At 35.1% G+C, this 121794-nt stretch overlaps 1 protein-coding gene across 2 annotated transcripts; it reads left to right on the top strand.

Moving 5' to 3' along the window:
• The first annotated feature begins 22076 nt into the window (after nucleotides 1-22076).
• On the top strand, nucleotides 22077-119569 carry LOC123529511 (transient receptor potential cation channel subfamily V member 5-like). Of its 2 annotated transcripts, XM_045309877.2 has the most exons (17): nucleotides 22077-22355; nucleotides 24100-24954; nucleotides 46993-47245; nucleotides 51243-51398; nucleotides 55745-55899; nucleotides 65762-65905; nucleotides 72010-72091; nucleotides 74757-74872; nucleotides 80343-80456; nucleotides 95643-95750; nucleotides 97698-97849; nucleotides 101652-101761; nucleotides 103110-103207; nucleotides 104141-104164; nucleotides 108957-109118; nucleotides 109857-110057; nucleotides 114104-119569. In XM_045309877.2, the coding sequence occupies exons 2-17, from the start codon at nucleotides 24682-24684 to the stop codon at nucleotides 115124-115126; spliced, it is 3171 nt and encodes a 1056-aa protein (XP_045165812.2). In that variant the 5' UTR covers nucleotides 22077-22355; nucleotides 24100-24681; the 3' UTR covers nucleotides 115127-119569. The 2 variants fall into 2 exon arrangements, with proteins under 2 accessions (XP_045165812.2, XP_045165814.2); XM_045309879.2 differs by lacking the exon at nucleotides 104141-104164 and having other exon boundaries at nucleotides 22083-22355.
• Nucleotides 119570-121794: the final 2225 nt, after the last annotated feature.

Here is a 121794-nt window from a genome sequence, read left to right as displayed (position 1 = left end):
TTTTGCCATATTATAGACCATATGTTTATTTACGGCTATGAGAAGTTTCATTAAAATCTACATTGAAAATATTATTAAAATTGTGACTTCCTCATAGACGCACATTATGAAAACTTATGCAAGGTCCAAATCTTCCAAATCAGTCAAGCAAAACATAAAGCAAACAAACGTATCTTTTTTATTTGCCAAATTTTCTGAAGCATTAAAATCTTCTACATTGGAGAAAACAAATGATCTGAACGTGAAGAACTACCTTAATATATAATGTCAGATGTTTTGAATTGCATTTTATTGGGAAAAAGGGGGAAATGTGATTTTACAAAAACATTCTTTGTTTTTCTAATCACACCGGGAAATTGGTTTGTAACATTTCACTATGTAACAGAGATGATGTTAAAAATATATAGGATATGAAGAAACCGGGTATTTTTTTACGAAAAGAAAATGACTCAACACTTTCTGGGACATTTAACAGTATTAAACACTAAAATTTTACTTAAAAGTTGTGTTTGAAACATCTGCTTAGTGGCTGATTAATCTTTATTACACTTCAGCAGAACTAAAGCAGAACCCTATGGGGGATGACACCATGTGGAGAAGTAATGAGTTTCTTATCTGCAGACTGCAGAAAGTCTGCAGTTTAGGGAAAAAATTGCAGACTGCAATCTGCAATCTGCTAAAATGTCTGCACTTTAGGGAGACCCCTATTGATGCAATGAAAAAACAGAATGCTTAGGCCTAAAAAAAAAAATTCTTTGTTGCCGGTAACATGCTCAAAAAAATTAGGGTAGGTAGGTCGGAAAACTTTTTGGAAATTTTTTTTATCAAGGGAGACTTTTCGGAAATTATTTTTTTGTCAAAAAATGATTACAAATAAAGGTGTTATGCCTTTAGAGCATCAGTAAGTTGATTTCTAACATCACTGGCCATGTTTAAAGCATAAAAAGTGCAGTTTTGCATCTTTTTGTTAAAAAGTTGAAAAAAATATTCTCCAAGGCCATAAAAACATTTAGGGTCGGGCCAGAAATTTAGGGTAGGTCGGGATACCGGAAACAAACAATTTTTTTTTTACGCCTTACTTCAATTTTTTTAACACAATTTCCTTGCTTAAGGAATATGAGAATGGATACGAGCTTGCTGTTGCAGTCAAATTAACATAGAGAGACAGGACACAGATGGTATTGTCTAAAAGTTGTACAAGATGCTCACTCATCTTCTGTCATATCCTGCGATGGGTGGCTGAGTGGGCTAAGTTGCAGGTTTTAATATTGTAATGGCTTCTTTGTCAATGCAATGGGTTTGCTTCCCACTGGAGGCAATGTTTTTCTTTAAAAAAATAATTATTATTATAATTTATTTTTTCAGTTTTAGAACCTTATGTCATTAAAAAGAAAATATTATATTTAAAATAGGGAAAGAAGATCACCCCTGACTAAACTCTAGCTGGGACCTTGTATTTTTTCCTACAGGTTTGCTTTAAAGGTGTCAGAATTGTTTGACAGGCTCTTGTGGTGGGCATGGAGGGTCGTTCTGAAGAAATGATCAGCTCTGAAAAAGTAAAGTGGTAGAAGACTAGAAGTGAATTTAATAGTAGGTTATAAGTCACTTCCAGCAGCCTGGCTGTTGGGTTCACGTTAGTGTCATCTAAAATGGATCTCGAGGTCTGGACTTTAGCACTTGAATGGACCTCCCATAGGTTTAATTTAAATTAAAAATAAATTTAAAATAACAATAGTTAAAAACCAACAGTATAAAATTATCTCTTATTAAAGAGTTCATGTTTTTTGAACCCAGTTTTATTAGAATCTTTTAATCAAAATATAATTTTATATTTCATATTTGTGAGAGATATTGCACTTGATACAATATATGAGCCGCGCCGTGAGAAAACCAACATAGTGGCTTTGCGACCAGCATGGATCCAGACCAGCCTGCGCATCCGCGCAGTCTGGCCAGGATCCATGCTATTCGCTTTCAAAGCCTATTGTAATTAGAGAAACCATTAGCTGGCCTGGATCCATGCTGGTTGCAAAGCCACTATGTTGGTTTTCTCATGGCATGGCTCAATTATCTTTCTATCAACATGAACTCTCCTATCAGATCAACTGTTTTTTCAGTCAAGAGATTTTGATTTCATTTTGCATAAATCTATGTTTGCTATTATAATGAAACAGCCCTGTAGCATAACATTGCAGATTGCTGTGCCTCCTTCATTATATTTTTAAGGTCAGGGTCAGGACTCGGGAGGGTTTGAAAGGGCAATAAAATCTGTCCCTGTCCAGAAACATAACTTTGTAACCCCTGTGTAGATTTTGGTTTTGTGTTGTTTTTCACTGTGCGAAAAAACAGATCTATTTCACTTTAGTATTTCAATAATTGTCTTAAATATTTAAAAGTTAATATAGAAGCAATCTTGACTTACAAAGGTAAAATTAAAAAAAAAGTTTTTAATTGGATCATGCAACTTGATATATCTTTGGTTTACAACTTACAACTGTATGTAATAGCACTTTTAATTTTATTCCAATTAATATCTGAGCTGTTGTCCAAAATCACACAAAAGGTTTGACAGTACAATGTACTTATGTAAAAACCGATTAAAAAGTCAATGTACTTTTGACATGCCTTTAAGTGTTGTTAAGGTTCTCTAACAAGATCAGAAGGCTTAGTAATAAGTGATCTGAATGACAACCGTGTGTATTTAATCTAATGGGATTATCTGGCTAAGCGTTAATACTATATATCTAATTATATTTATTTATTTTGTTAGGTTTAACATCGCACTGACACAGTTATAGGTCATATGGTGACTTTTCAGCTTTGATGGTGGAGAAAGACCTGAGGTGCCCCTCCGTGTATTATTTGATCACGAGCAGGCACCTGGGTAGAACCACCGACCTTCTGTAAGTCAGCTGGATGGCTTATCTAATTATGATTTTGAATAGGAGTTATCCTCTAGTTTAATATGGTCATGGTGATTTTGTCTCTGTTATTTCAATAATTATGCATACTGAGAAATCTAAGATAAAACTTTTGAGTTCCCAGTTATCATTTGAAATAAAAATGAACATTAGTTATTAATATAACCAGAAATAAAAGTCATATTTCAAATATAATTATAGATAGATGTGGATTAGTCAGTAAGAAAGCATAAAGGATAATGCTAAAAATATTTTTGTAGGAGTTTGAAATAGCTATGCCGCAGTATAGAACTTGAATATTAAAATGGCCAGAAAGAGTGTAGGCAGCTGGGTAGCTCAGTTGATAGAGCATTGGAATTGTATTCTGAGGCCCCAGGTTCGAGTCCCGGTCTTGCTGCACATTTTTCTCACCCTGTGACATTTGGCGCCCAATGTGGGCCATGACATGCTTGCTTGGTTAGTCTTACAACGAATGCAATATTATGTACCTCCAGAACCACATGTAGGATGAGTTTCTAATTTGTGGGGGTGTAAATCATGTTAGGGGAGATGGTGGGTAGAGCACTTGCCCTGTAAGCGAGGGGTCCTGGGTTCGAGCCCTTGACTAACTGCACATTTTTCTCACTCTGTGACAGCTACTTTTCTTTAAATGAAAGATACAAAATGTTATCAAAATTATGAAGAAATATGATTTAGATTTGAATTACATATACCTGTACAAAACTGACTTTAAAAACCAGAATAATTACATCAGACTTTTTAAACAATTAAGCTTTTACTTCTCACATTAGATGCAATGGTAAACTTAAATTCCTTTGTCATGTTAGATATTACATGAACCAGTGAGCTCAAACTTTTTTTGTCATGTTATAAGCTCAATATTAAAGCTCAAACTGATGAAACAAGAAACTTAAGCATTTCTTCTAAGTAGAGTAAGAATGTTTTGGAAATTACAGAAACAATGGCATCCATTTTAATATTTTTTGTTATGCCTATTCTGCGTTATATTGGTGACAATTGAAGTAGACTCTTACAGGTAAAATGTATTAAAATATGTTCCAACAACAGAGGCCCAGATGTGGTAGTCAGAAGCCAGACAATTTTTGGCCCTTTCTTATCCTTAATAACCCTGAAAGTTCATGACATAGTAGGTATCTCATGATAAAAAAGTTCACAGTTATTGTAGCTTTTTTAAGGTAAATTTCATGGGGTGGGGTCTAGCTTTCATTGTCAGATATGTGTCCTATTTCACTGTCTAGCATCTGTCTCCTGTAATAGCTCTTGTTTATACACCTGTAAATGAAGGTACTGCACACACTGTGCAGGTGCATCTGTGCATTCATGCATGCATCTTTCTGTCCAGCTGTGATAAATTTTGAAAGGATAGATGGATTTTTTGTAAGAATTCACCTATTTTTGGCTGAATTATGGCCCTTTTTTGACTTAAAATTTTGCAAAATACTGATGTTGGTTGATAACTTTTGAATGGATTCATTTCAGTTTTGGTACACAGGTTTATGATTATAAAATACAGGTCAAGTTTGATTAAAGTTGCAATTCATCAGTTTGGGGAGAGTAACAACCCCTTTTTGACTTAAAATTTGGTTGTCCTTTCAGTAACTCCAAATTGGTTTCATTTTACCCCTTAGACATTTTACACAACAATGTCATTATAAAAATCAGGTTCTTTACAGGTATTTTACAGCTGTAAAATAGATCTTTATTTGATAAAGGAAAGCAGTGTATTATTTAACCCTTAACCTGCTAAATTTCTTTAATGAACTTGTCCATCTTCTAATTTAACTGTTAAAGGGGGTGCTTGCCAAAAAGATACTGTCTGAATAGCAAACAGTGTAGATCATGATCAGACTGCACTGATGTGCAGGGGGATCATGATCTACACTGGTCGCAAAGACAGAATCAATCATGTCCAGCATGGTAAGGGTTAATCTGCTGAAAGGCCAGCAGTTCAAGTTGGTTAAGTTTTATGTTTGCTGTGCTCTGTGCTTCCTTTAAATATCCCTTTTAAAGTTTTTATTAGCTCCATTATTCGGAGAATAGAGGTGCTATTCTACTCGCCACGGCATCGGCGAGAGCTTTCTTGGTTAAAGTTTTTCAGCAAACTTTGCTTTTTAGTTCCACTATTCGGAGAATAGGGGTGCTATTCTACTCGCCCCAGCGTCAGTATTGGCGTGTCACTTTCTTGGTTAAAGTTTTTCAGCAGTCTTTGCTTTTCTGTCATATCTTTGTTACTATTGCTTATATCTTACTGTAACTTCACATAAACATTGTCCAGCATACAAACAAAGTGTATGCAGGGGCTGGGCCCATTATATCCAAGGTCAAGGTCACCAAGTTGTTATACTTGGAATTATTTTCATGTTAAAGTAGAGGTCTCTTATTGAGACATAAATTCATTTTACAGTCAAATTGCCAAATAGTGGAGCGCGCTGTCTTACGGACAGCTCTTGTGTTTAAATGTAATTTCTCTATAACCTCTTATGGGAATTTAAGTCAGTGTATTAATTTAATTATTTCAGTATATTCTTATCATTTATTCATGTTAATTCTTGAAAAATCTGCTGTTAGTCATATATGGGGAAAAACAAACCTGGTCATATTTCAATAGCACAAAGTCTTAATTGAAGTTCTGATTTGTCTCAATCAATGACAGATTTCTGGTTGAATTGTAATAATCCAATTTAGTGTAAAGTAGAGTAAGTGAAAATTTGTCAATAGTTACTGTTTAACTTAACAAATATAAACCAGTGATCAGGACAGTGTCAGCTTAACGGCTAATGAGAATTGGTAAATTTATTGGTTAGTCAATATTTAGTACTAAACATTTGTGCAAATCAATAGTTTGGGCGTCAAAATGCATTTACGTTCGTGTAGGACTAGGTCGGTTTAATGGTCAAAATGTCAGTCTAAACTCTACATGTATGTAAGAAAATGCGCTTTATCTTGGACAAATATATTTTACCCCTAGATTCTTGCTCCGTTTATCTTACCAGTGATATTTGGTCATATTCTCAGTGGGAAAAGTACTTTTTGAAGTTTTTATCAAAGATTACCTCTCCTGATGTTCAGAACCCAAGAATTTAAGTTTCATACTTTCAAGGAACCTATCACAGTATATATCCCTAACATTTTTAGCTTTTCTGAAAGTTTTTCAGGGTGAGCTATTAGTACAGGCAGATGGTCCGTAGCCAAAATGTTAGCTTAAACATCTCTGAATAATAATATCTGTCACGTGTTTCGAATTAGATAAAAATATCCAACCCGAGGGCCCCTGTGCATTGGGCAGTAATGAGGCTTGCCAAGTTACCGCCCATGCGCAGGTGGCCCAGGGATGAATATTTCTATCTGATTCGTAAACACATGACTGATATTTTTTCTTGCATATCATATACATATATTAAGCTTATTATAAATGTGACAGATTATTTTTCTTGCATATAATAGAATAAATAAAGCAAATAGAAACACTTTCTTCGTAGCACTCTTTCAATAGTAGAGTATGTACACAAAGCGCTGGAAATTATACATCCGTAAGCAGAAGTGGCGTCATGACGTTTCAGTGCAGGGATATCAATTAACAGGGGCCCAGTAGCCCATGATGCCTTGATTTTGGGCTGGGCCCCTAAATTGTTGGACAAAATGCCCATATACCTATTGTTAAACATTTATTTTTGACAGTCTGGGTCCCTAAATAAAAATAGTTAGTTTATATCCCTCCAGTGACGCACAATAACAAAGTTTCACTTTAGTTTTATCGTTTGTAGGGTAACGGTATGTTCTTACCGTAAAACAAGGTAATTTGAATCGAGAAATATACTATATTAAGGATCGGAGAGAGACTATCAAGGTACCTGATTTTTTTCGTATTTTACATAAACGAAATATAATCAATGCATTAATTGCTAATTGTCATTAACAGCATGAGTGTCATCTGGCATGGAGGGGTGCCAGATGGATTTTGCCGGCATGGGTAAAATCAATGGAAACAACAGTCCAGTGTGCAAGAAACTATATGTCAGAATTTCACCAAGCTTTGTCTTAGCAATCCTGGCAAGGTCCTTTCTCAAATGTGTTCAGATGTGGGCACTTATTAGTATTAGAGGCTGTCAGAGCTACAAGTATAACAACATTAATTTTACTCAACTTCTCATGATCCACTTGATGGATCTTCATTAAACTTGACCTTTAGCATCATTATAAGGTCCTTTTAGTTTTGTTCAAATGATCTGCAGTCTTGATCCATGTTTGGGACCACTAAGCTAAAAATGGAATTACCTTTAAGCAACTTCTTTTTATGAACTACAAGATGGATCTTCAACAAACTTAGTTTGTAGCATCATAAGATCCTCTCTTGATTTTGTTCAAATGATGGCACTTGGCTCCTTTTTTTAGGGAGGTGGGGCCATTAGAGCTAAGAATAGATATACCTTTAATAACTGCTTCTCATGAAGTGCTTGATGGATCTTTATCAAACTTTGGTCTATATCTTTCTTATAAAATTCTCAGTTACATTTCTTCAAATAGAGGCACTTTATCACTTTAAGAAATACAAATATCTTTTCCCTTTAAACACATGGGAGATCTTCATCAAACTTGGTGCATAGCATCTTTGTATGGTCCCTTCTAGCTCAAATTTGTTCTGTTTTATGTTTTTAATCCCCTGCCACAAGTGGTGGAGGGGTATAGGAATGGTCTCCTTCCATCTGTCCGTAATATTTTATGTCCACCCTTTATCTCCTAAACCCCTTGAAGGATTTTCATTGAATTTGGGTCAAATGATCACCTCATCAAGATGATGTGCAGAACACATGAGTCAGCAATGTTTGCTCAAGGTCAAGGTCACAACTCAAGGTCAAAGGTTTGAGCCTTCCATTTCATGTCCGCTCTGTACCTCCTAAACCCCTTAAAGGATTTTCATGATACTTGAGTCAAATGATCACCTCATCAAGACGACGTGCAGAACTTGTGTGTCAACCTTGTTGACTCAAGGTCAAGGTCACAATGCAAGGGCAAAGGTTTGAGCCTTCCATTTCTTGACCGCTCTGTATCTTCTAAACTCCTTGAAGGATTTTCATGATACTCTAGTCAAATGATCACCTGGTAAAGACGATTTGCAGAACTCGTGTGTCAGCTGTGTTGACAGAAACGAAAAACTTTAAAAATCTTCTTGACCACAGTAGCTAGGGCTTTGATATCTGGTATGTAGCATCATCTAGTGATCCTCTACCAAAATTGTTCAAATTATCCCCCTAGGGTCAAATATGGTCCCGCCCCCGGGGGTCACATGGTTTATATAGACTTATATAGGGAAAACTTTGATAATCTTCTTGTACAAAACCACATGGCCTAGGGCTTTGATATTTGGTATAACATCATCTAGTAGTCCTCTACCAAGATTGTTCAAATTATCCCCCTAGGGTCAAATATGGCCCCGCCCCGGGGGTCCAAAATTTTACAAAGACTTGTATATGAAAAAAAAGTTTAAAAATCTTCTTGTCTAAAACCACAACACTTAAAACTTTGATATTTGGTTTGCAGCATTGTCTTATTGTTCTCAACCAAAATTGTTCAAATTGTTCCCCTGGGATGAAAAGAGGCCCTGCCCTGGGGGTCCCAAGTTTTATATAGACTTATATAGGAAAATTTTTTAAAAATCTTCTTGTCTGAAACCACACAACCTAGGCTTTTGATATTTGTAATGATGCATTGTCTAGTAGTCCTCTACCAAAATTGTTCAAATTATGCCCCTGGGGTTAAAAGAGGCCTCGCCCTGGGGTCACTTAGTTTTTATGTGAGTTATATAGGAAAAAATACTTAAAAAATCATTTGATCCTATTTCCAAGACTGTTTAATTATTATTACCTGATGACCCCAAGTAATATGATGTCACTTGACTGTGCCCTTGACCTTCTGACCTACTTTCTTTTTTTTTAAGATACAGCCTTGAAATTTTGATGACATACACAGTTTTGCACACCAATCGTAAAACTGAATTTCAATGACCATGAGTGACCTATTGACTTTCTTAATATTTTATCATCAGTTTGACATTTGAAACATGTAGCTCATATTACTCAGGTGAGCGATACAGGGTCATCATGACCCTCTTGTTGTGGATTTATTTCAGGAAATGAAATGCCAAAGAATATAAAAATTAATGACTATTTCATCCTAAATTAATCCTTATCATGCTGGACACATTGATTCTGTCTTTGTGACCAGTGTAGATGAGTGCAGTCTGATAATGACCTGCACTGTTTGCCATTCAGTCAGTATCTTTTTGATATGCACTATGCACCCCTTTTAACAGTTTAATGGTACTGTCCAAATTGAAAGATGGACAATTTCATTATAGAAATTTAGCAGGGTAAGGGTTAAAATTTGAAATCCGCAAATTTATGTCCCAACAAAAGTCGCTTTTACTGAAACCACAAAAACTTAGAAATGTCCATGAAATTTAAATGATTTCAAAGTAACTAAATTCTATTTATATTTAATCTGAAGGTGAGCTTTTGCGACCGCTTGATATCTGTCGTGTGTCGTGCAGATTTAAACCAAACTTCACAGAAATGATCCTTTGGTGGCCCCCTTTCAAAATTGCCCAAAGAATTAAAATCCATTCAGAACTGTAGTTCACATGGAATCTTCTTCTCAGGAACAGTTAGCCAGATTTCAAAAATATTTTGCAGAAATTATCTCCAGTTGACCCTCTACCAAAACATAAGAAATGTTCATCTCTGAAACAGAGGCACACAGCTTATATATTTTACATGTGTCATGCCTAGTGGTCCTTTACTAAGATTGCTCAAATCATAACCCATGGTCCATACTTCAAAAATTATCTGATCGTATTTCCTAGACTGTTTTATTTTAATTACCTGATGACCCCAAGTAATTAGGGGTCACTTGACTGTTACCTTGACTTTCTGACCTACTTCCTTGTTTTTTAGCTCGACAATTCGAAGAATAAGTAGAGCTATAGATCCAACTCACCATGGCGTCGGCGTCACACCTTGGTTAAGTTTTTCGTACCAGTCCACAATGACATTTTGACAAAGTCTTTTGAGATAAAGCTTTGAAACTTTCAACACTTGTTTACCATCACATGACCAGTTATAGGCAAGAGCACATAACTCCATCAAGGAATTTGGCTGAATTATGGCCCCTTTTGACTTAGAAATCATGGTTAAGTTTTTCGTACCAGTTTATATTTTGACAAGGTCTTTTGAGATAAAGCTTTGAAACTTTCAACACTTGTTAACCATCACCATGTCCAGTTATAGGCAAGAGTACGTAACTCCATCAAGGATTTTGGCTGAATGATGGCCCCTTTCGACTTAAAAATCTCGGTTAAACTTTTCGTACCAGTTCATATTTTGACAAAGTCTTTTGAGATAAAGCTTTGAAACTTTCAGCACTTGTTAACCATCACCATGTCGAGTTATAGATAAGAGAACATAACTCCATCAAGGATTTTGGCTGAATTATGGCCCTTTTTGACTTAAAAATCTTGGTTAAGTTTTTCGTACCAGTTGATATTTTGACAAAGTCTTTTGAGATAAAGATTTGAAACTTTTAACACCTGATTACTATCACCATGTCCAGGTATAGGCAAGAGTACATAACTCCATCAAGGATTTTGGCTGAATTATGGCCCCTTTTGACTTAGAAATCTTGGTTAAGTTTTTTGTACCAGTTAATATTTTGTGTCAAGTGTTTGACATATGGCTTTGAAACTTTTATCACTTGTTCAGTATAATAGTCTCTATCTGTAGGAAAGAGAACGTAACTCTGTCATGTATTTTGGCTGTATTATTGCCCTTTTTGGACTTGGAAATTTGTTCTGTTTTCATACAAGTCCACGTTTTGTCAAAACTATTTGACATATTGCTTTTAAACTTTGAACACTTCTTTTTCATCATGATTTGAATCTGTAGGCAAGAGTACATAACTCAGACAACTATTTTGGCTGAATTATGGCCTTTTTTGGACTTTGAAATTGGTTCACACATTGCCATTTAGTGCAAGACTTATCGAAATCCACAAATACAGGAACATTGTTTGTCTAATCTTCTTTTTTCTGAATATCTGTGGTAATATTTTGGCTCCATTCTTCAGTCAATTCTTCGAATAGTCGAGCGCGCTGTCATCCGACATGTTACAGCTTTGAAATTTGGATGACGTTGACTTCAAATCACATGCCCTTCATCAATGTGGGTTCGAGCCTCACTCGGGATGTTGAATTCTTCATGTGAGGAAGCCATCCAGCTGGCTTACGGAAGGTTGATGGTCCTACCCAGGTGCCCGCTCGTGATGAAATAATGCACGGAGGGGCATCTGGGGTCTTCCTCCACCATTAAAGCTGGAAAGTCGCCATATGACCTATAATTGTGTCAGTGCGACTTTAAAACCCAACAAAATAAAAAATAAATAAATTGACCATGAATGTGACCTACTGACCTACTTTCTTAATATTTTAGCATCAATTTGACATTTGAAACATGTTCACACAACTGGGAAAAGTTTTCAATGCTAGTTTATATTTGACTTCCTTGCCTGATCTCTTACACTTGTCCTTGCAGCTCACTGGGGTGAGCGATCCAGGTTCATTTTGACCCTCTTGTTGATATTTCATAGAAGTAGCAACCTTTTTAAGAAAATTTGCTGTTGTGGTGTCTGCCTGAGGGCATTCCCCTTTCATGGCTTACATTCAGGAAAATTGATTTGCATTTTAGTCTGTATGTTATCGTAATGGGACTGAGCTCAACTTGATCGAATCTTTTTTTCAGTTGGAATATGTAAACATAAGAATTGTGGGGGTATGGTAATCAATACTTTAATCATCAGCCAATTAATCTTCAATGTCAAGTAAGTCTAGCCCTTACAAACTGTAAATGCATGCACTTAAATTCTTGTAACAGGGCTTATTTCTGCTGGTGCAATTTCAAGCTTGTCTGACTTTTGTTTTTTTATATCTGTAAGGAGTTATTGTTACTTGGAACATCAGAACATCTGTATTGGTTAAGGCCAGAGTTTTTTTATCTTTCGTTTTACGGGAGATTTTTGAAAAATGAGCAGGGGGAGGAGAGAATAAAAATAAAAATAAAAAGCTTGAAAGGAGATCTCGAAAAAATAAAATAAAATAGAATTTTTTTAAGATTTTTTTTTATTTTGATGAAACTTTCGTTTCAATTTTGTTTACTTGTGTTTTGTGTCCAGTATTAAATATTGTGATGTTTTGTTTGTTTTAAGACTATAAAACCATTTACACAGGTGAACATTGAATAAAATTTTGTCAAAATGTACATGCCAGACAATTTTTTCATGCATGCTTGGAATAAACTACTTTAGTCACTGTATTATCACACTGGCAAGTCTTTAAAATTCAGAAAACTTGTTTTTACTTAATTCAAGTGGAGACAAAAATTTATTTAATCTGTAACAACAGCCACAGTGAATTTCAGTGACATCAAGTAGAGACTAAACACTCTGGTGTAAAGTGGCCTAGTAGTGTAGTAGTTTTGGTGGTTTGGTTTGCTTGCATCTTCTGCTGTGTAACCTGCTTTTTATAGGTAATATTTACAGTGCAGATGACAAGATTTTTTTCAGTGATGAAAAACGAATGATAATCTAGCAAAAGTAAACTGAAAATTTACCTCATTTAACTCTGTAATTTCACCTTTTATAATACATTTAGTCAAGTACTGAAGTTGCATCACTTTTTGTCAAATATTGTCCCCCAATAAAAGGTATTCTTTATTATTCTTTATACACTTATGAATTCTATTGAAGTTACAAAGAAAGGACCATCTGTCTAGATTTTGCCAACACTACCAGCTGCTTTTATGCCAGACAGTCCAAGCCTGTGTAAAGTGTGAGGGTCACCATTGAAATAGAAATGTAAAAAAATCTGCTGTTACAAACATTTATTGTTCTGCAAAACAATGTCTTGAATAAAATTTAATGTCAAGCACCTTGATATTGTATTACCTTTCTATGGCAAACTTGTAAGTTGAATCTATTGAAAACAAAATGTGAGGAAGACAACCTTTAGACAATTTATAGATATGCCAGACTGCACTTTAGTATTACTAGTAATTTAATCATTTAAATGAAGTTTACCATCAGCTCAAAATAATATTTTATAATTTAATTTAAATAGACGGTTGTTTTCAATTCTTATAGGCGATGTATCCTTGTGCAAAGCCTAAACGTCAACCGGCATGCTTTTTGTATAGTAAAACTTTTACATGACAAAAACTAACCCAAGAGTCACTAAAACCGAAACTGGTGTGCCCAGATCACACCGGAATCGGTCGTCTCCAGCTTCCATATGACTAATTATTTCGCCATCTATATCATGAATCAAAGGGTGAATAGCTTCCCCAACATTTTAGTGACAGAGAACGGCGTTATTTCGTTTCTTTCGTTTTTCTTCCGCCAGCTTTTAATTGCAACCTTAAAATATGCCGCTGCTTCCGCCATCACGCTTCAATTGTAGACTGGTACTCTGACATTCTGTATACGGTTTAAATTCAGGGGTGTAAAAAAATTTTTCACACCACTCGCCCTGCAGGACTAGTAGCCAGTAATATCTACTCGCCCTTAGTGAACAGCCACCCGCCCTAATAATTGACACTTTTAATACTGTCACTTTTATGAAAGGAGTATTATGTACAATAGTATTATTTCCCGAAAAATATTTGTTTTGAAAAGTGTCTAAAAAAAATTGGACACAATAATCATCGTCCATCCACCCGTGTTGAAAGAGAGAAAAAAAAACGTTAAAGATTATCGGTAATTATTCAGTTGATAAACTAAGAAATTGACCTTGTTTTCATGATAATTTACACCCCCTCAAAGAGCTAAAAGAAGTGTGTCTGTATCTTGACATCTGAAGTGGAGATCAAAGCGGTATTTTTGCTCGAGATTGTCATGGCATTACGTCATGTTTTCGCGCCATGTGACACATCACTGTCTGATCGTACCGCATCGGTTCTTAAAATTGCTGAGAAATAGAAATCAATAAAAGGTTTCTTCTTTAATTTGTTATCAAAAGCGAATGTGCTATATCCCGTATAAAAGGTAAATGTCTCAAACGATAGTTACTATAGTGGATATCCTACCTCTGTGACCTATTTGCCCTCAAGGAATTTACATTATTGTTTGACAAGAAAAACTTTTAAATTGTTGGTCAAAAAATACATGTACAAAAATTCATTTAAAACTTATTAAAAACCGCAATGACATCACATTGCTTTATAATCTTTATTTTAAAATCGCATTTCTATTTACGTTCATGAGGTCACGTAACCTATTCTAACAGAAATCTGTTTGCCAAAAATCGTTTTACTCCATGTATTGTAATTGCTGCCGCTTTTTCATTATTTAAGATTTTTTTTATTCTGTTTTTTTTGTACTTTCTGGTCAAAAGACTGAATTTTATGCCCATAGTATTCATCATTTATGTACTTTTAGAAAGAAATAAGTAACTAAGATCGCGCTGTTTGAATTTTTTACAAATGAATATGATGAAATTCGACCGTTTATGTATAGAATTTGCCTACATGTCTGTCGATATCTTATTAAAATCATTATAGAATTCAATAGTATTATTTCTCAAGGGTGTTGAAAACTTGAACGAAAATGTTAAAAAATGAATGCACTACGCACGTTTTTGTGTACGTGTCGATGTAAATTAGATATACGATAGGTCGCACGTGCTTGTGGAATGGAAAATTACCGGCATGACGTTTTGATATCTTTACGATTCGCGGGTAAATTCCAGTCAATCCAGGTAGCGACTGAACCATCTCAAAGTTTGTTGACGTTTTGGAGATGTAATTTCTGAATTTTGGTAAAGTAAGGACGTAAAAAACCGCTCGCCCGATCGGTCGAGTACACAGCGAGGTCCACTCGTCCTACTCAGACTTATAACTCGTCAATGCGAGCGGGTGAGTGGAATTTTACACCCTGTTAATGCCGATAAATGTACCGCAAAACACGATATTTTGTAAACCAATCTGCGCGCGTTAAACTTCCTTCTTGTGAAATTACGTCCAGGTGAAAAATACACTAATTTTATTTTCTTTAGGGCTGTAAACAACCGACCGGCGGAAAAAATAAAATAAAACTCGGGAAAATGAATTTTAATTTTATTCCATTTTTGCAATATTTAGGACCGGCGCTCCCGTAAAACGAAAAATAAAAAAACTCTGGCCTAAGATTTCTGTTAACCCTTAGCCTGCTGGCGGCAGATGATTCTGCCTTTGCGACCAGTGCAGACCAAGATCAGCCTGCACATCAGTGCAGTCTGATCATGGTCTGCACTGTTCGCTATTCAGTCAGTAAATTTTCAGTGAAAAACCCCTTTGAATAATAAGTGGTACTGTCCAAATTGAAAGATGGACCAGTCCATTATAGAAATTTAGCAGGGAAAGGGTTAAGGTTCACTTTTCTTGAAAACAGTATGAACTAAAAAATTTAAGCTTGGTACACTTACTGATTTACAAGAACTGGTATCTGATGTATTTTACACCTTTCAAAGTGTCAGAAATGAAAGGAAAAGTAAACTGTGTAAATATCCATTGTTAATCTCCGCTCTAGTTGAATTTTAAGCAAGGCGTGAGAGAGGGGAGGTAATTTGGGCTGAAACTTAATTGAATATAGTATTGTAAAGGCTGATTTCTGTAAACTATTCACTGAACACTTTTCAAGGGAATAAATATCAATCTTAGCCCGTATTTGGCTGCAAAATTATAGCAAAAAAAGGTCACTGAATAATAATAATTAAAGTTTAATTTAATTTTGGAAAAATTACAGAGACAAAATTAACATTTGAATGGTGTATTTCATATAGCTTTAACGTTTTGTCAGTTTATGTATATCCGTTAAAAAAAGTGTCAACTTGTAGCTGTTTGTTTGAATAGAATAATTTTTTGTAGGTACTTTACAGCTTAATGTTATTCAAAAAGATAACTTATCAGACCCTCCAAGTAATTTTTGAGACATTTAAATGATAAAAAGACTAATTTTATACAGATTTTTTGCCATTTCAGAGCTTTAAGTTACAACTATTGGTTGTGATTCTTGTTAATTGCCATTTAGAAAATTTTTATTACATTTCTTTTACTTTTATGTATTTGTTCAAGATAAATTTATCAAACAAAAAGTTTCATTCCTAATGCAGAGTCAGCAGTAGCATAGCTACCTATAATGCCCAAAATAAATGTCTGCAAGCATTTATTATAATAATATTAATAATTTTTTATACTGGGTTAGACATCAAAATGCACCTGGTGGCCTTTCTGTTATTAAGTTTTTTTTTTCAAGAGTCCTTGATCGTGCACCTGGACTGTTGCTGAATTTGTACTTGCACATATATTTGGGTGAAATGTATATTATTTTACATCAGCTGGAAAGTTTAAAATTGTATATATATATTCTGATTTAGATTAAAGAATTCCTTAAGTTTCATTATATCTTTGCTGCCCCAAAATGACAAAAGGCCTTCTAATAATTTTTAGTTCAACTTTTCAAAGAAAAAGTAGAGCTAAAGTTTTTGTTCAAGTCAAATATCTCTGTTACTATCAAAGCTATTGACTTGAAACTTAAAATAATTATTTACTATCAAAGTCTACACCAGGAGAAACAATCCCCATAACTCTGATTTGAATTTGACAGAGTTATGCCCCTTTTTAACTTAGAATTTTTTGGTTAAAGTTTTATACATGTATAACGTCCAATATCTCTGTTTTAAAGCTATTGACTTGAAACTTAGAATATTATTTACCGTATATATACACTATAAGAAACAATCCCCATAACTCTGATTTGAATTTTGACGGAGTTAAGCCCCTTTTACTGGCAAAGCTCTAATTCAGAGTCAAGCACTGAGAAAAGTTGAGCGTGCTGTCTTATGGACAGCTCTTGTTCATATGAAGAACCCATCCAGCTGGCTTAGGGAAGGTCAGTGGTTCTACCAAGATGCCCGCCCTTGATTAAATAATGCGAGGAGGGGTACCTAGGGTCTTCCTCCACCATTATAACTGGGTCGGTGTGATGTTACACCCAACAAAACTAAAACTAAATAGTACCTGTAGTCGGTTTTTCCAATGTTGATTTATTTTAAAAGATATATTGGCTGGGCATCAGAATTAGAAAAAAAAAGAAATGTTAAACATACTTCCAGTCAAAATGTATCAAGTGAATAATTTAAGTTCTTTATTATACCAATTGTGAATGAAATCCGTAACATGTCCATAATCTGATTGAGCACCTTTAATGTGCACCATGTTATAGAGTTTATGAAGTAAATTCTTCGTGAAAAAGAAACCGATAGGGAGGGAAACGGAGCATAGCAGATTGACCGACTGAGGTTTCTTTTTCTCGAAGCATTCTCTTCATGGACTCTATCTGACACAGTGTGAAATCTACGTTTGACCAATCAGAATTGCAGAGTCAGTCGTGTCGGATTCTCCGCCTACCTTTGACTAACAAAAATGTGTCGGCTTCCTTTGAAATACGACAGGACAATCACTATATGCCTCCCGCATCAGTAGATGCAGGTGGAGTAAAAAGTTACAATATAAACTATTTATAGTAACAACAAAGGGAAGTAATTCTAGGTTCTTTCGCATGACACTCCATCTCATGATGATGAACAATTGTGCCAAGTTACATCAAAATCCCTCTATGCATGCAAACTTAAAATAGTTGTTCCACATCATCACCCACATCATATGACACAAGGTCCATAACTCTGGCACCAATTTTTAGCTCATCTGATTTTTTGAAAAAAAATGATGAGTTATTGTCATCACTTGAGCAGTTGTCGGCGTCGGCGTCGGCGTCGGCGTTGCCTGGTTAAGTTTTATGTTTAGGTCAGCTTTTCTCTAAACTATCAAAGCTATTGCTTTGAAACTTGGAAATACTTGTTCACCATCATAAGCTGACCCTGTATAGCAAAAACATAACTCCATCTTGCTTTTTGCAAGATTTATGGCCCCTTTTGTACTTAGAAAATATCAGATTTGTTGGTTAAGTTTTATGTTTAGGTCAACTTTTCTCCTAAACTATCAAAGCTTTTGCTTTGAAACTTGGAATACTTGTTCACCATCATAAGCAGACCATGTACATCAAGAAACATAACTCCATCTTGCTTTTTGCAAGAATTATTGCCCCTTTTTGGACTTAGAAAATCAGTTTTCTTGGTTAAGTTTTATGTTTAGGTCAGCTTTTATCCTAAACTATCAAAGCTATTCCTTTAAAACTTGCAACACTTGTTCACCATCATAAGCTGACCCTGTACAGCAAGAAACATAATTCCATCCTGCTTTTTGCAAGATTTATGGCCCCTTTTGGACTTAGAAAATATCAGATTTCTTGGTTAAGTTTTATGTTTAGGTCAACTTTTTCTCTTAAACATCAAGCTATTGCTTTAAAACTTGCAACTCTTGTTGACCATCATAAGCTGACCCTGTACAGCAAGCAACATAACTCCATCCTGCTTTTGCAATAATTATTGCCCCTTTTGGACTTGAGAAAAATCATTTTCTTGGTTGAATATTATGTTTAAGTCAACTTTTCTCATAAACTATCAAAGCTATTGCTTTAAAACTTGCAACAGTTTTTCACCATCATAAGTGGACACTGTACATGAAGAAACATAACTCTATCCTGCTTTTTGCAAGAGTGATGGCCCTTTTTAGACTTAGAAAATCATGGGTAGGACAATATTTCTATTATACAAAAAAAATCAGATGAGCGTCGGCACCCGCAAGGCGGTGCTCTTGTTCATGAATTACGCCCCCTTTTTACTTAGAATTTTATGTTAATTTTGATGCATTTTCGCTATATCTCTGTAAAAAATATTTCAGAAGGGATTTGATTCAAAACTTAAAATAATTATTCATCATCATCACCCACATCATTTGACACAAGGACCATAACTGTGACACCTGTATTTTATGAGTTATCCCCCTTTTTACTTAAAGTTTCAGGTTATAGATTTTATGCACTTTCATTCTATTTCTGTTATCATAGATTTGATTCAAACTTTTAACTAGTTGTACCACAACGTCATTCCCATCATATGACACAAAGACAATAACTCAAGACTTGCACAATTTTTTTTAATTATCCCCTTTTTTTTGCTTAAAATTCCAGGTTAATGTTTTGATGCATTTTCACTTTATCTCAGTTATTACCAAATGGATTTGATTAAAACTTAAAATAGTTGTACCACATCATTACACACATCATATGATACAAGGGCCATAACTCTTGCTTCAGTATTTTATGAATTATGTCCCCCTTTTTACTTAGAATTTTAGGTTAATTGCGGTGCACTTTCACTATATCTTTGGCATTATACTTAATGAAATTGATAAAAACTTAAAAAAGTTTTTCTAGATCATCATCCTCATTATATGACACAAGGTCAGTAACTCTGATGCAAATATTGTATGAGTTATATCCCCATTTTACTTAGAATTTCAGTTTTTTTTTATGCTTTTTATATCTCTGTTGTTACAAAATGGATTTAATCAAACTTAAAGTGATTGTTCCACATCACTCACATCATATAACACAAGTTTGATAATGCTGGCACCAGTCTGTTCTGAGTTATGCCATTTTTTTATGCCCCCGGCATCTACTGATGTGGGAGGCATATAGTGATTGTCCTGTGTGTCCGTCCGTACAAGGTTAACCAAATGGGACAGTTTCGTCTAGCATCAATACTCCTTACTAGAATGACTTGATACTAATGCAGATGTAACCTGTGACCATTCCTCATCTTCAGACATCATCTGACCTCAGTTTGACCTTGACCTCATTTTGGACTTAGGTTGCTTTATATGGGCCATCTCTTGGTTAACCAAATGGGACCGTTTCGTCTAGCATCAATACCGCTTACAAGAATGAATTGATACTAATACAGATTTAACCTGTGACCATTTCTCATCTTCAAACATCACCTGACCTCAGTTTGACCTTGACCTCATTTTGGACTTAGGTTGCTTTATATGGGCCATCTCTTGTTTAACCAAATGGGATCTTTTCGTCTAGCATCAATACCGCTTACAAGAATGAATTGATACTAATACAGATGTAACCTGTGACCATTCCTCATCTTCAAACATCACCTGACCTCAGTTTGACCTTGACCTCGTTTTGGACTTAGGTTGCTTTGTATCGACAAGGATGCCACCGGGGGCATCAAGCGTTTATTAAACGCAGCTCCTTGTTTATAATAGAATTTCGGGTTAATTTAGTTGCATTGCACTTTTGCTGTATCTCCAGTATTACTAAATAGATCTGATTCGAACTTAAAATAATTGTTCCAAGATAGCCGCATGATATGACACATAGTGCATTACTTTTGCAGAAGTTTTCCATGAATTATGTTCCTTTTATACTTATTAATGTTTTGAGACTTTGAGCTATTGTCCAATATCTTCATCCACATTTGAGCTTCAGCTTCTACAGAGTCGTGCCCAATTTCACTATCCAGCATTGAAATAGTCGAGCGTGCTGTCTCGTGTGACAGCTCTTGTTATGCCCCTATTGGAGAAGACTTGGGGAATCATAGCGTTTGAACTGGCCATCTATCATTCTATACGTCTACACTCTTTGTACTCAAATGAAACTTGCTATACATCTTGAACATGAAGTGGACGTATAATGCATATTGTTAAGACAGTTACGCCCCTTTTTGTACTGGCAGATATTACATTTGTATCTTCTGTACTCATCTCCTTCAGTCTCCATGAAATTCAAATGAAACTTGGTATACATCACCAGCATGAATTGGACATGCCCATATTGTGCAGGTTTTCATGTCTAGATATTTTCTCTTCAGTTAAATGCCCCTCCCTTTTTTGGACAATATTACATTCTGTACCTTGTGTACTCAACTCCTCATGATGTTTCATCCAGTGCCAATGAAACTAGGTATACATCATCAACATAAAGTGGATATGCGTATATTATTTAGAGTTTCATGTCAATTTATTATTTTTTGAGTTATGCCCCTTTCTTCACTTGGCCACAGTTTCCATCCAATTCAAATAGTGCAATAGTCATCAACATGAGTCATCATCATGAATTGGACATGTGCATATTATTGGGACTTTGTGTGTGATTGATATTTTTTTTAGTTATGCCCCTTTTTTTTTTGGACATAACCATGTTACAAACTGTCTTGTGTTCTCAACTCATCCAACTGACTTTCCATCCAATTCAAACGAATGTTATAGTTATTAACCTTTAGCATGCTAGATAAATTGTCGTCTGCTGGAAATGTCGTCTGCTAAAATTGTAAAGTTCATTCAATTTGCTCAAAAATTGGAAGAAATATTGTCAGAGTAGCAAACAGCTTGGAACCTGATCAGACGCCGATTTGATCTGGTTCCAAGCTGTTTGCAAAGGCTGTTAAATTCGCCTGCAGCAGGCTAAGGGTTAAAGGATGTGATTAAATGTATATTATTTTAATAATCTATTTATATGTTATAAGCAATATCTACAGGTTGTCGACACTTTATATAGTGACGGTTTTGTCATGGGGTGTAGTTGGTTTCAGTTAACACTTCATATTTTATAGGAACTGATTATTATCTGATAAAGCTAAATGATTATTTTTATATGACACTTTTAAGCATATTTGTATTCTCTCCCCACCCAGTTATATACAATAGGATTAGCGTACAGCTTTACTGGTTATTATAGGGATTCGAAAAAATGACAACACAGAAATTTACCTATCAACAAATAATGCTTTGTTAAAGATGTAGGGCAGTCAGTAAGTAGATTGGGTGAACTGGTTCGCTTTAAGACAAAGATTATCAACGTTATGTGATTAACCTATCAAGATTTCACTCCTACAGGAAATAAATCAGCAGGGTGACCGGTTGAAGTCAAATCTCAAGACTTGAGTTGATTTTGTGTAATGAATTCAGTAAACATTACGACAATTTCACAAAGGATTATATACCATTTGCAAATGATAATAAGGAATTTCGTTTATGATAAGGCATTTCAAATAGTGATTGCTGTATTGATATTTGTTAAGAAATGTTGAAATAGACGTCTAAGCCTGATACCACAAGAATAATTACAGCAAAATGAAATAACGACTGCACTCGGTTAACGGTTAACGGAAAAATTATTGAATTTTCTTTCAGTCCATTTCACATTTAGATAGATACAGTATAAACAGTTGAAGACCAATACTGCTGGGTGAAGGAGTTAATTGTAGTTCGAATTATAATGTAAATATAGATATGAATTATTATGAATATATAGGAATATCAGAAAAAGTGCTAATTTTATGGATATATATATAACGAAATGTGTTAAATGATAAAAATATGGATATTTTAAACAGTACTTAGGTTGAAAGTCATATAATAGGTAAGAGTGTAAATTACATTATTTAGTAAAGGTAACAACTGGATAAAGATACTGTTTCGATCGTTACAGTTGCAGTTTTTTCAGAGTTTTATAGGACAAATTCACCATAGATATATTCCCCTCCACCACCCCCTAGTTAAACATAGGCAGCTGTTTTTAATAAACATAATTTTATAAAATAGAAAGGTTTTTATTTAAACTGAAATGAAACACTTATTATTAAATTTATTACCATATTTTCTTCATTTGTAAATTAGTAATTAATCATAAGTTATAAAAATTGAAGGGTGAAGGATGTAATATAGTAGACTGTAGAGTGGCAGTTTTCGTAGTGTTGGTTCATTCCTTGCAAAAAATATTAAAGCTAATTTAAATGTTAAAATGCAAGGCATTATTTTATAGAAATGATACTTTACATAGCTTTTCAGTTTAAAGTGCCACACATACTTGTATTATGGACAATTTCAGTTGTATTAATGGTGGGCAAATTTTAATGGATTTCGTGGTTTGAAACAATTCACAGATCATTTTGATGCTGGACACGATTGATTCTGCCTTTGCGACGAGTGCAGATCCTGATCAGCCTGCACATCCATAGTCGGTTCAAAAGTACCTAGAGAGCTTATGTTGTATTATTACTTATCTTGCCGACTCAAAATAAAATTTATCTTATCTTTAGACTGATCATGACCTGCACTGTTCGCTGTTCAGTCAGTAGCTATTTGGTATGCATCCCTTTTAATAATTAATGGTACTGTCTAAATTGAAAAATAGACAAGCTCATTATAGAAATGTAGCATGGGAAGGGTTAAGAAGGTGAAATCCACAATTCATTATCCCCACCAAATAGCCATTTGACCCGAACCACGAAATTTCTTGTCATCAAAGTAATATTTTTCACTGAAAATAAGAATGATCTGGTTTTAACCCTTACCTTGTTAAATTTCTAGAATGAACGTGTCCATCTTTCAGTTTGGACAATACCATTCTAACTGTTAGAAGGAATGCTTACCAAAACGATACTGGCTGAATGGCGAACAGTGCAGAACATGATCAGACTGCACAGATGATCTAAACTGGTCCCAAAGGCAAAATCAGCACAATAAGGGTTAAATTCTATATATTGGGTTATTATATTAATATTTCTTGTTTTGCCATCAGGCTGTTTTATCAAAAGACAGTTACAATATTTCATTTATGCGATACAGTCTTACAAGAAAAATGTACAAAATACTTTGAATGAAAGATAACAATAAACTAACATCAATTTTCGTACATTTTTCTATTATCCTGATTTCCCTTTCAGTTGCTTGCTTACTTTAATATGTTAAGCATGTAATGATAAAGATCAACTGAAAGGTCAGATTGTTTATAAACTTTTATTATTGAAGTAGGCTTTAAGATCAAGTGTATTGTTAAACAACAACAAATATTTTTGTACTGGTTATTGATAGAATTGTTGACCAGATTAAAGTACTCAACAGATTTTGGGCGAAGACTAAATTGAAATAACTCTCCAATTATCCATCTGTGGCACAGAGGCCTAAATCTTTTAATAGGTATTTTCATAGTTTTGCACCAGTTTTTTTTTTTCTTCTTTGTTTTCTGACTAAGAATTGTTTTATGCTGCAGTTGTAGATGAGTACATGTACCTTTAAAATGTCAAAAACCGTGTATTACAGTCATGGACTATGGATTTATTGATACTGATTTTTCAGTAATTGACAATTGTATTCTTTTTCAGGTGCGTTTGGTAACAGATTGTGAAAGACCTCTGATTACAGATATACAAGAAGCCGCTAGTGGATCAGCTAATTTGCGGAGATTACGTAGCGAATTGTGAATACGGTTAAAAGTTTTTAGTGCAAAAGAATATAAAAAACAACGAAATAACAATGAATAAGGAGTTCCGATTTGATAAGCATCTTGAATGGATTTATAAATATAGTCATAGAGAGTTACGAAAAAAAATTACGGAATGGAATTATTCGATTTTAATATAAGTAGTTTGTAACTAATAAATTTTGTGTAAAAACAGAAATGTTTGAAAAGTATCATAAAAATCACAAAGCTATTTCACATATTTTGAGTGAGGTTTTCTTTTCAGTAGTGTTAACGGAAATTGAAATTGCGATAAGAATTGTGCGTTGAAAGTCGCAGGATTTTCATTATTAAATTGATAGTCTGGAATTCTGGCCAATTCTAAATTTATTTGTTTTCAACATTTGGTAAGAATTTGGTTCTGACAGAGAGAAAATATTTCAGAATTTCATATCCTAAAGTTTGTCTGTCTAAATCGTGTTCAGTGGTAGTGTTATTATTCAAAATGGGTAATATAATCAAAAAGAAGCCAGTAGAGGATCCGGACTCAGCGTGGCAGGAACAGAATAGGGAAGTGGAACGGAACCCAATGTACAAATTCGCAGATCTCAACAGGGGTGGTAAACTCGTGGAAGCCTATCGTAAAGGTGGTGTTGTAGCAGTACAAGAAATTGCACGACGCGAAATTGGTCCATATTTGTACAATGGTGGAAAAGGGAAGACTGTTGAAAGAATAGATTATATCAAATGGCTTAGACAAAGGGAGGCAATGAAAACGGTTGGTACATGTATATTAAAAAAATTGTATTTTCACTTACATCTAGGATTTAATCTAGTTTTCAGAACTTTTAAGTAGTCTGGCATAAATTCCGATATTGTGTATTGTAAATTATTTACTTCGCACTCATGAATATTTCATAGATCTCTGTGAGTTGATTGTCAGTGTCCGAGTGCTTATCAAGATGTTATTTATAATTACAACTAAACGAAAACAGAATGTGTATGTATCATATATTAGCAGATGACTGTGTGGTTTACAAGTTTAAGCTGCTAAAATTAGGATTATTGGTTTGAATCTTATGTCTGACAACATCAGATTGTCTTATTTCTTTATGTTTTGTCTGCATAACAAATTAGAGAGGGAGTAAGGCAGCATTCAACAGCAGTCTTCGAATGTTCATAATTGAGCAGCACCATGAGAAAACCAGCATAGTGCATTTGCGGCCAGCATGGATCCAGACCGCAAATGCACTATGTTGGTTTTACCATGGTGTGGCTCATATGTTGAAAGAAATAAACTAGTTAGTATTCAGCATAGTTTAGTTTACGAGTGAATCTTTACAGAAAATATAGCTGAGAAATCCTTGAAACATCTAAGATCTAAAAGATATACCTGTAAACCACAACTCCTTTTTAGCTCCACTATTCTGAGAATAGGGGTGCTATTCTATCGCCCCGGCATCGGCGTAAGCTTTCTTGGTTAAAGTTTTTTCGGCAACCTTTGTTTTTCTTTGTTACTATTGCTAATATCGTACTGTAACTTCACATTAACATTGTTCAGCATGCAAACAAAGTATGTGCAGGGGCTGGGCCCATTATACCCAAGGTCAAGGTCACCAAGTTGTTATACTTGGAATTATTTTCATGTTATTTAAATTTAAATAAATTCTTTTGAAAGCTTCGTTTATAGACATATATTGGTACATTAAAAGATAATGACTTGAAATTAAAAATATTTTTTATAATCATCATCTGCATGACATTATGTTGTTACAATCCCCATAACTATTATTGTATTTTTGACAGAATTATGCCCCTTTCATACTTGAAGTGTTTTGGCAATCTTTGCTTTCTGGATATAACTTTAGTACAATATAAGATAATGACTCGAAACTTAAAAATGTGTCTTTATCATCATCATCTGCTAAAATAATGATAAAATAAAAAAATAAATAAAATAAAAATAAATAAAAAATAAATATTAATATAATTTGAGTTTAGCAAAGTCTTTATATTTTATGTGCATTTAGTTTCTTGGACTGTTTTTTCTGATATAATTTAATTCCATCAAAATAAAAAAATGTCTGTACCCCTTCCATACTTGACCTTTAACCCCTCTTTGTAGTAGGGTCTTTTTATATCTTGGTGTGTCTTCCTTTTATGTAGGTCTCTTATTGAGACATAAATTCATTTTACTGTCAAATCGCTGAATAGTGAAGCGTGTTGTCTTATGGACAGCTCTTGTTATTGCTTATGTTTGTATTTAGATCTTTTGTATTAAATTATGGAAACACCACAACATAATAATTATATTGGCAGAGATTAGTGAGTGCCAGGTAAATACTTCCAGCACAATGGTATGCCTTATCATAAGAAAAGCAGTGTCTATTGTCGAATATTTTGTTAGCTCAACTGTTACTGAAGGCTCAGTGGTGAACTATTTGTGATCAGTTTTTGTCTATTTCTATTTTCTGTTGTTCTTCCATAAGAAAATGCTTTAAATTACATTGCTGAAACTACATGCTAATGATCCTATGGTGATTCTCCACCAAACTACCTATTGATATGAAGCAGGTCCTTGCAGAACTTACTGCATGGTTGCTGTAGCAACAGAAAGAAAAAAATCTTTAAAAATATGGAGCTGCCTTTTTTTAAAGTGCAAAATTATGCCCCTCCCTCGGTGTATAATGACCCAAGATGTTGTTTTTATCATAGGAAGGTCAAGGTCATCTATATTCAGGTCAGTTTGCAGGTCTTGCGACAAGATTTGTTGAATGTGAGTATGAACTAAATTGGGTCATTTTTGTGGGTTTGTAGGACCAAAAATGTTGTTTATGAAGGTTTTATGTTGAAGGTGAAGGTGATATAAGGGTCAGGGTCATTTAAAAATAGGTCAGTTTGTAGGTTGTAGGTTTTGCCACAAGGAATGTTGAATGTGAGTATGAACTAGATCAGGTTGTTATTGTTTGCTGTAGGTGAAACGGTAAAATGTGGTTTGTACAGACAGACAGATGAATAGTTCAATCACTGAATGGTGGAGTGGGGGGGGGGGGATGAATTGTTACTCGATGATAAAGGAGTTTAAAACCAACTTGATTTGCTGAATAACATTGTTTTCGAATATATATATAGTGAAAACTGCAAAAATCTTCTCCTTTGAAACAGACGATCAAACTTCAAAATGTTTTGCTAAGAATGATAAAAAGATATTAGCTAAAATGAAATTAATTCCTAAAAACAGCATGGCTGCGATGGGTGGATCTTCTGTTTCTTATGTACAAAATTTTAATAGGGAAAAAACTTTGAAAATCTTTTTCTCTGAAGCTAATGGTCCTTGCTTAATTTGCAAACTAGTAAAAAATCTATATACTCTGTAAATCACCAGTATGAAAGGAAGTTTTAAATTTTGTTCAATACCTAATTAAAAAGTATAAAAATTTTAATTTTTTTATATTTTTAGAAGTTGCTACATTGTTTAACATTTTGATGTTGTGATGTGTGGAATTTTTAGCTCGCTATTAAAGAAAAGTAGATTTTGGACTCACCCCTCGTCAGAGTCCGCGTCCCGATTTGGTTTAGGTTTTTTTATGTAACTGTATTCAGTAACCATTGTGGGAATGGTTGAACTTCAAACTTATTCACTGGATTAAAAGACCCACATTGTAAAGGGTTTCCCTAACCCCATTTTGCTTTCTTACAAAATTTGCCCCCTTTTCGACTCAAAATTCTTGGTTAAGGTTTTGTATGTAAGCTGGTATTCAGAACCCCCCGTGGGAAATGGATTTAAATTCACCACTTTCCACTGTGATAAAATGACCTACATTGCACGGTTCCTAAATCTATTTTTCTTTTTTTTACAAAAAATTTCCCCCTTTTTCGACTTTTGAAATTCTTTGGTTAGATTTTGTATGTAAGCTGGATCTCAGTACCCCCTAATGGGAATGGATTTAACTTCACCCTTGTTCACTGTCATGCATGTGTAGGTCCCTAACTCTATTTGATTTTTCCAAAATTTGCCCTTTTTCGACTTAGCAGTTTTTGGGTTTAAATTTTTGTTTTAAGTGGGTTTTTTAGTATCCACCTATGGGAAAAGGGTTGAAACTTCATGCATTGTTCACTTTATGGCGTAAGCACTGTGAAGGGTTTCCTAACCCTTTTTCCATTTTAAAATTATGCCCCTTTTTCGACTCGTATTAATTCAATTGACAAGGCTGTTGAATAGTCGAGCGTTGCTGTCCTCCGACAGCTCTTGTTTGTTATATGAACACGTAAAGCTATGTGGGCACTTGATTAATTTAAAAACTTTTTTCCAGTTTCAGTTTTAACTCCCCTTTGAAAACTTAATAGGTGAAATCATGTCGGGGACCCAGATATGAAACCAGAAATGTATATCAAATGCAAAAAGAAACTCAATTTACAACAATCTATATTTTTTTCTTGTTGTCGGTTCTTTTTATGTAACATACAAATGAAAGGATGAAAATGATCCTATAATGAAAAGTAGGGCCATTACCTGCCGGAACAAACATAAAAATCATTGTTGCTAGCCTAATAGTAAACTGAAATTACCAGGACAGTTTTATCTTTAGAGTGACTAATCAATATTTCAACGATTTTGTTCTCCCCCAGAAAATCAATGTATATAACTAACTATTTATTGTGCAAGTGTTGAAAAATGCTCCTGTTTTAACCTTTTAATATCCCTGCTAAATTTCTAAAATGAACTGGTCCATCATTCAGTATGGGCAGCACCACTAATTATCTAACATGCAGGCCAATCTTGGTCAGCACTGGTCGCAAAGATAGAATCACTTGCCACCAGCAGGCTAAAAGTTAAAAGGAGCATGAAAAATGTAAAAAAATATTATTTCATGGAAGTTATTAGAAAAAAAGAAAAGATTCAGTCATCATTGACTTCCAGACGGTTTTTTTTTTTTGTTGTTTTGTAAGAACACTCTTAGAGCGTTTTAGTAACTTTAGTTACTTGTTGCGTCAATCACACAGTAAGAATTTGATGTACTGGTACTGATGATAAACCCAAACAGAAAATGAGGTTTTTTACCTGTAACTTTTTTATTTCTGCAATTTGTAATCAATGGTCGGTATCAAAATAAAGCTTAACATCTGCTGAAAACTTTACATAATTCAAATTTATATTTAGTTAGCAAACTCACACGAAGTGAGGCCCTGAAAGGGGTTAGTAAAATAGGGACTTACGCAGGTTGACTGATGATAAATTTGACCACTTTGTCATTTACAAAATTTTCTTTGTAGTATTATATTGAAACTTTCCCCAAAAAACAGTCATTCCTGATCAAGTAATGAAAAGTGACCCAATGTCAGGCCTTCATGTGGCGACAGTGAACATGCGCAAAAAACACCCTCTTCCCCAGTAATTTTGGATAAATATTTTTTATACAGATAAATGTAAGTCATTTTTATACAGAATATTTACCAATTTTGTTTTTATTTACACCAGTTGGTGTTGTAAGTGGAAACTATTAGATGGTGTGTTCAATTTTATAAATAACCGATTGTAATCGAATATTTCCAAAGTGGTCGACTTTATCATCTATCCGGGTTTATCGTCAGTACCAGTAAAGCTTTACTTTGTGTCAGTTTGTAAGATTAGCAGGTTAACATTTACATCGACATATTTTACAAGAAATCTAAACATCACCGAGCATTGCTTTACATGAAAAATTAACAGCAAGTGTATTATGATTTATCATAAAAACATAATATAAAAGAAAAAAGAATATAATGTAAAATTAGGGTCATTTTACATTTATATGCCTTGATTTGGGCAACTGACTGCATGAAAAGGCCACACTTTTGGACAGTGCAACACCTGTGAAAATTCACTTTTTTCAAAGATCTGTTTTGATGCATTTGCAACAATATCCCAGTTTGTTTTCAGCTATCCTGAAAATTGCTTTTTTTTTATTTCTTTACAAGTGGCAGTTTTTTTTCAAAGATGGATAATTGAACTCTTTGAGAATAATTTAAGTATCTAGTAGTACAGAATAGTAAAGGGCAGTATGGTAAAACATGTATGGGACAGGTAATTTGTTGGTAAAAATGTTGTTCATTTAATTACCAACAGTTGTTACAAGTTCATTTTACAATTATATATTCTATTTATGCAGCTGCATCTATATCAGTAAGACATTATAATATATTCATTTCTTGACCCTAGTTGTTTCCTTTAGATTTAATTGCAAATGGCAGTTGGTCAAAAAGTGTGAATTTTACAGACTTACACAAAAAAAATTAAATCAACAAAAGAAATAGTTATTTTTCAGTTTTAAGGCTTGAATGTAATTACATAAAAATGAACATATTTTACCAGAACAATCTTCCATGTTTTTCATTCATTATTTTCACCCTTACAGAAGAAAAAGGCCTGCTGCGTACTCTTGCTGTGTACATACAGCGTATATGATGCGTACATGATGAGTACTGAAATCAATAGTACGCAGGATATACACCGCACATACACCGATAGTACGTTTGTAGTACACTTTTGACATGCAAATGAGCTCTGCCGCGTACTACTTGCTGCGTACATGCTGTGGACTACATAGTACACAGGATGTACGCTGGAGGAATTTAGTATGCGAGAAATAGTACGCAGCATGTACGCGGCACATACACTTTTCACATGCAAATGAGCCTGCGGTGTACTACCCCTGCGGCGTACATGCTGTGTACTCCTGCGGCGTACATGCTGTGTACTCCTGCGGCGTACATGCTGTGTACTCCTGGCCCGAGTCCTGCGGTGTACATGCTGTGTACTCCTGCTGCATACATGCTGTGTACTCTTGTGGCGAAACTGCTGTGATAATGTAAATTCCTTACCCCACCAACTTTCGTATGCAAATGCTGATTCATTTTGGACAGAAAAAAACAGAAAAAAGATAAGTGACATGCATCAATAAGTATTTACCCTTACCAAAATAATGTAGATTGATGTTATCAAATGAATTAGTATGCTTTTCTCCATCCACTTTTCAATGAAATAAATCAATTTTTGTAGCATGTAATTTGGTAAACTTTTGAAGAAAATGGCGTAACTGCATCAAGGGGAAACAACTTTAATGCAACTAAATATAAGTGTTATGATTTATTATAGACAATGTGTGCGTAGTATGTATTTATTTTGATTAAAATCCATCTGAGAACAATCTAGGACTGGAATTATATAAGCATTTATACACTTTTATGTCCGTAAAAAGTAGTGCACCAAAAAATTTGATTGATTTTTTCCAATGGGGCAAGCGCAATTAGCCAAAACGTTCTGAAAATATACGAGCGGCAAATCCGATGAACAACTTTTTAATTTGGTGAGGCCTTAATGAGTTAACATAATGAGCATTAAAGCCTTTATAAAACATGATAGAGTGGTGTTTTGCTTAAGAGTATTCAAATAACAGTGAGAGCTATTAATCTTCTCATTCGGGCGCTGTTGAGGCATTATCTTGGTAATTATTTCATGTATTACAAAATGTAATGCAACGAAGTTCAAATAAGCGTTTCAATTATCCAAGTTAGAAAGCTCCAGGATTAATTCAAAATGAAAAAGAATATATTTTTACACTGCATGCAAGGTGCAGCTCAGAAATCACTAAGATGTAAGCTTCACAAATGAACATTGCAAATAGTTTTGGCAAATTTTTATTGTTTAGAATACCGGTAATCTGAACTATTCTATGCTATTAAGATAAAAGTTACTCGGAAATCAAGTTCTTGCTTCCAAAAAAAAAAAATGTACAAATCCTTCCTGCATGAAGTCCCTCCCGCGTATATGAAGTTTACTTCAGACTTTAACTTATAAAAAAAAAACTATATAAATGCCAAAAGAAATTGTACAAGTCTTTCCCGCGTATATGAAGTGTACTGCACAAATTTCAAAGTATCTGCGGTGTACATGCAGGTACTATTTTCTTGTACAAGTCCCTCCTGCGTACAGGCAGTGTACTCCTTAAATTTTCAGAGTCTGTGCTGCGTACTTGAAGTGTACTAGTGACCTCCTGCGTACATGCTGTGTACTCGTCGAAATAGTACACGGCATGTACGCGGCATGCGATGTATGTAAAATGTACTCCTCTGGCGTACTACTGTGTTCGCGGCATATACACAGCAAATACGCAGCATGTACGCCACAGAGGCTTGCTTCTGTAAGGGCATAGATGTCACTAACACCGCATATACTTCGGCAAACACAATTATATAAATGGATACTTATATCAACCTGTCGGTAAATTAAATTTGTTTGAAATACACATTATATATTATTAACCACTATCATATATAATTCAGTCGTTCTACCAAAGGCTCTATATGGATGCGAACTGTGGAATACATATTCAGCAACTGACATGTTATCTTTGGAGAGAGCTCACAGATTTTGTGTGAAATCAATGCAACGACTTAGACCAAATACTAATACAGAATTTTGCTTAAGTACCATAAACTTGAACCCTATTGAGACTATTGTTGATTATAAAAAGCTCCAGTTTCTCGGTCTACTGTGCAATCTCCCGAGCAGGTATTTAGCCAAACAGATTTTCATGCAAAGATTGATAAGATTTGTAAATTTTGATACACAAAGACATCGTTTCATCCCAGAGGCATACAGACTTCTTCAAAAGTACGGTTTAGAGAGTTTCCTGGAAGAATATATGAGATCATCTTGTTTCCCTTCCAAATACGCTTGGAAAACTATTTTGAAAAATGCTGTATTACGATTTGAAACTGCTCAACGAGTAACGCATATCCAGGACAGTATTTCTGATATTACTTGCCAATGGTTGATAATGTTTGAACGCCAGTGTATGTTGTGGTTGATTGCTAAAAGGAATCCTAAGTTATTGTTTATGTGTACCTTTCTTATGGACTTAATTGGAAAATACTTCTCTAGATCGTTTGCTCAGAAATGTCACAAGTGTGGATATCTAACAGAAGACCTCACAGTACATTTAATTTGCTACTGTGCAAAGAACAGCTCCTTTCAATTGGAACTCTGGGATACTGTCATAACGCAACACGGTGTCGCAAAATTTGCACATACATTTTCATTGCGTCCTAAGGAACAATGCTGGTTTTATATCAAAATGTCCGCTGAATCAGACGGGTACAGCTTAAAGTATTATAATGCTGCCAAACTCCTGTTACGTATGATGAAATAGACATTTAAATTTGATAAATGATTTTATACATGGTTGCTTAAGGAACTGTATTAACGATTGCTTTATTGTGCGAACGACTGTTCATCGCGTATCAAAGGTCATATAATTTTTAGTATTCTTACAATGCTAGTTCTCCATATGAACAAAAAAAAACATTTTAAGATCATGCAGTAAAGTATAATTATGTAAAAGACTTTTCCATATTCTTACTTTTTCGTTTCGAGTGAAGATTTTGGTAAAAGTCTTAGTTCATTGTTGTTTTATTTCCTTTTTTTTTCTCAGTGTAAACAGTATAAAATTACATCTCTCGGTCAATCAAATTTTGACTTGACTTTCGTTTTCGTTCCAAGTCTCAGATAGGTTGGCTAGTGAATAATTACTGTATGTATTGCTGTGTATGCTTGTAAGTAATATTGTATCAGTTTTTGTAAGTAATATTGTATCATATAGAGTATCAAATTACTGTATCGACTCTAGTATGTAAAGGCAGCTGTGATAGGATACCTCTAATGTTCTTACGCCAGATGTGTCTGATATGATCTTAGTTTATTTGTCTTCTGAAACAAAATATCATATGTAAGTATTGATGTCAAAAATATAACTTTAACTCGACACTTTTTACATACGTGTTAGGTCACTTGGTCATTAATGGTATGTAAAACATCTTATTGTGATGTAGCATTCTATAATGGTCTTAATGGTGATTGTCATATCATGTCTTAATGTATTTGTTGTTCTGTGTCTGTACATATATGATCATATTTGTTTCATGTACATATGTTGTGCTCTTCAGTATTGGAGGTATTAAAAGTTATCTGTCTATCAGTTAATGAAATCTGTCAAGCATTTGTTTTTTGTACTTTGTCTATGCAATTATATGACAACCACCTTCAGTATAGTCCAGGCAACAAACAAAACTTTCTGCTCATGTAACATAATCACTATAAAGGGAGTTGGATATCTACCAGTATATACAAATGAAAAGCTAAATGCACGAAATTTTCACCTTGCTTTATGCATGCATGTCTTATTTAGCATTATTTATACCACAGGGAGTGAACAGAGCATAACAGTTATGGTAATGTCTCCAGGGGCCGTATTCATAAAGCATCTTAAGTATAAGTTTTGACTTAAGTTGAAGATTTTACTTAAGTTTGTGGTGATTTCAGCTTAAGTCTAAGTAAAAAACTTTAAGTCCTATTCATAAAACAGCTTAAACTTAAGATACGTAAGAAATGACTTGAGTCAGAAAACAAAATGGCATCGTGAGTACGATTAAAGTGTTGTTTTTCAGATAAAAGCACTTTAAACATAATTGTGCGTGTTGTATCTGTCTGAAATTAATGTTGTCTTTTTTAATGTTTTCGTCCACAATAAAAGCCAAGAATTACTTATTAAGTTGTTTTATGAATAACAAATATACTTAAGTAAAATAAATTTCTTACCTAATTAATACTTAAGTAAATAATCAATTTCTTATACTTATACTTAAGATACTTTATGAATACGGCCCCAGATGTATCAAACAAAAATGAACTTAAGTATGAATTACCACCTTACCCAAAATGCTTGTTCTGCCCCTGTTGATTTGCTCTTTTAATGAAAAAAATCTATGCTCTTTGACAGAAAAAAAAGCACCAATAATATGCTACTGAATTGAGAAAATCAATGGTTCATGGATGCTAATTTTATCTGTGTCTTAGGGTGCTTACTTTTATCTTCTTTGAGCCATTTCACAAGTTTTTAACCGTTACCCTGCTAAATTTCTAAAATGGACTGATCTATCATTCAGTTTGGGCAATATCATTTATTATTTGAAGGGCTGTTCACTGAAAATTTACTAACTGAATAGCGAACATTACAGACCGCGCGGACGTGCAGTCAGATCTTGATTTTCACTGGTCACCGAGGCAGAATCACTTGCCACCAGCAGGCTAAAGGTTAATCATTCAAATAAAGCCGTAACATAATTTTGGCTAACGCTATTGATTGGTCAGTAAAGTTATGGTACGAATAATGGCCAGTTATTGTTTGATTTCATTCATGAATTTTAAAATAAACAGTCCGTATGAATAGGTGCTGTTTGTTTTAGATAATATGTCATCATAGTCAATTAACCTCAAAAGGGAAGCTTTAAAATCATGTTCATTCAAAGTTTTTAACACGTTTATAGGAAAATATTAGTACATAATACATATATTGGAAATGAAAATCTTAGAATTTTCGACTAAATCTACAGGCATATCATTTGACACCATAGAATGCAACCAAACAAAATGATAGCAGACTCAGTTGAAATAGTCTGATCATGAGAGGTTAGGAAATGTGAAACACCCCTCATGATATACAACATTGAATAGATTATAATCCATGAATTAGTAATTATAACAATTATAGCTTGGACAAAGGGTTTGAAACTGAACTTTGTTTGGCAGTCACCATTGTCCAACTATGTTGTACTTTTATGTATCGAAGGTCATTTTCCAGTAGCAGAGTGTTAAAGACTGCTAAAGATCGTGAGAAATAACACTTAAAAATTCAAAATGACTTTTTTTATAAACATAGTAACTTGTTAATTCTTTAATCTGTTATGAAAATTCATGTAACTTAAAGTACACTAGGATTAGTGGATTAATGTCTGACAATATTTTGAACTTCTACACCATAAGAATTTAACAGCTATCACTTTTAATTGTTATCCTCTTAATTCCATATTGAAGTCTTTCCTTATATTGGAATTGTTCTGTCTTTTCCATCTGTCCACTCTTCCTCCTCTCTGCCATTCCTGGATTTTACTTCACTGAAAACTTAATTCATGATAATTGGTTACAAGAGAAATTGAAGAGCATTTATTTTATTATTATAAGAGCCACCACTCTGTCTTGAATATATCCCCTTTAGCCTGCTGGCGGCAAGTTATTCTGCCTTTGCGACCAGTGCAGACCAAGATCTTGGTCTGCACTGTTCGCTGTTCAGTCAGTAAGTTTTCAGTGAACACCCCTTTGAATAATAAATGATACTGCCCATATTGAATCATGGACAAGTCCATTTAAGAAACATAGCAGGCTAAGGGTTAAGCTCATTAGAGTACACTGCTCTAAGTAAGCCATTGTTCTGTCCAGTGTCTTTTCCAGCAAACAACATGATGTCATCTCCTCTATAAACTTTTTTTTGCCAAATAACTACAGAATGCTTTGGTCTAATATCACATTTGATACCATGTTTACTTATGACTGGTAAATGACCCATAATTATTGATTTGAGTTCAGTATGTCAAACATCCAGTGCATAGTGACCAAATCATTTCTGTTCCTTGTGCAATTACTGAATGCATCAGGGGGGACATTTTGTGTTCTATGAGCCCTTGTTTCGATTCTAATATGCGCTTGATAAAATATAGTAGCACTCTTTCTTGTTCGCAACAAAAACATTGACATCATAATGTCATTTTAGCGTAATTAAGCGTGTTTTAACAGAAACAAGCATGTTAGAATAATATATAAAGATGTCAACATTCCATGAATAAAAAGTCGTAAGTGAAAAACAGTAGTTTTGAGAAAACTGAAAAAAAACTGTACATTTTGTTTTACAGATTTCTCGCAGAAGCTGTATGTAACAGATATGACATCTTGACATTAACAAAATGTTTTTATTTAATTAACAAAATGATATGATTTAATGGTCAGGTTATGACCCTTTTACAGTGCAGTCTCAGAAACTGTGTAGGTTATAAAATGTCATATGTAACTATTACAACATTATATAATTCCTAGGACTTCAATGTAAAGAAAATATATATTAAAAAAACATTGAATAACACTTCTGTCGAGCCCGCTTGCAGAAGCGAAGACATAGTTGGCCAAATGGCTGTCTGGTGTATGTGCTTCTGTCTGTCTGTCCGGACCATAACTTTGACATGCATGGAGCAATCTTGTTTATATTTCACTCCGGGAGAACTACGTTCCAACGTAAGTCATGTCTCAACGATATCATGTGACATATCTCAACGACTTCTGGTTACAGTATCGCTCAATATGACACGGCTTATATTATTTTCATATATAGCAATTACTTTTATGATATTTACTTATGTCTTGACTTGAACATGTATTCAGATTCTAAAAGTAATCGCATAAATTTATCAAAACATTTAAATTTTAAAAACAGTTGTCTGTTATTTAGAAAATAGAAGCATTTTGCTATTTTCCAGAATAAAACAAATATACTACATTTTTCAACAGCAATACTTACTGACAGTCAATGATCGATTAAAGGCAATGCCAGTTATAATCTTAGAAATATATTACTGCAACTGCTTTATCATAAACAGGCAATATTTATTTAATATGATGTTCCTCATTCTAACCGATGATGTTACTAACTCTAAACGCGACATAGGTAAGCGTTACTGACACTCATCGAAGTCATGCAGCTAAACATTATTTATATTCGAGTGAAATGTACCAGCAAGTCTGTGACTGAAAATCAGATTTTGTTCAAAGTATGTACATATGTACTAGTATTTTTTTATCCGTTTCTTTTATTATCATTTGACGGTTTCCCCAAGATATCTTACTAGCAATATGTACGGGGTAGCGTGGAGTTGACTTATACTATTGCATGCACACACCTTAATTATTATTAAGTCTGTAAAAAGATTCTTTTGAAGCACAGGACGCAACTAAGAAACCTGAAGTAAGCATGTAATCGTTGGTTATTAGATTTGTATCTAGGTATATGCACGCGTTCTGCAGCGGAAATAGAGAAATATTGCGCGACTTTATAAAGAATGAATGCTTATTTATCGATGCAAATCTAAAAATCTTTTTATAATTACTACGTGTATTATTCATTATATCAATGATAAAAAAATTGTTCTTTAACCCAAGTGGAACTGAAAATGTCCTAGTTAAAGGATTTAAAAACATGACGATATCCATGAAACTGACGTCACAACTGACGAAACGCATCCGAAATAAAACTAAAACGTCAATATTTATAGGTTATTGACTTTGTATGTGGATATAATGCACTTGTTCTGCAGCAGTAATATTGCGCGACTTTAGGAGCAATATTATCCGCGAAAGAACGAGTGCATATATCCACATACACAGTTGATAACGTTTTTATTACATACCTACTATCAAGTAATTACTTTATGTCTAAATTTTCTTTCTGGTACGAAAAACAGGAGAAATACGAGAAGAATTTCTCCGAAAGTCTAATAAACAAATCAAGCTGACGCGCATTCATATTTTCCGCAAGTTGAAACGTCAAATAGATGTCGCAACGTGCGCGTGGACGTCATGGACATCACGCGATTCTTTCCATTTAAACGTTTAGAAAACATTACTCTCCGACATGAAAGCTTTGTCCGCAATATGTACAGTTTAATATATGGGAGAGTGGTGCCTTTGAGTAATAATGGCCCTGCCAAGGTGATAATAGCCCGAGGGCTATTATTTTCTTTTATGGCCATTATCACTAAAAGACACCGTTCTACCATCTATTTACCTGTTTATCACACGTGTACCTATAATCGTGTAAGAAAAGTTTAAAGTGCATTTTTCATTTGTTCAAGCATTTACTGGGGTTTTTCAATTTCTATACCATTTGGATAAGAGGCTAAATGTTGTATAAAATCAAATGCCTTGATAGTTGTACTTTCTTACATAAAGCATAATTTAGGGTTGAAAAGAAAATCATTTCATGAAGAATTGCTACGAAGTTAATATACGACTGGGTTGTGCTTTCTTGCCATAATGGCACGTCTGGTGTTATAATCGCCCAAGGGCTTTATTCCGAGGACCATTATGAAACTAGGTGTGCCATTGCGGCTAGAAGGCACAGCCAGCCGTTTATTGACTTTTTATCATATACGTTCACTTCATATTTATTTTGGTATTTTCATTTTATATATTTTCCAAACACCTCAAAGAATTATTTGTTTTGCTTTTTTATCAACAATGCCATCAATATTTGACAATCGATCTGATTCAGCGACCTTTCAATCGCCATAAATAATGTTGCTTCATGACGTCAACATCAAAACGCGCTGACGTTCTGGTTACCCGGGGCCGTTATGGTTATGGCGCCAGAGGCGCACTGCGCCATTATGGATACATAAACAGAAGCCGTAATGACCGTTTTAAACGGCTTTTTGTTACTATTTATAGTAACGTATATAATAAGGAAAAATATTGCACGATCGCAGTCCAATGAAACACAATTGAAATAATTTTAGATACGTAATAAGGAAAAATACACCGGACTGGCCTTTCCGTCGACTTTACCAATGCCTGCAAAACCCAAAACCCAAAAAATCTGGCACCCCATGCGATGGCTCTCGTGCTGGTTATGACAACTTGTGCTGCTTTGATATTATATGGTATTGTATATGTGAACTTAGACAATATCATGTACCTTGAGACCTTCTCATCGTCCTATTTACATGTAGTATTTTTGTCGGTCTGAAATATGTTATTTTACGGAAAGAACATACCGTAACGCTTTAAACGATAAAACTAAAGTGGAACTTTGTTATTGTGCTTCACTTGAATGTAATGACGTCACTTCGGCTTACGGACGTTCATTTCCCGCGCTGTGGGTGCATGCTCTGCCATAAGAATGAGTACTGCAAATGAAGTGTTTCTAACTGCTTTTAAATTTCTGTTGTTATTTGTAAAATACGGCATGCAACAAAAATGATCTGTCAGAATGAAACGCTAATTTTTATACGATATGCAAAAAAAAAAAATCAGTTATGTGTTTACGAACTCGACAGAAATATCCGTCCTGAGGGCACTTGCGCCTTGTATGGTTACGAGTTATGACGTCTCAGGTTCCTAATACATTTGCACGGCGTAATAATAATTATTATATGCGGACAAAATGAGCAATACGTCTGCACATGGTGACGAAAACATTTGTTACGAAATAGCTAATTTATGTGGAAAGTTCTTGAAGTAATGCTTTACGATCCTGATTATCTATACAGTATTGATTACCGGCGTACGCATGTACGTACTATCTAATAAGTGTAATTTTCTACAAGTTCAAATGGTAATTATGATGCTGAGACTTTGCAACACTGTATGTGAGACGTTGTCACATAATGTATGTTATCGTTGCGGCCTTGCAACATTTATGTAGCTTTCATAAGTGTATTTGTAACTAGTTCGTTGTATCTTGCAAAATGCTGCAAATAGCTAATATATCTTCTACAAATCAAACTTATCTTTTCAGTTTTGAAAACGTAAAATATATGCTTAATTACACATAATAAGTGAATCAACAAGGTCATTCGAAGCGATACCGTAGCTTCATCGTTGAGGTATGTCACATGATATCGATGAGACTTGACTTACGTTGGAACGTAGTTCTCCTGGAGTGTATTTGGCATGAATGTTATCCTCAGTGAGATGGAGTGTCATGTGCAAACCCCAGATTCCTATCTCAAAGGTCAAGGTAACAGTTGGAGGTCAAAGGTCATAGCAGATCTTGTCTGGCCCATAACTTTGACATGCATTTAGGAATCTTGTTTATATTTAGCATGAATGTTTAACTTAATGAGATGGACTCTATCTCAAAGGTCAGGGTCACAGTTAGGGGTCAAAGGGCAGGCTCGACATGTTGCCCGTGGGCATCTAGTTTATAAATTTCTGTTTTTTCGAGGCAGTTAATGTAAAACTACTGTAAAAACTTGTTCAAGTTACGGAAAAAAAAAACACATATTCAAAATTTACAGCACATTATTGATTTGGCTATAACTACTTCATTACTTTTTCATAAGTTTGTCTGCTCATTATAAATCACTTATGAAAAAGTATGTATTTTCTGTTTATTTCAATTAAATTTCCTATTTGTTCTGCTAGTTTTTAAAGGGACTAACCCACACATTTTAGGCGAAAGATCTAAAAAAATCCATAAAAAGTCACTACTCTGAAAGTGACTAGTGGTACAAATTTATTGACATAAGATTTTTACAAAATATATTAAACATGTTGTGCAGAAGGTGGTAAACCATTGCAATACTTTGCAGAAAATTTACATTCTTCTTGCATTTTTACCAATAACTGACTTTTATTTTCACCCACTTTATCATTTTTCAATGTCATATCCTTTCCGCAGCCTTAACGTACTAAAACGTATTAGTGTCTGATGGCCCTTTCACGCTTCCGTAGAAACAACATTTATTACACGAAACTTATTTTGAAAATATTTCTGAAATGTCTAGGTCTGCAGCTCTCAAATACGGTTATATCTTACATCTGAGGCATATACTGACACTCTCAGACAACATCAAAAATGACATTTTGAGCGATTTGATGAAGTTCCAAAATTATCAATGTACCCTTGGTCCGTTACGGACCCATGTAGGATTACTGTTTATCCAGAGCTCAAATATTTTTTCATAGATTAAAAGCTGACATGCTGTACTAAAGCCCAGGTAATTTCAATTCGTAATAAAGTGCTGAAAATTGGCTCCCCAATAGCCAAAAAAAAAAAAAAAAAAAGTCCATGCGCATACATTTAGACGGGGTGACCCCTGCGCGTGACCCATGACTATCTACGAATCAAAATGCGGCTTTCGTTTTCAAGTTTAGCATTTCTACTTTCATTTTATTTACTTCCGGAAATAGCTGAAGGTTGAGGGACGTCATTTTCTGTGTTGTCAAAAACATACATATGCCTGGCGAGATTGCATAAATATGTGCTGGCCGTCCTAAGGTTATTAGAGAAATCATTTTTTATCTAAAAATCAGTGCTTTTTCAACATTTTTTAACACGTCTGTACGAAAACTGACGTTTGAGACAAAAATGGCTAAACTAAAATGCATTTTAAGAAATCTATATATCCTTTCCACAGCCTTAACGTACTAAAACGTGTTAGCGTCTGATGGCCCTTTCACGCTTCCATAGAAACAACATTTATTACACGAAACGTATTTTGAAAATATTTCTGAAATGTCTATGTCTGCAGCTCTCAAATACGGTTATATCTACATCTGAGGCATATACTGAAACTCTCAGACAACATCAAAAATGACATTTTGAGCAATTTGATGAAGTTCCAAAATTATCAATGTACCCTTGGTCCGTTACGGACCCCTGTGGGATTTCTGTTTATCCAGAGCTCAAATATTTTTTCATAGATTAAAAGCTGACATGCTGTACTAAAGCCCAGGTAATTTCAATTCGTAATAAAGTGCTGAAAATTGGCTCCCCAATAGCCAAAAAAAAAAAAATAAATAAAAAATAAAAGAAGTCCACGCGCATACATTTAGACGGGGTGACCCCTGACTATCTACGAATCAAAATGCGGCTTTTGTTTTCAAGTTTAGCATTTCTACTTTCATTTTATTTACATTCGGAAATAGCTGATGGTCGAGTGACGTCATTTTCTGTGTTGTCAAAAACATACATATGCCTGGCGAGATTGCATAAATATGTGCTGGCCGTCCTAAGGATATATACAATTCTATGCCAAACTTGGTGGAAACGAACTTGTTGAAAACTTTCACCCAAACTGAGAGTGAGTAGATTTAAATAAAATGATCAAGAGATAATTTGCCTTTACTGCAGGATGATTGGTCGAAGTGACATTAAAATTCTCTTTTTTAAGATTGACCTTATTTTGTTGTGACGTGTTTCTAGCATTTGTTCAAGATTTTGTTCAATAAGAAAAGTAAGCAAGACTTTATAAAGAGCAAAACTATTTAAAAAAGGAATTAATCAATGCAATTTAATTAGAATTTCTGTCTTGTATTTATTCCAAAGTTTGAGGTAGCTTTTATTCCTCTGGAACTGAAAAATTCCGATGATAATTAATTGATGGGGTATTTATTTAACTCTTTAACCAAATATTTAACACTGTTACATCTGGAATGAATTGAAATAGATAAGAATTTTTCAAACATTGAATAAATTCTTTGCTTATAAGGTTATAAAATTGTGTTTGATAACTAAAACTTCAGCATCTGCAGCCAATTGTATAAAAACTTTAACCGCACGGTAACCACTAAATGCCAGTAACCAACATGGTAACATCATGGTAAGCGATTGTATAAATAACGTCAGTCGTGGTAACCACAATATAACCATGGTTAATTTTAACACACCTACGGGAGCTTGGTAACCACAAAGTAACCACTCAAACATGGCCGCCGTACAATTGGACGTATTTACAGACAAAATTTGACGGACTTGGCGAATGAAAAATTACGCAAAAGGTATTCAGGTGTTATCTGACAACATAGACAGACTTGTTGGACCAACTTTGGAACGACAGACACAACGGAACCAAGCTCTGACACTACAGCAACAGATTTTATTCGACGGCGAATCATGAGTGAATTTAATACCGTTATAGGGCTCCCGTCTGTAATTCACTATTCGGTTGTATTAACGAGACCCATTTTAAAATATTTTCATCCGTTTATCCGCAATGAGGCCGCATTTGTTAGTAGAAAACATCAACAAAGTATCAATGTCCGGGCGTACTGCGACCACAAAGACCATTGCCCACTAGCTCTACAGTACATTAAATACACATTGATTCAGTATGTGAAAAAAAGAAGCAAACATCTCACTTGATAATCCACATTCAGCAAAACATGTTTGTAGCCATTTCAAGAAGCATTTCCTTAAAATTACAGTCCTACTGTCACTATAAACAGACATTACTCCGAAGATACTTTTAAAATCCATAACTTTAATTAAATGCACAGATTCTCTCTAGTTAATGCAGTTGTTTACACTGTTTAATAACCTTGAAATTGGTAAAACACAATATGTACTGTACACACGTGTATTGATGACATCATTATACTGATGACATCATAAAAGTGCCTTGTTCAGAGGACTGTATGGAAGGCCAGTTATGCGCGCAGTGCATTATTGGAAAATTTACCGCAGTTAAATTGATATTTTACGTGGTTAGGTTACCGTGCGGTTAAACTGGTTTATACAAGAGAAAATAATCAGTGGTTACCTAACCAAGGTATATACCGTGGTTATAGTTTTACCGTGGTATATTTTAACCATTGTTTATACAATTGGCTGCTGATTGGTTGTTTCATCGCACACTTTTGAAATTGACCAATGGCATGGTTGTAGTCAAAGACTGGTTTCCAGTTCAAGTTTTATAGCTGTTGACCCAGACTGTCTGTTCTTATAATCAGTCTTAAAACTGAGCAGGGGCATGGTTATACTGTGAGACTGGTCTCCATCCTTGAAATTTAGTGGTATCAATGCATGTATCCCTTCCAAACAAAGAAGTGAAGTCCGTTTTAGCAGTTTTTTGTGTGTTTTTTTTTCACCCAAAATTCATAAAAAGATTTTGCATACACAGCACAACCTCTGCCCACCAACACACATACCTGCACCCTCCTCTGCATGGTAAATGCAGAAAAATGCTTATCAGTTAATTGGCAATGCTTTATTTCTAGTAAGCCTTAAACCAGTACTGACTCTAACATTTCTGGTAGTTTGTGAGTTATTGTTTTTCTTGACAGAATAATTATATCCTTTTTGTTAGACATTTTCCCCAACCTCCAGCTATGTTATCAAAGGACTGACCAGAGACTTAAAAAAGATACCTTTCTTTTAAGGTTAAAAAACATTTTTAAAAACAAAAAAAAAGATATTTAGGTATAAATTTACAATTTACAATGGTACAATTTACTTTTAATATACGTCGGGATTCCGTGACGTCAGCCAATTTGTATTAACATATCACACCAGTCTCGATCATTGACGTAATTCTTCAGATATTGAATGGGTCAAGTAGAGTAATGGGGGATAAAAAGTTCAATTTTAGAATTGTTAAATCTGGAAATGATATTTAGAGTGTGCTGAATAATCTGTTTGTTGATATCAATTATTTGTAATATGACACTTAATGCATCTTCAGTGTTGTCTAGGGGAAGATCAATATGGGTGGATAAATTGTATAACTTCTACAAAGCTAATGTCATCCAAATTTATTCTTAGATAATTGGAACATAACAAACTATAGGATTGTATTTTAAGTTATTTGATCACTATTTGGGCGAAACGTTTTTATATGTCCGTGAAATGGGAAATATAATAAATGTGGTCAGTCATGCAGCGGAAGGCAGGTGGGCAGCATCCACTAAAGTTGTGATCAGTTCTTAAAAACTTCTTATCCAATGTTTACTAATTTACAAACTTAGTCACAATGTTAATGGGCACAACATCTTGGCCAGGCTTTAAATAATCAGCTGAATTATTCAAGAGGTTCTAGATATGTTGCCCTCGAGTTTCCAAATACCTGTGAAAACTGACAGGTGAAAACTGACAGTTTCCACTTTCAGGTCAGGCATATGTTCTCCATCACAACTGACAAAAGACATTGTGTCTGAAATCATTTGTCCTTCACTTCTGGTTAATGTTGGGAAGGTGGCAGTTATTAGAGGGGAACATGTTAGCACTGTTTACAGAAGCCAGAAAAACTGGTTAGCTAAGGTCACTAATTGCAAATCAAGTGCCCCTGACTGCTGCTGTTTCAAACCATGGTTGTAGAATTCTTCATGTGTGGAAGCCATCTAGCAGTTGCTCATGGACGGCTGGTGGTTCTACCTAAGTGCTCAACCATGTATGAAATAATGCACGGTCCTCCTTAATCATAAAAAGGCGGGAAAATTGCCATATGACCTATAATACTGCAATTGCTCTCAACCCAGCTGGAATGGCACAAACTGACCTAAAATCATGTTTGCATGACTAAAAAGCAACACACAAAACAATTATCTTCTTTTTCCGAAAGTTTATTGCACCAAGGATTATGTAAATATATTTGTAGAAGCTGTGAACTATTGAGTGAGTGAATGCCCAGTTACAGCAATAAATGCTTGTATGCAGTGTGTAAATAAGACTTTCATACAGTTTTTTCAAACAGTGCTAGAATTAAGTCCTATCGGATCTATAATCTATTTTGCATGGTAAATGGTATATAAGCTGCAAAACTAGGTCTAATTTAGTGAGATAATTTTTCTCGTAAGTGACATAAAATTAACCTAGTGAGATAACTTCTCAAGAGATACATAAACTTTTGATTATCCCACTTGTCTAGCACTCCACCCCCAGCTTATTTTAAATGTGAAGGGGGATATGGTCGACATTTTTTCTTGAGCATAACTCCAAAAGATGGGTAGTATACAATAACCATAACACTGCCTTGCTTATTTTTTAGCTGACCTGAGCCGAAGGCTCATGGTGAGTATTAGGATCGATGAATGTATGTCGTCCGTCTGTCCATCCTCCATTCATATTTAGTTTGTTTACACTCTAGCATCCACAATTTTGAAGCAATCTTAATCAAATTTGGTCACAATGTTTTTGGTTACAAGACCTCGGATGAGTTTGATTATGGGCTAGATCAGAACAGTATGTCCAGAGTTATGTGCCCTTGATTGACAAAATTTGCTATATTTCAATTTGTTTACATCTAGCATCTTCATTTCTTCGCCAATCCTAATCGTATTGTTAACCTGGACGGCCAAAGATTGCTGAAATAAAGTTAAACAGCATTGTTACGGGGCCACCACCTTAAGAACTGTTGTATTTGAATTGTCTTTAATATAATCCTTATTCCTTTTCAGGGTTCAACGATCTGGGAAACAAAATCAGATGAGGAACTTATTAGTGAATGGAATGAACATGAAAAGAACAGTTTTAACAAAGTGTCAACACATGAAGCATGTTGGGACCTTGCTAAACGCGGAGGTGTCGGGGAAACCCCACTTCACCTTCTGTATCTAATGGACAGTGCTGAACATGTAGAAACTGCCAAAATATTGCTCAATATGTACCCCAAGCTGGCCTTGGATTTTTATGAAGCTGATGAATATTATGGTAATTTTTTTGACTGTGACTCAATGCAGACTTGGAGCGCCGGTATAAATTACAGACTCCGGTACATACCGGATTAACTAAATTTGAACGAAAATATCATAAATGTATATATTTTGTAACCATGGTGATACTAACCCTAACTTTTAGTCAGTATTTTATGCATATTGTATACTAAATCCATGCGGACATGCAAAAATATGCATATTTTTGCCGTGCGCTACAATTGACAATCACTTTCGGGCATGCGCAGAAGACCGCTCCAAGTCTGCAATGAGTTACATCGAATTTTTTTTCCTTGTTAAAAGTGTAGTGCTGTAAATAGTGCTGTAAACATTATAACAGATAACATCACCTCAGGGAAAAATGGATAATTCCATTGATGTAAAGAAGCACTTTTCCACTGAGATGATAATTAAACTGTAAGTAATAATGTACTGCAGACTGCTGTATTGGACCTGCAATGACTTTGCAAATTTCTGTTCAGTAGCATAATCTCAGTATGCCATTTTGGCATTCTTGCAACTGGTAGAGAAACCCATGTACTTAATTGACCGCATTAATGAACAAGTAATGCTGAAGAAGATAACAGGATACTGAAATTATTCATTTGTTGACATTACAGGCCTGTTATAAATCCCTTACGATAACTGAAACGATAACATGTTTGATAATTATGATTTTTGAGTCGGCTAAACGATGAAATCGTTTTGACGAGTCCTTGCTATCCAGCGATTCTCTAAGTCTAAATGGACCAAATAACACAGTGAAGGGATGTAGTTCCATTAGATTTCTCAAACTTCAAACAGTTCACTGCATGAATGAAGTTAAGTTGTGTCAATTCCCTTTGCTATGACCAATATACGATGTAATCTGTCATATTTATGACTTGTAATTGTGCAGTACTCGAATGTAACTCATTAAGCATAAATGTGCATTTTAAGAATTGCGCAGGCTTAAAAAGCTTGGGTAACATCCAGCGAAAGACAAAAAATAGTTCCACAGGGCTCCAGATAAGATGCGTATTAGCGTAAATTACGTATAGAAATAATGCAAATACGCATGTCTAATAATTTCTAAGCGTATAAAAACGTATATAAAATTACAGAAACGCACACAATGCTTTTTTAAAAATAAAATCTGAATCGTATGGATGCGTTAGGTAACATAGCCGATCAGCCTTAATTCTCCCACATTGAACGTAAACACGCATCGTATGATTTCTATAAACTTTGCGTGGGTTGAATTTTGCAGTCAGTAAACGGATAAATTATCGGAAGAAGAAGCTCTTACTGGTTTGTTTAGTTACTACTGATTTTAAAATGATTTTAATTCTTACTTTTCGAGAAATAAACAAATCGGCGAAACATTAAATTGTATTTTCTTGTAGTTTTTGAAATCGAAAGTAGATCGTCTATGTTTGGCTGCTTTCAGGAAACGAAACAACTTTTTTATGAAAAGATTTAAATAAGAGGTAATTTAACCATCAACTTCAATGTCAGATACTGCCAATTGCTGCTAAATGTCTTCGTATCATCACAATTTGTAAAATATATTGTTAAAACTGGAGAAAAGTGTAATCGTATCCGGATATAATATTTTTGGTAAATATCGAGCTGTGTTATGAAATTTTAAGAAAAAAACTAAAAACAAACTGAAACTGGTAGACTATACTGTCAGTACATCAATCATTAGCCGACTCAGGCCATTCAGGCCTTTGATTCTTCATTAAAACGTTCCAATACAGAAAATATTTTTGTATAACATTACAGTATGCACTTAACTTCTATCATTGACAACCTTTTTGAGTTCAACGATGCATGAGAACCATAACAATCAAACAATAATATAAACATGCTGTTGTTTAAATTATCTTGCAGGAGTAGTACATTAGATATTATTCTTAGTACACTGGGACCCCGTTATAACGCTGTCATCGGGGTCCAAGGTTCGAGACCCGCGGATCTAGCGGGGTTAAATTTATAACGCGGGTTGATCGTATCAGCGGTATTTGCAATACCCCACCCACCGGAAACGTATTTTGGACGCTGTTTTATGTTAAGAAGAAATAAGAATCGTATAAACGGGACATTTATTTACCTTAAATGCTACTGAAAAATACATTAAAAGAATTATAACGCTGTGTCATCTTCTCATTTTGTCGTGATTATAAAAGAAAATTGGTTTTGTGTATCCTGGAAGTAAACATATATAACGCTGTGTGAGGAGTGCGCGGACGTGAGAATTACATATGCACTGCAATTGCACTGGGGGTTTATGTAACTAAAAGAGAAAAAACGCGGACAGTCTTAAAAAAAATAATTTTGAATAGATTTACATGAAGGAAATCGATAAATAAGATAGAAAATTTTTAAATCAGCGTTGTTGATATACGATATTAAAAAGGGAGCACATTCTCAGTAAGGCTTTCAGTGCGTCGAATCTTCGTTATTTCCGATGAATTGAGTGTGATGATTACGAAAAACAGCTGCAGTTTATTACAAAATTCGATTTTTTATTCACTCAAGTGATCATGTCATCTGCTTACCGGTAATTGGTGCAAACTTAAACGGTTTGATAGTTGACTGACCAATGTTACACGCTTGTTATGCAAACAATCTAATTTTGACACGGTACTGATTGCATAATTGTCACATGTTTACATGTATTGAAACTTAAACAAAGGCGATACGCAAACAAGTAAGCTAGCCGACGATTATTGATTTTTGTGACAGTTGTCATGGAAAGGTGTTAAAGTACAGTACTTGTAGTTTTAACGCTGGTTATGATCAAATTAAGTAACATCCGCAGATTTTTTTTTTTTTTTTTTTTTTTTTTTTTTTTTACCCTCTAAAATTTGGGCGCCAAGGCCATACAGCGTTATACCGAGGACCGCGGTATATCGAGAAGCGTTATAACGGGTTTCGAGTGCATTTACCTTTATTTAAGGATTATCTTTATGTGATGAACAACCATGTTTGAATTCTTAAGAATATGCATTTAGTCAGCAGTAATAGCTGCAAAGACACTTAAAATATGATATAAAATCATGATTGTGGGTACTTGTACTTGTATAACTCATCATCATTTACCTTAGATCTTGTGGCTGCCCCTTATGTAGTCCAGCTTGTGACGTAATTATCACTTTCATTTTTTTTCAGTCTGATATTACGTCCAACTCAGCCACATCCAAAAACAGACATAATCATTAGTGATTAACATGCAAACATAAATTATAAGCTTCACAGTATAAAAACAAAAGCAAATGTAGGTAATACATTTATCTCGTGAACAGAAACATTTGACATCTTCTGCATAAAACCCAAAGAAAAAGAATTATCAAATATATGCATGAACTTACAGCACAGAGTCGTGCTTGATTTGTTCACCTAAAATTCATTATTCCTGGTGTACATGAAGGAACAAGCACATGAGAATAGATATTAATAGATCTCTCCCCAATGATCTTGTTGTAATTTAACTTTAGGTACTTGTAAATGTACAAATAATATTGTGCTAATACTCTTAGAATTAGCCTGAGACATTGTGCTCCCCATTATTTGCTATCCGGTACGGTACATGACGGTGAATGAAATGCACCAATACTGACATAATAAAGCTGTGACGTCACAAGTGGCGAAAAGCAAGTCAATAATATAGGTCAGTGGGTGACTTTCTTAGGGTACTACGAAGTGCTCGTAACATGACATATCACATATTAAACAAAAATAAGCACAAGAATAAATTTGCTATTCAGAAATATTTTTCTTTCCACCATTAAATCATCATTATTCTAGCAATCATGTCTGAAAGACTGAAGTACCTTAATTACACCAATTTTAATTAGTCATTGCTCGTGACTCTGTGGACAGACCATCAAGGGAGGTAACTCAAGTCACAGTTTGGGACTACCCCTTATGAGCCTGTATCTGTATTTCATGATAATTTTGGATTATCTGTCATGTTTTCATATGTACATTCATATGTTGCAATGTTACAGGTGAAAGTTGTCTGCATTTAGCTACAGTTTATGGAGATTTTGAATCTGTAAAACTTTTGGTTTCTAATGGTGCATACGTCAACCAGCGGGCTACTGGTCGATTCTTCCTGCCAGAAGACCAGAAAAATGCCAGGACTAAAACAACAAACTATGAAGGTATGAAATTTTGTTTTTGCTGTATTGTTAAGAAAGCTCTAAATAATTTAATTAACCTTTTGTTGGCTACCTAGGAAATCAAACTGAATTTGTAGATCAGTCTCAAAATTCCAGTACCTGATTGGTTGATTCTGAGCTCAGTCCTGAAAATGACCAATGGCATGGTTGCACTTTAGACTGGTCCTCAGACTTAGTTTTATAGCTGTGGATATTTGTATGAGAAGGTGCAGTCTTGACACCAGTGGTAACCTCACTGTTGGGTGTCTAACCACTCCACATGTTTAACTCTTAGCCTGCTGGTGGCAAGTGATTCTGCTTTTGCGACCAGTGTGGTCTGATCATGGTCTGCCCTATTTGTCATTCAGTATCTTTTTGGTAAGCACCCCTTTTAACAGTTAATGGAACTGTCTAAATTGAAAGATGGACAAGTTCGTTATAGAAATTTAGCAGGAAAAGGGTTAAACCATTTTCTACAGCAAATCTCTGATAACTTGAGCATACATTGAAGCAATCAGGCTGTTAGGTCTTGAGTCATCCAAATATCTGTCATTTGAGAGAAAAAATATTAGTTTATAGCCCCAAGGTCATTCATCTTAAATAAAACTAACGTGCAATATATTGCCTGAGGTCAGTAGATGACCTCAGTCAAGCTATTTTCTAGGGGTCAGTATGTCAGACATTGTATTCATTTGAGCAGTTATTTCTGGAGAGTGTTTGGACCAATGGGGTCCGGCACATGAGTGGATTGAGTTTAATGACTTATTTTTGAGTCCTAGAGCCATATTTATGAAAACATCCATACTAATATAACTACTCCCTAGACAAGGGTTTTTACCCCGCAGAAGCGAATCCAAAGTCTAACAACATCGCATAACAACGAATAAAGCTATAAGCAGTCAGTAAAATCAACGTTCTGGACCTTCATGGACAAAACAACCATTGCAATATGAGTATTAACTAAAAACTACAAACTAACCGCCAAAGTTCTATTCTCATAGCGCCAACATCGGCCATAATCCTTGTTTCAAACTTTTTTAGCTTGACTTTTCGAAGAAAAAGTAGAGCTATTGCACTCGCCGTTGGTTAAAGTTTTTTATAAAGTCAAGTATCTCTGTTACTATCAAAGCTATTGACTTGAAACTTAAAATCGTTATTTACTATCAAAGTCTACACCAGGAGAAACAATCTCCATAACTCTATTTTGAATTTTGACAGAATGATGCCCCTTTTTAACTTAGAAATTTTGGTTAAAGTTTTTGATGAAGTCAAATATCTCTGTTACTATCAAAGCGATTGACTTAAAACTTAAAATAGTTATTAAACATCAAAGTCTACACCAAGAGAAACAATCCCCTTAACTCTTTTGAATTTTGACAGAATTATGCCCCTTTTTAACTTAGAATTTTTTTATTTTTATTTTTTTTGATAAAGTCAAATATCTCTGTTACTATTAAAGCTTTTTATTTGAAACTCAAAATAGTTGTTTACAATCAAAGTCTACACCAGGAGAAACAATCCCCATAACTCTATTTTGAATTTTGACAGAATTATACCTCTTTTTAACTTAGTATTTTTTGTTAAAGATTTCGATAAAGTCAAATATCTCTGTTACTATCAAAGCTTTTGACTTGAAACTTAAAATACTTATTTACCATCACAGTCTACACCAGGAGACACAATCCCCATAACTCTGATTTGAATTTTGACAGAATTATGCCCCTTTTCAACTTAGAATTTTTTGTTAAAAGTCAAATATTTCTGTTACTATTAAAGCTTTTTACTTGAAACTCTAAATAGTTATTTACTATCAAAGTCTACACTAGGAGACACAATTCCCATAACTCTGATTATAATTTTGACAGAGTTATGTCCCTTTTTAACTTGGAATTTTTTTACTGGCAAAGCTCTAATTTAGAGTCAAGCACTGAGAAAAGTCGAGCGCGCTGTCTTACGGACAGCTCTTGTTCTTTCTAAAATCTCTAGCTGTTATCATTTTGCTTCGTACCTCATATATTTACAAATACGTGCTCTGATTGGCTCACTATTTTTACCTGACCAATTGGCGACTTAATTGTATTACGGGTTTTTCCAAAGTCGCATGATTTGTAATGACAGCTACTTTAATGAAACATTTGATCAAATAAAAATAATGAAGTGTTGGAGACAACCTTGGCTTTACAGGAATTGAACTTTGCCAGTTAGATTATTGTTTTTATTCACAATTTGTATTGCAATCGTTGCTTTGTCCGCGGAAGGTCCAGAACATTGATTCTACTGACTGCGTATAGCTTGATTTGTTGTTACGCAATGTTGTTAGACTTTGGATTCGCTCTGTGTATTGTTTGGTACGATGTCGAATTGTCGAAAAACAGAAAAATATATGAAAATATGTTGAGGTTGTTTTAAAAGTTGATTCATTTGAATAACTGAAGGCAATGTTTGAATGGGAAAATAGCTGATCATATTTTTTCCTGGCCATATAAAGAAAGTTGTTGAAAACATAGCTTCTGCGGGGTAAAAACCGTTGTCTAGGGAGTAGTTATATTAGTATGGATTTTTTCATAATTATGGCTCTAGGACTCAAAAATAAGTCATTAAACTCAATCTACTCATGTGCCTGACCCCTTTGGTAACAACCATCAGACTTTATAATATGATTGCCTGAGGTCAGTAGATGGTCAGATTTTAAGGTCACAGTTGCCTTGCAGCTGGAAACAGTTTACCATCAGGCTTAGACCTGTTACCATCAAACTTCATAGGATGATTGTCAGAAGGTAATAGATTTTGTTTCAGAGGTCATTAGGCTGAAGTGCAAGGCCAAATGGAGGAGACTGACATATTATGTATTTTACAAATAGGTTTTGTTTACTTCTTTTTTTACTTGAAAAAATAATGTCACATTGATGTTCATATTTACTTGATTATCAAAGACCTGCAAAAACCTACAGTTTAGAGAAAAAAAAATCAGATTTCCTTGCTGATTTCACTCCCTTTATGACAGAAAACAAATACCAGAATGTCTTTACTTAAGCATTTCAGTTTTACTTAAATGCTTGAGGCTTTAAAATGTATTTGTTGAAAAAAAATGTAAAAGGTACGATTTACTGGTTCTAAGAGACAGACAGATGAAAATGACTTAAAATACTATGAATAGAATAGTCATTTACAGTCTAATAGAGACGTACAAATTATTCATTGAGCTGCATATAATTGATTTTATCGTATTTTTGACATAGTTTATAATTACATATATTTGATAATTGCTAGACATACCACTTTAAATTTGTAATTGATTCTAAAAATAAAAACAAATAAATGGCTAAATTATAAGACTGTACAAATTTACCTTACCAATACTAAGTTTAAGTTTAAACAAACAGTTTCTTTCAAACATCATTACTTTCTGTTGGCATACTCTCTTAGTAAGAGTCAAGAAGATTTTAGTTTTTCTCCACTTTTATGTCCCCCGCCCCCCCCCCCCCCCCAAAACACACACACACACTAAGGCGACATATTGTTTTTCCCCTGTCTGGCATCCTTCCGTCTCACTTCATTTCTGGTCAACTGGAAAACCATTTGACCAAAACCATCAAACTTTTATATGATGATAGGGCTTACGGAGCAGATGACTTCTATTAATTTGGGGTCACTTGATCAAATGTCAAGGTCACAGGGGTCTGAACATGAAAAACCATTTCTGATCAATAACTTGAGAACAACTTGACCCAGAATGTTGAAGCTTCAGAGGATGATTAGACATGCAGAATAAATGATCCCTGGTGATTTTAGGGTTACTTGATCAAAGGTCAAGGTCACAGCGCCAGAACATGGAAAATCATTTCCGATCAATAGCATGAGAACCATTTGACCCAAACCTTCAAACTTCATAAAGTGATAGGAGATACAGAGTAGATGACCCCTATTGTTTTGGGGGTTGCTCAATCAAAGGTCAAGGTCACTGGGGCCAGAATATAAAACTGTCTCTGAAGGGCTAGAATATGGAAAACTATTTCCAATCTATAACTTGAGACCCACTTGACCCAGAGGAACATTTCCTTCCAGCAGCAAGCCAACTTGATCTAACTTGGTATATATTTTGTTTCAAACTAAAAAGCTAGCAATTGTTCATTTATACTTCTAAGAATAAAAATGACATAATACAGTGCTATAGTTACAGTGTTTCCAGTTCTTTATTGAAATATGTCAACATTTGAACAACATTACAACAAAACAAAACGTTTTAGGAGGAAGAAAATGTTTTGCATATATAACTGAAATACTGTTTGAAAGAAGTGCACTAAACCTACAAAAACAAACTGACAAATGTTCATGTTTCCATGTTTCAGGTTATGCATATTACGGGGAATATCCATTGGCATTTGCAGCATGTTTTGGCTACATGGACATCTATGACTACCTCATTGATAATGGAGCAGACCCCAATCTCCAAGATTCATTCGGGAATACGACGTTACATATGGTTGTAATTGCCGATCAACCTGTAAGTGAAAGATCTAGAGCTGCTTTGATGCATTTAAAAAAAATTACATTTTCCAGATTTTGCTCATAATGTTACAATTCAATTCTTACAGTGTCTACAAATTCAAATTGATATTTATGGTGTAAGCTATAACACTGTTTTATGCAATTGTGGTTGCCTAATTATATTTATATATTTGTGCTCCGCCTCTGATTCATGTGGGGAAGTTGGCAGTTACCTACAGAGAACAGGTTTGTACTGGTACAGAATCCAGGAACACGGATTAGCCGTTAAGTGCCTGCCGTTATATAACTGAAATACCATTGACAAAATGGCATTAAACCCAAAACAAAGAAATAAAATTTACAATAGCAGTTTCTCCATTTCACTTTGTACATTTACACTCTCATAACAAAATAGGTATCTCAATTTTACTTCCATACAGTAGTGGTTTATCAATTTCACTTACATACACAAAGTTTAACGGGTTCTCAGTTTCACATTCAGATATTGTTTTTTTCATTTTCACTTCCATTCACCAGTACTTTCATACAAATAGTGTTTTCTCAATTTCACTTCTATACAAAAGTGGTTTCTCTTTTTTATGTCCATATAACAGTGCTTTCGTAGTTTCACATTTATACAATAATGGTTTTCAACAATAATTTTACTTTTTTTTATGCCCCCGGCATCTACTGATGCGGGAGGCATATAGTGATTGTCCTGTCTGTTCGTTTGTCTGTCCGTCCATACGAGGTTAACCAAATGGGACCGTTTCGTCTAGCATCAATACCCCTAACTAGAGTGACTTGATACTAATGCAGATGTTACCTGTGACCATTCCTCATCTTCAGACATCACTTGACCTCAGTTTGACCTTGACCTTGAACTTGACCTCATTTTGGACTTAGGTTGCTTTGTATCGACAAGGATGCCACCGGGGGCATCAAGCTTTTATTGAACGCAGCTCCTTGTTTTTCAGTTTAACTTACATATGATATTGGTTTCTCTTTCATACAACAATGTTTCTCTATTTCACTTCCTTACAGTAATAATACTGTATTTCACTTCCATACAGTATTTTTTTTCTCTTTCATACATTAGTGTTTCTCCACTTCACTTCTGTTAATAATGTTTTTCTACTGGTATATTCTGTTACATGAAATAGGGCTTTAACATATTAATGATCTTTTTATTATACAATAATTTTTTCATAATAGAAATTGGTAGTAATACTTAAAATCAATATGCAAGACAGTTTGTAGACAGAAGGTGTTTATTCTTTGATGTATAAGGCTGGTATAGCAATGTGTAGCAAGAAAATGTGTGTTCTATGTCATCATATTTATACACATTATTCAAAAAATGCATAGCATCATGCTTAATTTTTAAACACATCAAAATTACATATTTATTGGAAGTATGATGTATTATCTTTTGAAACATACAACTATTTACTTAATATGTTTCGTTTATGAATCGAGCGTCAGTCAGACACATTGTATTAACTAGTTTACACTGATCAAACTGTCATGGCGTTTTTTTTTTATTATTCAGAAATATCCTTATCTACTTCCAAAATCTGCTGTAACAGAAATATAATGATGCTAATTTATATGTAGTTCTACCAAGCCATTCATTCCTTGTGACCTAAACTGATTTAAGGACTTCATGAATAAATGAAAGAAACGGTAAACAATGAAAGAAAGCAAAGAAATTAGGAAGTGAACACTGCAGAAAATTAAATGTCAGTTGATCAGTTGGTGGGACAGCTTTCAAGTTGTCATAGCTAAGCCTGTAAGTGTTCTTGATGGCAACTTTTGTACTGTAGAAAAATTGCATAAAAGTGGAATCAATTGAACAAACAGAAATTACGATGACAAAAAATTTAATGAGAAATATGCACAGCTGCATAATAATTGAATTGTATCTTACTGATTGTGCGTTTCATGATATTTGAACCGCCTGTCAATAAAAACATATGTACAGTCAGGCTGCACAAAAGCAGAAAATGAACAAAAGCACATAAATCAGCTCAATTGATCGACTAAAATGACAGGAAGCAGTTCATAATCAACCGTTAGATTTACAACCGTATTCAATAATAATTGAACCCTGAATGGTTAATTATATATGCATAAACAATAACACAATTGTAAAGATGACACCTAGGCCAAAATTGTTTATTGTTTGATTCACAGACACAAATCATTATCGAGACTATGCATTTTTTTTAAATTGTCAATAACATGTAATGTTTGAAGGGCTGATCGAAAATCTGTCAGAATTCATTGAACAGAACAAACATTGTTTAAATAGGCTGTCAGTTTTGGTTTATAAGCTTGACTATTTGAAAAATAGGTAGAGCTATTGGACTCACCCATGCGTCAGCATCAAGGTTTTAGTTAAGTTTTTAGCTTGTCTGATTTTTGAAAAAAATATACGAGGTAATGTTGTCGCTTGATTTTCGGCGTTGGTTAAATTTTTTGTTTAGGTCCACCTTTTCTCAAAAGCTATAAGAGCTACTGCTTTGAAACTTTGCACACTTGTTTATCATCATTAGGTGACTATGTAGGTCAAGAACCATAACTCTGGTTTGCAATTTGTCAGAATTATGGCCCTTTTTATACTTAGAAAATTTGAGTTTCTTGGTTAAAAGTTTTGTTTAGGTTCACCTTTTCTCAAAAACTATAAGAGCTACTGCTTTGAAACCATGTGCGCTTGTTTATCATCATTAGGTGACTATATAGGCCAAGAACCATAACTCTGATATGCATTTTGTCAGAATTATGGCCCATTTTGTACTTAGAAAATTTGAGTCTCTTGGTTAAAATTTTTGTTTAGGTCCACTTTTTCCCATAACCTATAAGAGGTACAGCTTTGAAACTTTGCACATTTATTGATTATCATTAGATGAGTAAGTAGACCAAGAACCATAACTCTGATATGCATTTTATCAGAATTTTGGCCCTTTTTGTACTTAGAAAGTCTGAAGAATAACTGCTTACATATTGTTGAGCACTTGCAGACGAGTGATGGGACCCGCAGGCGGTGCTCTTGTTGTATGTTATCTGGTATCTCAGTGACCATTGAAACTTCACAAGCTTATTCACTTTAATATACAGACTTACACTGCACAGGTTCCATAACTCTGTTTTGCTTCTTTACAAAATTATGCCCCTTGTCTTACTTAACAATTTTGGATTATAGTTTTTTATGTAAGCTGGTATCTCAGAACCTACTTACGGGAATGGTTCCAGTCATCACACGCTTGTTCACTGTGATGATCAGATGTGCAGTGCACAGGTTCCATAACTCTACTTTGCCTTTTTACAAAATTATGCCCCTTTTAAGCTCACCTGTCACGAAGTGACAAGGTGAGCTATTGTGACCGCTTGATGTCCGTCGTCCGTCAACAATTTCTAAAAAAATCTTCTTCTTGAAAACCACTGGGCAGAATTACACCAAACTTAACAGGAATGATCCTTGGGTGGCCCCCTCTCAAAATTGTTCAAAGAATTGAATTCCATACAGAACTCTGGTTGCCATGGCAACTGAAAAGAAAAACTTTAAAAATCTTTTTGTCCAAAACCACAGGGCCTAGGGCTTTGATATTTGGTACATAGCATCATCTAGTGGTCCTCTACCAAGATTGTTCAAATTATCCCCCTAGGGTCAAATATAGCCCCGCCCTGGGGGTCACATGTTTTATATAGATTTATATAGGGAAAACTTTGAAAATCTTGTTGTACAAAACCACATGGCCTAGGGCTTTGATATTTGGTATGTAGCATCATCTAGTGGTCCTCTACCAAGATTACTCAAAATATCACCCTAGGGTCAAATATGGCCCCGCCCCGGGGGTCCCAAGTTTTACATAGACTTATATAGGAAAAAAAGTTTAAAAATCTTCTTGTCTGAAACCACAACACTTAGACCTTTGATATTTGGTTTGTAGCATTGTCTTATGGTCCTCAACCAAAATTGTTCAAATTGTACCCCTTGGGTGAAAAGAGGCCCTGCCCTGGGGGTTCCAAGTTTTATATAGACTAGCTTATATAGGAAAAAGCTTTAAAAATCTTCTGTCTGAAACCATACGACCTAGGCTTTTGATATTGAGTATGATGCATTGTCTAGTAGTCCTCTACCAAAATTGTTCAAATTATGCCCCTGGGGTCACTTAGTTATTATGTTAGTTATATAGGAAAAATACTTAAAAAATCATCTGATCCTATTTCCAAGACTGTTTAATTATAATTACCAGATGACCCCAAGTAAAATGATGTCACTTGACTGTGACCTTGACCTACTGACCTACTTTCTTGTTTTTTAAGATACAGCCTTGAGATTTTGATGACATACACAGTTTTGCACACAAATCGTAAAACTAAATTTCATTGACCATGAATGTGACCTACTGATTTTCTTAATATTTTATCATCAGTTTGACATTTGAAACATGTAACTCATATTACTCAGGTGAGCGATCCAGGGTCATCATGGCCCTCTTGTTTACTTTTATAATCATTCAGCTGACAAAGCTGTTGAATAGTTGAGCGTTGCTGTCCTCCATTAGCTCTTGATCTATTACACATCTACTTACCCTGCTAAATTTCTATAATGAAATTGTCCATCTTTCAGTTTGAACAGTACCATTCACTGTTAAAAGGAGTTGTTACCGAAAAGATACTAACTCAATAGCAAACCGTGCAGATCATGATCAGACTGCACAGATGTGCAGTCTGATCATGATCTACACTGTTCGCAAAGTCAAACCAGTGGTGTCCAGTTAAGAGTATAGTTATAGGAATGATTTGTTTGGAGTCAGGATAATGTGACTAAGATGGGTATCATGTAATGTGTCATTGGCTTGATATTTTATTTAGACAGTATGATAAAGTTTAGCATTGTGCTCACTACTACAATATAGTTACCATCATAATTTGACTAAACCACTGATTAATTACCTTAAACCCAAAATCGCACCCACTCCATAATGAAATAACTTTTAAAATCAAAGCCTTGAAATGTCTGATGGTTGTGGGTTTTTGGTTGATTTATTTTCTGTTTAAATGCCAGTCTATGAATATACATGAATGAGAAATAAATACAAATTTAATGTGCCTCATATCTAAGATGAACTCTGCCTGACCCAGCTTGTGATGTAACCATGGGCTGGAATACCTTATCATTGATAGATCTTATATAATCTAAATGGTCAGTGTGAGTGGATACAGCTTGAATAAGAACTGCTTGTTTATTGATAATTCATCCGCATTGTTCATGAATGGGACTATTTTGTGTAGCACATGAACATCCTTTGGATGTGATTTGGAATCAAATAAAGATGCTATGATTGTCAGAAATACACTTTAACTTTGGTAGCGGGATAAACCCGCAACCAAAAACTGCTGTAGTTTTTTTATAACTTTTAAGACATGATGTTAAAACAAAGCCTTCAAAATCACAATGCAATTGTAAATAAGTAACATGAATTAACATCTTTTTTTTCGAAATTATCACATTGCTTACATTACATTTTTAGCAGTTCTAAGAATATATCATAAAAAAGGAGTACGATATTCTCAGTTGACGCATTTGTACCATTTTCTCACAAAGCACACTGTTGAAAATTTATAACTAGTTATGGTTAATTTAAATGAAGTTAAAATAAAAAGCTCCAGTGTTGGCAGACAAAATACTTTGACCAGTCTCTTAACAGTTCATCTGATTGGTTGTTTACATGCACATTTGTGAAACTGACCAATGGCATTGTTGCATTTATGTGTGAACTTAATTTTTTAACCATTTTAGCCAGGCATTTGAGAAAACACAATAAGAGCAATGTTTTCATTGAGACTATTTTCTAAGTTTGATTTATTTTAGTGTAAGATGCTGTTAAACTGGTTAAAATTAGATTGTTTTCAGTGCAAATTTTTAACTATTTTTGTTGTGTAATCATATGAAATATATATACAAATGTAATTGATATAAAATAATCCAATTTGCATTATACAGAAGTGTGAGGTATTCTAGATAGTGTTTTTGTTTTAGCCCCTAGTGTTGGTGGTTACTGTTGCCTGTCGTCAATGTTCCATCCTAAGCAGTGTCAGTGTACTGACCCCTGTGACAATGAACTGGCCCCAAGTGACAGTGTTCTGGTCTCAGATGTCATTTACTGAACCCCAGTGTCAGTGTAGTGATCTGCATTTTTTAACAAAATGATCCCCTATGCCAAGTGTACTTGTGTCCAATGTCATTAAGCTTATCTCCAATGACAGTGTACCCTGGGCTCAAAAGTCAGTGTACCTGCCCCTGGCCTCTAGTGTCTATTTATTTCCAGTATAAAGTGCCAGTAAACTTATCCTTAGTGTCCATGCTCTGGGTCTCAAGTGTTGGTGCCTTGGTTCCCAGTGTTGGTGCAGTTGCCTCCAGTGTCATTGTTCTGGTCCTGAGTCACAGTGTATTGGCTTCAAATGAAAGTTTGCCTCCAGTGACAGTGTATTGGTCTCGAGTGTCAATGTGCTAGCCTCCAGTGTCAATGTACTAGCCTACAATGTCAGTGTACTGGCCTCCAATGACAGTGTACTGGTCTCGAGTGTCAATGTGCTAGCCCCTGGTGTCAGTGTACTAGCCTACAATTTCAGTGTACTGGCCTCCAATGACAGTGTACTGGTCTCAAATGTCATTGTGCTAGCCTCCAGTGTCAATGTACTAGCCTATAATGTCAGTGTACAGGGCTTGAATGTCAATGTACTAGCCCCCGATGTCATTGTACTAGCCTGCAATGTCAGTGCACTGGCCTCCAATGACAGTGTACTGGTCTCGAGTGTCAATGTGCTAGCCCCTGTTGTCAGTGTATTAGCCTACAATGTCAGTGTACTGGCCTCCAATGACAGTGTACTGGTCTCGAGTGTCAATGTGCTAGCCCCTGATGTCAATGTACTAGCCTACAATGTCAGTGTACTGGCCTCGAGTGTCAGTGTACTGGCCCCCAGTGGCAGTGTACTGATCCCCAGTGTTAATGTACTGTTCCTGCCTCCAGTTACAGTTTACTGGTCTCGAGTGTCAGTGTACTGGCCCCCAGTGGCAGTGTACTGATCCCCAGTGAGAATGTACTATTCTGGCCTCCAATTACAGTTTACTGGCCTCGAGTGTCAGTGTACTGGCCTCCAGGATCAGTGTAGTGGCCCCCAGTGTCAGTGTACTGGTCCCATTGACTGTGTACTGGTTTCCATTGTCATTGTACTGATCCATATCAATGTAGTGTCAGTGTATAATGGTACCCTATGCCAGTGTACTTGTGTCAAGTGTCGTTGTTCTTTCTCCCAAGTGTCAGTGTACTGGTCCCATTTCACTAATGTTTCTCCTTTGTGTTTTGTCTCCACATAGAGTCCATAGCAGAATTTCTCACCTGTCTGTAAAATAATCAGAAACTTTCATCGTGGATCCTAATCAAATTTTGTAAGTTGTAAAGCAATTTTTTCAAAAAATTAAGTAGACACAATGGAAAACAAAGGTGAAATCTTGGTCTGATGTGAACAGTACATCTTGAGATTGTTTTGGGAGACTGTTTATAAAGATGGGCTCTTAAAAGACTCTCTTGTGTTTATTTTTATGTTTTCCTACACTATTGTCAAATTTTGTAATTTCGTTCTAAGACTATTGTATACCCCCCACCCCCATTTATGAGAGGGCTATATAGCGTTGCTGCTGCCTGTACATCTGTCCAAAATCTTGTGTGTCCAACTCCTCCCACACTTAAATTAGCCTGATTTGCTTCAAACTTTCGCAGATGAGCAAGCTAGATGTACAGATGACCATAGAGGATTATTGTGTGATTATTAATCCCCCGCCGTGGCGGAGGGATTATAGGAATGGTCTGCGTCCATCCTTCCGTCCGTCTTTCCGTCCTTCCGTCCGTAACAAAATTGTGTCCGGTCCATATTTCCTAAACCCCTTGAAGGATTTTCATGAAACTTGGGTCAAATGATCACCTCATCAAGACGATGTGCAGAACCCATGAGTCAGCCTTGTCGGTTCAAGGTCAAGGTCAAAACTCTAGATCAAAGGTTTGAGCCTGTCATTTTGTGTCCGCTCTATATCTCCTAAACCCCTTGAAGGAATTTTATAAAACTTGGGTCAAATGATCACCTCATCAAGACGATGTGCAGAACCCATGAGTCAGCCATGCCGGCTCAAGGTCAAGGTCACAACTCAAGGCCAAAGGTTTGAGCCTTCCATTTTGTGTCCGCTCTATATCTCTTAAACCCCTTGAAGGAATTTTATAAAACTTGTGTCAAATGATCACCTCATCAAGACGATGTGCAGAATCCATGAGTCAGTCATGCTGGCTCAAGGTCAAGGTCACAACTTAGGGTTGAAGGTTTAAGTCTTCCATTTTGTGTCCGCTTTATATCTCCTAAACCCCTTGAAGGATTTTCATCAAACTTGGGTCAAACGATCACCTCATCAAGGCGATGTGCAGAACTTACGAGTCAGCCATGTCGGCTCAAGGTCAAGGTCACAGCTGAAGGTCAAAGGTTTGAGCCTTCCATTTTGTGTCCGCTCTTTATCTCCTAAACCCCTTGAAGGAATTTTATAAAACTTGGGTCAAATGATTACCTCATCAGAATGATGTGCAGAAATTATGAGTCAACCATGCCAGCTCAAGGTCAAGGTCACAACTAAGGGTCAAAGGTTTGAGCCTTCCATTTGGTGTCCACTCTGTATCTCCTTAACCCCTTGAAGGATTTTCATCAAATTTGGGTCAAGTGATCACCTCATCAAGAACTCATGAGTCAGCCATGTCAACTCAAGGTCAAGGTCACAACTGAAGGTCAAAGGTTTCAGCTCTGTATCTCCTAAACCCCTTGAAGGATTTTCATGAAACTTTGGTCAAATGATCACCTCATCAAGACGTTGTGCAGAATTCGTGAGTCAGCCATGTCAGTTCAAGGTCAAGGTCACAGCTAAAGTCAAAGGTTTACCCTTTCACTATCCATAGCAGTGGCGGGGGATTTAGCTGTCTTTCAGACTGCCTTGTTTTTACTGTAGTTATGACCCTTTGATAGTTTTGCTTTATAGAATATAGAGAAAAATCTTGTGTCTAAAAACCTTACTGGTTAGAGGATGACACAGTATATGGGGGCATCTCAGTGTGTTCAATGGAGACAGTTCTAGTTTATTGATATTCTTATTTTCACATAAAGGATTATTTTGGCACTGTTAGTTATTGTCGTTGTTTGATATCTTTGTTCTTGCTGTTGTGATCCCAAGATTATGTGACAGTGGTTTTCCAGATTGTACAGAATTTTTTTTTTTTCATATGTTACAAAATAATATTATGATAATCAAACAGCAGTTTCAAAGTTTTATTTGAGACTTTTTCTTCTTTTTTTCTAAATCAAAGTGTAGAGTGCTTACACCATTTCTCTGTACACTGGAAGATACCTATTTGTTTCGAAGTTCACATTTGCAGTGTTTTGAAAGTTGTGTTCAAAACATTTTGACTATATATTGCTTGAGTATGCACATTTCTGTAGCTTCATCTTTGCTGTGTATGTGCTGTGAAATTTTAAAACGATACTTTCTAACCTTTGGATTCTATTTTTCAAAGTTTCTATAAAAGCTAAGATGTGTATTTTCTCATTGTATTTTAAAGGTTGTAACTGTTGTTGTATGTTTGACCCCATTTTGAAGACTATTATTCTAACACTGTTGTATTTTGACTCTATTTTGAAGAGTATCTTACACTGTTGTTTTTTGACTCTATTTTGAAGAGTATCTTACACTTTTGTATTTTTGACTCTTTTCTTAAAGAGTTTCATATACTTATGTACCTTTATTCTTTTTTCAAGAGTGTTTTTTCTATATTTTGCAGGAGATGTACAAGTACATGGTCAAACATCACAAGAAGCCAGCTCAACGTGATATTGTTAATAATGAAAACTTAACTCCGCTAGCCCTTGCCAGTAAACTAGGTCGTCATAGACTCTTTAAAGAAATTTTAGAATTAAACAGTATTGTAAGTAATTTTTTGCAGTTGTACAGTCATAGTGTTATGTAAGGTCTTTAAGTTCCTACAGAGTGGCATAATTTATTTTAAAATTACATATTTGTCCTACACCAAGATGTGTCTTTATTTTTTTTGTCAGTGATCAACTATCAATGCTGAGAGTCACAAGGGAGGAGTCAGACACCTCATTGGTTGATTCTTACCAACCAATGGCTATGTTGCTTATTGAGACTGGTTTCCAAACTCGTTTTTGTAATTGTTTAGTTTTGATAGTGAAGAAATTGCCTTATTAGCCTTGTGGTTGAGCACCTGCTCTGAGTGCAGGAAGTTATGGGTTTATTCCCTCCCTGTGTCATATTGAAAAATGGTTCTACAACGTAGTCCCTTCCTAGCATGTCACTCAGCACTAAGAGGGTAGTTCTAGGCATGGTCAGCCTGGTGTCACTATAATGTGTTTTGATGGGGTATCATGTCACATGTCTATGGTGTGATATATTCCAGTGAGGCAGCATAGCCATGTTTTGCATTGTGCTCACTGCTACATTAAGACACTGTCAAATGATGTTGAAAAAGGTGTGAACTCGAACACCAATTCAACAGTGAAGAAATGAAGATCTTGATAAGCTTCTTGTATCTTTAGTTATAATTATGTCTCCCACCACACATATTGATTTACTCCAGTCTGTGTCACAAATCTTGTCCACACTCCAAGTCGAACATTTCTCATCCAATCTTCACCAAACTTGAACAAAATGTGTTTGATCATAAGACCTTGACCAAGTTCGATAACTAGCCAAATCGGTCCAAGTGGCCCTTGAATTACAGAAAATTGGCCTTTTTGCTCTTGTCTGCGCTCTAAGTGGTACATTTCTCATTCGATCATCACCAAACTTGAACAAAATGTGTTTGACCATAAATCCTTAGCCAAGTTCGATAACTAGCCAAATTGGCCCAGGCAGTTTGGAATTATGGCCCTTGAATTACTGAAAATCAGCCTTTTTACTCTTGTCCGCGCTCTAAGTTACTCTTGTCCGCGCTCTAAGTTGAACATTTCTCATCCGATGTTCACCAAACTTGAACCAAATGTTTTTGACCATAACTCCTCGGCCAAGTTCATTAACTAGCCAAATCACCCGAGGCACTTCAGAATTATGGCCCTTGAATTACCCCAAATCAGCCTTTTTACTTTTCAAAGGTATAATTATTTGTAGTGAGTAAACAGTATATAAAGACTGACTTGCTATTTAGATGATTAGGCAGTTGTGGGAGACATTCGCTTTTCTCAAAAGCAGCTCTAGTTAATCTATAAGGTGACCTATAGTGCTGAACATTGTTTTTTTAATCATCAGAAAACTGTTGTTCACTACATGCCTTTTTCAGATGCCAGAGTAATTTTAAACAAGATGATACTTAATCTTATTTAACTGGAAAATAGACGCCTTTAAACCTGAACAGTTTCAATTAAAGGGGTGAATAAATAATTGAAGAAAAAAGCTCAACTCATTTAATCAAAGAATGCAAGCAGGAGTATTCTGGATCTTAAAGTTTTCATGTAAACACAAATATCCCCTTGTAAGAACACAGTTTAATATGTCTGTAATTAAAATCTGTGATTACTTGAGCAAACTTGGTGGCCGATAAGTGATCAATAGGCACTGATTGATTTTTAGACATGTTTCTAGGCACTAGATAACTATCTGTATTGTGGCTAGCAAATAATGGTGTAATTAACCACTACGCAGAACACAAACCGATGTACCTGGTGACGCAAATTGTTTTTATCCGTATGCGTTGGTTACAAGGAACAGAGAGAGTTTAAGAGTCTGAGGTTTAATTGAACAGTTTCTACTTTAATTGAACATTGCAATATTACATCGCAATGGTATAGGAAAAAATGGGTAGCGTTTATTGCTTTCTTGCACCACTGGTTTTTTGTTGATGATGGGATGAAAAGAATTTTATATGATGATTTAACAGGTTATTGGTGAGATGTGTTTGATTCATTGTAATTCTAATGCATTTGCAGTAGCAATTTGGTGCTTTTGTTTGATATCAGATTGAACCATATATCAGCCATCTCTTCCACTCAACATTTTATCATAAACAGTCAGATAAGTAAACAGAACCCCAGTGGGTGATGTACTTATTCCTGGTTTATTTGACCTTTAAGTCACACATGGTTGTGTAGGAAAAGAGTTGAAAGCACTGTGATACCTTTGCACAATCGTAAGAGGTGACTAATAGGGTCTAAACACTTGGTTTTGCTGTGTCTCTATGATTCCAGCAGGCATATAAGTTCTGATTCCATACCTTGTAATATTATTTTCATTTTGACATAAATGAGATGTGAAACAAATCATTTTAGTCATGTTTGGAAACATATAACCTGTACTTTGTTGGTACACCATTAATCCCAAATCAGGGTGGTTTATTAATCTCCTACCGATGGAACACTGGAAGGGACTATTGGAATGCCCTCCATCTGTCCATCTGCAAACCTGGATCCTGCAATTACTCAAAAAGTATTCAAGCTAGGGTAATAAAACTTGGTATGTGAATAGAGGGCCATATGTAAATTATGCATGTACATGACTTCTGCTTTTAGGTTAAAGGTCAAGGTCACCATTGAAGGTCAAGTGAAAATTGTTTCCACTCCATAACTTTTATATGCATTGATGGATTATCTTAGTGGTACTCACAAACGTTCCCTATGATAAGACAATATTATGTGAACACATGATCTATGCTTGTCGGTTAAAGGTCAAGGTCACTGTTTAAGGTTGAGTAAAAATTTGTTTCACCCCCATAACATTTAATTACATTTAAGGATTTTTTTATTACTTCACAGAAATGTTCCCCATGATTAGACTATGTGTTTCACACATGACCCAAGGTTGTCGGCCAAAGGTCGAGGTCACTATTGAATGTGAAGTAGAATTGTTTCCCCTCAATAACTTTTATGTGCATTGATGGATTTTTTTCTTACTGCACACAAATGTACCACATGATGAGACAATGTGCCGTGTACATGATCTATGCTTGTAGGTCAAAGTCACTAGTATTGAAATTTAAGTAAAAATAGTTTTTGTTTCTTAGCTCCTAAATGCCTTGAAACATTTTTAGTCCTAACACTGTTGCTAACAACCATAAGGGACAAACACTAACAAAGTCTATACCGTAGGGGACTTCTGTATTGCCATTGCAATACTCGGTCATTTGTTAATCCCCCGCCGTGGCGGAGAGATTATAGGAATGGTCTGCATCCGTCCGTCCTTCCGTCTTTCCGTCCTTCCGTCCATCCGTCCTTCCGTCTGTAACAAAATCGTGTCCGGTCCATATCTCCTAAACCCCTTGAAGGACTTTCATGAAACTTGGGTCAAATGATCACCTCATCAAGACGATGTGCAGAACCCATGAGTCAGCCTTGTCAGTTCAAGGTCAAGGTCACAACTCAAGGTCAAAGGTTTGAGCCTGCCATTTTGTGTCCGCTCTATATCTCATAAACCCCTTGAAGGAATTTTATAAAACTTGGGTCAAATGATCACCTCATCAAGACGATGTGCAGAACTCATGAGTCAACCATGCCGGCTCAAGGTCAAGGTCACAACTTAGGGTCAAAGGTTTTGAGCCTTCCATTTTGTGTCTGCTCTATATCTTCTCAACTCCTTGAAGGATTTTCATGAAATTTGGGTCAAATGATCACCTCATCAAGACGATGTGCAGAACCCATGAGTCAGTCATGCCGGCTCAAGGTCAAGGTCACAACTTAGGGTCAAAGGTTTGAGCCTTCCATTTTGTGTCCGCTCTATATATCCTAAACTCCTTGAAGGATTTTCATCAAACTTGGGTCAAATGATCACCTCATCAAGGCGTTTTGCAGAACTTATGAGTCAGCCATGTCGGCTGAAGGTCAAGGTAACAACTGAAGGTCAAAGGTTTGAGCCTTCCATTTCGTGTCTGCTCTATATCTCCTAAACCGCTTGAAGGAATTTTATAAAACTTGGGTAAAATGATTATCTCATCAAAACGATGTGCAAAAATTATGAGTCAACCATGCCAGCTGAAGGTCAAGGTCACAACTAAGGGTCGAAGGTTTGAGCCTTCCATTTTGTGTCCACTCTGTATCTCCTAAACCCCTTGAAGGATTTTCATCAAACTTGGGTCAAATGATCACCTCATCAAGAACTCATGAGTCAGCCATGTCAACTCAAGGTCAAGGTCTCAACTGAAGGTCAAAGGTTTCAGCTCTGTATCTCCTAAACCCCTTGAAGGATTTTCATGAAACTTGGGTCAAATAATCACCTCATCAAGACGTTGTGCAGAATTCATGAGTCAGCCATGTCAATTCAAGGTCAAGGTCACAGCTAAAATCAAAGGTTTACCCTTTCACTATCCATAGCAGTGGCGGGGAATTTAGCTGTCTTTCAGACTGCCTTGTTAATTTTCAGATGGACTTTAAAATTTTGGTTAGAAAGACTTTTAGCTGAAATTGATCCCAAATTTTCAAATGAAAAAAAGAAACTCCAAGAAAAAGCAAAACCAGAAATGGATTTTGATAATTATGTTGAATTGGTTACTTTAAACGTAAAAACATCCATTATGAATGTAACCGTTTGTATGCTATTGTTTTTCCATGATTTAGATCTCAATTTTCCAGGCAGAGGTCAGTCATTTCCATGACTTTATCAAAATATGCCTCAAGTTAATAGTTAAGTCAAATAAGAGATAATTAGGACAGTTTTCTGTTCAGTGTTTGATTTGCCAGAAATAGTTTCATTTGATAGGGATGTATGTTCATTCAGTGAAAACAGAGCTATTGTTAACTGACCGTAATTGCATAAGATTGTTGAAATCAATTCACGCTAAAGTATATTGATACCATTGATGTCATTATTTGAGCGCACTTAAATAATTTTATTGCTTTGACCTTTTGTTTAACAGTAAATTAATAAGTTGTTACCCGCGTATATAGGAAAATACTTTGGCCTAGATTTTAAAATAGAAACTATGTAGTTATTGTGAAACAATATGGAAATAAATCATCCAACATATGGGAAATGAAAGTTCTAGGAAAAGGGTAGGGTTAACTGAGGGAGGAATATATTACAACACAGTGTTTGTCTATTTTATATAGGCTGGGCATGGTTTGTTATGAGAACTTTTGGATTTCAATTTTTCATCACCACATTAAATATGGAAGGTCCCAATATTGCCTTTGTCTGTATAAAAAACAAGGTTGCATTTACCTTTTGGATTTTTCTGATGTATGTTTTCTGACCATTCTTTAAAGGTTAAAGGTTTCTTTTTTTCCATGTTTACAGAAGTCCCCACCTAGAATGAATGAAACAATTATTTCCAGTCAAGTTAATGACAAGTGTCGTATTTACCTCCCCAGCATCCAGTCTAGGCTGATACTGCTTGAAACAGTACTGAAACTATCACTGAACGCTGGTCAAGGTAACAGCCTTGACCTAGAATCGAACCTGGATCACTGGCATTGTAGTCCAACCTGCTAACCACAGCACCTCTGGCTCGTTACAACTTTGAAAGTGTGAAAAAATCAATTGTTTTGATCAAAAGTTATTATCATATCTTGATATAAACCAATACGTGACAATAAGCCATTAGAGCTATCAATGCATTCAAAATACAAATAAACGACCCTCCTCAAAGTTTCTATAATTGGTCTAATTGCTGTATTTCTATATCGGTCTCCTTGGTTCCCGGCTCTGGATGCAAAAGGTCTGCTTATTTTGTCCTGGCGTCATGTCAGATAAGAATGTTTGCTTTAATGTAGTGTGCATCACAACCATTTGAACTATTGATCTATTGGAGAAAATGGTAAACAATCTTTTATTATTTGCAGCTTCTATCATTCAGATTAATAGAAAAATCATTGGTCAATTAAGACTATTGATTTGCTATGAATTAATGATCCAAGTGCTGCTTGAAGTTCTTGTTGTGTTATGAAAGCACTGAAAAGAAATAAACACAGATGTCTTGTTGGTGTTTGAAATGCATGAATCACCCCCTACATCTAGGAAGAGGGAGTAGACAGATATGAGCTTGTCTAATTTTGTACTTCAGGGTGTTGTATTTTTTGGTCTTTTCAGGAGTTTTGGCGGTATAGTAACGTGACGTGTTCTGCCTATCCTCTTACAGAAATAGATTCCATCAGTCCCAACGGGGAGCCAAGTAAGTCAGTCAGAACTATACTAAATCAAAGAGCTATTCTGCCATTTGCTATTTTGCAATTAGTTTAAACATTTCTGAAAGTACATTTCTTAAATTAAGGGGACAGATAGATCAGTCTGTTAACAGTAACTTATCAAAATATCAATAGTATTAAATTACACAAAAATATAATTTTATTCATTTTACTGCCAAACCACGTTTTTTAAAAAGTCACAAAAATACACATGAAAGATCTTTTTAGAAAATGAATATATACAATTTATAGAAATAAGGAAGTGTAGATTTTGATTTTTTACTATGAAATCGTTAAATTTAACACATATTAAATGCTCCTTTACTATAAAGCATTAAAACGCCATTATTCTGTTTGTGTTGTCATTTTCTTCCCTCATAACCTTTTATCGCTAGTTTGTAAATTCTAGATGTTTTAGTGTATTTTTGTGACTTTTCAAAGATGGGTTAAAATCCGTTCTGTAAAAGATCAAGTGGTTTATTTTTCTTTCAAACAAAATTAATTTCATACAGATTTAACAGTATTTTGATGAAAAAAATATAAAAAAAATCACAAATATTATGATACTAATTAAAGATCAAGTATTATCTTTAGCCTAGATCAAACTGTGAACAACAACGTTGACACAAGGTGACACGCTAATTGCCCATAATTATGTAATTACTGGCCATTTGATCATAACAAAAAGACGATCACACCTTTGTTACCGGCTTGAATTGAGAAGCTCATGTCATTTTGAAAGATTCCAGTCCGAAATATTAAAACAATTGCTTTCTATTTATTCAAAATATTTAACGTAAAGAAAAAAACAACAAACATAACAGTATTTTATTAGATTATTTTCAAAAACACAAAAATCAATAGTACTGGGAGACTGATGCTGCTGTTTGCCATGGAGATAAAATTCATTACCAATGTTGATGTAAACTCTACTTTCATTTTCCATCCACTTCAAAATTGACCAGAAGTGTTTTTCCCCAGGATTTTGGGGGGGGGGGGGGGGGGGGGGGTGCGCATTATACATGGGTATCCACGATAATGTTTACTACTCTGCCAAACATACTTCCCATCAAAGGCACCTATTTTTAGCTCGACTATTCGAAGAATAAGTAGAGCTATCCTACTCACCACGGCGTCGGCGTCACACCTTGGTTAAGTTTTTCGTACCAGTCCACATTTTGACAAAGTCTTTTGAGATAAAGCTTTGAAACTTTCAACACTTGTTTACCATCACCATGGCTAGTTATAGGCAAGAGTACATAACTCCATCAGGGATTTTGGCTGAATTATGGCCCCTTTTGACTTAAAAATCATGGTTAAGTTTTTCGTACCAGTTCATATTTTGACAAAGTCTTTAGAGATAAAGCTTTGAAACTTTCAACACTTGTTTACCATCACCATGTCCAGTTATAGGCAAGAGTACATAACTCCATCAAGGATTTTGGCTGAATTCATGGCCCCTTTCGACTTAGAAATTTTCGTACCAGTTCATATTCTGACAAAGTCTTTTGAGATAAAGCTTTGAAACTTTCAACATTTTTTTACCATCGCCATGTCCAGTTATAGGCAAGAGCACATTACTCCATCAAGGATTTTGGCTGAATTATGGCCCTTTTTGACTTAGAAATCTGGGTTAAGTTTTTCGTACCAGTTCATATTTTGACAAAGTCTTTGAAGATAAAGCTTTGAGACTTTCAACACCTGTTTACCATCACCATGTCCAGTTATAGGCAAGAGTACATAACTTCATCAAGGATTTTGGCTGAATTATGGCTCCTTTTGACTTAGAAATCTTGGTTAAGTTTTTCGTACCAGTTTATATTTTGTGTAAAGTGTTTGACATATGGCTTTGAAACTTTTATCACTTGTTCAGTATAATAGTCTCTATCTGTAGGAAAGAGTACATAACTCTGTCATATATTTTGGCTTAATTATTGCCCTTTTTGGACTTGGAAATTGGTTCTGATTTCATACAAGTCCAGGTTTTGTCACAACTATTTGACATATGGCTTTTAAACTTTGAACACTTGTTTATCATCATGATTTCCATCTGTAGGCAAGTGTACATAACTCTGACAACTATTTTGGCTGAATAATGGCCCTTTTTGGACTTTGAAATTGGTTCACACATTGCCATTTAGTGCAAGACTTACCGAAATCCACAAATATGGGAACATTGTTTGTCTAATGTATTTTTTTCTTTTGTCTGAATATCTGTAGAAATATTTTGATCCCATTCTTCAATCAGTTCTTCGAATAGTCGAGCGCGCTGTCATCCGACAGCTCTTGTTATTATGCCACCGAAGGGAGGCATATTAGTTTTCAACTGTTTGTTAGTTCGTTCGTTCGTCACAACGTTAACTTTTTGCATGAAGGCACTTTACTCGCGAACCACTGCACCCAGGACCTTCAAACTTCACATGCTGATAGTACTTACTGTACTTACACGGTCCCTACTGACTTTGGGGTCACCAGATCAAAGGTCAAGGTCACCAGGTCAAAGGTCAAGGCGCTGGTGGGGCATTTGTCACCAGTAGTGACAGCTCTTGTTCTAATACGTTTGGTATTTTTGTAAAAACATCTCCAGAGATACAGCTCTTATACCATAAAAAGTGGAGACTTGCATTTATTTATGTATTATTTTTTTTATAGATTACAGCTCAGCCTTAATGATTGCCATCAACGGAGAGGAGGACGACCACTTAGAAATGTTGGAGGGCGGAGTCATGCGGCAACTGCTGGATGACAAATGGAAAACATTCGCTCGAGTAAATATTTCTGAATACACTACTTTTGTCGCTATTTATAGAGATGATAAGAGATCATGTGACTTATGATAAAGCAACATGTTACAGACCCGCTGGGAACAAGAACCGCTTGACCATGAAGCCCACTAGTACTAAGTTTCAAGCTAAAAAGATAATAGTTTCAAGCTGTGGGTATTCACAAGTTATATGTTACTGAAAAATTTAACAATCTCTGTGATCATTAGAAGTTCTTACATTTTCTGTAGAGACAGTGAGTGTAATCAGAGTAGTGATTGTTATGCTCATCCATGATTTTACGGGTTTTAACCCCTGCAGAGTTATGAATTTGCCCATAGGTTAAAAAAGTATAATCCACTTACTACAAATCACTTACCCCTCATCAATGTGGGTTCAAGCCTCACACGGTGTTGAATTCTTCATGTGAGAGAGCCATCCAGCTGGCTTACAGAAGGTTAGTGGTTCTACCCTGGTGCCCGCCGTGATGAAATAATGTATGGAGGGGTACCTGGGGTCTTCCTCCACCATCAAGGCTGGAAAGTTTTTTATAATTATTGTGAAACCTAACCAAAATGAAATAATGCATGGAGGGGTACCTGGGGTCTTCCTCCACCATCAAGGCTGGAAAGTTTTATTATAATTATTGTGAAACCTAACCAAAATGAAATAATGCATGGAGGGGTACCTGGGGTCTTCATCCACCATCAAGGCTGGAAAGTTTTATTATAATTATTGTGAAACCTAACCAAAATGAAATAATGCATGGAGGGGTACCTGGGGTCTTCATCCACCATCAAGGCTGGGAAGTTTTATTATAATTATTGTGCAACCTAACCAAAATGAAATAATGCATGGAGGGGTACCTGGGGTCTTCCTCCACCATCAAGGCTGGAAAGTTTTATTATAATTATTGTGAAACCTAACCAAAATGAAATAATGCATGGAGGGGTACCTGGGGTCTTCATCCACCATCAAGGCTGGAAAGTTTTATTATAGTTATTGTGAAACCTAACCAAAATGAAATAATGCATGGAGGGGTACCTGGGGTCTTCATCCACCATCAAGGCTGGAAAGTTTTATTATAATTATAACCGGCTCATATTCGCGCCTTTATTATTATGACTGTTCTTACTCATTTTGGGGAATTAACACATACAACTCGCTTTCTGTGTTCTACTATATTTATTTTCAATATTTAATTCCAATATCCATGTCCATCATTTGTAACTTTGCATTTATTTACTAATATTCTTCCGTCAAACTTCTAACACTACTTCCTTCTATCACTACCTCTTTCCTCTAACTAACTTCAACTCCCTTCTTTCATTCATTCCTCAGCCCCTAAGATTTTTATGTATTAACACACCCGTTTACAAATATTAGCCAATAGACATGTAGCTTCCCATATCAATCATAATTACTTATTCTCATCCCAATATGGTTTCTGCTACTAGAACTCCCAGACTCAAAGAACTTGATAAGTAGGTGTTACTTTCTTTGAACCTTAATCAGGCATAACTATCCTCAATAGTTGGTCCAGTATTGTAGACATAGATTATATGCATCAATTTGTAACACCTGTATGGAACCCACATTCAAAGACTTATCAATTACTATCAGCCTGAAGCTAATGCTTTATAACTAATTACCTTTACATAAATCTCATTGTCTAAATGTTAAATGTATCTTGAATATTTATTTTAAACATTATATATAATATAAAATTTTACATCATAAACATCACCCTGTCACACATCCTCATACTCTCTAAAAATTTGCTCCGCAAATTAATTCATTTTGAACACAGTAAATATTGAAATATTGTAAAGACTTGCAAACTTCATATAAAAAGAATTACCTCAATATAAAATTTTACATCATAAACATCATTACAAAACTTAAAGACATCAAATATTTCCTTACATTTGACATTTAAGTATGATGGACATGGTAAAACAACATTTCATAAATTGTGGCATGCATCAAATCAACATATAAAACAACCATGATGATATTACAATGATATTGTTTCGAGAAATTGATCACTATCATTTTATTATCTAATATCTATTTATGACTAATAATTATATGTGCAATTAAGTCACAAAACTCCTTTCCATTCGAAAATATTTTAAGAAAGAAATTGTAAAATGCACTCTTATTTTACTTATAAATGCTAGCTTAACAAATTCCTTTCTTTTCGAAAACATTTTAAGAAAGAAACTACAATATGCCTTTTTTTTTTTTTTATTGGCATAAACTTTATACAAAGACTAACTTGTCAGCAGTCTACCTTATACTACTATTCATCATAATCATCATCATGAAGATAAAATGTTATTCTTAATTACATTTTTTTATCATCCTCAGTATCAAGTTACAAAGAATATAAAAGTGATCAAATATTTACAGCAAAATATTTCAGTGTACACTTAAAATGATTGTCTGAATTCATTGTATAAATGATTGTCTGAATTCACTGTATTCAGTGTTTGTTTGTCCGTATTTCACGATCACATCACACTGTACAAAAAATTCCACTTGGCCTCTTCATGAGTATCTATTTAAAGTCACTGTCTCTAATCACATTACTCATAAATTTTAACACATCAAATGTACTTTTACACTGTTTCATTTTCTTTTTGTTTCATTTAAATCTCAGTACAACCAGTGTTTCTGATTTCTACCATAAGAATGCCTTGTGAACTTACATATTAAACTTCTCAGAGTACATATCTTGGATTTTACTCATAAATACTTCACAGCAAGAGCATATATTAATTGCGCCATGACAAATCTATACTTTCCCCAAGGATATATCTATAGCTTACTAATTTTGAAAGAGAACCTGGATACTAAAAGTCTTTAACTAGACGTTTCCCTCTAATTCCCTTCCTTTGGAGCTAATATTCTTCAAGAACATGTAAACTGTTGGTGTTACTAGGACACAATTTTATGTTAACTTCCATCATTTTATATTTTTAAGTCTTTCCGGACAGACTTTTTGCTCTGTATGTTTATTATTACATACATTTTGAACTACAGAATTTTTATTATCACATGGGTATCACTATGCATGTAACTTGACTATACAGTCATAAATAAACAAATCAGGTTCAAGTAAGAATAATAAATGCTTGTGCAACCCAACCCCCCAGAAAGTTAAACCAAAGTACTTGCAAGATTTTAATTTGGAATTTGCATTCACAAACATCAAAATTCCATCAAACCAAATTTAGACCATTCAACACCATATGTAAAGTTAATGCTGTGGCTAAGATTTGCTCGATATCATTTAATATCATTCGACAAACTATCTAATACAATTAGGTAAGCATAATTTGCTGTATAAAATTCCCTTCACCAGCTTCACAACTAAGGCCGCCGGAATTTACGGGCCTTACCAGAGAATGTGTACTTTGTATGGAAGTTTTTCCTCACATCCTCTGGCAGGTCACCACTGTAAACCCAGACACTTTTACAGTTCCCTCCGTCACTGTTTCTGTACTTAGCCTTGTAAACAAGGGCTCCTTTATGATAACATGCTTCTTAATATCTGCCTTCATCCCATATATAATTCTGTCCATTATTTCATCTTCAGTTTTATTTAGAAGTCTTCCACAGGAGGTCACATTCTCGATATACTGCTGAACAGAGTTGTTTTCTTGACTCAAGTTCATGAATTTAGCGTACAAGTTGGCACGGTTACTGACATTGTCAAAACGATTTTTACAAGACTCCTTAAGTCATCAAAGTTCCTTTTTACACCTTCTGTTAAATTCAAGTACCACTGTTCTGCACTTTTAGGCATTATCAAACAGAATTGCACACATTTTTCTTCTTCAGTCCACTGATTTATTTGTGCTACCTTTTCAAATTTTTCCAAGAAAAAGTTCACATTTCCCCATCTTGATATTGTGGGGCATTGACTGCCATCTTTGCTCTCGGCATTTTCTATTTTAACTTGTACTAGGAGAAAATTTCTTATACTTAATTTACATCATATATTTCACTACTGTCCTTTGCCATTTTATAATTAGATCAAACCATATTTCCAATTCAAAATCCACATATTTCTTCACTATCACCAAGGATCTCTACTTAGGATTAACTCCACCATGTATAACCGGCTCATATTCGTGTCTTTTATATTATGACTGTTCTTACTCATTTTGGGGAATTAACACATACAACTCGCTTTCTGTGTTCTACTATATTTATTTTCAATATTTAATTCCAATATCCATGTCCATCATTTGTAACTTTGCATTTATTTACTAATATTCTTCCGTCAAACTTCTAACACTACTTCCTTCTATCACTACCTCTTTCCTCTAACCAACTTCAACTCCCTTCTTTCATTCATTCCTCAGCCCCTAAGATTTTTATGTATTAACACACCCGTTTACAAATATTAGCCAATAGACATGTAGCTTCCCATATCAATCATAATTACTTATTCTCATCCCAATATGGTTTCTGCTACTAGAACTCCCAGACTCAAAGAACTTGATAAGTAGGTGTTACTTTCTTTGAACCTTAATCAGGCATAACTATCCTCAATAGTTGGTCCAGTATTGTAGACATAGATTATATGCATCAATTTGTAACACCTGTATGGAACCCACATTCAAAGACTTATCAATTACTATCAGCCTGAAGCTAATGCTTTATAACTAATTACCTTTACATAAATCTCATTGTCTAAATGTTAAATGTATCTTGAATATTTATTTTAAACATTATATATAATATAAAATTTTACATCATAAACATCACCCTGTCACATAATTATTGTGAAACCTAACCAAAATGAAATAATGCATGGAGGGGTACCTGGGGTCTTCCTCCACCATCAAGGCTGGGAAGTTTTATTATAATTATTGTGAAACCTAACCAAAATGAAATAATGCATGGAGGGGTACCTGGGGTCTTCCTCCACCATCAAAGCTGGGAAGTTTTATTACAATTATTGTGAAACCTAAGCGTAATCCAAACTTATTTCAGGTAGCTTGATGTGCATGTATTAATTGTAAGGTAGATACATTGAGTTTTGCAGATTTTTTTGATTGACTGACTGGCCTTGAATTGAAAATTTCTTCACATCAGTAGTGTATGTCAAAATTTAATAGGATTTTAATTTGTTTTCGTCTTAAAATAGATGTAGCTGTAACAAAATGTTTAGTTAACCTTCACCCTGCTAAAACTCTAAAATGGACTGGTCTGTCATTCAATTTGGGCAATATAATTTATTATCTGAAGGGGTGTTCACTGAAAATTAACTGAATAGCGAACAGTGCAAACAACGATCAACCAGCTGATCTTGGTCTGCATTGGTCGCAAAGGCAGAATCATTTGCCCACCAGCAGACTAAAGGTTAATTATAGTAGATGCAAGTCAGATGGGCAAGTTGCGTAATATTAATTACAGTAATTTTCGTAATATATATTAAAATTTCTGTTATTTATTTCAGAAACGTTTCATCCAGAGATTGATACTAACGTTTATACATCTGTCAATGATTAGTGTAGCTATATACTTACGACCTGCATCTGATCTGTTGACCTATAACTCGGCTTCAGATGGGGTAAGAAAGATTACATATTCGTACTAATGTAAAAAAAAATGATAAGGGACATTTTTTTATTAGCTCACCTGTCACATAGTGACAAGGTGAGCTTTTGTGATCACCCGTCGTCCGTGCGTCCGTCCCTCCGTGCGTCAACAATTTCTTGTCTGCACGATAGTGGTTTCATGTATGATTTTATTTTAACCAAACTTGCACACAACTTGTATCACCATAAGATCACGGTTCCTTTCTTGAACTGGCCAGATCCAATTATGGGTTCCAGAGTTATGGCCCCTGAAAGGGCCAAAATTAGCTATTTTGACCTTGTCTGCACAATAGCAGCTTTATTTATGATTTGATTTTTACCAAACTGGCACACAACTTGTATCACCATAAGATCTTGGTTCCTTTCTTGAACTGGCCAGATTCCTTAATGTGTTCCAGAGTTATGGCCCCTGAAAGGGCCAAAATTAGCTATTTTGACCTTGTCTGCACAATAGCAGCTTCATTTATGATTTTATTTTAACCAAACTGGCACACAACTTGTATCACCATAAGATCTCGGTTCCTTTCTTGAACTGGCGAGATTCCATTATGGGTACCAGAGTGATGGCCCCTGAAAGGGCCAAAATTAGCTATTTTGACCTTGTCTGCACAATAGCAGCTTCATTTATGATTTGAATTTAATCAAACTTGCACAAAACTTGTGTCACCATAAGATCTCGGTTCCTTTCTTGATCCGGCCAGATCCCATAATGGGTTCCAGAGTTATGGCCCCTGAAAGGGCCAAAATTAGCTATTTTGACCTTGTCTGCACAATAGCAGCTTCATTTATGATTTGATTTTAACCAAACTGGCACACAACTTGTATCACCACAAGATCTTGCTTCCTTTCTTGAACTGGCCAGATTCCATCATGGGTTCCAGAGTTATGGCTCCTTAAAGGTCCAAAATTGAATAATAAGCCATATAGAGACTTCATTTATGGTTTTATTTGATACAAACTTCCAAAATATCTTCAACAACAATAAATCTTTCATTCCATGACAAATCAGATCCAGTCGTAGGTTCCAGAGTTATTTTATATCTGATTACCTCCCCTGATTGGAATCAAAATGGATTTTTATCAGTAAGTACTTACAGGACTTACTTGAAATTTCATTATTGTTATTAGTTGGACTGAGACAATCAGGGTAGATAACTATGGACTGATTTTATGTCAGATTACCTCCCTTTATTTCAAATTAAAATTATATCTCCATAACTACTGAAGATACTGACCTGAAATTTCATTTATGTCAACAGATTTATTTGGCAGATCCTTCTTTTCTCCACTTACAATATTTTCTTTAATTACTTCCCTTTTACGTTACTATAAATAGCTTATTTTTAGTAACTTTTTTATTATTGGCCGTAGGGAAAACACGAGACCAGTTTTCTGTGGTACAACATGGATGGTACCTCCAATTTTTAGGTGTATTTTAACATATCTATACCTTGTAAGATTTTTTTTTTCTTTTTGGTTAAATTTCTTCCCTTTGTTGTTCCTGTCCTTTGGGCTTAGATATTTTTCTGAGGACCTTCTTGTCCTCAAGTGCAATAACAGGTGAGCGATATAGGGCCATCATGGCCCTCTTGTTTTGTATAGGTGGACAGTCAGGCATCCAGCGTCAACAATTTACAGGAGCATATTCTTTTTTGTAACTCCTGGTCAGAATTACACTAAATGTAGTCTGTATTAAGCAGTTGTTAACCCTTACCCTGCTAAATTTCTATAATGAACTTGTCCATCTTTCTATTTAGATAGTACCATTAACTGTTAAAAGGGTAGCTTACCAAATACAACTGACTGAATGGTGAACAGTGCAGATTATGATCAGACTGCATGGATGTGCAGGCTGATCATGATCTACACCGGCAGTAAAGGCAGAATCAGTCGTGTTTAGCATGATCAGGGTTAAAGGTATTTCTGTTTTTTGCTCAAACAGCCTCTAAAATCTATGCAAGTATGGGGAGCTTGGCTCCTTTTAGGGGTAGCTAGAGCTTAAAATAGAAATTCCTTTTAACAGTTTCATCTTGTGAAATTTTGTTCAAATGGAGGCACTTGGTACTTTTAGGCAATAGTTAAAGAAAGAGATACCTTCAAACAATTTTTTCTTATGAATTGCTTGATGGATCTTCATCAAACTTGGTCTATAAATGACATTTTGAGGTCTTCTCCCAAATGTGTACAAAATGAGGGTTAGTGGTCCCAGTCAGGGGCAGTTGTAACTAAAAAATGAAATCTCTTTAAACAACTTCTCATAAACCCATGGCCCCTTTAAGGGGTTACAAGAGCTTTTCTGAATTACTTGGTGGATCTTGCTGAAACAATGCCTGTAGCATCATTGTAAGATCCTCACCCAGATTTGTCAATTTGTCCAAAGCATGCACTTAACCCATTTTAGGGGCCATAATTCAATGTAACTGTAAATGTTACAGTTCATGATTCAATATCATGTCATACATATATTCAAGGTCAAACAGTCATGGTCAGGAGATCCATTTTTGGCTGCAATGGCCCTCAGGTTCATGAGTACTGTGTGCTGAAAAACATTTTGTATTTGTACTCATAATACTTGAGTACTTAAGCACTGGACCCAACCTAATCAAAGTGGTCTCTTGACCTTAACTAGGTGGAATGGGATTTGAGGAATCAACCTGTCTGTTTGCCTGTAATACAGCATTAAATAATGCTACCAGAAACTTTTGAAAAAGTTGTCTTTTCCTAATACACACAAACTCTTATCATTATACGCATATTACTCAGTTTATCAAGATTTGAGCTTAAAATGATTTGTGTGTTTAAATATAATTACTGTTTTTGGCTTGAAGTATTAAAGTCACTTGAATTGTAACTGAGCCGTATCAAATGTTACCCTAGTTTCATGTCATATGGGTGCAGAAAGAGCAGGTTATGTTAATAACGATGCATAAATTGATTTAAATAAACTAATATCTCCTATTCCTAGAAATCGTAAAATCTCAAATTTAAGTTAGTATACAATATCTGAAACCATTTTAGCAAAACGCACAAATGCGTAACTCAAGGACTATGCCTCATCCATATGTCACAATTATTTCATGCTTGCAACATGCATTCAAGTATTTTTATATATACATATATATCACATATCATTTTTAGCTCGACTATACGAAGTATAAGGAGAGCTATCCTACTCGCCCCAGCGTCGGCATCGGCGTCCTTCCGCGTCCCCACCTTGGTTAAAGTTTTGGTGCACTTTCTCTTTTTTCAACTTATCTCTGTAATTACTTGATGGATTTGATTCAGACTTGAAATACTTATTCCTCATCATCATCCACATCATCTGACATAAGGGCCATAACTCTGACACCAATATTTCATGAATTATCCCCCCTTTTCACTTAGATTTTCAGGTTAAAGTTTTGATGCACTTTCACTCTATCTCTGTTATTACTGAATGGATTTGATTCAAACTTAAAATAGTTGTTCAACATCATCACCCACATCATATGACACAAGGTGCGTAACTCTGGCACCTTTTTTCATGAATTATTCCCCCTTTTTACTTAGAATTTCAGGTTAAAGTTTTGGTGCACTTTCACTCTACCTCTGTTATTACTGAATGGATCTAATTCAAACTTAAACAATTGTTCAACATCATTACCCTTATCATATGACACAAGGTGCATAACTCTGGGACCAATTTTTCATGAATTATTTCCCTTTTTACTTAGAATTTTAGGTTAAAGTTTTGATGCACTTTCACTCTGTCTCTGTTATTACTGAATGGATTTGATTCAAACTTAAAATAGTTGTTCAGCATCATCACCCGCACCATATGACGCAAGGTGCATAACTCTGGCACCAATTTTTCATTAATTATTCCCCCTTTTTACTTAGAATTTTAGGTTAAAGTTTTGATGCACTTTCACTCTGTCTTTGTTATTACTCAATGGATTTGATTCAAACTTAAAATAGTTGTTCAGCATCATCACCCACACTATATGACACAAGCTGCATAACTCTGGCACCAATATTTAATGAATTATGCCCCTTTTTGCTTAGGATATACTTATATAGTGTTTTGATACATTTTATCTTTACCTCTCTTATTACTTTAAGTTGATATTTTTGACATAGACTCAGGCTATTGTGCAATCTCTTCATCCACAATTGGAGTCATTAATCACTCCAGTGACAGCTCTAGTTTCCTCAGATGTGCTCAGTTTCACTATCCAGCATCGAAATAGTCGAGCGCGCTGTCTCCTGTGACAGCTCTTGTTAGCTCTGCTTTTCGGAGTAAAGGGGTGCTATTCTACTTGCCCCGGCGTCAGCATCGGCATGAGCTTGCTTGGTTAAAGTTTTCAGCAACCTTTGTTTTTCTTTGTTACTATTGCTTATATCTTACTGTAACTTCACATTAACGTTGCTCAGCATACAAACAAAGTATGTGCAGGGGAAGGGCCCATTATACCCAAGGTCAAGGTCACCAAGGTGTTATACTTAGGTTATTTTTAAGGTTAAAGTTTTTCGGCAACCTTTGTTTTTCTGTCATATCTTTGTTACTATTGCTTATATCTTACTGTAACTTCACATAAACATTGTCCAGCATGCAAACAAAGTATATGCAGGGGTTGGGCCCATTATACATAAGGTAAAGGTATTTGGAATTATTTTCATGAGTGGTATGGTCTTTTTATATCTTGGTGTATCTTCCTTTTAAAGTAGAGGTCTTTTGTTGAGACAAATTCATTTTACGGTCAAATCGTGGAGCGCGCTGTCTTACGGACAGCTCTTGTTCATTAAATCTTGTCTAGTATAGTGGTTTTGTTCATATGTGAAGGATAGCTTGTGCTGTAATTCAAATTGCACAAAATTCACAGTGCGCATTTAGGGCTGTTCCTTAAAAAAGGGGGGTGGGGGTGCAGAATACTGATGTATTAAAATATGATGGATTCTTTTAGGGGCCAATAGAACTAAAAAAAGAAATGGCTTTAAAAGACTTCTACTAATGGACCACTTGATGAATCTTTATCAAACTTGGTCTGTAGCATCATTATAAGGTCCTCTCCCAAATTTGTACAAATGGGGACAGTCAGTCCCCCTTTTAGGGTCCACTATAACAAAAATATAAATGCCTTCAAAAGACTTCTTCTCATGAACTGCATGACAGATCTTCATCAAACTTGATTTGTAGCATTATTATAAGGCCCTTTGCCAAAAGGTTTCAACTGGGGACACCTGGCCCCTTTTACAGGCTGCTAAAGCTAAAACTAGAAATACCTTCAATTAAATTCTTCTAATAAATGGCTTGGGCCTCCGTGGCTGAGTGGTTAAGGTTGCTGACTTCAAATCACTTGCCCCTCATCGATGTGGGTTCGAGCCTCACGCTAGACATTGAATTCTTCATGTTAGGAAGCCATCCAGCTGGCTTACAGAAGGTCGGTGGTTCTACCCAGGTGCTCGTTTGTGATGAAATAATGCATGGAGGGGCACCTGGGATCTTCCTCCACCAGCAAAGCTGGAAGGTCGCCATATGACCTTTAGTTGTGTGGTTGCGACGTTAAACCTGACAAAATAAATAAATAATGAATGGCTAGATGAATTTTCATCAGACTTGGTTTGTAGGGTCATTATAAGGTCCTCTCTCAAAATTATTCAAATGGGAGCAGCTGGGGCCTTTTAGGGATTGTTAGGGCTAAAAGTAAAAATTCATTTTAAGGACTATTTATCGTGAACCACTCAGTGAATCTTCATTAAACCTGGTTTGTGGCATCAGTATAAGGTTAAATGATAAATTTGTTCAGTTTGGGGATGTTTGGCCCCTTTTAGGGTCAGATGGTTAAGGTTCTCTTCAGGTGAGCGACTTAGGCCAATTTGGGTCTCTTGTTTGAGTTGAGATCATTTTGTTAATGAGGTCTTGTCCCTCAGTTTTTCAGATGAGACCATTTTGTTACAGGGTAGTGTTTCTCAGTTTTTCAGATGAGACCCTTTTGTTTGTGAGGTATTTTCACTCAGATTTGGAGTTGGGACCATTTTGTCAGTAATGTGTTGTCCCTCAGTTTTGAAGTTGGGACCATTTTATGAAGGAGCTATCCTTTACTTTTTAAGTTGAGGTCAGTTTATCAGTGAGGTCTTGTCCTTGAATTTTGAAGTAGAGGTCATTTTGTCAGTAAGGTCTTGTCACTTGTTTTTGCAGTTTAGACTATTTTGTCAATGAAAACATGCACTTATGTTTTTAGGTTGAGACCATTTTTTTAGTGAGGTCTTGTCCCACAGTTTTACAGTTGAGGTCATTTTTGTGAATGAAGTCTTGTCTTTGAGTAATGAATGTAAGACCATTTTGTCAATGAGGTTTTATCTGTTTAGTTTTGTAATTGAGAACATTTTCAGTGATTTTGTCAATGAGGTCTTGTCCCTTAGTTTTGAAGTTGAGAGAAGATTTGCCAGTGAGGTCTTTTCACTCAGTTTTGAATGTAAGGCCATTTTGTAAACAAGGTCTTGTCCCCTAGTTTAGAAGTTGAGATCATTTTGCCATTGAGGTGTTGTCAATCAGTTTTTGCAGCTTGGACCATTTAGGGAAAGAGGTATTGTCCCTGACAATTGAAATTGAGACCATTTTTAACAAGGTCTTGTCCAACAGATCAAGTTATTCATGATGTCTTGTCTCTCAGATTTACAGCAGAGACTATAACTTGCCTCCTAGTAACTCTGTATCAAGAGAAGTGGATGAAATGAAAATATTGACCCTACTTGAAATTTTATATTTTCACGAAAAGGAGGTCAATAGTTGGGAAAGTTTAAATGTTTTTGTTCTCATGGGATTGGAAGTTTTATATTACTGTATCAGCATGCAGATATATTTAGTTAAATATTTATCTGTGTCCTTAACTCCACCATCATACATGGATGCACTCAGAATACATATCAATTCTTTTGAAAATAATGTGAATATAAATATGAGGTTGACAAAGGTTTAAAACATACCTGGAGTGTAGTGATTTAAATTGATCTTGAGTCAGATACTGGTAGTATGCAGACAGCATTTCATCTGCTTGCGTATAGACTATCTTGAAAACATTGCTTCCTGAAATGAAATTTGCGAAAAAAAGATTTTATTACTGGAATTAATGGCAGTTTTAAAATAGAAGATAAAAAGTAGGATAGCTCTTAAAAAAAATTGATGTTTTACACTTTCTTCTGAATCAACTTTAGAGGGAAAGACGACTAATGCAGAGATTTAAACTGTACATACATGTACTCAGTATTGTAATCAGCAGTATCGTAAAATGCACAGAAGAGGAAAGGAATTGAATAATGGCATTAATTCGGGTAATGCATTTTTGGTTAATAGATTTTCTAATTATAAATATTTGGAAACCAACAGTCTGAGACCAGTGGAGGAACTGAAAGATTTACCAACAGCTAGAGATTTCTTGGTATGGATGAGACGAAGATATTTTCCATCTGTTCCTACAGATAAATTTCTTGATGACACTTTTTCTGCCATTCAACGAAATCTCTGTTCTGACACACGTTCAAAACAAAATCAGGATTTTAGCGGCATATATTCAACAGGTTTGCAGTTTCTTTTATCAGACAAGATGAGTAATTATCATGACCAGAATACAGTGTATAATGATGCGTACACATATCAGAAAGGTGACAGTGCATCAAAATTGGAAGGTGCAACAAATGATTCCAACTTTAAGCTAAATGTACCACAGAAATTTTGGCATATGTCAAGGTATTCTAAGAGTGACCGAACTGAAGCCCTGTTCAGTCATGAAAATCAATGTATGCTGAAGGACAGATTGCGAAAGGAGAGGGTAAAAGATGTAAAAACTAAATTAATCAAAGAAAATGGGAAAAGAAAGCCCATACACAATGGAGGAGTAGTAACTGTCGATGATATTGTTGAGATGCCATATAACCTATCTAAGAATCCAGTAGATGTTCATGACAGTGTAGATTTAAGTGTAGAAGAGGATTTGATCTATTTTGCGCCTTATGAAGATTACGAGACAGACGAAGAAGAGGTTGATGAGAATTCTATTCTTGCAAAACATCAGAGAAACTATAGAGTCATATTAGAAGCCAAAGGCTTACAATCAGGTGATGTTACAGTGAAAGACAGTTTTGTTAGCAACAAACAAAATTCATATGATCAGTTGCAGTTGACAAGTAAGAATTCTAAGTTCAGTGCAGAAAAGATGTGTTTTAATGACAAGGAACATGTTGGTGAGACTAAAAACAAGTCTGATGATGAAGAGGATGAAGAAGAAATTGACTATAATTCTAAAATTGATCCAGAAGTGTATTTTGATGATACATTTGAACAAAATGAAGCAATTGATTACTCAATAAAATCAAAGTCAGATAGCCATTCAAAAATGGATGATGATGGTGAGAAAGATGAAGTTAATTTAACTATATACTCTAAGAAATTGCCAGGCTCTGAATTGGAAGAGTTTCCTCCTAATATAGAGGACAGAAGGACAGACACTTATACATATGTTTTTGATGCTCCTGTGGCATGCAACGAAAGTTTAAAGGGGAATTCCAATACACTGGAGGAACTGATATCTTGTTCTTCGAGTGATAAAACCAGTTGTTCAGGGATATCAAAACATGCAAATTCTAGCAAAACTTCTTCATGTTCTATGAAGAATAATGCAGGTTTAGTTAACTCTGTAGATAAACTTGGTGTTTTTTTCCCTGTGGCTCAAAACAAGGTTATGTCTTTTGATGAGGAGAACTCGGAAAAATTTAATGGTTTTGGAACTGATGCATTAGGTAAAAAAGCTCAGTGTACAGAATTGTTAAGATTGTGTACGATGGATGTTCAAAGTAAAATTATTGAAAGGAATGGTGTTGGAAAGACAGATGACATGCAGAAAGATAACACATGCACCAGAAGAGAAAAGAAAACTTTTGAAGAAGTCATTGATTCAATGATTACTGATATATTGGGCATTAGAGAAAGTTGGTAGAAATTAAGAATTCTGTTTTACGAATGACACTCGTAGGCAGCTGTTTTAGTTTGAGGTTTTTTATTATTAGGTCAGTTATAAAGTGACATTGATTTCGGGTAAAAATGAAATCATATGAAAATTTTGTTAAAATGATTGTTTATTTATAGTGATCTTAACATTCCGATATATATTTTAGTTCTTCCGAGCACAAAGTGGTAAAAACTAGGTCATTATCATGTCGAATCACAGAACATTTTTGTTAACACTTTAGAAGCCGAATTTTCCACTTAATCTTCATAAAACTTTTCTAGAATCTTTGTGTCTTTGGAAATATAGATTGTGTTTGAAACTGGGTTATTTCAGATAAAAAAAATAGGTCACTTTGTCTAATCATAGAAAATTAAGCCTTGTTAACATTCTAGAGGTCACATTTTCTACCGGATCTCCATTAATGTTTATTAGAATTATTTTCTACAATTTGTATGATTTTATTTGATATCTCCCAAATACAACAGAATTTATGTAAATCTTTAAGGAAAGGTCAGCATGTTTGTACTAAAAATTCTTGTTTTTGAAATAATTATTCTTCAATTTGTTTTCCTGTTTTCTGATTTTTAAGTGATATGCTTGAATGTGGTCATGTCATGTTTGTGATATGGAGAAATAATCATCTTTTACAAATCTTGGATACATGTATTATTTATGTGCCCCAGTTATGGATATTTAAAAATGTTGACCATTTAAAAGAACAATAAAATGGTTATCAAAAATAGTGTCAAAAAGTCATCACATGAAAAACAGTACATTTAGCCTTTATGTCTTGTTTTTATACACCTGTCTCTGAAAGAGCAGGGCGTATTATTTGAACAACCGTGGTGGGCGGGTTGGCGGTGGACGTCCTAAGCATGTCCGCTCTCTAAGTCAAAAAGTTTTCATCCGATCTTCACCAAACTTGCTGACAATGTTTGTGGGCATAATATCTCGGCCAGGTTTGATAACCACCCAAATAGCTCTAGGCACTGTTGGATTATGGCCCTTGAATTACTCGAAAAACTGCGAATTTAGCCTTTTCCGCTCTCTAAGTCTAACAGTTTTCATCCGATCTTCACCAAACTTGCTGACAATGTTTGTGGGCATAATATCTCATCCACTTTTGATAACCGCCCAAATCGCCCCAGGCACTCTTGGATTATGGCCCTTGAATTACTCGAAAAACTGAATTTAGCCTTGTCCGCTCTCTAAGTCAAACAGTTTTATCCGATTGTCACCAAACTTGCTGACAATGTTTGTGGGCATAATAGCTCATCCACTTTTGATAACCGCCCAAATCACCCCAGTCACTCTTTGATTATGGCCCTTGAATTACTCGAAAAACTGTGAATTCAGCCTTGTTTGCTCTCTAAGACAAACAGTTTTCATCCGATCTTTACCAAACCAATGTTTGTGGACATAATATCTCGATAACCACCCAAATTGCCCCAGGCTTTCTTGGGTTATGGCCCTTGAATTAGGCCAAGTTCAGTGACGGACGTATTTTATGACAGTCAGGCACTCTCGATTTTTATGCAAGAATAGTGACGATACACGTTTATTTTGTGTATTGACATCTGCAGAAGCCCTTAATTGTGTCATGTTTATGACATCAGCCTTTCATCTCGGTCATCGACAATCCTGCCAGTCTCTGCAGACATTGATTCACAAAAACGTGACTTTTGATAAGTCTTTAAAGAAAGCAAAACAAATGCAAGGTAACAGAGGAGATGCAGTGGTTTACTGGAAGTTGTATCTGCAGTTTGATATGTTAAAGGGGCTCACTTTCAGGTTAATTTATGTAAATTGAAAATTTGAAAATACGTTTTACTTTGATTTTTTTCATTTTTAGATTAAAGTGATTCAATGACAGTGAGTTCCAGCCTGTATTTGATCAATATTCACAGGTTTTTCTTGTTATTTTCTGTAGAATGCAATGAAAAGCAATTTAAGCAATATAAAAAAACATGTAACATAGGAGGTTAGATATAAAATCAGCCAAAATGTGTGGAAGTATGAGTTTATTGGGTTGATAATTTTTTTAAAGATAACTGATATTGCGATGCTAATCTGTATAAATATATGTCCCTTTTAAGCAAGTTTTATTGTTTTCATCTGTAATGTATGTAAGTTAAAAGTATGTTTGAATGTTTAAGATAAAATACTGGGTGGAAACCAGAATCTGGACAGGAGCAGCTTTATATTGACCTTATTCTAGCTATTGTTTCATCCATATCATCCAAACAATTTGTTTTGTTTAGTTGGGAAACACAATTGCCGAAAGGTTAGAGAAAGCATTAAGCGTCATAAAGATACCCTTGACAAAACAACCTTACGTCTCGTCAGGGCATGAAAATTGCACTGCAAATGGGCAATATTTTGTTTACATTTGAGATATGGAGTGGAGTAGAAATGGTAACGCTTCAGACCCCAGCAAATCAGATGACATGAATTACTATCGTTTTCATAAATTACTTCAAAAATGTAAACTATGCAGTTCAAGAAAACATATAATTTGCTAGAAACATATTAACTTTCTGTTTAAAAGGAAGCTTTCATCATTTTTTTTTCTGTGCAAGGGAGACAACGATTAAAGTTAATACATAAGGCTATATACCAATAAAAGAAATTGTTCTTTGTTTCATATAAAATTCAGCTACTTCAGACCAATTTTGTTACAGTTTCTAGATTTTCGCTCCATCGTAGACCTATTTTCCACAAGATATCCATACATTTGCTTCAAGAAAACGAAAAGAAAAAGGGGTGTTGAATAGTATGCAGTGAAATGCAAGTCAACTGAAGTCAGGTACCCTCATATTGCCGCATTTCAGAAAGCGGTCCGCAGAATAAACACCCTACTTTCGTTTTCAAGTAAACAACTCGAAAACATGCCAGTATTAGCATGAAACGTGTCCTATTTTATGTAAAATTCATTCCACGAGTGAAATTATGCCCATTTGGCCTCCGATTTACGCGCAAATGCGCGAAAAATGGAAAAATTAGGATCTATTTATTAGGGACTTCTTTCGACTACACCACGGAAGCACATTTTGGACCGAATTACTGCATTATAACCTATAAGAGATATCTTTTTATCAAATTTCATAACATTTTCATCTCTATTTTCAAGAAAGATGTAATACCGAACATGTTAAGAAGTTTCATTGTGAAAATTCAAGATTTTAGAGAAATATAGGCATTTAAGTGAGGCCACCCCCTACCCATTTTCTGGGCAAAATTTAGGCTCTATGGTGGCTTCATTGTAAATTTTGGTAAAAGTTTCACCTGTATGCATCATTTTTCACTTTGATTCTGAAATATCATTCATTCCGTCATAAATATGACTCAAATGGACGCATTTTGTGCATTTTCACACATTCTGGAGACAAAATATTGGCCTTTCTATTACAGAAATTGCTGCCGAAATAGGCGCATCTACTCAAAGTATGGTCAAAATTCAAAAATTTTCAAATTTAATGATTATTTTGCATTGAAAACATCATTTTATAACATATACAATCGATTTATGACTATGAAAACTAATTGTGATGTGTTTCGAGAAAAGTCTTATTTCAGCTCTTATAGGCTATATACCAATAAAAGAAATTGTTCTTTGTTTCATATAAAATTCAGCTACTTCAGACCAATTTTGTTACAGTTTCTAGATTTTCGCTCCATCGTAGACCTATTTTCCACAAGATATCCATACATTTGCTTCAAGAAAACGAAAAGAAAAAGGGGTGTTGAATAGTATGCAGTGAAATGCAAGTCAACTGAAGTCAGGTACCCTCATATTGCCGCATTTCAGAAAGCGGTCCGCAGAATAAACACCCTACTTTCGTTTTCAAGTAAACAACTTGAAAACATGCCAGTATTAGCATGAAACGTGTCCTATTTTATGTAAAATTCATTCCACGAGTGAAATAATGCCCATTTGGCCTCTGATTTACGCGCAAATGCGCGAAAAATGGAAAAATTAGGATCTATTTATTAGGGACTTCTTTCGACTACACCACGGAAGCACATTTTGGACTGAATTACTGCATTATAACCATAACATTATCTTTCACCGTAGATTCCCTTTGTTTTGCTGTATAATGTACTAGAATTTTGAAGTGGCTTTTGATGTATCTACCTGTTTATAGCTAAGAATATTGATTAATTCACCTTGATATATTTGTCTGGAAACTGGTTCTCTGAGTATGAAAAAGTCACACTTTTTATGACTTAATTTAAGCCTCTTACTCCACTGGGTAATATTAGCTGTAGTTTCTGTTAAAGGAATTGACAAATAAAAAATATCGAATTCTGTCTATAAACTGGTTCATAGCCAGTACATATTTTGTTACTATATGTGTACCCAAGTTTAAAAGAAAGATTGGAATAGTATACCTTTTAACATTTTCTTATCAATGTTCATTTTGATTTTGCTGTAATAGAAAGATAGAAATTTGTTGTTTAGTTGTTTAATTTTTATTGCCTTCTGGTCATCATATGCCTAATATAATACTGTTTGATCTAACTTTCTCACAACAGTAATAACCTGAGGAGTTGTGATAGGTTTCAAAATATCTTCATTTTTTGTCGAGTCCACTTGCGGAAGCAAGGACTTAGTTGTCCAAATGGCTGTTCGGTGAGTGCGTCTTCGTCTGTGCATGTGTCCGTCCCGATTTGTTTGTCTGGACCATAACTTTGGCATGCATTGAGCAAACTTGTTTATATTTGGCACAAATGTTTATCTTAATTTTGTTGGGTTTAACGTCGCACCGACACAATTATAGGTCATATGGCGACTTTCCAGCTTTGATGGTTGAGGAAGACCGCAGGTGCCCCTCCGTGTATTATTTCATCACGAGCGGGCACGTGGGTAGAACCCCAGACCTTCCGTAAGCCAACTGGATGGCTTCCTCACATGAAGAACATAAATGTTTAACCATATGAGACGGAGTATCATGTGCAAACCTCAGGTTCCTATCTCAAAGGTCAAGGTCACAGTAAGGGGTCAAAGGTCATTTTAGAGCTTGTCCAGGCCATAACTTAAGTAAGGAGCAATTTCTTTTTTCTTTGGTATAAATGTTCACCTCTATGAAACAGAGTGTCATGCGCAAACCTTGGTTCCCTATCTCAAAGGTCAAGGTCACACTTGGGGGTCAAAGGTCATTTAAGAGCTTGTCCAGGCTGTAACTTTGCCATGCATAAAGCAATTTTTGTTTTATTTTGCATAAATGTTTGCCTCAATGAGACAGAGTGTCGTGCATGAAAATAATTGTAGTAGGGTAGTTTATACATTTTATATACATATGTTTTATATATATTTCATTTTACCTTTAAAATTTGAAGTCCATGAATTCACATTCCAAACAAATCTCCTTTTGGGAAATTTTACACCATTGAAATTAAATAGTTTCATAGTACTATATCCTAACCATGGTATCATAAAAATAACCATGGTATCATAAAAATCTGTGTAATGATTAGAATAAAGGTAAACCTATATACTATAAGAGGGGAATTCAGAAAGTATTGAGACTATCCATGTAAAATAAGGAAAACCCTGTATTAAGCATAATGCTTACACAAGTCCCTTTAAATATTTACCCTTAACACAAATGCACTAGAGCTAAAAAAAAAAAAAAAAAGAAAGAAAAGAATAACATCTTGATATGATCTTCATCCAACTTGGCCTGTAGCATTAGTATATGGTTCTCTTTGTTATTTGTTTTGAAATGAGGGAGCTCCGCCTCTTTTAAGGGCCACTAGAGCTAAAAATAGAAATTCCTTTAAAAAATTCTTCACTTGAAGCTCTTGATGAATCTTCATCAAACTTGGTCTGTAGCATCATTATAAGGTCCTCTCGGAAATTTGTTCAAATGGGTGATTGGCGCCTTTTCAGGGTTCTAGAGCTAAAGATAAAAAACCTTTACATGACTTCTTATAGTCACAGGCAACTGATTCTAGGATTCTGTCAGAGTCACAGGCAATGTAAATTAAAGAGTCTCACAAGCAATAGGGCTCTAGAATTCTCACAGGCAACAGACTTTAAGGATTCATAACTAGGCTTCAAGTTTTTTGTTCAAATCCCTATGAAATATCTTTAAAATACATAACATGCTTGTTACCACTGTGCAGCCTATTTTATATGTTAATTACAACAGTTGTCTTATGCATTTTCAGGTACGATTCGCTGCAGAGATTATTGTGTGTCTGATGTGCCTGGCCTACTTGATTTTAGAAGTTATAGAAATTGGAGCTCAGGGGGCTTTAGCATTTTTAAAAAATTGTGTAAGTATGAATGAACTAATATTGTAATATTATATACTTTAATGCAATCAAAACATGTTGAAATTGAAAAGGAGTCAACTAATGGAAGGTGAAAACCCTGGTGTGTTTAAATGACACTGGGTGTTTTTGTCTGAATTTAGGTGCATTTGATTGACAGTGTGTTTGAATCATGCTCTGTATGTTTCAGTGACACTGGGTGAGTTTGAATGACACTGGGTGTATTTCAGTGACTCTGAGTGAATTTGGATGACATTGTGTTTGAATCATGCTCTGTCTGAATGACACTGGATGAGTTTGAATGACACTGGGTGTATTTCAATGACTCTGAGTGAATTTGAATGACAGTGTGTTTGAATCATGCTCTGTGTGTTTGAATGACACTGGGTGTGTTTGAATGACATTGGGTGTATTTCAATGACTCTGAGTGAATTTGAATGACAGTGTGTTTGAATCATGCTCTGTGTGTTTGAATGACACTGGGTGTGTTTGAATGACACAGGGTGTATTTCAGTAACTCTGGGTGAATTTGATTGACAGTGTGTTTGAATCATGCTCTGTATGTTTGAATGACACTGGGTGTATTTCAGTGAATCTGAGTGAATTTGAATGACAGTTTGAATCATGCTCTGTGACAGTGTGTTTGAATCATGCTCTGTATGTTTGAATGAAACTGAGTGTATTTCAGTGACTCTGGGTGAATTTGAATGACAGTGTGTTTGAATCATGCTCTGTGTGTTTGAATGACACTGGGAGTATTTCAGTGACTCTGGGTGAATTTGATTGACAGTGTGTTTGAATCATGCTCTGTATGTTTCAGTGACACTGGGTGAGTTTGAATGACACTGGATGTATTTCAGTGACTCTATGTGAATTTGAATGACAGTGTGTTTGAATCATGCTCTGTGTGTTTCAATGACACTGGGTGAGTTTGAATGACACTGGGTGTATTTCAGTGACTCTGTGAATTTGATCGACAGTGTGTTTGAATCATGCTCTGTATGTTTCAATGACACTGGGTGTGTTTGAATGACACTGGGTGTATTTCAGCGACTCTTGGTGAATTTGAATGACAGTGTGTTTGAATCATGCTCTGTGTGTTTGAAAGAATTTGGGTGTGTTTGAATGACACAGGGTGTATATCAGTGAGTCTGGGTGAATTTGAATGACAGTGTGTTTGAATCATGCTCTTTGTCTTTGAATGAATTTGGCTGAGTTTGAATGACACAGGGTATATATCAGTGACTCTGGGTGAATTTGAATGACAGTGTGTTTGAATCATGCTCTGTGTGTTTGAATGAATTTGGGTGAGTTTGAATGACACTGGGTGTATTTCAGTGACTCTGGGTGAATTTGAATGACAGTGTGTTTGAATCAAGATCTGTGTGTTTCAATGGCACTGGGTGAGTTTGAATGACACTGGGTGTACTTCAGTGACTCTGGGTGAATTTGAATGACAGTGTGTTTGAATCATGCTCTGTGTGTTTGAATGAATTTGGGTGAGTTTGAATGACACTGGGTGTGTTTCAGTGAGTCAGGGTAAATTTGATTGACAGTGTGTTTGAATAATGCTCTGTGTGTTTGAATGAATTTGGGTGTGTTTGAATGACACTGGGTGTATTTCAGTGACTCTGGGTGAATTTGAATGACAGTGTGTTTGAATCATGCTCTGTGTGTTTCAATGGCATTGGGTGAGTTTGAATGACACTGGGTGTACTTCAGTGACTCTGGGTGAATTTGAATGACAGTGTGTTTGAATCATGCTCTGTGTGTTTGAATGACACTGGGTGTGTTTCAGTGACTCTGAGTGAATTTGAATGACAGTGTGTTTGAATCATGCTCTGTGTGTTTCAATGACACTGGGTGTGTTTGAACTTAATAAAAAATTTATTAAATGCTCAAACAAGAATGATCAGAAAGTAAGTCCTATTGGCTTTGATTATTTTTCAGCGGCATGCACCAGATCACACAGTGTTCATGTTATCGTGTTTTCTGATATTGTTATGTATACCATTTCGGTTTACTGGAAAGCAGTATGTAGAAGACGTTCTGCTGATATTGTCAGTGCCTGGTTCCTGGTTCTTCCTTCTATTCTTCGCAAGGTAAGTAACTTGACGTAATAATCTTGTGTAAAGTTGTACTTTTGATTTTTACTTATTTGATTTTGTGTGGTGCATCCAGTAGGTATAATTGAGTACTTTTTGACTTGTTCATATTATGTGACACATCCATCCTGTGTAAAGTATGACTTTTGGACTCTTTCATATTATGTGACACATTCATCATGTGTAAGGTGTTGTTACATGAATGGTAGTAATGTCTGACTCTTTGAAAAAAAAAAGCCAAACTTTTTACCACTCTCCTTGTCCAGCCCAGTGTCAGTAATTTTGGACTTATGTGTAAAAGTTACAAAGCTATGAACTGTAAAGAAACAGCAGACTTTAACTTAAACACATTTTACCACAATGTTTTGAAGCCTCTGTAGTCAAGTTGTTAATGTTACTGACCTTGAATCACTAGCTGGTCACCATTACAGGTTTGAAACCTCACATAAGTGTAGAATTCATCCATTATAGGCAGCCTTCCAGCTGGCTTACAAATGGTCCATAGTTCTACTTAATGCCTGCCAGTGCATGAAATAATGATGGGAAAGGTGCCTTGTTTCTTCTTCAAAAACAGAACACCAGAAAATGGCCAAATAATTTAAATTTTGTCAGAACTGCTTAAAACCCAGTAAAACAAATGAAAAAGTTGATTCAGAAATTTATCGATTTCAGAATAAATCCATCTACCGGACCATTTGTAGTTATGATGTTTAAGATGTTAAGGACAGATATACTCCGTGTCTCCATCATCTGGAGTATATTTGTTTCCAATTTTGGACTAGGTATATCTGACAGATTTGATTGTTTGCCCCACTAATATATGCACAAGTAATAATACTTTCACACAGTTTAATCAAGTGCACTGTTTACTCATAGCAAGCAGTAAAGACTTATATAATTCAGGTTTTCATTACACCTTGATTAATATTTTGCAGTTGTGTGTTTACCATTGTCCTGTTTAAATGCAACATGGTTTTACTTTATTGACATGTTACTGGCTGGTCCTCTGTAAAAGTATTTCCTGACATATTTTCATAGTATTATATCAGCCTCTTGATTATATGCACCATTTTCTTACATCTTGGTTAAAAGCACTACCTTTCCCAGGGGTGTAGGTGACTTAAGTTGATTATGAATGGCTGTATTTGGTAATTAGCTAATGGGGGAATTAAGGCATACCCTCTTGTATGTCAAGACAGCTTTTGAAATACATACTTGGAATGATGACTTCTGGCTAGTCTCTAAATACATTCTGTAGCTTCAACTCCTTCAAGTATCATAGTAGTTAATAACATGACATCTGAGGTACAAAAATCTACCGTCCTAAAACAGACCCCCTCCCTGATAGAGAAATTACCAACCAGTTTTTGGGGCTAGCATTTCCATGAAATATCTCAAAATTAGCTTAATTATAAATCAAATAAATAAGAACAATGTTGTTCGACAAACAAGTAAGGTTTCAAACACTATTTTGAAAAATGCTCAGTCTTGTGGGAGCTTATACGAATGTATACAGTAAGTATACCTTAAGAGAACTTTTATTCTTTAAAAAAGATGTAAAAAGAAGTGTACAACCATTTTTAAATATCATGATTTAATTTTGGAGATATTTTATTTATGGATGTTGGTAATGATGCGTTTCATTGTAATAATTTGTGGCAAACATAGTGTGTAGAAACATCCAATGAAATCTTTCCTATGTAATTGTGATGTAAATGTACCAGGATGTAAAAACGCTGTTAAAACATTTAAATACATGTTAAATTATGGAGATATTTTATCAGTTATGGGTGTAACCCAATAAAAAACTCAACTTCCAAACCTGTTAAGAAAATAATTTTTATATTAATACAAAAATTAAACTGTTAAAATTTGCAATATAAAGTTGCACACATTGCATTTTAAAATTATCCAACATCAGATAGATAAAAAATGTTGTTATTATCTAATTCACTAATCAGCATATTTAATAAAACCTTAAAAATTGCAGTCAATGAAAAGATGACCAATGTTTTTACTGGTAGTTAAGTACAGCTTTAGAATCTAATGGATCTTTTTAAGATTCATTTATATAGTAGTCATAGAAAAAAATTAGCCCAAAGTGTATATGGAGCCTGTCTCTAAGTCGCGGAGATCGGAATAAAATTAGCATCAGAATGTTCAGTAAGTATGTCTCCAACATGTAGTGGGGGAACATATTGATTTAGTGCTGTCAGTCTGTCTGTCTGTATGACACCAAGTTTGTTCATGCAACTCCTCCAACGCAACTGGATGGATTTACACCAAACTTCACAAGGGAGATCATTGCTCAGCTTAATTGTGCCTATTTTTGGCATTTTCTGGTTCGATGGTTTTTAGCAAAGTAATTGCCCTTGATTCATCAAATGTTATGATGTTTTGGCCACTTCTCTTATATTATTGGGTAGATTTCCACCAAACCTTACAGGAGTAATCAGTGTCTATTCTCATTTTGCATATTGTCGGTATTTTCTGGTTGGCTTTTTGGTGGAGTTATGGCTCTTGATTCATCAAATTTTATGAAATTTAGCTACTTAATGACTTTATATTATTGGGCAGATTTCCACAAAGCCTTACAGGAGTTATCAGTGCCAAGCCTATATATATAATAGATAAACATATTACTAGCATGTTCCATTTCATTGATTTTCAGTGAAGTTTTGGTCCTTGATTTGTCATAGTTTTTCCTTCCTCGGACTTCCTGGAGAAATTCTTTGATTGGTGCTACTTCTCCTATACTATTTGTTGGAATTCCACCAAACTTCTCAAGAGTTGCCCCTGCCAAGCCTAGTTATGTATATGGTTGGAATAGTATTGTTCAGTGCTTTTCCCTGGAGTTATGGCCCTTAATTTGTGGTATTTTTCAATTTATGTGGGGTAAGTGGTGGGAGACATACGTTTTTTGTAAAAAGCAGTCTCTAGTCACTATAATGCCAGCTATCTTTGTATATATCTTATCTTTCTTTTGAAAACAGTAATAAAAATGATTTAGTAAATTCAGATAGGAGACCTGCATGATTTTGTTAATACCACCAAGTCCACAGATGGAATCATGCACTGTGTCAGCAATGCCGTGTCAGTACAACCACCAGACTGCTAGTGTGGAACATGGAGTGTTATTGCACTTTGTGCTTGGGTTATAGCTATTAAAATTATGTTTTCCCCGCACACAATTATCTTTTAAAGTGTACAGATCCTTCAAGAGCTCATGTAAACTTACCTTTTTGTGTGTCTTAACCAGATTTAAGTGTCATTCTCCCAGGTTAGTTGTGTATATTTACCAGATCTGAGTGTCATTCTCCCAGGTTTTATGTGTATATTTACCAGATCTGAGTGTCATTCTCCCAGGTTTTATGTGTATATTTACCAGATTTGAGTGTCATTCTCCCAGGTTTTATGTGTATATTTACCAGATTTGAGTGTCATTCTCCCAGGTTTTATGTGTATATTTACCAGATTTGAGTGTCATTCTCCCAGGTTAGTTGTGTATATTTACCAGATTTGAGTGTCATTCTCCCAGGTTAGTTGTGTATATTTACCAGATTTGAGTGTCATTCTCCCAGGTTTTATGTTTATATTTACCAGATTTGAGTGTCATTCTCCCAGGTTTTATGTGTATATTTACCAGATTTGAGTGTCATTCTCCCAGGTTAGTTGTGTATATTTACCAGATTTGAGTGTCATTCTCCCAGGTTTTATGTGTATATTTACCAGATTGATCTATGTATACTTACCAAGACTTTCACAAATAACCAGATTTTTGTGTATTTTTATCTAACAGGAGTGTGAAACTAACTGGACCATTTGTAACATTGATATACAAAATGTGTACAGGGGACCTGTTTAGATTTGGAATCATCTATGTTATATTCCTTATTGGCTTTACACAAGGTAAGCATATGTGTAGTGTTAACTTACACAGATTTGGAATCATCTATGTTACATTCTTTATTGGCTTTACACATTGCATATGTGTAGTGGTGACAATACACAGAATTGGAATCATCTATGTTACATTCCGAATTGGCTTTACAGAAGGTAATTGTATGTAGAGTGGTGACTAACTGGGATTTGGGATCATCTATGTTATATTCCTTATTGCATGGCTTTACACAGGGTAAGCATATGTATGCTAACAACCTACACAAGGTCACCATATGTGTACAGGCAACTACTAGTAATATGTTCAGATTTGGAATCATCTATGTTATATTCGTTATTGCATGGCTTTACACAAGGTAAGCATATGTATGCTAACAACCTACACAAGGTCACCATATGTGTACAGGCAACTACTAGTAATATGTTCAGATTTGGAATCATCTATGTTATATTCGTTATTGGTTGTACACAAAGTAAGCATATGTGTACTGGCCACCTACAAGAAAATAATTATGTGTGATGGTGACCTGTTCAGATTTGGAATTAATTGTCTATGTTGTATTTACAAATAAGATCGGATCAACGACCACATCTAAGGTACTAGATACTTGCTATATTCAAGGAAAGTCGTATTTAAATTTCATAAACATCGCATGATGTTTATCGGAGACAGTACCCGCCGTCTAGATTCCAGCTTCGTTTGGACTTGTATCAACTGATAAAACAAATGTAACGATAAAGAAGCAATGTTATATAGCTACGTCTACCTGTGGTTCATATGTTTTTATGCACTAACCTGTGTTCAGGACAAAAATTTCAAATTTCCAAGCTCCCTGACATTGGAGTTCATTGTTTACCACAAAGAAGGTCCTGTGCGCAAACAGAGAGGGATCCGTTTTCTCCTTTACCACAGAGAGGAATCCAATATGCATACAAACCGTGTTTAAAGTTACTTGAGATTTTCCATGTGTAGGATTTGTAAAACATATTTGTCCCCGAAATTGAATCTAGAATAATGTTTGAATGCTAAAATTGTATAATATATTGTCCAGATAACATTCTTTTAGAGTGTATAAAGGTATTGTTCTAGTGCATAAAGGCCTGGCAAAATGGTAGATAGTCACAGAAATTAAATGCGGCAATTAATACAATGATGATTTTAACCTTTAGCCTGCTGGCAGCAAGTGATTTTGCCTTTGCGACCAGTGCCGGCTGATCATGGTCTGCACTATTTGCTATTCAGTCAGTTAATTTTCAGTCACCCCAATAAGTGGTTTTGCCCCCAAATTGAATGATAAACCAGTCCATTATAGAAATTTAGCAGGGTAAAGGTGAAGGTGTTCATGTTATTTTTCAGGTTTTTATTTCCTGTTTCGAGACATCAACCAGGAGAGTTTTAGCACTCTGCCGTCCACCATCATGACATTGTTTCAGATGACTCTTGGTGAATTCAAGGTATGGTAAAAATACACATGTACTTCTGTTTTTAACTAGGAATTAAGCCTTAATCTTACAAACTACCTGTTCAAGTTTCTTTGCAGTGAAATCCATCTTTAAATAGTTAAAGATTACAAACAAATATGAGCCGTGCCATGGGAAAACCAACATAGTGGCTTTGCGACCAGCATGGATCCAGACCTGAGCCTGCGCATCCGCGCAGTCTGGTCAGGATCCATGCTGTTTGCTAACAGTTTCTCTAATTGCCAGAGGCTTTGAAAGCGAACAGCATGGATCCTGACCAGACTGCGCGGATGCGCAGGCTGGTCTGGATCCATGCTGATCGCAAAGCCACTATGTTGGTTTTCTCATGGCACGGCTCATATGAGTTCTGGGTAAAAGTGATTTTGAAGGAGGATAAGGTAAACTATGAAAGTTACTTTTGATGCAACAGTTGAGATTGGAGAATGGAGGGTATTTCTATAGCATCATTCTATTAGAATTAAAGGTTTATAGATTGAAAGTTTTGTGCTATTCTTGTAACAGTCAACATAGAAAGCTTCACAAAATGTTTGGATAGAAGATCCCATTTCTTTATGTACAGTTGGTAAAAGCATGGATCACCTATAGAAACATCGACTTTTACCAAATTATTTCCTGAATGATGATAAGAAGTTATGTAATCTCTATTTTTAAAAGATTCATAAGGTTGTTAATTTAAAGCAGAAAAAAATATTTAAACAAGAAGTTGTTCAAAAATACAGAAGTAATTTACATAAAAATCATATAAAGCATGTTCCATGAGGTAATGGGAAGTTCTTAAAGTAATATAAATTTTAGCGTGCATGTTTAGTTTAAAAGTGGTAAAGATTGTATGTCTACTGAACCTTTGTATAATTATTATATGTGTTATATTGTATGTTATATGTCTTGTTTGTCATATGCATATAGCTTACACGTGGAGGTGGCAGCAAGGTATTGATCATATGATATTCATTCTTTGATTTGATTGGCTGTTATTTTTTGACAGCAGATTCTTTACAATATCTCTCCACCCACAACTTTTCTCTGCAGCAGATTTGTTTGTATATGTATAGATGTACTGAAAACCTGTCTGTTTTGTTTTGTTCGTCCTTCTTTTGATTTCATTTGTGTTATTTTTACAGCTCAGAATAGGTAATGAGAAACAGAATATTTTGCAGTCTCCTCAACAGTGACCTCCCTTACAATAAAGAGACATCTGCCTCTTAGTTTTGATTATTAAATTTTTTGATATTATATTTCAATTATTAAAGTGGCTTTCTAGGGAAGTAAGTTTGATAAAATGAAGGCTTGAAGAAATAATTCTAACATGAAAAAATTTCCAGTATGTTTGAATTTCTTTCATTGTTTTATCTATATCATATCTAATGTACTGCAAGGGGAGATAATCTCTTTGGGGAGTTTGCATATTTTGTGTTAAAGAGCATGCTATGATTTTACATAAAATGACATATAGATGATTTGTATTATTTAGAAGTTTGAAAATTACCCATGTCTAGAAAAGACAGATGTGGCCCATTCATCATGAGCAGTTTAAATGTGCATTATATATAGCCTCAACATTAAGTGCTAACTGACTTCATAACCAAAAATCTAACATATTGAGTTCAAACTGATTTCATATATGAAAAGTATCATCATTTAGACGTGATAGTAACTGCATGAACATTATGTATCCTAAAAGTAACTTCTTGGCCTATAAGTAACTTACTTGGACCTAATGTTTTGTTCTGGAGTCAGACTTTAACCTTACTGTGTTGTCCTCACCGTAAAAGTACAAATTTAGGCCTTACATTGATATCTCTAAAAGCAAAAAATTGGGCCAAACTGAGTGGTATCTTTTCTCTAAATGCAAAAAATAAGGGCTAACTGAGTGGCATCTTTTCTCTAAAAGCAAAAAATAAGGCATAACTGAGTGACATCTTTTCTCTAAAAGCAAAAATTAAAGCCTGACTGAGTGACATCTTTTCTCTAAAAGCACAAAATAAGGCCTAACTGAGTGACACCTTTTCTCTAAAAGCACAAAATAAGGCCTAACTGAGTGACACCTTTTCTCTAAAAGCACAAAATAAGGCCTAATTGAGTGACATCTTTTCTCTAAAGGCACAAAATAAGTCCTAAGTGAGTGACGTCTTATCTCTAAAAGCACAAAAGAAGGCCTAACTGAGTGATTTCTAATCTCTAAAAGTACAAAATACGAGTGGAGTCTTGCCTCTAAAAGCACCAAATATGAGTGGAGTCTTCTCTCTAAAAGTACAAAATAAGGCCTATCTGAGTGATGTCATATCTCAAAAAGTACAAATTAAGGCCTAACAGTGATGTCCTTGTCTCTTAAATACAAAATGAAGACCTGTCAGAAATGACACTTCAGACACAACTTCAGGCCTAACAACAATGTCCTTGTCTCGAAAAAGCTAACAGAGACAAACAAATATTGTATTCTGACTCATCAATTATGAACTGAGACATATCAATGATGTCTTGATTAAAAAGTTCGACTTGGTCTTCCAGTATCTTCATAGTTGAAGCATAACAGTATTGCTGGACTCTTAACCTGGCGGCAAGTGATTTTGCCTTTGCTACCAGTGCAGACCAAGATCAGCTTTCACGATCATGGTCTGCACAGTTCCTTTTTAGTCCGTAAATTTTCAGTGAACGCCCCTTTCAATAATAAGTGGTGCTGTCCAAACTGAATGATGGACCAGTCCATTTTAGAAATTTAGCAGGGTGAAGGTTAAAAGTATGATTTTAGGTTTTAAAATTCCAGTAATTTCTTATTACATTTTGTTTCTCTTGAGTGCATTATGTTTTAGTTCATATTTCTTGAGATACTTATATAGTTGCCCTTAGTATTTTTATCCTATCAGAACATGTTATTAAATTATTGGTTAATTACATTGCATGAGGCTTTAAAGAATTAGTAGTTTCAATAGTTTGAATATTGTGATCTAAAGCCCCATGTCATATTATACAAAAATCCCAACCAAGTCAAAGAAAGAAATTTTTGTCAGTTCGAAGTTCTATGTAAAAGTTTGGAATCTTTGCTTTCCATTTAGTTATGCCGCTTTTGTTCAGAATTTAAATTTAGATAAACATTATCTTCTTTCATAAAAGGGTGATTATAGTTTTTTTGTATGTATATACATGACAGTTTTTTATGAAAAATTTGTACATTGTTTTTTTTTTTATAAACTGCAAATTTGGAAAAATGATAAAATGTTTGGAAAACTATTTTTAATTGGAATTTAGAAAAATATATTTAGTCCCCCTCAAACAATCAGACTTTTTAGCTCACCTGTCACAAAGTGACAAGGTGAGCTTTTGTGATCGCGCGGCGTCCATCGTCCGTCCGTGCGTCAGTAAACATTTGCTTGTGACCACTCTAGAGGTCACATTTTTTGTGGGATCTTTATGAAAGTTGGTCAGAATGTTCATCTTGATGATATCTAGGTCAAGTTCGAAACTGGGTCACGTGCCATCAGAAACTAGGTCAGTAGGTCTAAAAATGGAAAAACCTTGTGACCTCTCTAGAGGCCATATATTTCACAAGATCTTCATGAAAATTGGTCAGAATGTTCACCTTGATGATATCTAGGTCAAGTTCGAAACTGGATCACGTGCCTTCAAAAACTAGGTCAGTAGGTCTAAAAATAGAAAAACCTTGTGACCTCTCTAGAGGCCATATATTTCACAAGATCTTCATGGAAATTGGTCAGAACGTTCAACTTGATGATATCTAGGTGAAGTTTGAAACTGGGTCATGTGCCATCAAAAACTAGGTCAGTAGATCAAATAATAGAAAAACCTTGTGACCTCTCTAAAGGCCATATTTTTCATGGGATCTGTATGAAAGTTGGTCTGAATGTTCATCTTGATGATATCTAGGTCAAGTTCGAAACTGGGTCACGTGTGGTCAAAAACTAGGTCAGTAGGTCTAAAAATAGAAAAACCTTGTGACCTCTCTAAAGGCCATATTTTTCATGAGATCTTCATGAAAATTGGTCAGAATGTTCACCTTGATGATATCTAGGTCAAGTTCGAAAGTGGGTCACGTGCCATCAAAAATAGGTCAGTAGGTCAAATAATAGAAAAACCTTGTGACCTCTCTAGAGGCCATATTTTTTATGGGATCTGTATGCAAGTTGGTCTGAATGTTCATCTTGATGATATCTAGGTCAAGTTCGAAACAGGGTCATGTGCGGTCAAAAACTAGGTTAGTAGGTCTAAAAATAGAAAAACCTTGTGACCTCTCTAGAGGCCATACTTGTGAATGGATCTCCATAAAAATTGGTCAGAATGTTCACCTTGATGATATCTAGGTCAAGTTTGAAACTGGGTCACGTGCTTTAAAAAACTAGGTCAGTAGGTCAAATAATAAAAAAAACCTTGTGACCTCTTAGAGGCCATACTTTTCATGGGATCTGTATGAAAGTTGGTCTGAATGTTCATCTTGATGATATCTAGGTCAAGTTTGAAACTGGGTCAACTGCGGTCAAAAACTAGGTCAGTAGGTCTAAAATTATTAAAATCTTTTGACCTCTCTAGAGGCCATATTTTTCAATGGATCTTCATGAAAATTGATCTGAATGTTCACCTTGATGATATCTAGGTAAATTTCGAAACTGGGTCACGTGCGGTCAAAAACTAGGCCAGTAGTTATAAAAATAGAAAAACCTTGTGACCTCTCTAGAGGCCATATTTTTCATGAGATCTTCATGAAAATTAGTGAGAATGTTCATCTTGGTGATATCTAGATAAAGTTCAAAACAGGGTCACGTACCTTCCAAAACTAGGTCAATAGGTCAAATAATAGAAAAACCTTGTGACCTCTCTAGAGACCATATTTTTCAATGGATCTTCATGAAAATTGGTCAGAATTTTTATCTTGATAATATCTAGGTCAAGTTCAAAACTGGGTCACATGAGCTCAAAAACTAGGTCACTATGTCAAATAATAGAAAAAACGACGTCATACTCAAAACTGGGTCATGTGGGAAGAGGTGAGCGATTCAGGACCATCATGGTCCTCTTGTTACTTTTATTACTGTAATAATGTTTTGATCAGCAGAATGAGGTGTGTGTATAACTTTGGGGTTTAATTTTTGGAAATCTTAGTCTTTGGAGAATTTTTAAATGCGCCAAATTCAAAGAAGAGAGGGTATATTGTTGTTCTTATTGTTGGTCAGTTGGTAGACCATATAGGTTCTGATCTTGGCCTACAGCCATCAAACTTCATTGGATGATTGCCTGTAATCAGTTGATGTCCCATATTGTTTTTGGGGTCAGTATGCCAAAGGTCAAGGTCATATTAACTTTGAGACTGAAACTGGTTTCTACTCAATTATTAAAGTACAGAACACCTTATTGTATATTTTTCAAACTTCTTAGGTTGATTACCTGTCACAGCAGATGATCCCTATTGTTTAGGGGGTTAAGTAGGTCAAAGTGAAAGGTGTTGTTATCTCAGGACTGAAAATGGGACAGGCGACCTTGTGGGGTATATGCATTTTACAAATAGCTCCTGTTTATTTCAAAGGATATAATAGTGTGGGCATGAAATTTTAAGGGTTTTTTTTGTCAATAGCAGCTATTTTAAGGGGACATGATTATTAAACAGCAGTTCTGAACTTAATTTTTTACTCCAAAATGTTTGTTTGTGATAAGACAACTCACAGTTAGTTACTATGCAGTATATTATATAAAACTGGTAATTTATATGTTACAGTACCATGATTTTGACCTGACACGATACGCACTCCTCACGAAGCTGGTGTTTGCGGTGTTCATGATACTGGTACCCATTCTTCTGCTGAACATGTTGATAGCCATGATGGGAAATACATACCAGTGTGTTATATCCAAGTCAGAAAAGGAGTGGAGAAAACAGGTATTCAGTGTTGTGCAGTATAATATTGGAAGCTGTTTATAAAATGAAATAAGCTATCCTCATGGGATTTATAACAGTAGGATTTAATTGGAAATTATCATTGTTCATCAAGTTTTATGTAAGGTTTTACTTGATTGTTATTGGAGAATTTAAGGGGAATTAAAGATGGCAGTGTCTGAAAAAAAATATTACCACTGAAGGCTGGCCAGTCCAAGGTCCACTTGTCTGAATATTATCATTGACCGTATCTTCAACAAGTTGACCATCAGTGGGTCCATTAGTTCCAAGGCCTGCACCAAAGTTGGCATATAAAGCAGATTTGCCCAATAGTCCTGTCAGTTTACAAGTACCAAAGACAGGAAGTCAGAAGGCTTGCTGGTCCAAAAGTCAATAATATTATTCAAATTGTAAACTGGTGTTACAAGGTTAGGGTGAGTGAGCATCTTAAGTTTTTCTTAAGTTTTAGATTTTTTTACTCGTATAGATTTAGACTGGCGGGCCTTGTAACTGGCTTGCCTTCAAATAACTAACCCTTTAAGCTATTTGGCCTTTGAACTAAAGTGCTGTAACCAAATTTTATTATTTCCTTGTTTAGTTAAACATGTCAGAAGCCTCTCAAGTTACATTTATATAGCTTTTATCAGGACACTGCGTTTTCGACAATGTTTTTTTTTTTCCGTATTTTCTATCAAACTGATCAGTTATCTATAAAACAAATGTTTGAAATGTATTCCTCAGTGGGCAAAGATAGTGGTTGTGCTAGAACGAGGCTTTACGAAGAAGCAGCTCCAACATTACCATAGAGAATACTCAATCAAACTTGGCGAACCATCAACTGAAAATGGGAAAATGAAAGAGGAGCTAAGAGCTCTGGTTGTTATCAAAACATCTCCCAAAACAAAGGCCAGACAGAGGAAGATTGCCGTCGGAAATTGGAAGGTAACAAAAATATTAGGACCTTCTTTTTTATACTGATTCTGCCTAGTTTTCATGAAGTTTTTTTTTAATTTTGCAAGAAGCGGAAAATGGAGATTATTCAATAAAAATATTTTAAACAATCATTTCAGAAAACGTAAGGGTTCTCTTTACCACCCTGCAGAGCTTTAGAATGACATAATTTTTTAATGTTAATGTCTGAAATCAAGAAAACCCTGGTATAAAAAAAATTGTATCAAACAACAAGTTTCTGAAGATGGTAATGGGTTATAATTTATGTGATGAGGTGAGTTAGTATTATGGCGAAAGGAATGTTGGGATATTTGTTAAAGTGCATGAACCAAATATCTTTCACAAGAAAATAACAGATGCAGTATTTGTCTGACTGACATAGCGGTTGGAAGCCATCATGGCTAGGTGGTTAAGGTTGCTGACTTTGAATGTTGTGGGTTCAAAACCTCGTTCAATTTTTTCTCCATTTTTGTATGCCCGTCTCTGAAAGAGCGAGTCATATTATGTGAACACCTGTGGCGGGTGGGCGGGCGGGCGGTGTCCAAAATTTGCTGATAATGTTTGTGGGCATAATATCTTGGCCAAGTTCGATAACCAGCCAAATCGCCTCAGGCACTCTTGGATTATGGCCCTTGAATTACTCAAAATCTGCGAATTTAGCCTTGTCCGCTATGAAGTCAAACAGTTTTCATCCGATCTTCACCAAACTTGCTGATAATGTTTGTGGGCATAATATCTCGGACAAGTTTGAAAACCAGCCAAATCGCCCTAGGCACTCTTGGATTATGGCCCTTGAATACTCGAAAAACTGCAAATTTAGCCTTGTCCGCTCTCTAAGTCGAACAGTTTTCACCCAATGTTCACCAGACTTGGTGACAATGTTTGTGGGCATAATATCTTGGCCAAGTTCGATAACCAGCCAAATCTCCCTAGGCACTCTTGAATTATGACCTTTGAATTACTCAAAATCTTTTAATGATACGTAACTGAATATTTAGATGGGCGTATTTTGTGACAGTCTGGCATTCTTGCTTTAGGATAACTTTTCAAAGAATAGTAAGAGCTGTTCCACTCGCCTGAGCATCATTTTCAACATTGTTGTTGGTGTCGCACCTTAATTAAAGCCATATCGCAGTTACCATTATTTGTATTGAATTGAAACTTCATGCAGTGTTTCCTATTTATCAAACCCACTGCAGTAACCAAGTTAGAGAACTCTTGGTTGATTTTGATATAAGTTATGGCCCTTTTCAAGTTAAAAAAAATCTAACTCATCTAATCTGGGCAAGTAAAAATAATTTCAGAAGTGTAAAAAATAAATTCAGAGAGTCGGTGAGTGAACATATTCTAAAGATTATAGGCAGTTAAACTTTCCTTTAATTGCCAGTTTCATAAAGTATGTTTAAAGTTTGCACAGCTGAAATTTGTGAACAGATTGTCAAGAATAGTGATACTCCCAGAACCTTTATTGATTGTGTGAAAAGGTGCTATCAACACTGTAATTAAGTTGAATTGACTGAAGGGACAGTTTAAGAGTTCCAGCCAACTTTGTTTATATTAAATGATCTGATGAGGATTTTTTTGGGACTGGATGCTGAGTTCAAGGAAATGGAGGTATTCAAATGATCAAAATTTGAGTGAAGAAAGTTAGACTGTATATATTGAATTGAAACTTCACACAAGACATCATTTTCATCAGGTGGTACTTTAACATTGCCAAGACAGTTAACACTTGGTTGAATTATGGCCCTTGTTTTACTTAGAAATTTGGTTAAAGTGTCTCATGGGAGTTGTTATCATTATCGTAATAATTTTTATGCCCCCAGAGGGAGGCATATAGTTTTTGAACCGTCTGTCGGTCTGTCAGCCTGTCGGTCTGACCGCAATTTTCCTGTCCGGTCCATATCTTTGTCATCGTTGGATGGATTTTCAAATAACTTGGCATGAATGTGTACCACAGTAAGACGACGTGCAGTGCGCAAGACCCAGGTCCATAGCTCAAAGGTCAAGGTCACACTTAGACGTTAAAGGATAGTGCATTGATGGGCGTGTCCGGTCCATATCTTTGTCATCGATGGATGGATTTTCAAATAACTTGGCATGAATGTGTACCACAGTAAGACGACGTGTCATGCGCAAGACCCAGGTTCGTAGCTCAAAGATCAAGGTCACACTTAGATGTTAAAGGATAGTGCATTGATGGGCATGTCCGGTCCATAACTTTGTCATTCATGCATGAATGTGTGACACAGTAAGACGATGTGTCGGGCGCAAGACCCAGCTCCGTAGGTCAAAGGTCCTAAACTCTTAACATCGGCCATAGCTATTCATTCAAAGTGCCATCGGGGGCATGTGTCATCCTACGGAGACAGCTCTTGTTTTTTATAAGTCTTGCAGAACAGTAATGAGAGTTATGTCCCTTATCCCACTTAGAAATTGTCAAATAGTCAAGCGTGCTTTCTTAATGACAGCCTTTGTTATTGTTTATGTTATTACACACTGTTATGTAGTTCCTATATCAATTAAATTATATTTGAAAATTTCAGTATTTGAAATAGTGAAGTAATCAGAATAATATTATATTCCACATTATACATAAATGAACCACTGAAAGATTAAGTGTAAAAATGGTGCAATATTCAGTAACTAGAGATAAGTGTAGGCTTTAGGAAGTTTTGACATACTGTTAGGAGATATGAGTGTATATCAAAATCCCCTTGATCAAAATCCCCTCCACTGAAAAGTGACTGGGTGTTACATACTTTTGCAGGGGGTATCATAATCCCCTCTGTGATTTTCATTATACATATAAAGATATCAGTGCTCCAAATTATATTATGTTTGCTAAAGGCATTGTATTTACGTGCTTTATGTAACAGACTTTTAAATTGTATATAGTTGTATTTGAACTTGATGAAATAAGTAAAAATCACAGAGGGGATTATGATACCCCCTGCAGAAGTATGAAGGGGTTTTTGTAACACCCTGTCATTTTTCAGTGTAGGGGATTTTGATCAAGGGGATTTTGATTGTCTCCCAGGAGATATGAGCCGTGCCATGAGAAAACCAACATAGTGGGTTTGCGACCAGCCTGGATCCAGACCAGCCTGCGCATCCGCGCAGTCTGGTCAGGATCCATGCTGTTCGCTAACATTTCTCTTATAGCAATAGGCTTTGAAAGCGAACAGCATGGATCCTGACCAGACTGCGCGGATGCGCAGGCTGGTCTGGATCCATGCTGGTCGCAAACCCACTATGTTGGTTTTCTCATGGCACGGCTCATATATTTTTCAAGCTTTTCAAATTTAGCTAGCTGTTGAGGTAACCGAGGTAACCATTGTTGGAAAGTGAGATACAGCTTGTCATATGAGCTCATTGATGAAAACACACGGAACACTGTGATAGGATAATCTCACTTTCTGAAATATTATATTGAAGATATAATTGAGCCATGCCATGAGAAAACCAACATAGTGGGTTTGCGTCAAGCATGGATCCAGACCAGCCTGCGCATCTGCGCAGTCTGGTCAGGATCCATGCTGTTCGCTAACAGTTTCTCTAATTCCAATAGGTTTTGAAAGGGAACAGCATGGATCCTGACCAGACTGCGCGGATGCGCAGGCTGGTCTGGATCCATGCTGGTCACAAACCCACTATGTTGGTTTTCTCATGGTGCGGCTCATATCATAGCAATGTTATGCTGTTTTCATCCACCAGTGAAACAAAATAGCCGTTTATAACTTTAAACATAAAAACATGTAAGAGTTATGTGCACTTATTTTGGTTATTTGTATCATAGAATTCCTTTTAAATTAAAGGAGGAATGAATGAAAAAATGCACGTGAACTTGCACTTAAAGACACACTGTCTGGGTATAAAGATGTGAACAAAGGCACATGTGTTGATTGTATCTAAATGCAGAAGGATTGAGTTTAAAAAATCAGTTTTGTGGCCTACAGCCAAAATATTCCACACTACTATGACTATTTTCTAGACTTGTTTCAATACACTGCGTAATTGTTTTTATCTGTTTTTAGAAACTGGGTCATGAGATTATTCTGCAACTAAAAGAACAGAAAAAGAAGGGCAAAACAGGGCCATTAAAGTTACAGAGAACAGCACGAAAACCCAGAAAAAGCACAGCTGATTCGGATGAGGATGAGGATAAGAAGTTCTCAAATATAACAGCACAACTGGCTTGGGAAAGGGACATTGACCTGACAAAGGGGCAGGCATTTACAAAAAATCCCTCGGCAATTGAGGGTGTGGAACATGTAAAACCTGGAGGTCTAGCAAATAATGTAAGTGGCAATCACTCTCCTGATAAAAAATCAGATAAAAAACCGGTGCAGACGGAAGAACATACTGGTATTCACATAGCAAACGGACATGTGAATTCTGCTAGAACTATAAAGAAATATGTTAAAAAGCCTAACGGCACCCCAAAAACTAGTCCAAAATTCCAGAAACAGTTTTCTATGAATCGGGTAACTCCTTTACCATTAGATTTGAAAGACAGTGATGATCTTGGTTTAGATGCTCTTGAAAGTGAAAATACAAGTCGAACAGAGTCAAAATCAGATACTAGTAAAAGACCAGCTAGCTTAGATACAAAAAGAACTGTCAGCAGTATACAGTTTGACTTAGACCATTTTGTTGTAAAAGCAGACGACAAGTATGTTACTAATATATCCCAGGTTGCACCTGTACCTGATGTTACTAAAAATAGCACTGATGCTGACCAGACAGATAGAGCTGATAGTGCTGATTCTAAGGAAATGTATGATCAGTGGGTTGATGAAATTATAGAAGGGAGCCGGGAAACATCACCAAGCAAAAGTGACTCTGGTTCCCCTTCTCATAAACACCATAAAAGTAAGAAACACAAAAAAGAGAAAAAAGAAAGAAAAGATAGAGAGAAACATGGCAGTTCGAAAGATGGAAGGCGAAGCAGAAGTGGAGAAAGGAAGGAGAAAAAGACTCCTCGAACAAAAACACCGACGTCGGATGAGTTATTACTGGTAGATTCAGATGCGCCAGTGGATGAAAGTACATTATGAAACTCGTGTATAGCATGAAGCGGAATATGGTCAGTAAAATATATGCTGTTTGTTGTGATATTTGAAGCTTTTCAGAAGATGGCATACATTCGATTTCAGCCCAGTTTGAAATACACAGCTTTTCAAGTGCTTCATTCATAAGCTAATACTTGTTGTCGGAGAAAAGTTGTCACATGGTAATTGCAGTTAATTTGAAAGTGATAAGTAACTACAATGTACTTGGTTGTTGCAATTGGATACAGAATTTTTATGCAATATGTAACTTAGTGCTAAAATATGTCATTGTGTATTGTGTAAACACAAGTGTTTCAACTGGTGATATAAAATATTGAAAAATTTGTGGTGAAATGCAAGTGCTTTGAAATGTGACATCGTGCAGAGCTTCAATGTGTAATGTAATGATTGAAATATATAAAAGAAGTTGTGTAATATTTTACTTGAACTATTGCAGTGTGTTACACAAAATTTATGCAGTGTAATTTATACACAGTGTGATTTATATGCTGCAATTTGTAAATTGAATTCTAGATAAAGTGGACTTCTTGATTACTGTGATAAAAGTTTGGATGGAAATGGTGTTAAGTTTCAACATTGTTTAGTGCTGGGAAAGACATTGAAATAAATGTTGTAGGGATATATTGAATGTTGTGCAAAGTGGAAAGACGTAGAATTTTTTGTAGTGAAGATTTTGTCATGACAGAATAGCTTTTTTTTATGTTTAATTTTATTTTGTAGGGTAATATTTACATTGTTTAAGTCATATATTTAATAGTTATTTGTTCATAATTTATAATTCTTGACCGAGATGTTATGCCAAAAAAAGGTCTTTGGGTATCGGATAAAATTTAAGTATTGTCTCAGAATAACCCATTTTTAAATTAGTGACTCATATTTCTTTTCATACTGCAGCACTACTGAAATGTTTGATTATTTTATTTACATCTTATGTGGGGGCCATGGTGGCAGAGTGGTTAAAGCCGCTGACTTCAAATCACTTGCCCCACACCAGTGTGGGTTCGAGCCTCATTTGAGGCATAGAATTCTTTATGTGATGAAGTCATCCAGCTGGCTTACCGAAGGCCAGTAATTCTACCTAGGTGCTCTCCCATACCTGAAACAATGCCCGAGGAGCACCTGGGGTCTTCCTCCACCATCAAAAGCAAAGTCACCATATAACCTAACAACAAATTTATGTGCAAGTATAGAAATTCACACATAAAAATACAAGTTCCATCAGTACATGATATCTTTAACTCATTTTCCAACAATTTCACTGCAGTTTAAGATATTCTTAGTTTTCTACAAAGTTTTTAAATTTAACCTAAGATAAAAAGTTAGACTTTGGAGAAATGAATTTGATTGTTTTCAAAGAAATTTTAAAACTAGTCTGTCCATTTTCTATGAATTTGTTACTTGGAGAACAGTGGTGTAGAAATTTTGCTTATTTGGAATTTGGAATATTAGGTTTTCAGTGTGTAATTATAGCTTTTGCAAGGATACAGTTATAGAAGTTTACAGAAGTTCAGAATTGGACACACAAATGAACATTTTGGACTATTTTGTTTATGTACATGGGACCTTTTGTAGTATATGTCACAAAAAATGTTTAAGTATTTCACCTATCAGCACAGAAATAAAAGTTATGTAACATTGATACAAATGTTAATACAGGAATGCCAAAATAACATATGTTGTCAAAATTGTTTTCAATGTTGTAAGATTCAGTTGCTAGCCCAACCTGACCTGGAAGTTGTATTATGCAAAATACTGTATGTTGCCACGCAGATAAGGAATAGATAAGGGCTTTGGAGATAAATGTACAATTTCTATGCCTCTAAAAATCTACTTAAAAATCTGCAATTTTTTTTTCATAATTGAAGTATGTTTGCAATTACAGCTGGGACATCTTCTTTGGATTTTTTTTCTTTCAAATTAACGGCTGTTAGATTACAAATACACACAGAGGCAACCCTTCGGTTTTTCATAATCAATCAAGATAAGATTTCGAATACAATTTGGCATAATCGTTGTTGTTATTTTTCTCATAATCAAGGTAAGATTGGAAGTACAAACTGGTGCATAATCTTTGTTCTTTTTTTTTTTTTCAAATAAATCAAAGTAAGATTAGAATGTTTTTATAAGTTTACATATTCATAATCTTTCTTGTTATTTTTCCCATAATTAATCAAGATATTTGCAAATAGAACTGGGATAGTTTTTTTCTGTAATAAGTAGATACAGCTGGGTATAATCTTTTTTATTAAGATTACCAGTAGGACATAGTCTTTTATAATTAATCAAGGTAATTACAAATAACTGAGCATAATCTTTTTGTGAGCCCACCAATTTTTTTTTAGCATGGGTGGGGAGACTTGTAGATTTGCCTTAATCTGTATGTTTGTTCATCCATCCGTCTGCCCATTCTAATTCGTTTAGTGCATAATTATCTCAAAAAGTGTTTGACAGACACCAAGAGTCCTCAAATGTCATCGGATTTTATTCAGCATGTGAAGTTACACCCCTGGGGTCATTCACCTAGACCATAGTTATGGCCCTTGACTTACTCAATAATATGCATAACTGAACTAAAACTTGATCGAGGTGAGATTGCATATGGGGCAGTTTTTTTTTTTTTGTACATAGTTTTTTTATTGTGGCATTTTTTAGGTTCAACAGTTTGATGTTGTTTTTAATTCTATGTTGTTGCAAGTATTATTTAATTCTAACATAATTCTATGCTAGGTAAATGGATGAAGATATTTTATGATTTGGCATATTTTTATCTAGCATGGATGGTAGGGCATGATATTGAATTCTTTCATTGAAACATGCACTGGTCTTGTAGAAGATCCAAGGTCTGTCATACTGGCTGGAGACAGCAGGCCGTGGACCTAAACAACAGGTTGAGGATCTTTTACCAGGTTTGTGTGAAAACACATGGTTGTTGACAGTTTTAATACATGACCATTTTTTTAAATGATTTATTAAATAAAATGCATGTTAATAAGTAATCACACTTGCCAAGAAAAAAGACCATAACATTTAAATTCTCAATGACTTTCATTGCATAAAATTTACATTTCATGAGAAATAAAAAGCTGTATTGGAAAAGACAGTATGAGATTAAATGCCCAGTCATTTCAGACCTGCCAAATAAAGAAAATACTAGTATGATATTACATAGGATGAAATAGCCACAATTGGGCCTATTTATTTGACTAATTTGTACATGCTGTATTCATATCATATGATTTTGAAAAGTCACAGCCTCAGTGTAGAAATATCCCGTGCGAAAATGGAACAGGAAATCCTGGGATTATCCCAGAAAGTCCCAGGACTATCCTGGGATAATGTCCTGAAAATATCTCAGGAATTCCTGGGATAGTCCTGGGACTTTTCACACCGTTAAATGGGAATGGGACAATCCCAGGATTTTCCTGTGAACAGGAAAAAAACAGGACACCAGAACAACAAGAAATCTATGCTGTCCTGCTATCCTGAAAATCCCAGGAATGTCCTGGGATTTCCTGATGTCAGGTAATAAAAGTATATATTGTCCTGTTCTCAAGAAATCCCAGGAATGTCTTGAGAATTCTTGAAGTCGGGATATCCCATGACAATTGTCCTGTCCCTAGGAAATCCCAGGAATTCCTGATGTCAGGAAATTTCAGGAGAATTGTCCTGTCTTCAGGAAATCCCAAGAATTCCTGTTGTCAGGAAATCTCAAGACAATTGTCCTGTCTTCAGGAAATCCCAGGAATTCCTAATGTCAGGAAATTTCAGAATTGTCCTGTCTTCAGGAAATCCCAGGAATTCCTGTTGTCAGGAAATCTCAGGACAATTGTCCTGTCTTCAGGGCAGTTTCCAGAACATGTAATTGAATACCTTGTAAACATGATTTGAAATTCTCTTTGGCGGGAAATACAGTTAACAAATTGAATGAATGTTAAATTTCAATTGTATTTACAGCAAGAATAATAATTAAGGATTAATCATTTCCAAATATTAAAAATATTTTCTAGTTAAAAAGTATACATCATGTACATTGAAACATACAACCTGTCATAGCAGAAATATCAGTTTATCAGTTCAAATAAAATCATGTGCATACATGCCAAAAACACTAGGTGTAATATTTAGTCTAGAAACATCAAATTATGAGCTTCATATTGAGAAAAAAGCTCTTATCATTCTATGATCTGTTTACTTTTAAGAGTGAAACTTCCTTTGATCAAACATGTACAGATAATCTAAACAGTACTAACATATTTCACTCTTACCACTCTTTAACGCTCTGATTGATTTTAAAGAAAAATACTTTTCTAAATAACTTACTGGTATTGTTTTGTAAAATCATTGAATGAAGGTATATATTTAGTATTATTTCTAAAAGTTTAAAACAGAAATAATTTGCTAACATACCACAAATATAGAATATATTCCTGTTACTCTTATAACACCACAGCACAAGTGCTTAATGATGCAGTTTCTCCCAAAACATGGGTCTTCAACACCAGGATGTAATTAACTTACTAGACCGTTACAAGATCATGTTTCAAATCAATTACCATCTTTCAATCTGTATCTTTTAGAAAAAGTCCTGTCTTTTTCCTGTGAACAGGACAATTTCCATCAAAAGTCCTGTCTTTTTCCTGTGAACAGGACAATTTCTATCAAAAGTCCTGTCTTTCAGTGTTAAAGTCCTGTCTTCAAGACTTTTACGCAGCCTTGCTAAAGGAATCTCAGGATATCCCAGGATAATCCTGGGATTTCCTGAGAACAGGAAAATATTTCTGCACGGGATCACAGGATGATTGCTGGAATGTTATCGGATAAATGTTTTCTGGAAATATTGATGATACATTAAAGTGATATTCAGGCATTTCTGTTCTTAAAATAGGTCCTTGATTTATGTTTACTTTTTAAGAAAATGAGAAGACACATTTTAGTAAACAAAATCTTGCTATAAAAACAACCAAGACAGGCATGTTGCAAAGCTATTTGACAAATTGGCCAGTTAGATACTTAACCATCAAAATCAAATGATTTGTTTTAGTCGGTGATGAATGGAGAACAGTTGGGTTTATTTTATATAGCAAATTTCCTAGCATACATAGTTTAGGTCAGCAGAATCATGAAAAAGTCATACACATATTATCTTAATAGAAATACTTTATCTGAATTAGCTAATTTTTAAAATAAAGTTTCAATAATAATAATAAGAATATTAAGTTTTTGTCCACTGTTCAAGCTGAATATTCTTTTAATATTTTACAGGTTGAATAATATAAAAATGTGAGAGCTAAATTGTAGAAATAATACCGAATAGATAATATAAGATAACTGTAGAAATATCATCTGGTAACTGCAAATGTTACAGTAGAACTGTTACAGGATTACAGGATAACAAAAATGTTACAGGTTAATAGTAGAAATGTTACAGGCCAACAAGAAAGAATGTTTAACTTACAAGATAACTTTAGAAATGGTACAGGTTAACAGTAGAAATTTTACAGGCTAACAAGAAAAATGTTATAGGTTAACAGTAGAAATGGTACAGGTTAACAGTAGAAATGTTACAGGATAACAAGAAAAATGTTACAGGTTAACAGTAGAAATGGTACAAGTTAACAGTAGAAATGGTACAGGCTAACAAGAAAAATGGTACAGGTTAACAGTAGAAATTAATGTTACAGGCTAACATGAAAAATTAATGTTACAGGCTAACATGAAAAATGTTACAGGTTAACAGTAGAAATTGATGTTACAGGCTAACTTGAAAAATGTTGCAGGTTAACAGTAGAAATTATTATTACATGCTAACATGAAAAATGTTACAGGTTAACAGTAGAAATTAATGTTACAGGTTAATGTGAAAAATGTTACAGGTTAACAGTAAAAATGTTAGAGGCTAACATGAAAAATGTTACAGGTTAACAGTATAAATGTTACAGGCTAACAAGAAAAATGTTACAGGTTAACGGTAGAAATGTTACAGACTAACAAGAAAAATGTTAAAGTTTAACAGTAGAAATTAATATTACAGGCTAACATGAAAATGTTGAAGGTTAAATGTAGAAATTAATGTTACAGGCTAACATAAAAGAACTTCCTTCACAATCAACCTAAAATGAATTATGTATAAACTAAACAGGTTAACAGTAGAAATGTTACAGGCTAACGTGAAATAGGTTAACAGTAGAAATGTTACAGGCTAAGGTGAAACAGGTTAATAGTAGAAATGTTACAGGCTAACGTGAAATAGGTTAACAGTAGAAATGTTACAGGCTAATGTGAAACAGGTTAACAGTAGAAATGTTACAGGCTAACAAGAAAAATGTTACAGGACTTAGTTGGACATATTCATTGATGAAGTGAGACAAGTTAGTGTTTTGAATGTTTTCAGCAGTTTTATAATAAATGTGATAAAAAGATTGTGATAGTTTTTTTTTTCTTCTATTTTCTTATTTTTTGTAAATATCAATAGTTTTATTTAATGCATTGTACTAAATCCATTATTTTAATGGTTTGAAATTAGGTATTTATATCTTTATTTTGTTGTACAGTATTTAGCACAGATGTGACAACATGTAAATTAAGACATACAGAAGGATTCACAGTTTGATATATGTACTGTTCTTTTCCTATCCCCTCTAAACTGTTGGTTT

Source organism: Mercenaria mercenaria, chromosome 13 (genome assembly GCF_021730395.1).
Source record: "Mercenaria mercenaria strain notata chromosome 13, MADL_Memer_1, whole genome shotgun sequence".
NCBI lineage: Eukaryota > Metazoa > Mollusca > Bivalvia > Venerida > Veneridae > Mercenaria > Mercenaria mercenaria.
The sequence above is the reverse complement of the archived record's forward strand: the minus strand, read 5'-3'. Positions and strand labels throughout refer to the sequence as shown.

Coding starts and splice junctions, on each gene's coding strand:
- LOC123529511 (XM_045309877.2), top strand. CDS start 24,682: ATGGGTAATATAATCAAAAAGAAGCCAGTAGAGGATCCGGACTCAGCG. Junction 65,906..72,009: donor TTTTAGAATTAAACAGTATT/GTAAGTAATTTT, acceptor TGGTCTTTTCAG/GAGTTTTGGCGGTATAGTAA. Junction 97,850..101,651: donor TTCCTTCTATTCTTCGCAAG/GTAAGTAACTTG, acceptor TTTATCTAACAG/GAGTGTGAAACTAACTGGAC.